General features: G+C 35.5%; 1 protein-coding gene across 1 annotated transcript; it reads left to right on the forward strand.

Moving 5' to 3' along the window:
- Positions 1 to 37,479: 37,479 nt before the first annotated feature.
- CPM (carboxypeptidase M) lies at positions 37,480 to 110,123 on the forward strand. The gene is made up of 9 exons (XM_052001037.1): positions 37,480 to 37,581; positions 37,925 to 38,104; positions 69,804 to 69,901; positions 81,374 to 81,546; positions 89,838 to 90,022; positions 91,331 to 91,501; positions 92,876 to 93,028; positions 101,342 to 101,490; positions 106,965 to 110,123. Exons 2-9 carry the CDS (start codon positions 37,942 to 37,944, stop codon positions 107,205 to 107,207), a joined length of 1,335 nt encoding a protein of 444 aa, XP_051856997.1. The 5' UTR covers positions 37,480 to 37,581; positions 37,925 to 37,941; the 3' UTR covers positions 107,208 to 110,123.
- The last annotated feature ends 10,324 nt before the right edge of the window (positions 110,124 to 120,447 follow it).

Below are 120,447 nucleotides of genomic sequence, written 5' to 3' on the forward strand. Positions count from 1 at the left end.
CAGGGGAAGCCAATGGTTTTGTTTACTGGATGCTTATGAGCAAGACAATCCCTGCAGGAGTTATAGGCTAAGCAAAAACCAAAAAAAAACTGTAAGGGCAGCTCAATGAGTTTATAAGAATGAAATCAGGTTAAAATGCATATCAAGGACAGCCTTGAACAGAGAAAGAAATTTGAAATGGGCAAGAGGAAACCTGAAGTTTGTGTGAGGAAGGGAAAATGGTCCATTTTGCCTACTTTGCTGTGGTTTTATGATGGGGAGAAGTTTACAAACTGTCATTCTCCTCCTAAGCTTCTTCCCTGAGTCACTGCCCAGGCTCCTGAATTCCTGACCTATTTCCCACTGAGCAATATACAATCACCAAAAGTATAAAACATGGAGCAATGATCCTTTAGCTTCAAGGTGCTTCTGATCGTAAATGACATGAGACTAGCTTCAAGAATATGGGAAAGCAGAACTACTTTTTTTATCTTTAAAAAGTATTATGAACTAGAAAATCATCAACAAACATGAACATTTTCATATATAAAGGTCAGAAAAAGAGAATTACGCGTGAAACCATTAACTTGCTTTTTGGTCATGTCCAACTCTTTGTGACCCTTGTGGTTTTCTTGGCAGATATACTGGAATGGTTTGCCATTTCCTTCTCTAGCTCATTTTACAGATGGAGAAACTGAGACAAACAGAATTAAGCAACTTGCTCAGGGTCACATAATACTTGTCTGATGCCAGGTTTGACCTCAGGAAGATAAGTTTTCCTGATTCTAACCCTGGCACTCTATCCTGCCACATAGTTGCCCTCATAAACCTATTATGTACTGCTCTCTATTTTTATTTATTATTATTATTTGCTGAGGTAATTGACTTGCCCAGGGTCACACAGCTAAGAAGTATTGTGTCTGAGACCAGATTAGAACTCAGGTCCTCCTGACTTCAGGACTGATGCTCTATCCACTGTACCACCTAGCTGCCCCTTGCTCTATATTTTTAAAATAATATAGACTGACTAAATCTATATGGTAGTACCAACACCATTCTGCTTAGCTATGTACTCTACTGAATTTCCTTCTTCTCTTTTCTGTATACTTTTTTGTTTTATTAACATTATTTTCTTTCCCCCTCCATCAATCTAAACAACAATTCTCCTCCCCCCCAATAATAGCCTTCTTTTTTAACATATAAGCAAACAAATTTATATTATAGTGATTGTCTCTGAAAATGATGTCTCATTCTGCACCTATAGCCCATCATCTTTCTACTAAGAAGTGGAAAGCATGCTTCATTTTCAATTTTCTGGAATCATGATTAATCATTACATTGTATAGTTGTTCTCAGATATTTCATGGTTATTTTACTTTTAAATTTTGTGCCTTTTATATAAATTGCTCTGTTTCAATTTACTTCGCTACATCAACTGAAACAAGTTTTCCCAGATTTCTCTAAATACATTGTCATTTCTTACAATACAATGATATTTCATTATATTCATATATATTATTGTTAATTTGCTCATTCATTCCCCTAGCTACCACTTCATTTACAATTCTTTCCTACAATTAAGTAGACCACATATACATACATACATATATATAGTGCCTAATAGTATTTAGGGTATATATTTAATATTTCTGCTTTTTTGCTTTTATTTATGAGATTTTTAGATCCATTTTTATAAATGATCAATTTTTATAAAAGTGCCATAACACGAGATATATTTATATTCCTTTCTATTCAGATTCAATAATACATAATAGCTTCTTCTGACAGAATTAAAGAGAGAAACTTCATTGAAAGGGCAAAGACCAAGCATACCTTTAAAAAGCTATAAATAACTAAGCCCTACATAAGTTCTGGAGTTCTGGTGAGTATAGGCCAGGGGGGGAAGATCCCTGTAGAGGAGAGATTTCTTTCTCTCTTCCTCCCCAATAACCATATTGATTAAAGGGGAACTAGTTAACAAGTAAGGGAAACTTCACCCAGAGAGGATTGTGATATATGGTCTAGACAGCCTGGGACACAGAGAAGCAATCACTCAAGGGAGAAAGCAGAACCTCTGGCAGCAGATGTGGAAGTTGGTTGTATATTCAAGAGAGACAGATGGGAATTGCACTGTGGAAAGGAACATGCCCTGGGAGTCCAGCACTTCACATATGGGATGGAGCTTTGAGAATACACTGTGTAGAAAGAAAGGGTATCAAAGTCCTGTGGTACCAGAGGGATGGGCTATCTTAGCCATATATATTCTCAATTTTGTCTCTCACTAGTAACATACTTTAAATATACAAACAAGAAGTGTACTTGTAGGATAGTATACCTCCAGGTTCTTAGGGAAGAATTTTTAATAGTTTTTTTTTTTAAATACTGTCATTTAAGTTAATGCCTTTACTAAAAGCTGATTCATTAAGGGAAAATACAATGATGAGGACTCATGAGTTTTAGTAATAGGAGCTAGGACCCACATGGTCCCCTAATAGACAAACTCTCAGGATACAACACATGAGTGCAAAAGTTGGGGTAGTAGTCTGGGGGCAGGATGGTAGTATGTGATTATATGTGTGTGTTTGTGTGTATGTCTGTATAAGAACTGGATGAAGGAATCATACACACAATATTTCTCAAACTTTTTTGTTTACAACACAGTTATATTCATTGCTATGGAGAACTTATATATTATCCATGAGATGGCAATGTTAGTTCTAAGGGATTCTTGATTTTCAGCATACTTGAGAATAACTGTCTTATAACTTAAGACAGCATTTCAAATAATAGAGCTTTAATGTTCTTCACATACTATCTGCTAAATAATTTGTCACTGAATGAATAAAAAATAACAAGGAAAATGACTTGGTACAAAATGATTACATCACTTACTAAGAAAAAAATCAATTTCAGTGTTTGTAGCTCATTTTACATTTTTCTTTTGTATACATATATGTGTTTATGCATGTCAAAATAATTCAAACTTGTTTCATTACAAAAATTTTATGTCATCACTATCTATTGTTTATACTCATAAAATTGCTTTATAAACAAAACTATTCACAAAACCATTGGTTTCTCATAATGTATGAATTTTGCCAGACAAGCCCTTAAAAAAAAAAAAAAAAAAAAAAAAAAAAGGCTGACAGGCATTCAGATCATTCTTCAGTCTGTTTTAATGCATCACCCGATCCATCTGTCAACATAACTTTTCTGAACATAAGATTTAATGACATAATAGAAATAGTCTCTGCTTTTCTTCTAAGAGTAAGGGATTTTTTTTAACAAGTGAAAACAGCTTAAATAATTAAGACTCCAGAATTGTTAAATATGAGAAGTGGCTAAAAATGTCTCTTTCCAAATCTTTTTGGAGTATCCATTTCATTAAAAAATCACTACAAAAACATTTACTTTGTGCAATACTCTTATTAAGAGAGTTCTCCAACTTTTGTATATTTCCTAACATAGGGTGGGCAATGTATAGTTGTAACATGAGCACTGAAGAGAGAAAATAAGAAGGTCTGGTAGGGATTCTTGCCTCTGCAAAGTATTAACAGTATAACCATTGGAATTCACTTAATTTCCCTGAGCTTCTGGTTTTTTAACTATAAAATGGAAATAATATTTATATTACCTTCTGCCATAGGGTGATTGTGAGATTCAAATAAGACAATACATGTAAAACATTTTATAATTGTAAAAACATTTTGTAAATGTGAACTAGTATAATTTAAAGAGTATGCGTTCCCTTTTCTCTATACATGGGTGTTGGAATCCTAGTGTTAACTTATATTAAGGCATATTTTTCCATCTCTTCTCTTCTTGTCCACCAAAAGAAGTCACCAGATTTGAAATCCTATCAGATCTTACTTGATCTGAGACCTACTTCATGTAATTACATAGATGTGGAGCCAGAAGACCTGAGTTTGAATGGCAACTTTGTAATTTGCCATGTCTTTTAGGAAAATCACTTAATCTCTTTCTTAGTTGAAAAATGGGTGAAATAATATTAATACTTAGCATTTATAGTCTGCTTTAAAGTTTGCAAAATGCTTTATAAATATCATCTCATTTGAGTCTCAAAAAAAAAATTAGTCCTGTAAGGTAAAAGCATTTATTATCCCCATTTTGCAAATGAGGAGAGACTGAAAGATTAAATGATTTGCCTGCAGCTTGCATCTATGGTGCTATTTGAACTGAAATCATCCTGATTCCAGGTCTAGAACTCTCTTCACTGAGCTACCTGGATGCCTACTCCACTTTACCCACTTTACATAATTCATAATTATGACAAGAGCTTGTCCATGATCCTGCAGCGTAATAAGCTAACTTGGGTAACCCCTCTCCATCTCAGTTTGCTCATTTAGAAAATGAAGATGATAATAGCTCCTACCTTGTGGGCTTGTTGTAAGGATCAAATAAGGTAACATTAGTCAAATAATCTTCAGATGATGGAAGAGAATCAAATCAATACAATATTAAGCCTCTTTTGGATGTGTAGCTAATTTCTGGAGGAAATAAAAAAGGTTAGATTAAACAATATATATCCCTCCAGATAAAAATCTGGAGTATATCTGGAGTATTACCCTCCAGATACTTTTCCACATGAAGGTAGTCCCTCTATAGGAAAGATAGCACTGGGAATCTGGAGGACTGTACAGGTTCCCTGTAGGGAATTCACTAGAGATTCTCTTGAGAGGAAAGAAAATGGTATCATCTTTTTATGGGTTACTTTGAGTCCTTTGCATTTTCTACATTCTGTATTTGGGGGAAAATAAAGTTGGTTCCATAACACAGACACAGATATACACACACACACAGATACACACAGATACACACACACACACACACACACACACACACACACACACACACACCAGTTCCTAACAGGCTGAAATACTGAAAGAAGGATTTTGTCTTGGGGATAAAAGGATAATCCATATATGTGACTATTCAATGTCAGCTATGAGGTCCGATCATAACTGCAAGGAACAGTTACTATATAAGAGTCTTCAGGTGAAGACAAAAATACATGGACATTATTAAGTACAATTAATACTTTGTGAGACTTCTATTTAATTGTTTAGCTAAAAAGTCTCAATGCAAAGGATAAATGTTATAGTTATATATTTATATATGTTATATACACAATACAATACTATATGTGATGTGCATTTATACACATATATGTATGCATATTTTAGCCTGGGGGTGGGGAATCTTTTTTTCCACTAAGGGTCTTTTGGATATTTATAACATCATTTGTGGGCCATACAAAATTATCAATTTATAGATTTCAAGTAGTGGGATGTGGTTGAACCTAGCTTTCAGCTCATCTGTATTTGAAGGCCTTAAATGGCCTATGGGCCAGATATTCCCCATCCCTGCTCTATACAGATATATATGTATGTATGTATATAAAAAACATGTACACGAATACATGTATATCCAAACATTTGTGCATCTTTGTGTAGATATATATACATAGACTTGTACATTTGAGTCCTTGTAGCATCTGCATGTATAGGAAGTTTAAGTGATTATGACAACAAAAATAGGTTGTTAAATGGCAAAGAATTAGAGCAGTAAATACAGCCTATGGTGATTTGCCAAAAGTCAGAATTTGTAAAAGATAGAAACAGCATTTGAACTCAGGTCTTCTTATTTCAAACCCGCTGTAATTTCTACTATACCAGGCTGCTTGGGTTCCTGGCTTGTCCATATAGACATAAAGAAAGGAATTAGAAGAGAATAAGAAAAAAAAGTCATAAATGTTTGTCATCTGCAACAAAATATGTGATGATTAAAAACTAAAATTAAATATTGTAAATTAGGGTTATTATATAAAAGGGAATATACTAGATAACAAGCCAATAAGTAGAAAGTAATATGTTTGTTTTAGCTTAATTTAATTCAACTGAACAAACATTTATTAGGCATTTACTGTTTGCAAAGCATTGAACTAGATGATGGGGATAAAAAGATGACATGAAATGATTTTTGTCCAGAAAGATTATTCCATGATTTGTGTTCTTTGTTGTAGAAGTAATATCTATTCCAAACAGGATAACTTTTGTTGTTTGTTGTTTGTTTTTTCTTAAAAAGTATTGAATTCACTTTTAGACTTAATTAATTTAGACTTAATTGGAATTAAATTTCAAACCACTGATTTGACATCTTAGTTACCCAAGTACAAAAAGTTTAAGAGCAAGGAAGTAAGAGTTTCTTCCTCAGGGTTGAGATATGTCTCTGAGCAAATGCAAGTGATCCATAATAAATGGACTGGGAAACTCTACCCAAGTGAATCATTGCCATATCCTTAGTGAATGATTTTTCCATGTAATCATTACATTAATCTCCTTTTGTTAACTTCCATTGTTTACAGATTTCTTAGATGACTCAGATCTTAAATGTGGGCCATCAAAGTAGCCTGAGTCAGAGTGTGGCCTAAAACACTCTTTGACCTAGCGATCTTCCTATTTGAACTGTATCCCAGGAAATTTTAGATATCAGAAAATGACCCAAATGTAAAAAAATATCAATGCTATTTGTGACACCCCCCCAAAAAAAAGCAAAAAAATCATATATATGTGTGTGTGTTTATGTATATATATACATATCTATTTATATATTTTTTTTAAATTATATGTATATATGTTTTATATACGTATAAACAATAGAGGCCTTCAGAATGCTATCTCAGTTAAAAACAAAAGGTAAAGGAACATATGTAAAAAAATATTTATAGCAACTCTTTTCTGGGGGCAAAGAATTAGAAATCAAGAGGATGCTCATCATTGGGGAATGGCTGAATTAATTGTGGTATATGATCGTGATGGAATAGTATTATACTATAAGAAATGATGAGCAGGATACTTTTAAAAGAACCTGGAAAGATTTCCATGAACTGATGCAAAATGAAATGTTCTTCTATGTATAAAGTAACAACAATATTGTAAGATGATCAGCTGTGAAAGACGTAATCATTCTCAGCAATACAATGATCTAAGACAACTCTGAAGGAGTTATGATAAAAAATGTTATCCATACCTGAGAAAGAGCTGATGGTGTCTAAAAGCAGACTGAAGGATACTTTTTTAAATTTCCTTTATTCTTCTTGAGGGTTTGTTGTTGTTGTTTTGTCTGTTTTCTTTTGCAACATGACTATTAAGGAAATATTTTACATCACTACACATGAATAATGTATATTGAATTGCTTGTGTTCTCAATGAGGGTATGGAGTGGGAGAAAGGGAGAGAATCTGGAACTCAAAGTTTTAAAAATGAATGTTAAAAATTGTTTTTACATATAACTGGGGAAAAATAAAATAATAAAGAAAAAAAATACAATGCTATCTCAGGTTCAAGACACTGTGTGGGTCAGCATTCATTTAAAACCATAGCCCATGAGTCCCCACCAAGTCTTTTCTTAGAACAACCAAAAGACATACATATATATATATGTATATGTGTGTGTTCAATTACATAAGATGGCATTGCAAATAAAAGAAAGATCCCTCTATATTTACAGGATTATACTGACTCATTTCATAAATATTGGAGGGAATACATTCAGGTGTATACACTTAGAAATGAAAAGACATATGCATAAGGAGCATCATAACCAGAGAACATATCGGAACAACTCATGCCTCTAAGGTTACAGATCCACCAGTGTCCTCTGGTGATAGCATTATAGTACTCCCTGATTTTCTGAGTACTTCTGGTGAACTGCTTTCTACTGTTCTTCATTGAGCATCTTTACTCATGACTGTATTTAAATGTTACAACTACTCTCTGATGTGATCTTGTGGTATTTAGTTGCAAGATAGCTTCTTTTTCATAATCTTAACTCTTTTTGTGATGTAAATACCAGCCTACTTCACCTGGCCAGTAAGTTTTAGACTTCTTTAAGAACTTTAAATTTGTTTTTTTCAATTTCTTGTTTCCTACTATTTCACCTAGTCAGTAAGCTTTAGACTTCTTTAAGAACTTTAAATTGTTTTTTTTTTTTAGTTCCTTGTTTCCTATTACTTCATTTAGCCAGTAAGCTTTAGACTTCTTTAAGAACTTTAAATATGGTTTTTTTTTTTCAGTTCCTTGTTTCCTACTACTTTACCTAGCCAGTAAACTTTAGACTTTTTAAAGAACTTTAAATATGTTTTTTTTTTTTCAATTCCTTGTTTCCTACTACTTCACCTAGCCAGTAAGCTTTAGACTTCTTTAATAACTTCAAATTTGTTTTTTTCAATTCCTTGTTTCCTATGACCACTGAAAGTTTCTCAGTCAAAATTCTCATTGGAGCTAGGACTACAAATTTCCTTTCATTTATTTCCCACTCCCGTGATGTTAGCTGTAAACTTCACAAATCACAGGGGCAAGGTAGAAAAGAATGAGAGGCTAGTTACTTTTGCACTATCTCCTAGAAACCAATTTGCTATTTGCCCAAATGTAACAATGGCTCAGAAATATAATGCCAGCATTGAGAAATGATACTCTGGTCGTATGTAATATTCAAAGCTAATTGAATTAAAAACATTAAAAGATGTACCTTTCATTTCTATTAGTTATTGGGAACTGTCCTATGGTCCAGCAATTGAATCGTGATATAGACTTACCCCTTTATATTTTTCCTCACTTTCTCTTCCGTGAATTTCCAGAGTGGGAGATGGAATTAAGATAGCAGAGCAGAAGGAGCATTCCAGCTGAGCTCTCCCAATATTCCCTTCCAAACAACTTTAAAATAATATATGTAATCAAATTCTGAACTGGAATGATCAGAAAACGATCAGGGTGAGACATTTTTCCAGTCCAAGACGACATAGAAGGTTGGAAGGAAAGATTTGTAAACTGGAGTAAGGGCTTAGGGGAGTGCAGCATGGAGGCAATACCGGCTGTGGGCCTTGGAGGTAGGGACAGCAGCAACAGCTTTGGGAGTTCTCAGTCCAGCGATAGTAGGGAAATTGGACAAGTGGTAAAAAAAGATATAAGACCTCTGACTTGTCACTTGGCACACCCCTTACTCTGTTCTAGGGTGGAGAGGAGGGTTCCCAGGGAGGAGGGACCCTGGTCCCAGTTCCAGTGTAGAAGAACACTAGAATTTGCAGATGCAAAGGAGTAAGGGACTTTCCTGGCTAAGAACCAGAACACAGATCAAGAAATCAGTGGCCATACCTCTCCCCAGATCACACCACCTTGGGAGCATCAAAAATTTATAGATCTCAAGAACTACATGTGAAAACAGCAGCATGAAAAATCCTGAAGCTTGGGATAGTGACACACCCCAAAATCTCCAAGGTGAACAGAACTCAACTCTAACAAGTTCAACATCAATAAATAGACTAGAAAATGAGCAAAGAATAATAAAACAATCTGACCATCAAAATCTATCATGATGAGAGGGAAGATCAAGACACAAACTCAAAAGAAGCAAGTAAAGTAAAGCAGACTGGACATAAGCCCAACAAAAATCTACTGTGATGAGAGGGAAAATCAAGACACAAACTCAAAAGAAGCAAGTAAAGCATTAAAGAAAAATGCAAATTAGATATAAGCCCAACAAAAATTCCTGGAAGAGCTAAAGAATGAAAGGGAGGGAAGGAAAGGGAAAGCAAAAAAGAATTTTTAAATCAAATATTAGTGACAGAGAAGAATTAGGAAAAGAAATGAAAAGTGATGCAAGAAAACTATGAAAAGACAACTTGGTAAAAGACACATACATACATATACAGAGAGAAAATACTAAAGAAAACAACACTTTATAAAACAGAATTGGCTAAATGGTAAAAGATTTCCAGATTGCAATAGGTGAATGGGTGCAAGGGAGTAAGGGATTTGCTTTTTCTCTCCTCTGGAACAAAAATGACAGCTTTCAGAGAGGTTCACAGAGAGTATGGCCTGTGCTTTCCCCAAGAAGGCTTAGAGAAAGGCACATATTTTCTGAGCACAATGAAGACTAGTGATCATGACAGTGGATATTTTCAGTAGCCATGAGTATGACTTGAATTTGAGGAGCCCTAGTTTTAAAGTTCTCAAGAGTTCCTGAGTTTGAAAGTCAGGGACAGTCAGACAGAAAAGATGTCCTTGAGAGGACAGTCCTTATTTGTAGGGAGAGGACTGTCCTGGCTTGGAAGGGATAAAGTAATATCATGGGGGCCAGGAGGCCTGCATCTGGCCAGTCCTTCCCATTACTGCCATAAATTGCCTACATCATGCAGACAGAAGGGAGGATTTGTTAAATACCTCCCAATTGTTTTTGCCATCTTGGGATTTGGGAATCTAAAGAAATATTTGAGTGTCTTAAGTTTCTCTATTTGTGCAGGATTCCAGCATTAGCCTTTAGTGTACACTGTGTACACTGAGATCAATGTAGTTGTAAGAGCCTTGTGGGAGTACAAGACTTGTTATTCATATCTGGGGAAACTTAGTCTCATCTAAGCTTTATTCATATTTTGGAGCAACAAGCAACAAGCCAAAGTCGAGCCATCAGGATCAAATCCAAATTCGGGTAACCCCAGAGTATTTGGAGGGGTCATGAGTCACAAAAACAATTAAAAAAAAAAAACCTAGGGCATGACTATGGAATTATGTTAATAGAAGATAAATTCATCCCCAACCTACCAGTTTCCATCTATCTTGAAATATGACCCATCTGATAAAGCTTCAACTTCCCTATCCACTCAGGCTCAATTGAAGTAGAAAGCAGGAACTTCGGGTTGGATGTGCTAAGACTGTACTCAGATAATCTGGTGATATTTATGAGCATTCCTTGTCTGAGCTTGACCTTCATGGCTGTCTAGTGCTATGCAACAGAGAAAATGAAGAAAATTCAGTTGGGCTTGACGTTTAAGAAAGCAGAAACAAAAGCAAAACAAAACAAAACAAAAACAAAAATTATTTCCTTCCTTTCCTCCTGAGTTTCTCTTGGATTGTGGTCACTAAATACTTTAATTTTTTTTTTAATTTTGCACTTCACACACACACACACACACACACACACACACACACAAATTTCCATATATAAAAACCAGAAATGTGATTATAGATAAAACTACAAATTTCTATTGAATATAAACTTTATATATATATATGTATATACATACATATGTAGTGAATTCATGTTGCTATTTTCAAAGGTATCCTCCTTGTCTGTATTTTCTTCTGAAATTCCTTCTGTTCCCTTCTGTACATTGTCTTTTAAATACTCAGCTAGATAGATCAGAATCAAAAAAAATCTGAGTATAAAGCCTTTCTTGTACACTGTGTGACTCTAAGCAAGTCATTGCTCTGTTTCTCACTTTCCCTGGAATTATAATAGCCCCTAACCTCATGAAGTCGTTGTGAGGAACAAATGAGATGTCTTTAGTAAATGTCTTTACTAACATGTCAGAGATGTGTTACATATCTTTAAGATAATATAGGGCAGCTAGATATTGTGATAGATAGATTCAGAAAGACTTCTCTTCATGAGTTTAAATCAGGTTTCAATCATATTAGCTGTATGATCCTTTGTAAGTCATTTAACTCCATTTGCCTCAGTTGCCTCATCTGTAAAATGAGTTGAAGAAAGAAATGACAAACTATTTCATCTATCAAGAAAATATCAAATGAGATCACAAAATGTCATACACAATTGAACAAGAAGAAAATAATATAAAGTGTTTTGCAGACTTTTTAAGCGTTTTATAAATGCCAGCTATAATTATTTTCTTTGAAGGGGATGAAAGTCGGGGAGGGAGGACAACACTGGATCCATTCTCCTCTTCCCCTCCCTCTCTCCCATTGAAAAAAAAATATACAAAATATTATACAGCATAAACATAGTAAAGTAAAATAATTATACTCATTCCCTATGTCTGAAAATCCATATTTCAGATCTTGAGTGCATCACTTTCAAGAATCCATTCATTTTCTAACTGACACACTCAGAATGGACATCTAGACTAACTTTAGAGAGCTCTCCTCTTCTTAATGATAGTTTGGGAATATGTGAATCATCTTTTCTAGTAACTCACTACCACCCCCCCTTCACTCCACCCATCTCTGGGTTCACCACACCTTATACTAAGGAAACAGAGAAGAATGTTGCTTTCATCTGTTTTTCTACCTAAGCACTGAATGGTGAGAGAATAGGTTGTTAAAATATTTGTATGAGCTAGCAAACATTTGGGAGTTGTTCTTCAGGACATACTCAAGTTCTGAACACTAGCAATGGAAATAAAAACGATGAAATTGTTCACACCAAGAACATTCCGATCACATTACTAACTTACAGAAATTGTCTTAAGTTGTTTGTTGTTTTTACTAATGTCCTTAAACCCAGAATATTACAGTTTTTGTGCTTTTATAAATTGGATGTCTTAAACTGAGCATAGTTTAGGGGATTCTTTCTAATTCCAGAAAGGTACTGCTTTCTCAACACTGTGAACTGATCTGTGACAAATCTGTACTATATACACTCTGCAAATGGCTAACAAATCAGTCTCCAACAAAGTGAATATCTTAGTTTTGGCGCCAAAAATTTCTTCAGAAGAGTCATCGTGATTTAAAAATTTGTTGCTTTAAAAAATTATTTTCTACATCATGTCAAGCAAAACTAAGCTAAAACACTAATGAATGTTCAATTTTCATGCTTTAGGTGTTCCTCCATTTTAGATTTTATTTTTTACTTTGTTCTCTGCTATTTTTATCATACTATGTCATTTAAATTTTCTACATGTTAACTTTTCATTTGTGCAATTAAAATGAAATTACAATATTTTAAATAAATAAATTGATTTTTTTCTTGATGAGATGTAAGCAGCTTATAAAAAGCTCATTTCCCATCTCAGATTCTCTAAAATCCAAACTCTGCTCTTTACTCACAGGGACAGCACTAGCTCATCATTTCTCCGCAGAACCAGTGGAATAGCCTCTCAATTGGCCAATTGGCCTAACCATCTCCCCTCTCCAATCCAATCTCCACACAGAGGTCAAGGTAATTTCCCTAAATCCATGTCATTCACCTGTTTCAGTATTTCCTTATTACTTCTAGATTAAAATACAAACTACTTAGTCTGACATTTACTAATAACAGTTAACATTTATAGAGCTCCTACTAAGTGTCAGATATTATTACAGATATTATTTCTTTTGATCCTCACAACAACCCTTGGAGGCCGTGATTATTCCCATTTATTGTTAAGCAAACTAAAAATATCTTAACTAGAGGTTAAGTAATTAGACTGGAGTCCCACAGTCAGTTAGTATCTAAGGTCTGATGAACTCAGAGCTTCCTAATGTCAGACCCAGGACTCCATCCACCATGCCATCATTAACCAAATTGCTTTTACATAGTCTTATTTTGAAACTTTCCTTCTTGCTCTTATAACCCTAGCTATGAAATCCATTTGTATGGTTCTCTCTCCTCACTGATGATGAACATCCTGTCCTTTATGAGCGACAAAACAGTATTGGCCAAAGTAGGATAGAGTAGAGCTCTTCCTTCTTCTTATATAGTTACCATCCAAGACTCTTCAAGGCATTCATCTATACCAATGAGAAGAATCTCACTAATAATCTTTAAAATTGGATTTACACACACTATTGGATGGTTACTTTCTTCCTATGCCTGACATTCCATTCTTTGTGCATTTATACAATTCTCCCATACTGTAAATATATCATTTCAGCTCTATCTTTTGCAATCATGCTCTTCTTTAAAAGTTCAACTCAGATACAAGCTCTTCCTTATTTTTCCTCCTCTCCAATCCCAATTATCATTATATTCTCCCCCTTCAAAATACCCTGTATTTATTCATTTGAATAATGCTAATGTACCCCTAAAGAATGTGCAAAACAAGAATGTATTGTTTTGTCACCAACATCTAGCATACTGGGAAGAGGGAGGATAGAAGGGGAAAAGAGTCATCCATCCATCTCCATTGGTGTGGGGAATGATTTTATTTTTATGAAGAACTCCCAGAGTGGATACTCCTTCCATATGTGCAGATCGTAAGTCTGTAGTTTATGATTATCTGGGAGCATGGAGAGATAAAATGGCTTTCCCATAGTCAAAAAGCTAGTGAGATGCTGGTGAAAAATTCCTCTCCAACTCTATAATGGAAATAAGTACATTAACTTAGCAGGAGAAATTCCATTTTGTTTTAAGTTTCCATTTTGTGATTAAGTGGTTGTCATATAAGTTATTTTTTCTTTAATAAGTATTTGCATAGAGTTGGGTAATGATGTATGCATGTCACCGAAATCCAGTAAGCAACTAAAAAGCACTTGCTAATAATATGTGTGCATCCCCCAAATCTGATAAACACTCATAATTTCACCAACACTTGTTAAATGAATTGGGGAACTAAAATTTTCCTTTCATTAAAAGCTTAAATAATTAATCAACAATCAGATGCTGCTTGTAAATATCCTTAGCCAGAACCATAAAAACTTACCAAAAGTCTCTGCTTCTGGGTTGTCATAGGCATTGACTCTTATGTTCTTGCACTCAGAGATGTGTTAGATAGAGAGCAGAATAATCTATGGTCACTTGTCACCTTAGAGCCACAGCCTCTAACAAAGCAGAAAGGGAACCATATGATTTCTGCTACCTTAAGGAATCTGGTTAGTAATTTGTTACTAGAGGGGCTGGTGTTTATATTCTTGAATAGAAAATTACATACTTTCGATTAAAAAAAAATGAATTCACACATTGAGAATGTAAGTCTGATTTAATATTTCCATTGCAGTAGGCAGCATATCTAACAGAAAATTCGTTTAGCCAGTGCACATAAACTCTATCTTGTTTATCTTTGTGTTTCCCCTGAAGTCTAACATAGTGTACCACATAGTAGGCACTTAATAAGTATTTGTGGAATGAATGAATGTTATTATGATAATGAAACATGATAATTGTATAACTCCAAAATCATTTACATTTAACTTTGAAATACATTAGATTCACTCACCTTCCTTTGGGACCCTTGCTTTCTTCATTGTATTTTATTTAAGCTCATATTAAAAGTTACATATTCTCTTTATCTTTGGTTAAGCTATGAAATTTAGGTTTAATATAAGGAGTAGGACTAACTGTTGGTTGAATGTCTAACTATAAATAAATTAAAATCATGAATTCCTCCAGAATATCTCGGTCTAGTCTCCTGGCATTTTTAGGAACACATAATCAGAGAATCTGAGAACTTCAAAGGCCTTTAAAGGCCATTTGAGCCAATTTATATCTGAATAAAAATTTCCTCCATAACATATGTGACAAGGGATCATCTAGATCTCCAGTCACTCTGAACCCATTAACTCTCAAATCAGCTTATTTCACTTTTGGATAGCTCTAATTATGAGAAAAATCTTCCTTTTATGCAGACTAAATTTACTTCTTTTCAATTTCTACTCACTGCTCCAAGTTCTCCTGTCCTCTGAGTCTAAGAGAAATTCTTCCGGCACAGGACAGCTTTTCAAATACATGAAGATGGTTATTATTCCTTCTTGTCTTCTCTTCTCCAAGACCCTCAGTCCCTTCAATCAATCCTAGAAAAACAATATTTGTACCTGGAAGAAGAGATACATGTATACTTGAAGCAAGTGGCATTAAATACATTTTCAAATCAATTTTTAAAACAAATTTCCACTGGGAAGTAGGGCAGAGACCCTGGGTATTCCATAGGAATTCACCTAAAGAGTAAAGTTACAGAAGAAAAGAAACTAAACATTTATTAGTTTACTATTTGTAGGTAATTGTTCTTTCTGTGTAGGTAGCTAAGCTTAACTCAATTGTTTTTGCTTTCTTGAAAAACTCAAAGCAGCCACTGCCCAAAATTTTGGTGGTCCTGAGAAAAAAACCCCTCTCATACCACACTAGTTACAGTTCTAAACACTAAGCCCTTCACCATTCTGGTTAACTGGACATTCACCAGTCAACATTGGCTTCCTTCCTGTTTTCCAAACAAGACACTGTTTCTCAATTTGAAACATATTCACTGGTTGTCCCTCATACCTAGAATGCTCTCCCACCTTATTCTATTGGCTTCCTTCAAATCTCAGCTAAAATCCTACCATCCACAGGAAGACTTTCCCAATCTACCTTAATTTTAGTGCCTCTCTGCATTATCTTCTATTTATCCTGCATGGTTTATTTGTACATAGTTGTTTGTATATTGTCTCTCAGTAGCCTGGGAGTTTCTTGGGAGTAGATTGTCTTCCAACTTTCTGTGTATCCCCCATACTTAGCACAATGCCTGACACATAATAAGTACTTAATAAACATTTATTAACAAACTGACTCTGAATGTTCTTTCTAAAATGTGACTCCCAGACTGAACTAAAGACTCTAGAGATTGCTTAAAGAGCATAATAGATGTCATCTCCCTAATTCTAGACTTTTTGCCCTTCTAAAGCAATAGAAGGAAGTGTTAGAGCATAAAACAGTGAATAAATGAAAATTATAATCTATCATTCAAAGTTTGACATCACTATTCTATAAAATACTTCCTACTATCAGGGACCATATAATTCTAGCCATAATTATAGTCTAAGTTCCAGAGGAGTTCCCCAAAGAGATGGATACAGCTTTCTCATAAATATTTACAAGTTTCAAATTGTTGAACATGAGGTCTATTAATCATGGTTTTCCCTTATGAATGAAACCCATCCACTTTCTACATCCCATTGAGAAAAATCTGTGATGCTAATGAAAAATGAAGAGCCAAGACAGCCAGAAATAAAAGTTTCCATCCCAGTCAGAAGAATGAATCACTTGTGCATTTATACATTAAAGAAAATATGGCTCTTTTCTTCCAGTTTTTCAAGACCTGCAGCTATTATTGGAACTACTCATTTCTGATTTTTCTAACTCAGACAGAGTCTTCTGTACTTTAAAATTATTTTTTGAAAAAGAGTAATGGTGAACAAGATGTTCATTTCAGTGAACAAGAAATGTATCTATATTTTTCTCTAGAATTATCACTAGTTGCCATTCCAAATCTACAGAAAAGTATTGGCTTCTAATTCTGTGATGTGAAAAATATGTTTTTAAAATGGATTTTATGAATGAGAGAAATCACATTTTGCCTGGGAAAATAGTAATGACGAATGGTCAGGGAAAGAAATAGTAAAGCTCAATTTATCATTTTTTGTTGCTGAAATTGGCTATAGATTCATCCTCAGAAAGTGGTGAAGATAAGACTCTATCTTAGAATTCTTATGTAATACTGAAAAAAAAAATTAACAGTACTAGTATGTGGTAGATGTTCCATAAGTAATTTATTTTAATTGAACTCAGGCTAATTCTCAAACAGGCTCTACTGGTATCTAATAAACAGGTTCCTATATATATATATATACATATGTAAACTTATCCTAGGAAAAACTGTGAAGCAGCAAAAATTGTGAATTGGCAAACCCATGCACCTGATACCTCACATCCATTCCAGATCAGGGCCCTACCCAGGGATGCTCTTTTGGAATTATTCCCCAAGCTTCAAACGTTTTCTGTTTCTCTTTCTAGCACCTCCACCAAAATTTGCCATCTTTGACGTGTCTCCTCAATGCTCTGATTTCTATTTTCCAAGGCAACAGATAAAAAATACTACAAGCTGGGATCATGGACAGAGCATGATTTAACATCAAAAGCTCTAGATAGAGATTTTCAAAATCAGGTTCACTGACTTTGTCCAAAGGGGCTATGGTCTGATCTCAGTAGAAGGTCTACCTTCAATACATTTCACATTTTTCCTTATTATTCCTTCACTGTGGCACTTCCCTTCCTTCATAATCTCCTAACTTCCTCATTTCAAGGCTCAGTGTCAGCCCCTAGGACAATTGTAATTTGACTGTTCCCATGCCCCAATAGTAGCAGTCCTACAAATACCATTGGCAAATTGTTACCTACCCTTCCCCAATATTCTCCTCCCCTTGCTCTTCAGATCACTTTGGTTGAAGGAGAAGGTCCCTAAAGTAGGGACAAAGGTCAGCAGCCTTCAATTTTCCTAGGTAGGAAAGAATATATGTCCCTTTCTCTCCTCTGATATTGTTACCTCCTTGCTGTATCATTATCTCAATTCCTCATGCCTGAATTATTGTAATAGCCTGCTAAGGGAGTCTCTATCTGGCTTAAATCTCTTCCCCACTCCACTCCATCCTCAACTCAGCTGTCAAAATAATCTTCCTAAAGTGCAGATCTAACTTGTCACCTTTGTATTCAAGAAACTTCAGTGACTATCTGTCACCTTCAGGATCAAATGCTCTGTTTATCATTAAAATTCTTTTGGGATCTGCTTCCTCTAATCACCATATCTTTCCAGTCTTCTTACACTTAATCTCATAAGATACAATATTGACCTCTTAGATGTTCCTCAAATAAAAAATTCCATTTGCCAAATTTGGACTTTTCACTGCTTGTCCCCCAAGTCTAGAATTCTCTCTGTACACTTCTCCATCTTGTAACTCTCCTGGCTTCCTTCAAGTTCCAGCACAAATTGTATTTTCTGCAGGAAGACTTTCTCAATCCCCCTTAATTCTACTATATTCCCTCAGTTGATTATTTCACTTATTCTGTATATACCTTGTTTGCATATAGCTGATTGGTATGTTATCGCCCCATGAGCTCCTTGAGAAAAGGGTTGCTTTTTGTTTTTTTCTTTATCCATAGCACTTAGTGTAGAGTCTGGGATATAGCACTTAATGAATATTTATTGACCAATTGAATGAATGACTCTCACTAAAACTATTTCATTAGTGTCAGGTCTCTCCTTTTTACAACTTATTTTCCAAAGAACTGCCAAAGTAATTTCCCCAACGTACCCAATATATAGCAATGGCCTCCTTTGACTCTAGGATCAAATATAATTTCATCTTTTCAAAAAATGTCTATTTTAATATATGTTTTATAATGTACATGAGTATTAGTATGGTATATGGTACTAAATGATATGATTATTAGAACATAATATTACCATACTTAATGTTATTTACAATTAAATAAATATGCTCATACAGAGAAGATATTCTCTAAATTTTTTATTAATAAAATATATGATCAAAATATTATGGAGACCACTGGATTAGGGATACCAATCTAATGGTGGTCTGGCTATACATTTGCTACTGAGAAATGCCCTTAGTTCAGAGGGCCTTATCACCAAGTTGGCTATAGGAACACAAGTTATTTAGCTACAGAAATTCATAAAGACCATTCCCTCAGGTATATAGTGAATATATAATCAGTGTCAACAGAGAAAACAACCACAGAAACAGTCACAAATCCTTGAAGTGTTACTGTGTATTAAAGTGTTCAATCTTCCTTCTAAAGTAAATACAACTTAAAAACACTGTCCTTATAGATATAATACCCAGAGGAGAGACTCTAAGGCTTGGTAGAGGAGCATACCATGAAGGTTCATGGAGGAAATATAGTCATAATGAATATCTCAAAAAAAAATGAATGAATTACTATCAATCAACATTTATTAAACTCTTTCTTACTAAGTACCAGAAACTGTTCTAAGTACTGAGGACACAGAAACTGTGTTAAGCACTAGGGATACAAAGAAAGATACAAAATAGTCCCTGCCCTCAAGGAGTTTACAATCTAATGGAGGAGACAACATGCAGAGATATACAAATAAGCTAGTCAACAGAGGAAGACACTAGAATCAAAAGGGATTGGGAAAGGCTTCCTGTAGAAGGTGGGATTTTAGCTAGGACTTGGAGGAAGCTGGGACTTGGAGATGGTAGAGCATCTAGGTATGGAGAACAGCCAGTAAAAATGTCTAGAGCTGAGAGATGGGTACTGTCTTATACCAAGAACTACAAAAAAACTGGTGTGACTTGATCAAAAGGTACATGGGTTGGGATATGCTGGGAATGTGAGAAGCCTAGGAATGTAAAGGAAGGATCCAGATTATGAAAGACTTTGAATGTCAAACAGCTCTCAAATCCAATCATACATACAACTACCAATGTATAACTCAGAGCTATAATTAAGGATTCTGGTGCCTATGGAATATTTGTCCCATAGAAAAAGAAGAGAATATTTGAAACAGGAGAATAAATAGCCCATTTCTCAGAGTATCTGTCCCCTATAATTATGGTAAAAAAAAAAAAAATTAATGCCAGTGGTGGGGGATGATGAGCTCAAGAAAAGGGAAAACAGGACATTCAGGATAGCAAGCAAACTAGACCTATGGAGGGTCACAAAGTGTAAGGAAAGCAGAATGAAAGATTGTTTGAAGAAGATAAACTCCTCAAATGTGAAGGTGGTTCTGTAAGCCACCCCACTCTAATTATAAGTAGAGGGAAAAGAGCCTATCAAATAATTCATATTATTTCAGGTTGCTATATCTCACACACACACACACACACACACACACACACACACACGAGATAGATATATAGATATATATAGATATAGATATAGATATATATACAGAGAGAGAGAGAGAGAAAGAGAGAGAGAACCAGATGCATGTAACTATTACAACACAATTTTTCCTAAGCTATATAGTATACAGAAAAGTCATGGAGAAAAATGCAGTTTACAATGCTCATAAATGTAAAAATGATAGTGAAAATTCCTTAAACCAGCAATCTTAATATTTTACAGGGCAACACACCAAAGCAGTACAAAAGGAAAACTAATAAAAAGATCTGGAAATAGTTTTACAGCTGAAGAAAACTGGGTTTGGGAGGAACTGTCAACTCCTATGAAATCACAATGAAGCTTCCATAAATGCATGAAATAGTGTCTAAGAATAATGAGTCTATAAGATGTCATATTGCACTTTTAGCAAGGCACTGTTTAGAAATGAGAAGGACCTTTGATTTCACTTGTCACAAGATGGGCAGAAATTCTGCCTAGATATTTGTCTTACTACAAGACTCGTAAGTATGGAAGAAGGTCTTTGGTTCAAATATTATTTGCTGCTCTTATCACAGACCAATGATTTCTTAGGCAAATCTAATGTACCTTTCTTTGCCTTTGTCCTTCTTTACTTTTCTTAATATACAATTATTTTGATGATTCTTTCCTCCTGGATAATTTTTCCTCTATGGATTTTCACAGCTCTGCTGTCTTGGTTCCCCTACCTGTATGCTAGTTCTTTCTTAGTTTTCTTTGCTAGATTTCCATCCGTATATGTACTAAATTAAGGTGTACCTTAGTGCTTTGTCCTCAACTCTCTTCTCTTTATTCTTTACACTCTCTCACTTAGTGATCTACTCAGTTCCAATGAGTTCAATCATCATCTCTTTGCAGATATTTCCAGATCAATGCATCCCTATTCTTTCTCTTGAGGTGAAACCTATATGATCAATTGCTTGTTGATTATTTCATACTGGATATCTTGCAGGCATCTCTATCTCAACATGTTTCCAAAAATATTCATTATCTTTCCCCGTAAACTCATCACTCTGCAACCCACCCATACTAGCCTACCAGTTGGTCTTCATATAGCAGATGTTCCATCTTCTTGGTAGTGTCCTTATCCCCCAAATGTGGATGCTCTTTCTCTCTACTGCTACCTTGTATAATTCCTGGCTTCCATCAAGAGTCGACTCAAATGTCATCTTCAGACGGCTTTTCCCAGTGTCTTTCCCTCTGAGATTATCATTTAGCTACTCTATATGTACCTTATTTGCATCTTTTTATATAGAGACTGTTGCAGGCATAGGAGATAGTGTTCCAAAAGGAAGGTGATGGGAGATGTAATGATGAGTTCAAGAAACATCAAGTTCAGGCTGATTGGAACAAAGAGTGTATGGGGTAGTAAGAAATGTTTCAAAACAGACTAGAGCCAGTAAAGGGCTTCAAAAGGAAAGATGGTGAGTCTGCAGTAAATTCCAGAAATAACAAAGAGCCACTGAAGGCTTTTTGACTTATTTTTTTTAATTATTTTTTTGCCTGTAACTCTTGGTTGGTTAGTTTATTCATTCAAGAAACATTTAATGATTGACCAATTCTGTAGGGCATTGAGAGCGAGTCAACACTAAATATAAAAATTATGTTGTAACTTGTCACTAGCTAAATGTTTTATGATTTCTTTGTGGGTAAAATGATGAAATGCAAAATGAGTAAATGCATACTTGAGTAGAATCAAAATGACCCAAACTATGTCAATTAATTATCAGCTTCATGGTGTCTTGAACATAAGTGTTTATTTAATTTAACATTTCAATATTAAAATTAAAATGGGGACTTAAAATCAAAATTAAAATGGGGAAGAAAGGAGAGAAAGGAAGAACTATAACGAAGCTAGAAGTTAAGTTTCATCAGATCCTTCCCCCAAACCACAGATTTTTAAAAGTTGGAAAAAACCTAGAAGATGATTTAGTCAACAATCAATAAACATTTATTACGGATCTACTATGTGTAAAGCACTGTCCTAAGCATCAGAGATACAAGTAAGAAAAAGAGTCCTTGCCCTCAGAGAGCTTACAATCTAAGGGAGGAAAAAATTATACAAAAGGAAGCTAAAAAAGAGAGGAGAGGGTGGCTTCCAGAGGGTACCCTGATCAAAGTGTTCATGGAGTTAAAAACAAGCAGAGCTGCTAATGGAAAATGGAGAATCTGTCCATACATCAAAAAAAAAAAAAAAAAAAAAAATCCCTAATAGGAGTTTCTGACAAGTGGCCATCCAACCTCTATTTGCAAACTTTGAATGAAGGGAAGTCCATTACCTCTTGAGGTAATCCATTCCACATTTTTTTTTGGCTGAGGCAACTGGGCTTAAATGACTTGCCCAGGGTCACACAGCTAGGAAGCGTTAAGTGTCTGAGACAAAATTTGAACGCAGGTCATCCTAACTTAAGGACTGATGCTCTATTCACTGTGCCACCTAGCTACCCCTATCCATTCCACTTTTAATCAGCTTTGGTTGTCAGGAAGTCTTTCCTAACATCAAATCTAAATTGGCCATGTAACATGGTCTTTTATCATTCTCCAGTTGTTGATATACAGTTGCTCTCCAGATTACCAGTGTCCTTAAATCAAATTGCCCAGAACTGAACATATTCTTCTCCCAATGCAGCCCACAACTGTATTAGCTTTTCTTCCATTCTCAGTATCTTAATATAAATCTTCCTATATTTCAGGTTTAGCAGCCCAGGGCATGATATTACACTCTATATTCTTCATATGTGAAATATTTTGTAGTATAATAATATTTCATTCCATCTATATACCATAGTATAAAAGCATTGCCTTGCAGCAGGGAGGGCCCAGCTGAAGTTATAAATTTGTAATGGATCCAGTCAATATAATATCATGATTTTCTCTAGCTTCATTCAGCAGCACATGTGTTGGAAGAGCAAAGGTTATTAGCAGATGATAAGAACAGTTCAAGACTGAAGCTTGGTAGGACAAGATCTTTCATAGATAAAGGAGGCAAGGCAGAGGGAGGTAGAATGACAACAAATTGTACTCAGATAAGGGAATTTCAGAGTTAGTGGAACTCTGAAGTGGTTTCTTTGCAGGTGATGGCAAGATGTAGGATGACCGTCTTCATGTATGGCTGAGGTGGGGTAGGGAAGTAGTTCATGGGAAAGATTAAGTATTTGAGGGCTTGGTGCAATCAGTACAATATTGTATATAAACAGTAGATCCTAGAGGATCTTGTCACTTATACTGAATCCCTATTATCCTAGGATAATAGTGAACATCTTTGATAACAATAAATCTATCTTCCTGTTTTATTCTTCTCTTTATATAAATAACCTGGGAGCCATAGATCATGGAATGAAGGTTCTACCAAATCAAAGAGATTTTTTTGGGTTTTGTTTGTTTTTCTTTTTTGTAATTAGAGGAAGACTGAGGATTCCCCCTGGCTAAAATTTGGCAACAAACCAAAGTTTGCTGCCAAAAGATATGCATTATAGAGACAGAAATAAGTGTAAGTCTGTAGAGAACACTGACCTAAAATCCTTAGTTTGCCTTTTGTTCTGGCTCAAATTCTTTTGAGAGCTAAACCAGAGATAATCTTGGCAGTTCTTTTACCCTAGATAGCTATCTCTAATGGGGGACTTTGATCTCCACCCTGACACCGGACTTGAAAAGGAAAGACCTAATCCTAGCCTGGGGTCACTCAGTCTGGCTTTGGTTCATTGGGTGTGGTAACTATGACTAAAAAATAAATTAATGAAAAAATATTTATTAAGCACTTACTATATGTAAGCACTGTGGTAAGTACTTGGGATACAAATAGTCCACTGTCTCTGCTCTCAAGGAACTCACATTCTAAAGGGGGAAGTAACTCATAAAGGATATTCAAATGGAAATTCTTAAGGTACAGAGGCAAAACACATGATAATACATCTTTAATGTCATTTTCACTCATTAAACTATAAACATTTCTGAAGTTGAACTATTTGACAAAGTCAAGGATGGTAATGTCATGAACTTTCTTTTCTGGATCTTCAGAAGCTTTGTTACTGGGGAGGCAAGAGTTATAGCACTAGCAAATTGTCAGGTCACATCCCACAGGGGTTGTTTAACTTGACATGGCTGTGGGAGCTGGGATTGGAAGCAGGGTTGGTATCTTGGAGGCAGCAGATAGAAAAGTAATTATAAGGTTCCTGGACCTGCCATGCTGCCCTCATCACATTCTACTCTATTATCTTACTTTCCCTATCTATCACTATCCCTGCAGACTAAAACTGAGATGGCTTCTGTGACTTTAAAGAGATGAGCCCAGAAGATAGTAGCAGGGAAGTAGTAGGACAGAGTTGATTAAAAAATAACAATAAATGTTAGAAGAACTCTGGGAAGTCTGGCAAAATAATGGAAAGTTGGTTGAACTATGAATTGTTCCAGTTGTTTTGGAAAATAATTTGTTATTATTTGAAAAAAATCACTAAATTGTTTGTACTCTTTGATTCAGAGATCCCCACACTGATCATATACTCTAGGAAGTCAAAAACAGAGATGTTCTACTTAAGGCAAAATATTATATCAGTACTACTTATAAACACAGAAAAAAAAATGGAAACAAAAGGATTATCCTTTATGCAGTTCTTTTTTTGTGGTGGCAAAAAGCTGGAAATCAGGGAAATTAATTGATGAGTGGCTGAATAAATTATTGTTTATGAGTGAGTTAAAATACTATTATGTTATAGGAAATGAAGAAACAGAGGATTTCAAAAACATATGGAAAAACATATTAAATGATGCTGAGTGAGGGAAGCAATACAAAAACAATTTATAAGATCAATATCACAAAAATGAATAATATTGAGTTTTTTTAATAAACTAATGAAGAATGAAATAAATAGAACCAGGATGACAATTTATTCATTCCAACCCTGATTGATCAAATGAGATATTTGCAAAAAACACTTAGCACAGTGAAATGCCCTTTCCCCTGTTTAAAAAAAAACAACTTAATACTTTGAAAGCTATAAGAATGATGATCAATATAATGAGCATCATGATTTCAGATGACCAAAGATAAAACATGCTAACCATTACAGAGAGGTGGTGGATTAAAGGTACATTACAAGACACATATCTTTGTATAGAAACATTTCCTTAATTATAATTATTTGTTAGAAGAAATTCTTTTTTCTTCTCTTTTTTTTAATGGAGATGAGGTGGGAGGAAAATAAGATAGGTTTCTGCTTTTTTTTTTTTTTTTTTTTTTTTTTTTTAGAGAGGTGAGGAAGGTGATACAGATATGACAAACTATTGCATGTATTTTCAGAAAAGGTTGCTGTACTATTAGTTTTAATTAACAATTTCCTTATTTAAAAAAAAAAAAAAAACCTTCCATGAAGTGGGAGTAATCTGGAAATCTTCGTAATGTCAAAACTTTTTTTTTTTAAATGGATACCAAACATGTCTAAATAAACAGTGGAACATTATTGTACAATAAGATGCTATTTCAGAGAGGCCTGGAGAGACTGACATGAACTGATGCTAAGTGAAATGAGCAGAACCAGATCACTGCACACAGCAATAACAAGATTATACCATGATCAATTCTGATGGACGGGACTCTCTTCAATGAGTCAGACCAATTCAAATGATCTTGTGATGAAGAGAGCTATCTGCACCCAGAGAGAGGATGGTGGGAACTGAGTGTGGATCACAACATAGCATTTTCACTCTTTTTGTTGTTGACTGCTTGCATTTTGTTTTATTTCTCATTTTTTTCTTTTTGATCTGATTTTTCTTGTGGAGCATGATAATTGTGGGAATATGTATAGAAGAAATGAACATTTTTAACATATTTTGGATTACTTGCTGTCTAAGGGAGGAGGTAGGGGAAAGGAGGGAAAAAATTTAGAACACAGGGTTTTATAAGACTGAATGCTTGAAAACCATCTATGCATATGTTTTAAAAAATAAAAAGCTTCAATTATAAAAAGGGAGAGGGAAGAAATTATGCTTGGGGAAAAAAAGTTTGGAGGATTGCTATACGGAGCAGTAGGTAGAGCACTGGCCCTGGAATCAGGAGGACCTGAGTTCAAATTCAGCCTCAGATACTTAACACTTGACTAGTTGTGTGACCTGAGCAACTCACTTAACCCTAATTGCCTTGGGGAGGAGGGGGGAATTATGAATACAAGAAATTCAGAAAATCATGGGAAAACATATGAATTGATTCAGTGAAGTAAATATAACCAAAAGATATACACAATGACCTTAATAATGTAAATGAAAAGAACACTAAAAGGAAAACTAACTTAGAATAACTCTCACTGTCAAGTTTGGTTTCAGACAACAGATACCTCCCACTATTCTATCAAAGAATGCTGCATCTTCTGGGCGATGAATCCCTCTTCCATTGTTGTCTTTTTCGTTTTGTTTTTTTTGTTTTTTAAAGAAGGATTCAATAGATTAGAAGAATGTTATCTAGAAATGACTAAAATATAAAAATAAGAGAAGTGTGGTACAGTGGGAAGAGGGTTGTATTTGAGGTCAGAAGATTCTGGTTTGAATTGTGGTACTTATTATTTGTCTGAACTTGGCCAAGTCACTTTAAGTTGTCTAACCTTCAATTTCTTCATTACTGATAAAAGGTTTGGACCAGTCATCTTCTAATGCTCCTTCAAATCAAGTCAGAAGTCAATAATTACTTGAACTTATTTACTCATTTTATATACACATAAAATGAATAAGTTCACATATATAATACATAATATATATATATATATACATATATACCCAGCAGTATTTACATAGCACTTAAGGTTTACATACACACACGCATATATATGTATATGTATCTATAGTCTAGCATTTATATATTAAATATAATTACATATCATTTAATACTTATATAGCACTTAGGGTTTATAAATGATTTGCAACTTAGTTGATCTCCACAACAATCCCAAGAGATAGATTCTATTATTATCCCTATTTTCTAGATGAGGAAAATGAAACATAGAAAGCTTAAGAATTTAAGTGCCTTGTCCCATGACTTACCACACAGTTATTGTCATACATGCAAATCCTTACCAGATAAAACTTCTAAAACTAGTGTAATGTGAAGATTTTTAATAATTATTGCTTCATTGGCTCCTCTCCCTTCAGATAAATATAGATAGATAATATATGCGCACACACATACACACATACACATATATATACACATCATCTCTGTCTCTCTCTGTCTCTGTCTCTCTGTCTTTGTCTCTCTGTCTTTGTCTCTCTATATATATATATGTATATAAATATATATGTATATAAATCTATGTATATATGTATATATGTATAAGTATATATGTATATAAAAATATGTGTGTGTATATACACACACACATATTTTTATATACATATATATATACACACACAGAGAGATGATATAAATTTTAAATAATCTAATCCCCTCCAAAATCCAAGAAGGAAGCCAGTCAATTAATCAGCAAGCATTTACTAAGCACCTCCTATGTGCCAGGCATTATGCTAAATCCTGAGGATACAAAAAAAAGACAACAACAACAAAAAAAGCAAAAAATGGCTCCCAAAAAGCTTATAGTCTAATGAGGGAGATAACATGAAAAACAACTATGTAAAAATAAAATATAAACAGGCTAAATTAGAGATAATACAGGGAAGGCATTAGCATTGAGGAGAATCAAGAAAGGTTACTTATAAAAGACAGGATTTTAGCTGATACTTGAAGGAAGCCAGGAAGTAAAGACGGGCAGGAGAAGCCTTCCAGGTATGGGAACAGCCAATGAAAAGATGGCGGGTCCAGTGATGGCAGTATTGTGTGACCAGCACAGCAAGAAGACTAGTGTTACTGGATCACAGAGTAAAAGTAGGTGAGTGATGATGAAAGAGGGTTAGTAAAGTATAAGACAGGAAAGGTAGGAGAGGTCCTGGCTATGAATTCAGAGGATTTTATATTTGATTTTAGAGATGATAGAAAGTTACTGGAGTTTACTGAATAAAGAGATGACATGGTCAGACTTGCAATTTTAGCAAGATTACTTTGAAATCTGAACAGAGAGTGGACAGGAATGGGGAGAAACTTGAAGCAGAGAAGACTACTAGCAGACTACTTGAGGTAATTAGGACCTGCTTCCAGGTAGTGGAAGTGTTTCTGGAGAAAAGTAAAGCATATACAAAAAGATATTATAAAAGTAAAATCAACAGGTCTTGGCAATCGATCAGTTCTTCGGGGAGGGCATGGGAGAAAAAGAAAGAAATCAAAGATGATACCTAAGTTGCAAGGATCACTGGATCATGGTGTCCTTAACAGAAGTAGGAAAATTTGGAAGGGAAGAGGGTTTGGGGGAAAAAAAATACATTCAATTTTGAACATGGTAAATTAAAGATACCTATGAGATATTCAGCTGGGGATACTTAAGAAAGTGATTCAGACTGGACAAGTAGACCTGAATGAGAATCATCAATATGGAGATAATAATTCAAAAGATGCAAGCTAAAGAGATCACCAAATAGTATAGAGGGAAAAGAGAAGAAAGAGCCCTTGAAAACAGTCACTTTTAGTGAGCTTTAGGAGTGTGACCTGGAAGAAAATCCAGCAAAGGACACTGAGAAGGGGCCAGCCAGGAGAGAATGGTGTCCCTAAAAGGCAGGAAGTGATGGACAATATCAAAGGCCAAAGAAAGGTCAAGTAAGGTGAAGATTTTTAAAAGATCATAAGATTTGGCAATTAAAAGATCCATTGGTAACTATCAAAAGAGAAAGAGAAGACTCATTGATGCTAAAGTTGGAAGCCAGATTGTAAAGTTAAAAAGAATAAGAAGAAAAGAAATGGAAGCGTTGAATACCTGCAACACTCTCAAGGTGTTTAGCCACAAAAGTGCAGAGATATGTGGTGTTGGAAGGAAAATTCTTCATTTGGACTTTTTCACCCTGACTGAAGAGGCAAAACTCAGCACAAAGAAAAAAAAATTATTGTAGCTTTTTATTTACAAGTTATATGCATGGGTAATTTTAAAGCATTGACAACTGCCAAACCTTTCGTTCCAATGTTTCCCCTCCTTCCCTCCACCCTCTCCCCCAGATGGCAGGTTGACCAATACATGTTAAATATGTTAAAGTATAAATTAAATACAATATTAATATACATGTCCAAACAGTTATTTTGCTGCAGCACAAAGAAAATTAAAAGAAATGTATTATAAATACATCAAGGCATGTTAACTGGTCACATGTTTTTACTTTAATGTAGCAAACTTTTAATTCTCTTTTTTTCTGAGTTATTCCTGATTAATCAGGGTGAAAAGCCCAAATGAAGAAAGGAAAATTGATTAACATTGATAACAATATCATGTTAGCTAGTGGGAATGGACAGATCAACTGAAGTTTTTTTGAAGATAGAGGAGACAAAGGCATGTTTATAGACATCAGGGAAGCAGCCAGAAAACAAGGGAACTCAGCACAATTTCGTGATTTTTCTCTAGCTTCAAGTAGCATGTAAGAGCCATAGTCAGCTAATCAAAATGATCCTCCATGTCATCCTGCCACTCAATAAACTCCAACCTCTCCTTATCATCTCCTAGGATCAAATAAAAATCCTTCATTGGATAGGATCCAATACCATTTAACTGCTTAACATCAATTAGGTTTTCTAACAGTATATTTACTTTAAAGAGATAGCAATAAAGTACATTTCCCCCAATACCACAATGACATAATCTCCCCAAGGCTCCTAGGAGGAGGGGGCAAAAGTGGGGAGCAAATAGGCTTAAATTTAGCACATTTGTGCATTAGCATGTGTCTCAACCAAGTTGGTCTTAAAGGTAGAAAGGCTGGGGAATATTTCTCAGCTTCTACTGAGCTGGGTTCCCAAAGTTATGACTTTTTCTTTGGGGCATTGCTGTAGCTGACTATAAATCTGCAATCTAGAACATTAAAATTCTACTTTCTGACTTTTGGAATTTGACAGGATAAAAGACTCCCTTTCCTTTACTCAGAACAGAAATGAACAAGCATAGAAGCAACGTATTCTAGTCCGTTTCTTGGGACTATAAAACTGGATGCCCCCAAATTTCTCCCCATAGCATTTTCATTCACCAGGAAAGAAGGAATCTCCCTGAAGGCAGGGTGCATGGTCAAAGCCAGCAGGCTAAAGCTAATTCAGGCCTTTTTGAAGACATTCTCCATTCCAGTTTTACAGACAGTTGAAAAAAGTTTTTCCTAACTATGGGCTTAGTTGATTAGAACCTTACAAAATATCCATGGATGCTCCAAGGTGTCTGAGACATTTCCATTTCACATTATCATGACTCTTTAGAAAGTAAACTTTATCACAGTGTCTGGCATATAGTAAGTGCATACAAGATACTGATTAGTTGATTGACCACTGATTAAAAAAAAAAGGGATGGGGGAAATGGAGGGGAAGGGAGGAAGAAAGGGACACAGAAGATTATTCTGGGGAAAGCAGCAAAGATTCCATCAAGAAAAGGCTTGGGATGATTTACATTAATTGATGCTGAGCGAAACAAGCAGAACAAGGAATAAATTGTACACCATAACAGCAAGAATGTGTGATGATCAACTATGAAAGATTTGGTTCTTCTCAGCGATTCAGTGATCTAAAGCAATCCCAAAAGATTTTGAGCAGAAAATGCCATTTGCATCGAGAAAAAGAACTATAGAGATTGAATGTAAATCAACATATATACTAGGTTCACTTCTTTTGTCTCTCACATGGTTTCTCCCTTTTGTTCTAATTTTTCTCTCCCAACATGATTCATAAAGCAATGTGCGTTAAAAATTAATTAAATAAATAAAGAACAATAACAAAAAGACTCTATGTTTGAATTTGGGATTGTGAAACTATGGTCACCTGGCCTATAAATCTAATGACTCTGCCACATACAAGCAAAACTCGCCAGCATCACATCTCTTACATGCAAGCAGTGGCTGATGTGAATTTAATTCAGTTTACTCTTGAACCAGTATGACAAAACTACTTGAAATTCAGCTTGTACTGTATTAACTCTTCACAATGATTTTCTTCCTTCCTAACTATTTCCCTGAAGGAAGAAGAATAAAGAGGAGAATAATCTGAAGGACTAAACCTATGGGATACTCTTTAATCTCAGGTCCATCTACCTTCTCAGTCCATTCACCTCCTCTCAGCTCTCCCATCCTTTACTCCTGCTAGTCAGATCTATGTTATCAGGCCAATTACACTTATAAATCTTAATATGATCAGTAGGAAAAGCTATGGTGAAACAGGAAAAAAATGTCTGTATATGACCAAAGAGATGGAAATAACTTGCTTGAAATTTTAGGAGCCAGGAGTTTCCATTGCTATCTTGATGGCATACCCCCATCAAATAATGGGATATGTACATGGTCACCAAAATGATGGGGAGAAGGGATTTGGACTCAAAAGTATATTAGGGTTTGGGGTCAATGTTATGAGGTTTCTCAAAAGAATTTGTAGGCTGAAACCATCACTAAATCAAGAGGAAACAACTTTGTTATTATGCTGCCAATAGTGCACTAATTTCCAAAAGAAGAGTAAAATTCCCTAGTGGAACTCAAAATGAACCAGGAGGAAGATGTCATTAAGGGAGAAGATGCCATAAGGCTGGCAGAAGTTATACTTGTATTTGGATAATCTCAGATAAGATATACCTGGGAAAAGGGAAAAGTCCTTTTGTTCTAATGAGGGAGAAAGAGAGAGACAGAGAGGAGAGAGAGAAGCGAGAGACTGAGAGAGAGATAGAGAGACAGAGAGAAAGAAGAGAGAGACAGGCAGACAGAGACAGAGAGAGAGAGAGGAGTAGGAGAGGAGGGGGGAGAGACATACACACAGAGAGATAGAGAGAAGAGAGACAGAGAGACACACAGAGAGAGAAAGGAGAGACAGGCAGAGACAGAGACAGAGACAGAGAGAGGAGAGGGGGAAGAGAGACAGACAGAGAGAGAGAAAGAGAGACAGAGACAGACAGAGACAGAGAGAGAGGGAGGAGGGGGAGAGAGACAGAGAGACAGAGACAGAGAGAGAAAGGAGAGAGAGACAGGTAGACAGAAACAGAGAGAGAGGAGAAGGAGAGGAGGGGGGAGAGAGACACAGAGAGAGAGAGATAGAGAGAAGAGTGACACACAGAGAGAGAAGGGAGAGACAGGCAGACAGAGACACAGAGACACAGAGAGAAAGAAGAGGAGAGAAAAGTTTATTACAGCCAAAAGTGGAGCAGTTCTTAATGAACCTGCAAAGAATTGGGTGATTACACCAGTGGGCTAACTCTAAAAAGAGTTCATGGGGATTGAGGTACAGGTAGGTTCTTTTATAGGGAAAAATAATTTAGGGAGTTAATATCATAACTTAGCCTTCTGATTAGATATGATCAAGGAATTGAACAAGGAATTTAGCCAAGGCCTACTTAGATTAACAAAAGCCTTAATCAAAATCAAAAGATCCACTTAAAGAGATAGTCACATCAATGCTTCCTCCTCCCCTCTATCCCCCCCCCCCAACCCCCTCAATCTTTGGCTCAGGGGATAGCTATCACATGGTTTATTCAAATTTTCTCTGTCAATACCCATATACCTACCAAGGACTCCATCACTCTTATGTCTTGCCTGTGTGAGAAATGAATGGGAACTTATGTGGTTTCTAAAGAGTTATGAAAATTAAACTGGAGAAATGAAACCATTTAGAAAATTGAAACCCAGAGGAACACCAAAGAATAATCATGGGTTGAAAGTTTTAGATTTGAACAGGAACCCTCAGAATGTTGAAGTACCTTGGGGGGTTAGGAACTGGCTATGTAATGAAAGGTGAAGATTCACATTCTATAATTTCTATAATGCCCAATTAATGGAGAATTGGGGGAGGGAATTGCTCTTCAGCATAGGAAAAAAATACTACTTTTGCGATTAGTGTGTCTACTAACCTAGGCAACCTTTTTAGCAAGAATGTAAAATAAATTTGTGTGGGACAGTAGTGACCACAAAAACAATCAGAGATATGGCAGAAATTAGGCATTGACCCACACTTAACACTGTATACCAAGATAAGATCAAAATGGGTCTATGATTTAGGCATAAAGAAGGAGATTATAAATAAATTAGAGGAACATAGGATAGTTTACCTTTCAGACTTGTGGAGGAGGAAGAAATTTGTGACCAAAGATGAACTAGAGAGCATTATTGATCACAAAATAGAAAATTTTGATTATATCAAATTAAAAAGCCTTTGTACAAACAAAACTAATGCAAACAAGATTAGAAGGGAAGCAATAAACTGGAAAACATCTTCACAGTTAAAGGTTCTGATAAAGGCCTCATTTCCAAAATATATAGAGAACTGACTCTGATTTATAAGAAATCAAGCCATTCTCCAATTGATTAATGGTCAAAGGATATGAACAGACAATTTTCAGATGATGAAATTGAAACTATTTCCACTCATATGAAAGTGTTCCAAATCACTATTGATCAGAGAAATGCAAATTAAGACAACTCTGAGATACCACTACACACCAGTCAGATTGGCTAAGATGACAGAGGAAAAATAATGATGAATGTTGGAGGGAATGCGGGAAAACTGGGACACTGATGTATTGTTGGTGGAGTTGTGAACGGATCCAACCATTCTGGAGAGCAATCTGGAATTATGCCCAAAAAGTTATCAAAATGTGCACATCCTTTGATCCAGCAGTGTTTCAACTGGAGTTATGTCTTAAAGAGATCTTAAAGGAGGGAAAGGGACCTGTATGTGCCAAAATTTTTGTGGCAGCCCTGTTTGTAGTGGCTAGAAACTGGAAAATTAATGGATGCCCATCAATTGGAGAATGGCTGGGTAAATTGTGGCATATGAATGTTATGGAATATTATTGTTCTGTAAGAAATGACCAGCAGGATGAATACAGAGAGGCTTGGAGAGACTTACATGAACTGATGCTGAGTGAAATGAGCAGAACCAGGAGATCATTATACACCTCAACAATGATACAATATGAGGATGTATTCTGGTAGAAGTGGATTTCTTTGACTAAGAGAAGATCTACCTCAGTTTCAATTGATCAAGGATGGACAGAAGCAACTACACCCAAAGAAAGAACACTGGGAAATGAATGTAAACTGTTTGCATTGTTGTTTTTCTTCCCGGGTTATTTTTACCTTCTGAATCCATTTTTTTCTTGTGCAACAAGAGAACTGTTCGGTTCTGCACACATATATTGTATCTAGGTTATACTGGGACATATCTAACATGTATAGGACTGCTTGCCATCTGGGGAGGAAGTGGAGGGAGGAAGGGGAATAAGTCGGAACAGAAGTGAGTACAAGAGATAATGTAAAAAATTACCCTGGCATGGCTTCTGTCAATAAAAAGTTATTTTTTTAAAAAAAATCAGAGACTCTCAAAGTAAGAAAAAGCAAAAAAAGGAGGTTTATTACAAGCTTGTGAGAAAAGACATATCCCCTATGACAAGATGTTTGTCAGTAAAAGGAGTGCAAAACACAAACTGCAAAACACAAGTTTAAATAGAACAGAAGCCCCTCCTTAACCTTTTCTTCCATTGTTTGGGAGAATCCAGGCTAAACCCGGAAATCTATTCCAGAAATTAAAGAATACAAGTCAATAATAATAAACTCAATTTAAATTTCCCTAGAGAACTGCTATACTAGCAGATATCTTCAGATGAGAGAATTCAAAGCTATCATCATCTTTAAAAGAAGCACTTAGGGGCAGCTAGGTGGTGTAGAGGATAGAACACCAGTCTTGAAGCCAGGAGGACCTGAGTTCAAATTTGACCTCTGACACTTAATACTTCCCAGCTATGTGACCCTGGGCAAGTCACTTAACCCCAATTGCCTTAGGAAAAAATAGTGTATAAATGCTAATTAAGAGGTGGTGGGAAACAAGAGGGGAATGTTCATTGAACACTTGCAGCTTTTTTATAGCTCCACTTCTTCTTACAAAGTCTGAAGTCATAATTAGGACATATTTCCATGAGAGGGTCTTCACTCAGTTAATCCCACACAATTTCTCCTCTTTATTATCATTGAATACCTCTCATACTATTCTTGATACAGTTCCTCAATTATTTTGTTCTCGATCTCCAATCTTTCTGAACCTAACTTGTCCTTTTTCTCTACTAGGGTCTATCCTTGTGTAACTGGACTTCTGTCTCCAAGTTGCACAATCTTTTTTCTGTAGAAATCCCAGTAATGTCCCTAAAATTTCCCTATAAAACCTATTTGTGGGCCATCCTATGGTGTGGTCTCATTGCCTGATTATCTATGACTCTAAGTTTCAAGGGAAAAGGGCTCTCAAGATACCTATAAGAATGGAGAGTAACTTGCCTCTGGGCAAGGAAGCCAGAATGAAGTCTCTTCTCTTCTTCGTCCTTTTTTCCTCCCTTCCAGTCCCTTCCCTTTGCCTCCACCTTACACTGATCCTCCCCTTAAATAAATGATTGGGATCTTATTAAAGCAATTGACACTAAATTGTGAGGGATCAAGTGGACTGTCTACCTAAACCTATTTGCTAATCCAGGAGAATCTCTAATTAGTGCACTCTGGTCCAGATATACAATTTTTGGCTTTCTGATCGGTCACGTTAGGTACTATCTTTCCTCACTTCCAAACTACTCAAGGCCCAGGTGCAAAATGGTATTGGAGTGTGGAACCAACATATTTTCGCAACCTCACACCCCAACCCGCCCTCCTCTTCGGTGTGTCATTGCACCCCACAGGGCTCAATAAAAGTCTGTGTGTGGTGGGGGCGGGGGAGAGGGAGGTATGGATTGGCGCTATTCAAATTCAAATGGAGAATCCCAGAATGCTGAGAATGCATACCAGATCCGCGTTTCAAGACCATACACTCTCCAGGTAATTCCCAAAGCTGCAAAGAAACTGAATCACCTTCTCCGATTCACCGTGTAAAGCTTCCCCAAAGATTACTATTTCTTTGGCATTCGCTACCAACAACAACAAAAAAAAAAAAAAACTTTCCAAATGCGCAAAGCATTTTGTGTATAGATTATAGCAAAAATTAAGGGGGAAAAAACCCTCACGTTTTGCAATTTTGGAAGATAAGAGTTCTTAGTTTGTTATACCCTACATGCAAAATTTTATAATGCTGGGCTGTGCAACAATATCCAATTGAGTAGGGGGGCGAAGAGATGATGAGACGAGGACTTTTGTTTTGGTTAGATTTAAAAAAAAAAAAAACTTCCAAGAAACTTGAGAAACCTGAACTCTTGGATTGAACTAATTTGCTAGCATGGGTTTTGTCCTACAGAGGAGGTCGGCATGCTTTCTCTAGGAGACCAAAGAGACAGATACAAAGAAATTCTAGGACCCATACAGCTATTGCGTCTGTCTACTTTTAAAGTAAGTCAGGAATGGTGCAGCGGATAGAGCACCAGCCCTCAAGTCAGGAGGACCTGAGTTCAAATACGACCTCAGATACTTACCACTTCCTAGTTGTGTGACTCCAATTGCCTCAGCCAAAAAAAAAAATAAATTAATTAAAAAAATAAAAATAAAAATAAAGTAAGTCAGGAACACGCACTAAAGTTTCTTGGAAATTGGAGCAGAGTTTTAGTCACTAGGAAGCTGGTTGAGTTCATGGAGCTCCCAGCCCAAGTTCGGTGTCCCCCCTTCCCCCGGCTCCTGTCCCCCACCAGTCCCACAGTAACAAGAAGCAGAGAGGATGATGATAGTGGAGTTTGCGAGGACCACACATCCGTGCTGACTTTTTTTTCCTGCAGCAAAAACACGCACTTTTAGGAAACCCACAGAAGGCACCTATCTCCGCGGTGCGTCCGGGACAGCGCAAGCCAGGCGGAGGGGCTGGGGCCAAGCAGCTTGTGCATGACAGCACGGAGCCTTCGGCTGCCTTTTCCTCCTCCTCCCCTGGCTCCTGCAGAAACTTGCACAGGTGAGAAAGCCGGCGCCCACGAGACCTAGGAACGGAGAAAGGAGGGATTCTGGAGAGGTGTGTATGGAGGAAGGACTGAGGAAAGGGGGGAGGAGCAGGGTCTGGCGGCGGAGCTCCTGACTGGACAATGGAGACGTCGCTCGGAGCCAGCGGGGCGGGGCCAGCCGGCCGACTAGCCCAGTCTTAGGGCTACAAGAGGTGTCCGGGAGCAGCTGCTGCTTGCGGGACGGCAAGCGCCTGAGCCGGGGCGCAGCTGCTGCAGCTGTTGGGGGCACTGCGGGAGGTAAGAGAGGTTTGGGAGGAGTAGACTGCTGGGACAGTGCCTGCAAGCTCCCCACGCTCACTCGCCAAGTGAAGCGGGTGGAGGATGTTCTTAGAACCAAACTTGTAAGGAAGGTCGTAGCTACAAATGCTTATTGAACTGAAGTGAATTTGGATGAATGAGATTGAACTGACCTCAACTGAACTGAATTGACCCTTTCTGAATTGAACGGTACTGAAGGGAACCGAATTGAATTGCTGAATGATGCTCCTAGCGTAACCCAGGATCTTTGCAAAGGGCTAGTAACTTCTTCCCTCTTCCCCAGTTTCTTCTAGACTGACTTTTTTTTTTTAATTCATTGTAGCATTTTCATCCTAAAACATGGATCTTCTTTTGTACCTGTGCCTGGGATTCTGGGTACCTTTGGTGGCCGCGTTGGACTTCAAATATCATCACCAAGATGCAATGGAAGCTTTTTTGAAGGAGGTTGCCCAAAGCTACACTTCTATAACTTACTTACACAGTATTGGGAAATCGGTGTCAGGTAGGGATCCATCATTCTCTTCCTTCTCTCTAGTTCTTTTAAACTCTCCATTCCAAACCCTGCTCATCTCTTGTCTCAAAAAAAAAGAAAGAAAAAAGAAATTGGTCTTGTTCAAGACAAGAATGAATATGTAAATGAAAATATTGGTTTGTATTAAATTGTAAAATGTTTCTTGTTACTTGTCGTGGGGAAAGATGTTAGTAGCTCAGTTATTGTCAGTACCTTTTACCGCTCCCATTCTAATCAGAATGTCTTGAGTTCTTTTGCTGAAGTTCTCCGAGTAGAATATAAAATGTCTTTTCTGTTTCCGTTGGCTTATTTTAATAGAACCCTTGATGTCAACTTACGATGAAAAGGAACTCAGAGGTTTCAGTTCTTGTTTAAATTTAGAGTATTAGATTAATTAATGTCAGCAATCTTCCTGTTTCAAGTATTGCTTAATTAGCCTGATGTCCTAAAAATTATTCAAGAAAGCTGGATGGGAAGTTATAGCGGTAATGTGCTCCACAAATTCTGTTTTTAAAATAGCCTATTTATAAAGGCAAGGGCCATATCATGATCTGTACCTTGCATTTATAGAGTTTAGGTAATTTTGCTTTTTACTTTCTATTAGTTTTAGTGACTTAAAGCTGGAAGGGAATTCAAGCTATCTATTCTAACGCCCTCATTTTATAAATAAGAAAACCCAAATTTAATGAAGGTTAACTCACCTGCTTAAAATCCCATAGTGGAAAAGTCAAGTTCTCTAACTCCAAAATGGTGCTCTTTCCACAGAACTATTCTGAAACAGACTTTTAGTAAGTTAACATACTTAATTCTATGGGATAAATGTAAGGGAAATTTGATCATCCCAAAGATTATTACCAAAGACTGGCCAAGAACTGGAAAGAATCCAGAGGTCATCTTTTTTTTTTTTTTTTTTTTAAAGATAATCAAGGTCAAGTGATTGGCCCAGGGTCACACAGATAGATCTGAATTCTGATCTCCCTTACCCCAAGGCAGTATTCTATCATGTCATTTAGTTACTGAGGCCCCAGGAGGTTAAGGGATTTATTTGCCTTAATCATATGGACAATACATATCTGATTCAGGATTTGAATCCAGGTCTTTCAACTCTAGAGGGAGCATATATGTCACTATAATCTAGAACCCAAGATTGTTCTACTCCCAGTTTAAGAAATTTCCCTTTACTACAAATCAGATAATTGTATTAAGTAATAATAGGCTTTAACCCAATTGATGGTCTTAATTACCCTAAAAATAAAAAATAGCCACAGTTTAATGTTAAAACCAAATTTCTTATTAGAATTTTTTTTTCATGGGCTCTTCACCCTGTAGAGGAAGATATGGTATAGCCGAATAAACCTTATTTAGAATCAGAAAACCTGGGTTCAAATTCTGCTTTTTCTTATTGTGGAATCTGACTCCTTATACCTCTAGGAGGGGTTTTCTTGGCAGTTATACTGAAGTGGTTTTCCATTTCCTATTCCAGTTCACTTTACAAAGGCAAATTGGATTTAATGAACATTCTCAGGGTCATAGCTACTAAGTCAGAGACTGAATTTGAACTCAGTTTCTCTTGACACCAGAGCCTGCACTATATCTACTGCGCCACCTAGCTGCTGGGTTTGCTTCTGTTACTTGCTATCTGAGTGTTGGACTTCAGTTCTTCATCTGTAAAATGAGAGGCTTGGAGTTAAAGTCCCTCCTAGCTTTAAATTCCAGATGCATAAAATTTGTATTTGGATTTTTTGCATTTGAGATTCTTATAATTTCCACAAACATTTTAAAAGATAAACTTGTTTATCTTGTTAAATATATTGTTTATTGTTAGCTGTTTCAGTAGCATCGTTATCAAATAATCTGTGTTGGGATTATTCTCTAGCATAGTATGAAATTGTGATAGTTGGATTCCTAAGAAACCATTTCTTGATTGTGATTAAACCTTTTCCCTCTCCTCCAATTCCAGAGCTTAAATAGCCATAAAAATACTCAAACTTAACAACTAAAGGGGAAGTTAGCAAGGATTAACCAGTGCTATTTGCCTCATCTACAAGTTGTTTTGTTTTTGAAGTAATGAAAAAACTTGGGATTTTTGTTTTGTTTTCAATAGAAAAGTGCTGGTGTGAGTGTGAGATAAAAGCTGGGGATTCCTTTCCTTTAGTAAACTGGCACTTCTGATAACTGGCTTGACATCAAACCACATTCACAGTGAAAAGAGGCTCCGACACTTTTTTTAGCTTGTATATATCCTTGTGGTTGGTCATAGGACAAGGTTATCATGTAAAAGGGAAAAACAACTGACACTTTCAAATGTGGTTAAAGAAAGAAAATCCAGATTCTCAATCTTTTTCTCAAGTCATTTTGTTGTGGAAAAATAAATATTAGTAACGATAGCAATGATTATAGAATTGCCAAGTTGTCCCTGAGTATTCACATGAATGTGTCCCTTCATGTTAATACTTTACACTAGGTTAAGTGTTTTTTACTGGCATTCTATGTAGGTAAGAGCGCATAGCAATGTACATTCAAGTGGATAGCATGGCATGGTTAAGAATGAACCAAATTGGGATACTATTATTATTTAATACTATTATCTAATTTTTAGTCAAAAGAAGTCTCCTAAACTGGGAGTTAAATAACCATGGGTTCTCATCCAGTAGATTATGATGACATATGTGCTTACTCTGAAGTTGAGGGATCTGAATACCTCAGATGTGTATTTTCCACGGGACCTTGGGAAGTAACTCCCTTGTTCTCCTTGAATCTCAATTTCTTCATCCTTGGGGCAGCTAACTGGCAGAAGGGATAGAGGACATCCTTGGAGTCAGGAGGACATGCGTCACAAATATGTCCTCAGACTTACTAACCTTGGATAAGTCACTTAACCCTGATTTCCTTCCTCCTCGTCCCCCAAAACAAAGTAAAATTAGTGAACAGAATGGGTTTAAATCCTTCCTTTAACATGCTTGGCAAATCAATGAATTTATCAGTGGTCCCAGGCAATTTACTATAATAAGTAAATACTTTACTATACTAAAAATGATGCCATTTGACAGGAAGGTATGTATGGAGCTTCACTGGACTTGGAATCAGGAGACACAGAGTTCAAATCCCTCCACAGATAACTTGCTCGCTATGTAGATCATAAAGAAGTCAATTGACTTCTCAGAGGTTCAGTTCCCTTAATTTGGAAAATAGTTATATAATATCATGTTGCCTATCAAATAAAGTGATTGTACTTTGTAATTTGAAGTTCTGTTTGATTTGTCTCTGACTTTCTTTTTTAGGTAAAAAAACTATGAATAGAATCTCGTTAAAGTGATGAGCCAGGAGTTGGGGAAAGGCATTTTCACAACATTTCATAGATGTGTGTGTGTGTGTGTGTGTGTGTGTGTGTGTGTGTGTGTGTGTGTGTGTAGTTAGATTTTGCGGCTTGCCTCTTGCCTCCCTGCTCCCCTTGATCTGAAAATCCACATAAAATTTGTTGGCTTTCCCTTAATACTAGAGACAAATTAAACTAATACTAGAAAAGTCTGAACTTTTCCCTTTTTCTTTTATGGGATTTTTACAGTATCTTTTTGCAAAATTTGGGTTATATATTTGGTCATAGGCTCTGTGTCATTAGCTGGCCTTCACATGTTATCTGTAGCTTCTGCAAAACTCCCCACAAAATTCCCATATTTAGTCATATCATTTTGCACTATCAAAGCTACGATGAGAAAAAGATAACTGTTTATACATAGGTAGATGTTACATATATATGTGACATGTGTATGCATGCTATACATATGTATGTGTCATGTATAATTTATAGCTAAATATAGAACCACATATGTAATCTAGGGAAAATGTCCTTGGAAAGATATCCCTGTGCAACATTGACCTAAATCTCTTTTTTTTCAAACATATCACACCCCTTACTACTTTTCATTTATCTTACATATCCCAGCTTGGGGGCAACCTCTACAATTATCCCTTTCATAACACAGGAGTTGTGGTGAAGTGCCCTGAGCTTCTATAAAATTCATGTAAAAATTTTTGGGCCTCCAAGAAAAGAGAACCTGAATTTTATCTTTATATACCATATACAATGTACCTTACTGTAAAGTTTGCGTTAAATATTTGGTCATATATACCATCATGTATAGTCCAATGTGCAATATATGTGTGAAGAATAATGCCGATAACGTGACTGCTAATAACATTTACAATGTTTTAAAGACATTTATAAAGCACTAAGTTCAGTGCCTGGCACATAGTAGAAACTTGATAAACTTACTAAACTCATTTGATCTGTGAGGCAGGTACTATATCCGTTTTATTTTATTTAATAAATGGAGAAATTGAGGCTCCAGGGGTTAAGTGAACCTACTTCTTTTTGACTCTCTAGTTAATTATATCATATTAGTTAGAATCTGGCTTTAGATGAATCTTTTAGCACTGGAATTTATGAGAAAACCACTGATAATGTGGTGATGTGAAATTTTACATATTTAAACATTCCTCTCTAATCGTGTATTTCACATTCATGATAATCCCTTAAGTTATTAGGTGTTTTAAAACAATTCAAACTGTCTAAAAATCTTTGAGACAACTTAAATACTCTTAAATAAACCAACACCTCAAGATTTAAAGTTTCTGAATTATTTCCTTTTCTCAGGAGCCCAAGGACTGTTTATTACTTCTATCAGACTATTAAGTAGGCCTTTGTGATAGTACTGAAGGGGCTCAGATATTTAAGTGAATTCACTATCACAAAATCCCCTACTACAAGAAGAAACTTTTAAAGAGATTCTGCAATTCCAAGAGGGTCAGTATTTCCCCTCACCCCAAACCTCATGCTCAGTCAAACTAGGATCCTATAGGATCCTATACTTTACTCTGAAAAGAGAAGGGAATAAATATTTATTAAATACTGTCCATGTGCCAAATATTGTGCTAAATGCTTTTTCATTTGATCCTCACAATAAACCTGGGAACTAGGTACTATTATTATTCCCATTTTATAATGGAGGCAAACAGGTTAAGTGATAGCTAACTTTTATTTCTTTTAATAGTCTTTTATTTTTCCAAATACATTCAAAGATGGTTTTTAACATTCACCTTTGCAAAACCTTGGGTTCTGTAGTGGCTAGAAACTGGAAAATGAATGGATGCCCATCAATTGGAGAATGGCTGGGTAAATTGTGGTATATGAATGTTATGGAATATTATTGTTCTGTAAGAAATGACCAGCAGGATGAATACAGAGAGGCTTGGCGAGACCTACATGGACTGATGCTAAGTGAAATGAGCAGAACCAGGAGATCATTATACACTTCGACAACGATATTGTATGAGGATGTGTACTTCTGATGGAAGTGGATTTCTATGACAAAGAGACCTAACTGAGTTTCAGTGGATAAATGATGGACAGAAACAGCTACACCCAAAGAAAGAACACTGAGAAACAAATGTGAACTATTTGCATTTTTGATTTTCTTCCCGAGTTATTTTTACCTTCTGAATCCAATTCTGCCTGTGCAACAGGAGAATTGTTTGCTTCTGCAAATATGTATTATATCTAGGATATACTGCAACATATTTAACATATATAGGACTGCTTGCCATCTTGGGGGAGGGGGGGTGGAGGGAAGGAGGGGAAAAAACAAAACATAAGCGAGCGCAAGAGATAATGTTGTAAAAAATTACCCTGGCATGGATTCTGTCAATACAAAGTTATTATTAAATAAAATAAAATTTAGAATAAAAACAAAACAAACAAACAACAACAAAGAAAAAAAAACACCTTGGGTTCCAAATTTTTTCCCCTCTCTCCTTCTCTCTCCTTTCCCCAAAATGGCAAGCAGTCTAACATAGATTAAATATGTGCAATTCTTCTTAATATATTTTCATATTCATTATGCTGTGCATGAAAAATCAAATTAAAAAAAAAAAAACTTGAGAAAGGAAAAAAAAGCAAGCAACAAAAATGGTGAAAAACTATGTTTTGATCCACATTCAATCTCCATAGTTCTCTCTCTGAAATGCAGATGGCATATACCATCACAAGTATATTGGAATTGCCACTTTATTGAAAAGAGCCAAGACCATAATAATTGATTGGAACAGTCTTGCTGTTACTGTGCATGATGTTCCCTTGATTCTGTTCATGTAAGTTTTTTCAGGCTTTTCTGAAATCATCTGGATAGCTAACTTTTATATAGCAGTTACTTTGTGCCAGGCATTGTGTTGAGGTATTATAAAATTATTATTCATTTGATGCTCACAACAATCCTGGGAAAGTGCTATTTTTCTTGAGTAAGTTCTTCAGTCATGTCCAATTCTTTGTGACCTCGTTAGGGTTTGGTTTGGTTTTCTTGGCAAAGCTACTGGAATGATTTTCTGTTTCTTTTCTAATTCATTTTACAGATGAGGAAACTGAGGCAAACAGTAACGTTACTTTCCTAGTCATACAGCTAATGAGTAGGCTTTATTTGAACTCGGATCTTCTCACTTCAGGCCCAGTGCCCTAACTAGTAAACCACCAGCTATCTCCAACGATCAAAATCTTACCTAGGAAAGTACTTTTTCTTCATTCTTCATAGTAATTAGTGTATGGAGCTAGTTCCAAATTCTCAATGTCAAGACTACCAAGGCAGGAGGGCAATGCTAGGGGCTCAGAGTTTTTATAGCTTTTATAGAATACTTATCTGTATCTGCTCTTTCCTCAAACTTCTGGAATCATAAACTGTTAGAACTAAAAAGGAAACTTTGATTATCCTCACTTTATGGAAAACGGAAGACATTTAACAAATCCAGCCTACATTTACTAAGTACCTACTATGTACTTCAGAGCTAAGTAAGATATGATCTTTGCTTGAAACAAATAGGGTAATTAAAATGCATGCAAAGAGAACATATTTCTAACCTATTTTTTCCTAACCATTTTTATTTTTAATAATAATTCATATTAACATAAAAATATTATTATATATAAAGTAATATAATAATTATTAAATATATCAATATACTAATGTTGATTGACTATTAATTAATATAATTAATATTTATAATTATTATGAATGTAAATAACATAAATAGGGAGATTAGAAAGGATGTAAAGAGAATATATTTCTAACCTATTATTTACTATATGTATTTATATAATTCATTCACAATTAAAAGCAAGAAAAATAAAGTAAAAAAAAGTTTCAATTTGCCTCATAGTTCATCAATTCTCTCTCTGAAGTTGGGTAGCATTTTTTCACATGAGTTCTTTGGAATTTGTTTTGAATCACTGCATTTGATTAGCTAAGTCTTTTGTAGTTGTTCAGCATTACAGTATTGCTGTTTCTGTGACCAATGACCTACTTCTCACTTTACTCTTTGTCAAATTATATTATTTGTCCCAGGTTTTTTTCCGGTTCATACCCACTAACTATTAGTATTTCCCAAGGGTCTATCTTTGGACCTCTGTAGAGAATCAGTACGTCCATGAACAGCAGAAGTCTAGTCCAGGTATTATTTGAGACCTACTCTCCCTTAGGACAAACTATTCAAACCATATTGACTCACCATCTCCCTAAAAATTGTAAAGACATACTTGGTAAATTCAGCATAAATTTTTTTTTATCTTGGTTACATTTTATTTGTTTTTTTGTTTGTTTGTTTGTTTTTTTAATTGTAACTTTTTATTGGCAGAACATATGCCTGGGTAATTTTTTATAACATCATCCATTGCACTCACTTCTGTTCCAACTTTTCCCTTCCCTCCCTCCACCTCCTCCCCTAAATGGCAAGCAATCTTATACATGTTAAATATATTACAGTATATCCTAGATACAGTATATGTGTGCAGAACCAGTTCTCTTGTTGCACAGGAAGAATTGGATTCAGAAGGTAAAAATAACCTGGGAAGAAAAACAAAAATGCAAACCGTTTACACTCATTTCCCAGTGTTCTTTCTTTGGGTGTAGCTGCTTCTGTCCATCATTGATCAACTGGCACAATTCAGGATAATCTTGATGGAGAATGCATGTGACAGGAACAAGGCATTTTAACTGTACAATGAATCCAAGACATACTTGGTAAATTCAGGATAATCTTGATGGAAAATGCATGTAACAGGAACAAGGCATTTTAACTGTACAATGAATCCAAGACATACTTGGTAAATTCAGGATAATCTTGATGGAGAATGCATGTGACAGGAACAAGACATTTTAACTATACAATGAATCGAAGACATACTTGAGGTAAATACATTAGTATGATAATTTCTGCTTTGTATTGATAAGTATTAAAATTATTTACAATTCTGTTCATGAGCATCACAACTATGCTATTTACAATTCTGTATTGATAATCTTCTTGGTTAAGGAAATGTCCTGGAAAGAATTGTAAGGAAGGTAGCTAGTAATTTTGTAACACTAATCTAAAAGGAATATAAATGCTAGCTCTCAGATTAATAAATGGAGACTGCAAAGCCTGTCTTCCACCTGGCCTTGGATACTCATTCACACTCTCAGATATTTGCTGGAACTGGTCTCCAGCAGACCTTTTTTCTTCTCTCTCTATCTGACTGGTTGATCAGATTCCCTGAGTTCAATTATAATTTCTATTTTTTCAGCTCTAACTTCTTTCCTAATCTGTCTCAATTCTCCAACATCTTAGATTTCTTAAACATGTCTCAAAAATAACATGTCCAAAAGAGAATATTACCTTTCTCCCAAAACCCTGCCTTCTGCCAAAATTTCTCAATGGCTGTTGAGCACACCGCCATCCTCCCAATTATTTAGGCTTACAAACTCTTGATCATTCTCTACTCTTCCCTTATCTCCTACATTCAGTCTATTGCCAAATTCTGTCATTACTACCTTTCTATTATCTCATATATGTTCCTTTCTCTTGTCTCGCTACATTGCATCCTATTAATGCAGGACTTCATCACCTTATATTTGCCATTTTAATAATCTTTTGGTTGGTTCCTCTGCCTTGTCTTATAGTGCTGGAGAAACTGAGGCAAGATAGAGGTTAGAGAGTTATAATAATTTAATTTATTGGAGAGTAAATCAATTTACTGAATCGGACTCTCATCTCCAAGTATCCAGTCTCCAATGTGGGATATAGAGGTTCTTTATAGGAAGACATAAACAATGACTTAATGGGGAGTGGATGGAGGTGACATTATGGAAAGGCACCAGACATGGGAAGGTTATCTGATATTCTGATGGGGAAACGATATTCTAATAGATTTAGGATGGGGAGCAGCATCTGATATTCTAAAATATAAGATCTTTTATCCTTATTAATTCTGATGATCAGGAGGGAAGGGTGGTATGATAGATAGCCTGAGGTTTGGGGCAGAATGACTGAGGTAGGGCAGTTCAAGGAGACTGTGGCATTACAGTCTTTCCTTACATTAAAAAAAAATAATAATAGCTTTTTATTTTCAAAACATATGCAAAGATATTCCCAACATCCACCCCTGCAAAATCCTGTTACAAATTTCTCTCCTTCCTTTCCCCTTACCTCCCTCCCCTAGACAGCAAGCAATCCAATATAGGTTAAACTTGTGCAATTCTTTTACACACTCCCACATTTATCACAAGAAAAATCAGATCAAAAATTTAAAAAATGAGAAAGGCAACAAAAAGCAAACAAAAACAAAAAAGGTGAAAGTACTATGTTGTGATCCATATTCAGTCTTCTTAGTCCTCTCTCTGGGAGCAGATGGCTCTCTCCATCACAAGTCTATTGGAATTGGCCCAAATCTCCTCACTGTTGAAAAGAGCCAGATCCATCTGTATTGATTATCATGCAATCTTCTTATTTCTGTGTATAATGTTTTCTTGGCTCTACTTCTCTTAGCATCAGTTCAGTTAAGTCCCTCCGGATCTTTCTATAATCACCCTGCTGGTCATTTCTTATAGAACAATAATATTCCATAACATTCACATACCATAATTTATTCAGCCATTCCCCAACTGATGGACATCCACTCAGTTTCCAGCTCCTTACAAAAAAGGGCTGATATAAACATTTTTTGCACATGTGGGTCCTTTTCCCTTTTTTATATTCTTTGGGATACAGGACTAACTGAGACACTGCTGGATCAAAGAATATGCACAGCTCCTTACAGTTCATCCTCCATTCAACTGATAGTGATCTGAATAGTTTTGTTCTTGTGTGTGAGTGTGTGTGTAGCTCTCTCTGTCCCATCTAAAATTATTAACCTTCCCCCATCCTCCCACTGCCAGGGTTTTCCTTTGAAATTGTCTGTACATAATTTTGACTCCAAAGCATGTTGTCTCCCCTCGTCAGAATGAGAATGGGACCTGATATCAAATTCCGCTTCAGACACTTATTGGCTATGTGACTCTAATATTTGCCTCAGTTTCACCAGATCTGTAAAATGGGAATCATTTTACACCTACCTTGCAGGTTGGTTATTGTGGGGAGAGAGGGGAATATAATATTACAGACACACACATACATACACGTATTTTACCACAGTTACATGTAAAACAAATTTTTTTACATTTCTTTTTAAAATTTTGAGTTCCAGATTCTCCCTCTTCCTCCCCACACACCCCCACTGAAAAATTCCATGTGAGGTTATACAAAATTCTTAAATACTATTGAATAAAGCCCTTTGTAAATCTTCAATAGAAAAGAATTAGCTGTTATTATTAATATTTAAACTTCAATTTCTTCATCTTTAAAACAGGCATAATTATACTTGCCCTGAAGAATCGATATGGAATTCAGTGTGTTAATTAATGTGAACTACCAAAGCAATAACAAGATCATTTTATTAATAAGGGAAATTGTGACCAGCTTAATATAGAAATAAAAAAAACCAAAAAACTTAATTGTGTTTTGGAGTTCTGAGTACCTTAGTTTTTATCAAAAGAGCTTGGGTTCAAATCTCAGCTTTGCCACTTAGTCTTTATGATTTCAGTTGAATCATTTAATTCTTTCAGCTTCTGTTTCCTCCACAGTAGAAGGATGTTGGATGAAATAATTCTAAGGTCCCTTCCAGCTTCTAAATCTTTGATCCTATATTTTGGTCACTGGGTACTTATTTTCACATATCTATCTTCATCTATGATTATATTACTGATAATCATAATACTTTAACATCACACATTGTAGTTGCAAAATAATTTATATGCACCCCTACCCCCAACCTCCATTTAGAGAAACTAAAAGAACTGCTTGAGGAAGTATGGTCAAGAATTGCATAGTAAAAGGTGGTGTGGTGTGGTTTCAGTTTGTATTAATGAAATAAAATAATTTGATTTTGGAGGGAGGAGAGATGGATTTTTAAAATCCATTTAAAAAAAATCAGGGTGTGAATTATGATAATTTGTTTGTGGGATGTGGTGAGAACAATAGATTAACACTGGATGGAATGTGCTAATGAAGCATTTTTGTTTCTATAAATCTTTTCTGTGAATAATACATTATTTCTACTTCATTTGTCCGTTTCAATGAATAAGTGGACCCAAAACATTTCATTCGACTCTTTTGCAAAATTCTGAAAGTACATATATAGGAAACAGAGGCAGAGGAATAACCCATGTTATGAAGTCCAAGTGTTCTTTACTTTTCACTTGACCTTTGAAAGGTCATTTTAGAAGCACTATTATTGGACTTTCTGTTTGACCTCTTAAAGTTTTTCAAGTTGAAGAGTAGTCACTTGGAAAAAATGTGATAGACACAAATTTATTTTATATCTTTTGTTTGACCTTGTTTCTATTAATTGAACAATATCATCTCAGTTTTTAAATAAGTATCTTATTTGTATAGCATTTTCCCCTAACAAGAGAACTCAAACCTCTAAAGCAGGATCTCTTAAACTGGTTTCTTTGATCCCAAAAATTGCTTCTGTGATTGATTACCAAGCAATCATGAATTTTAATAAGAAAAAAATACATTTTTGTTTCAAAATTAGCTTTCTTCATAATACTATCTATTTTGTGCATTTAAAAATTTTACTCTGAACACAGTCTGTAGGTTTCACATATAACTAACAGGGTCCATGATACAAAAAGATAAAAGAACCCCTCCTGTCTAAATTTAATGCATCTTCCAGAGTGGTGGTGTTACAATTGGCTTTACTTCATTGTATCTAATCTAAAATAGAGTATGTTAATGTATATATTCATTTATTTTCTCTATAACCTAACAGCAGCAGTAGCAATAGAATAGCAGTAGTAGTAGAAATAATATCACTAGTAGCACAGTACCAGAAACTAGTGCTACTACTAGTATTAATACTAGTAGTAGGACCAGTACTAATGCTAACACTATAAACTAGTACTATTAGTAGTAGTTTTTTTTTTAAACTACTAATAGTAATAATACCACTAGTAGTGATAACCATTATTGCAACTAGTAGTAATAATACTAATACTAGTGCTACTACAATAATCCCATGCACATGGTGGGGATTAGAAGTGCAGTGCCCACTGAATTTGGAAAATTTGTGTAAAAGGTTTTAGCCCTCTCTTCATACCAGAGAAAAAGTGTAAATGCAGTGTTTTCAGTATCTTATTGTAAAATTTGAGTTAAGTATTTGATCACAGGCTATATGTAGGTCAAAGTTAAGTAAAAATACTTTTTTTCTTGTCATCTTCAGCTTCCAAAAAACTCCCCCAAAATTCCCACTTAATTTCTTATGCTGATGTATGGAAATCACAAATATGAAAAGAGTAACTATATTACTACTATTAGTAGTATAGTTTGAAATAAAACTACTATTAATAGTAGTACTAATGCTAGTAGTATGGCATCAATAGTTAGTAGCAATAGTTTATAGTACTAGAAGCTATAGTATTATTACTAGTAATAGTGGCAGTAGTTGCTATTTAAGATTTTCAAAGCACTTCAAATATGTTATCTTATTTGATACTCAAAATAGTTCCATTAGATGGATGTTATTGTGTATTCTCCATATTTTACAGAAGAGAAAACTGAGGCTGACAAAGGTTAAGTACCTTGCCTAGGATTATTCCATTATGAAGTAGCCAAGGCAAGATCTGAAATCAGGTCTTCCTTGATTCCAAGTCTAAAATTCTATCTATTATGTTATCTATAACCTAAGTTTGATCTTAGAAATCTAAGTGATTTTTAAAACTATAAATCCCTAAACTATGGCACACAAAATTCATAGAGCATAAAGTCTGTCTCTTCATTCTATCACTGTCTCTTTCCCTGTCTCTCTTTCCTTTGATCTTCATCCCTTTTCTTCTTGTACCATCTTGCCAAAAGTACATAAGGGATTAAAATGCCTGTTAATAAAAATCTACATAGTACTCTGAAGTTAATTTTAAATGTAAAGTACCTGCTTCTAGACAGCTCTTACATACTTGTTGGCTTTAGGATTCTGGGTACTTAGTGACTCATGTGTGAGCTTGACATTCACAATAACCTTCTGAAAGTGTCTGAAAAAAATCTACTTCACTGTATCACTGTTGTGAGGACAGTATGAATCTTGTGGTGATTACAAAGTAAGGAAAAACATTTCTTAGAATGTGCTCATACAACTTTTCTTTTGGTGGGAGAGATTACTTTATGTTTCTGTCATTAATTTAAGTAATTGGCCTCCCAAAACTATGAATAAGAATTGAATAACTATCTTATAGCATTACTCATTTCATATACCACTTTTAAAATTCTGATGATTTGTTCTTATCTTGATGAGTTTGTATTTTCTTACTGTTTCTGCCAAATTTTCTTTGGGGGGGAGGAGGAGAATGGCTGTATTATAATGAAAAATAAATGATAAGAGATTAACTTAACTTTTTTTTTTTTTTTGCCAAAAAATATAATTCTTCTAATACTTAAGAGATACAGAGATACAATTCCCATTCTTTTTCTTAGTGGGTATATGACCTTGGTCAAAGAACAACTGGTTTTGCTTTCCTTATCTACAAAATGAAGGATGAGAGACAAATGATTTGTCCTTTTCAGTTCTACCATGAACAATATTTCATTTTGAACTGTGAATTGTACTATTTGTGCTGGTCTTAGAGGCAAAATTTTGTAACTTCTTTCAACAACTTGTTTATTGCTATTTTATTTTTTTAAAGATAATAGTATTTTATTTTCAAAATATATGCAAAGATAGTTTTCAACATTTACCCTTGCTAGTGCCAAACACACATGTTGAACACTTGGCATATGTGACAATCTACCAGGAAAAATCAAGTGGAAGAAAAATGCAATTTATCCAGATGTTGGATATCCGGAAGAACTAGTTCAGCAGTACATACATTTTGAATAAACCCTGCACATGGACAGTGAGCCCAGAATTAATTAGGCAAAAATAGAATAGGTTCATTTGCATTTGGAAAATGTAATTTTTTTCAGTGATTCCAAGCTTCTCCCTGAAACAAAGTTTTTTAACTCTAGCATTCTTTAATAAAGCTATATTGCTATGAATCATGAAATACCATAACCTCTAAAATATCAAAATTGAGGTCCACACAAAGAACAGAAAAGATGAAATGTGTATCCAAAAAAACACCAAAAAGGATATTCTCAACAGAGTCTGCCCATATTAGGAAATAAGTCAATCATATAAAGATGATGGGTAGCACTAATGCTGCATTGGACTTCTGCCTGATGTCCAAAAACAATCTGGGAGGGTAGATGCCTCTTTACCCAATCAGATGAAGTATGGATAGATAATGATTTGAACCACTGAAAGGAATGCCTATTTAAATGAGATTCAGATTCCTTTAAAGATTTTCAATGACTTTTAAGAAAAATTTCCAGAGCAACTAGATGGCACAGTAGATAGAGCACTGTCTCTAAAGTCAGGGGGACCTCTGGAGTCAAATCTGATGTCAGATACTTACTAATTGTGTGAGGCTGGACAAGTAACTTAACCCCAATTGTCCCTAAAACCCGAATGAGAGAGAAAGAGAAAGAGAAAGAGAGAGAGAGAAAACTTTCACCATTTTTTTTTCAAAAACAATACAATTTAATAAGTATATTGTACTCTGGGATTATGAGAATTTTAAAAACATGCTGTCTACTTCCTCCATTTTTGTATTTTCATCCTGGGTAAATTTAGAAGCATCTAATTTTGACATTCAAATCATCTCAGAGTGTCACTAACATAAAAGCTAATTTCTATAGTCCCTTGATAATTGTGTCTTTCTTACAGCCATCTGTGAATCACTCTTTCCTATCTTAATTTCTATGTGACATAATCTTTGGGGTGATGCTTCTCAGGAAAAAACATAGGTGTAAATCAAGTTTTTTAAATTAATAACTTGAAAAAATGCAAAGCTATGAAACTAGACAAAAGGTTGTTTAACAAACGCATATTTGATAAGGATTAAGAAACTTCTTAATGGACTGCCATCAATTTGGGAAGGGAACACTGGAAGACTCACATAGTAACCAGATAAGTCCCCATGGTTTAAATTATTATCTCTAGGCAAATGACTTTAAGATTTATATATCTACATACCTAGTTTCTTTCCCAAGCTTCAGCCACCACCAATGTGTTTGGACATTTTAAACTGAATTTCCCTTTGGCAATTCAGATGGGATGCCCTTAAATTAAACTAAATGATTTTCATAATCTTTTTCAGCTTGTGATTTTCTTTGATCCTGGGATGGCATGAGAAAGGGAAAAGAATGAAAAATATGTTCTTTAAAATTTGAAATGCCCACCTTACCAAGAAAAAAAAAGAATTATATACAAATTTTGAAGGAAGAACATAGGGCTTATCATTCATTACTCATTTTAACCTATGATTAGGACACATCTTTGGAGATATAAGTACTTGGTTTGAAATTAACTTTTTCTAGATAATTAATAGAAACTTGTAGAGTAACTGAATACTGACTCCTTTGGGGTAGAATAGTCTGTTTAGGTTGAGTAAATTATGTTGATATTGTATCTGTTCTCAAAGAAGACCAAGACATTAGGGAGTGGATGCCACAACAGACATGCAAGTGAATTGGATCTAAGTGAGGGAGGATTCAGCAAGGTCACCTGCCTTACTTTCTCCTTCTGAACCATCTGGGTCCAGTGGCCAGATATAGATCAGGACAACTGGAGATAGCCCTGGAGGCAGTGATTTTTTTAAGTTTACTTCCATGAGGCAATGTCTAATCAGTAATTAAGGATGCACAAGAAAGGAGATACAGAATGGCCTCTTGTCAGGAATATTCATATCCTATTTACAAATTTTCTTGAAAGGTTATATGTATAAAGTATGCCCTCTGCAGTCCTCTTCCCCCTGGCACTGAACAGGTTCCATCTTCAGTGTATAGTTGCTGCCTTATATTGGAATATGGTCTTTGGGTCCAAAGCATAATAGCTACATTTCTATAGTTAATAATATATTTCTCATTAAATAGTCTTCTGGTAGACATAGTTAGCTCAAAGGAATGACATACTTGCAAAGTATAGTAAGAATAGCTGCTATAAACATAAATCTGGAGTGCATTGTCCCATTAATACAGCCTCCATGAGGAGAATAGGCATAAATTTTGAGTTCAGTAGTAGTGATACATAGAAGTGTAGGGAATAACTGGTTAATCAAAGGTTCTCTTCTGGTAATGTGGAGCCCCAAAACTCTTTATCTCTTTGTGGAATCCTCTACAATTCTACTCTCCATTGCCAGGAGAGCTCTCAAATCCTCAAATGACTTTCTGCCTTGCTATTATTACAAGTCACATTCCTTAAAACTGCTCTGGTTTCAGATGATTGGCTCCCTTTATCGGTCTGCCTGGAGTGTCTCCTCTTCCTCAACTGTACCTCCAACTGGCTTTCCATTTGTTGGATCAAGTGTCTTCATTCCATCGAGACAAGAAGGAATAGAAATCTCTCCCCAACTGCACCCCCTTTCAGGGACCATTGATTCTTGCCAGAACTGATTCAAAATTAGCAAACTTTGTTTTAAGAGGCATTTCAAGTGGTTTTTCATCGTTTGTCCAATTAGTCGTTACAACTAATGTCATAACTAAGTTATGACGTTAGTTCAACTAAATTTAACTTTTGAAATTTCAAAAATGATTTGACATTTTGCCATTAGTTAAATGTAGGTGAAACACTTTTACCTAGAAACAGCTCCTTCCTGGACTTTGTCACTGAAACTTCTTTCTATTGTTCTCAAAAACTGATTTTAGGAATTCTTTGTAGGAATTCTTTTTTTTTTCTGCTTTACTTTTTACATGTTGATGGTAATTCTAAGTATAATCAGCAAATGTTATGTTTATTTATTTGTAAATAATTGTTGTTGTGATTGTTCAGTCATTCAGTTGTTTTATTTTGGCACTTCCATCCTCCATCACTTTCTGAAGACAGTCCAAGCTCATGTTCATTGATTCCATGATACTCTGTGCATTTCATCTGTTGCCCTCCCTTTTTTCCTTTTGCTTTCTGTCTCCCACAGCATCAGGATCTTCTCCAATGAATCCTTCCTTCTCATGATGTAGTCAAAGTATTTAAGCTTTAGCTTTGATATTTGTCCTTCCAAAGAATAGTCTGAATTATTTTCTTTAACTATTGATTTGATCTCATTGAGGTGCAAGGGATTCTCAAAAATCTTCCTTTGCACCACAATTAGAAAGTGTATATTCCATGGTGCTAAATTTTCCCTATAGTCCAACTCTTGCAGCCATACAAAAAAACTGAAAAAACTATATAATTTTGACTGTATAAACCTTTGTTGGCAAAGTGATGTCCCTGCTTTTTAGTCTGCTGTTCAGATTTGCCATAGCTTTCTTTTCAAGAAGCATGCATCTTTTAATTTTACGGCTGCAGTCATTGTGTGCAATGGTCTTTGAACCCAAGAATATCAAATCTGACACTGCTTCCTTTTCCTTGTATTTGTCAGGAAGTAATGGGGGATCCATTGCCATGATCTTAGTTTTTTAAAATATTGAACTTCAAGTCAGCTTTTACTCTCTCCTCTTCAAGAGACCTCATAATTCTTCCCTTTCTGACATATTAGTAGTATTGTCTGCATGTGTAAGATTTTTTAAAATTTCTGTTGACAGCCTTAATTACAGATTTTGATTCATCCAGACTGTCATTTCACATAATAAGCTCTGCATATAAGTTAAATAAATAAGGTAACAATATAGTTCTTCTGTATATTCTTGCTACCTCTTCTACTTCTAGTAAGTCCCTACCATTTTTGTCTTTTATCATGACCATTTTATCATGACACATTTCTTTCATATAACTGACTTTTTTAAAAGAGAGCTCTTGTCTTTCCCATTCTGTTGTTTTCTTCTGTTTCTTTTTGTGTTTCTCATTTAAGAACAGCTTCTTCTCTCTCCTTTCTAATCTTTGGAATTCTGCAATCAGTTGGGTATATCTTTTTCTTTCTCTTTCACCACTTATCTACCAGATCTGATCTCTTAAATTATTGCCACTTTCACTTCATATTCATAAGGGATGTCATTTAGGTCGTATTTATGCTGTCTGATGGTTTTCCCTACTTCTGTATTTTGCAATAAGAACTCATGATCTGAGGCATTGTCACCTTCAGGCTTATTTTAACTGACTACATGGAGTTTCTCCATCTTTGGCTGCAAAGCATATAATTATTCTAATTTTGATGTTGGCCATCTGATGTAGAATGTAGAGTCACCTTTTAGGTTGTTGAAAAAGAATGTTAAGACTAGCAAGTTATCTTAACAAAACTCTTTTAGTCTCTAACATATTTCATTTTTTTGGTATTATTTCTAGAACAATCTGTAGTGCAGCATCTGTAGTTAGAGCATAGACTCATATTACTGTGGTTTGCCTTTGATTCAAACATATTATTTGGTCATTTTTGAGATTATACCCCAGTACTTCTTTTCTCACTCTTTTATTGAATATGAGATGAGGGCTGCTCCATTTCTTCTAAGGGATTCTTGCCCTCATATTAGTGTATGTAATGGTCACCTGAATTAAATCCACTCATTACCAACTATTTAAGTTCACTGACACCTAAGGTGTCAATGTTTAATCTTTCCATCTCCTGTTTGACCACATCCAGCTTACATAGGTACAATTTTTTTTAAATGTTGATTTTCTAAAATTATATCATCCTCTTGCTTCTCCAGCTCTCTTAATTCTGAACTTCAGCAAATGCATTTTACATTTATTAAGTCATTGAAATATAAGGGAACTGAAAACAGATCAGCCACATTCCCCAGATTAAAATGTTCATGTATTTCACCCTCTTTCCCCAAAAGAAGCTTGCTCCAAAAGAATGATTATGACTATTGCCAGCTCCCTCTCATCACTCTTGGTTCTTCCACTGTTGACTCCTTCCAGAATTGTGTCAAAATTATGTCAACTGTCTATTTTAAGAGACACTAGGAGGAGGTGATCTTTGATGCTTTGTCTAATTGTTTGTTCCCTTTTGGCATTTCCTTTTAAGGACCAACATATCCCTTCCTATTCTCCTCTCCTCCAGAAGTGACTCTTTAAGGGTAACAAAGTGCTCTGCCAGGTTCACCACATACAAGGAGTGCTAATTCTAATGCTGAGTTGCTACTAGGTCATGCTCCCCCCCATCTCCAGGCAGGTAGTTGGTTGCTCATATGATTTAGATAAGGTCTAATGCTTTTGATGAGATGGGGGCCCGTCTTATGTACCTGTCACTCCTAATGTTCTCTTGGCCTTAATCATCTGCCCTGTACTCTGTGCACTTTCCATATTCTAACTGTTATCTGGTTTGCAAATAACCCAGGAGATCCTCATCTTTCTATTTGCCCTGCAGTTGAAATTGTCTTGTTATGTGTTTTCTCCTCCTCTTTGGGAGTATTAATTCTCCTCTCACACATTTGTTTTTTGGGGTGGGGAGGGAGATCTTAGTACATTGCACTTAGCACATTGCTTGTCATATAAAAGGTATTTAAGAATTTTTTTTATCCATTCATTTATTAAATATCCATTATGTGCAAGGGACTGTGCTGCATGCTGGAGATTCAAAGATGACAATCTAAGAACTTACTTCGGAGTTCATAATCTAGTAAGGGAAATAAAATAATCACCCTATGACTATGCTAATGTGGAATCCTAGCATAATGTGACCTAAACTTGGCTGAAATTTCTACTAGCTATAAAAAAGAAAAGTTATTCGAAACAAAATTATAGGACTCTGGCTTATTTCAAATGCAAATGTGAACTTCAATGTACTTTTGCTATCTAATGATAAAAGGTACTGATTGCAAATATCCCTTGATCTGGCAGAAATAGAAGAAAATTAGCTTGGGTTGTTTTAGGACTTCAACTGATCAAGTTCTTTTTTACTTTCCTACTCCCTCTCTCCCATTAGTCTGAAATTGTCCAGTTTTACTATAAACCAATTATTTCCCTTCATAATTATATAAACTTGTTACATATTAAAAGTAATGATTTTCAGGACATCTAGATGGCACAGTAGATGGAGCACCAGCTCTGGAGTCAGAAAAACCTAAGTTCAAAAGCAGCCTCAGATATTTAACACTAGCTGTGTAACTCATTCATTTAACCCCAATTGCCTTATCTCCCCCCAAAAAGACCCCAACAAACTAATGATTTTAATTTTGTAGTGCTGACAGGATTGCAATGTGACTTTTTATCTTAATATCAATGTGGTGTTTTTTGTTCAGTTAGTTGTTTTTCAGTCATGTATGATTCTTCAGAATCCTATTTGGGATTTTCTCAGCAGAGATATTAGAGTGGTTTGCTATTTCTGTCTTCATCTCATTTTATAGTTGAAGAAACTGAGGCAGAGTCACACAGCAAATAAGTGTCAAAAGCCACATTTGAACTCTGAACTGAGTCTTCCTGACTCCAGGTCCAGTATTCTGTTCACTATGCTACTTAGTTAACTCACTTAAGGGAGCTCAAAACAGATCAGCCACATTCCCCAGATTAAAATGTTTATATGTTTCACTGGTATAGTGAGTGGATAGAATATCAGATTTAGAATCAAAAAGTTCGGCCTCAGACATTTGCTATCTCATTAACTCTGAACAATTTACTTAACCTTCAGTTATTAGTAAAATGAGGGGATTTCTGAATTCCCTAATAGCTCTAAATTTATGAAAATTTTTTTAAACATTTTTATTTAAGATTTTGAATTCTAAATTCTATTCCTCCTTTTCTTCATACTCCTCTTTCTCTGAGACAGTAAATAATCAGATACAAGTTACACATATGTAATTATGTAATTTTGTATTAAGTCATTTTGTATAAGAAGGCTTTGATAAAAGAGAAAATGAAAATGAAAAATTCTTTCAGTTCTTTCTCTGGAGGTGGATTATATGTTTCATCATTAGCTCTTTGGGATTGTCTTAAATTGTTGCATTTCTGAGAACAACTAAATCATTTACAATTCTTTACTAACAATTTTGCTGTAACTATATATAATATTCTCTTAGTTATGCTCATTTTACTTTGTATCAGTTCATGTAAGTCTTTACTGGTTTTTCTGAAATCTTCCTGCTTGTCATTTTTTATGGCACAATAATATTCCATTGTAATCATAAACCACAACTTGTTTAGCCATTACCCAATTGATGGACATCCATTCAACTTCCATTTCTTAGCCACTACAATATTATTGTACAGATAAGTATTTTTTTCCAGGAGGGCTCTTCTGCCTCTTATTCCCATTGGGGGCAAGGAGGAGGGAAGGATAGAGGGATCCTTAGGAGTTGGTATTTGAGCTGGGCCTAAAAGGAGAACAAAAATTTCAAAAAGTACAAATAGGAGCAGAAGAAACTCTTCCAGACTTGGTAGAATGTGTAATAAAGAGGGACAGGGACTAGGCTTTTTAGACAGAGAGATGGATAGTTGGATTTTACAGTAAGAGCCTCTTCTCTAAGGAACTTAGTTTAGGGATACTGAAGTCCACAGGCAAAACTCGGCCATCAGAGTTATCCTCTGTTTTTGTAGGAAAACTGCTGCTACTGCTACTGTACAACCCTGGGACACCAAAGCTGTGTCTCCGGTACTAAAAATATGATTATGGGCCAAACTCAGAGGTTGTATATGTGCCAGATTGGGGGAGGGAGAAGGCAAAGAGTGCTGAGTCCGTATTTGGATTGTAGAGGTAGTTGTTTTGAATTTCTGGGCTATTTTTGAATAAACAAACATTGAATTAATTACTGTGCATACTCCCATAAGTCCTAACTGCCAGGGGCTATTAAAAGCAGGCTGCTAACACTTTAGATTCAAGAAAGAGTACCAAAAAGAGGAATAACGGTGTGACTCTGGATTTATTACACCATAAATTGAGAACTAGAAAGGAACTCAGACCATCTAGAAGCCCTTTCTCTTTATTTTAGAGGTGTAGAAACAGCAGCCCTGGGGAAAAGTGACTTACTGGTCAGTAAGCTTCCCGATTCAGATTTGACTTCAGGTTTTCTGACTACAGAGTCTATGTTCTTTCCACCATAGTAATAGCTAACATTTAAATAGCCCTCTAAAGTTTCCAAAGTGCTTGACATGTGCCATCTCATTTAGTCCTCAGGAAGGACTCCATGAGGGATAGGTGTTATTACCATTTTCATTATTCAGTGATGTCCAACACTCCATGTCAAATGAGAGAAAATATGAGTGATACATAAATGTCAGCAGTCATGATTATTCATGTTGTAAAAGGTTAGAGGGTAGAGCGATCCCTTTGGGCTGAGATGGTCAGACAAAAAAGTTTCATACTTTTTTAGAATTGGAGTCACAAAGACCTGAGTTTGTTGTCCTCATCTATTAGCTAACCATGTGCCCAAATGAACAAGTCATTTTATCTGAGCCTAAGGTTTTTTATTCTTAAAAGGGAGGCCATTATTAAAACTACTTACCTTTGCAGGGTAGCATGAAGGTCAAATGAACTAATGTTAAACATAAATTTTGTGCTGATCCATCATTTTACAGATGAGGAAATGGAGGCAAACAAAGTGAAGGGACTTGTCCAGGTCATATAGCTAGGAAGTGATTGAGGTTAGATTTGAAGTCAGGTCTGTTTACAGTGCTACCTGGCTCCCCTGGTGGCTCCCCTGGTGTGTGTGTGTGAGGGGGAGGTGGAGGATGAATTGTACTAAAAAATATCATACCAATCAATACTCTTTTTTACCATGGATTTGTTTTCACCATTGCCATGAATTTGTTGGCAGGGATGAAGTTTTCTGCTGGGGATCTGAGCTCAAACAAACTGGCTTTACAGGAATTAAACTTTAGATGTTATCCTTTGATAATATGCTTTAACCAACTATAGTAATAATACCACTTGAATTTATTAGTAGTAGGGCAGCACTTTATTCATGTCAGAGATGATTAGCCCAGGGACAGATAGATAAAGTAGATTATTTCTCCTTTGTTTCCTCTTCCTTTCTGAATCATTTCCCCCTGCTTCAATTCCCCCCAGCCAAGTTATTGCTATCCTAGTCCACATTAAGATGTAAGACTACTATTACCCCTCCTAACTATATATAATTAATCTGAATATATGTGTCTATATTTATACATATTCATATATGTGTGTGTATGTATGTATATTTGGTATTTCTTGATTATTTCTGACTCATGATGACCTCATTTGGAGTTTTCCTGGAAAATATCCTGGAAGTAGTTTTCGATTGCTTTCTCTAGTTCATTTAACTGATGAGGAAAATGAGACAGAGTGAAGAACTTGCCTAGGATCACACTCAGTGCCAGACCTGGTGCTCACCTGGCTGCTACTCTATATGTGTAGCATCTCCCCTGCTTCTCTATTGGTTGGTACCCTTGAGGAAGGGAGGCTACCTATTATCAGCATGAGGGTTCTAGGGCTAATCTTGAGGGTCACCAAGATTTTCTAATATTGTCCCTTAAAAATATCCTTCATTTTTCCTTTGTTCTTTTCATGAATTCCCAGCTACTTAATATCAAAGGCATAATTTGAACTCAAGTCCATTGTCTTATGCATACCATTCTGTGGCTGAGTCCCTTTGAATAGACTTTGAGAGTAATGCCATCATTATAGTGAAAGAGCAAACAGGAACATCTAGACCATCTTTTGGGAATCCCACTTCAATTCTGACATGGACATTGTTATTGTTAAGTTGTTTTCAATCATATCCAACTTTTCCTGACTCCTTGGCAAAAGTACTGGAGTGATTTGCTTTTTATTCCCTAACTCATTTTACAGATGAGAAAACTGAGGCAAATATGGTGAAGGGCCCAGGGACACACAGCTAGTAAGTGTCTGAAAGCAGATTTGAGCTCAGGTGCTCCTGGCTCCTGGCTGGTGCTCTTGGCCACTTAGTCGCCCTAAGTGCATTTCCTCATCAATGATGATGTCCTTGAGATGAATAAGCAAATATCCCAAGAAGCTTCTTTGTAGTAGAAGTAAGTCTACCAAAACAAAAAGACAAAGGGAAAAAAGAATCATTATCATGACCCATCAGTCACTGAATGTGCTTCTATACTCTTACTGACTCACCATCCCCTAATAAGCCCCAGCTGACTACTTAGAGATTGGTATAATCCAGCTACATTTCATTTCAACTCATAAAATATTGGAAGGGCTGCCTTAATTTTATTTGGAATGTTGATAATATTATATTATAATGAAAATATTTAGACTTTATTGTTATCTGAAAAGTTATTATGTAAATTATTATTACATTCAAGAGGGAAAAAAAGTTACTGCCAAGGCTTGCCAAAACATATTCACATGTTGATCTATAATAATTAACTAAACACATGACTTAAATCACACATTGAGACTCAAATTTTGGCCTCTTTTTACAGCTGTGTCATCTGTTATCTGATTGTTCATATTTTCACAGATAGACATTCATCACTGACCCCTCATGCTAGCAGGCCTTAGGAACTGCAAATGATTTGTAGGAGTGATGTCTGCTTGTCTCTGAGTTCTTTGAGAAAGGACAACTTGATGAGAATTTATTTTCTTCCTTTTACCTTGAGTTGTATCAACGCAAGGACAGAAATGAATTTTGAATGGTTTTTGTTCAGTCGGTCAGTCACATCGTACTCTGCTTGTCTCCTTAGAGGTTTTCCTGGCAAAGATATTGGAGTAGTTTGTCATTTCCTTCTGCGGATTTTAGGCAAAGATAAAGTGATTTATTCAGAGTCACATAATTAGTAAGTGAGGCTAAATTTGAACTCCATTCCTTCTTTTCAGCTTGTTTTCTCCTATCTCCATGCTTTTACTCATTCTTCACTTTCCCTCTTCTCCCTCCTTCCATCCTTATAATAATAGACTTGCTCTTCTACTTCTGTCTCCTGAGGCCCTTCTCTTCTCTTCAAGACTCATTCCTTAAAGCCTTGACCTCTATTTTCTACTTATCACATAGACCCTTAATTATTTGTGAGTAATTTCCCACTCCTTCCACTACTTTCGATTACCTACACACCCTTTCTCCCACTTCCTTGAGAACACAGTCTGTATCTTATAGTATGTCTTCCCAGTGCTTTGCATGTTGTGCATACCTATTAACTCTTATTTGAACATTGAGGAGTTCCAAACCTGATCCATATTTGGGCAGCGTTATATTCAGTATGTCATCATGTTTGTGCCTTGGATGGCAGAGAATATGAGACCATCTGACTAATCCAGTTACTTATTCCCCAACTTTTGATGGTTTAAAGACAATTGTGTTATTAATGAAGATACACAGGAATTTCCTTCCCTAGCCTTACTTAAAATGGATACACCTAGAGCCTGTTTCTAGTCCTAAGCTTTTACTCTTTTAAAGGCTGTAGCCGACACAGCCAATCTTATTTCTCAAACATCAGTGTTTGATCTAAAGAATGATTTTGTAAGTGGTTTTAGTAAGGACTTGGCTCTTCTCTTTCTTTCCCTTGCCAGAATAAAGGCTAGACAACTAGGGTTTTGCCTCAGAGCATTGAATATAGCCTAGTTTATATTCATGCAACAAGCTTTCAGATACCTTAACTCCTTCAAGAATCTAAAAAAAAAAAATCATCAAATTAGCAACAATAATTAGTTATTATAAGCTACTGGTAGCTTCCTCTCCCTGATTGCTGCAAACTTAGATCTCTCAGGTGTGTGGGACAGTGACCCTTTCCTAATTTAAAATCAGAGACTATCAAAATAAAATAAATAAATAAATAAAAAATATTAAAAAATCAAAAAAGGGATCTCATGAGAAAGGGCAACTCTCAACAAACAAGTTGTCAGTAGAGGAGTGCAAAGCACAAACTGCAAAACACAAGATTAAATAGATTTTAAAATGCAGAAGCCCTCATCCCACCCCACCCTTGACCTTTTCTCCCATTGTCTGGGAGAATCCAAGTTAACATGCTAAAGATGGAAATCTATTCCAGAAACAAAAGAATATAAGTAAATAACAAACTCTTAATTTAAATTTCCCTAGAGAACTGCCATACAAGCAGATATTTTTAGATGAGAAAATTCTGTTACCTGATTTCCCAAAGCTATTACTGTTTTAAAAAGAGATACTTAAATCCTAATTAAGAGATGGTGGGAATAACTGGGGGGGGGGGGGGGGGATAGGAACTGAAGGGGAAATGTTCATCCAACACAAACACCTGCATCATTTTAGCTACAGTTCAACTTGTTATTTCAAAGTCTCAAGTCACAATTCAAGGCCACATTCCCATAAGAGGTTTTCACTCAGTTTATCCCATTCACAGACATCTCTGTCCCCAACTGAATTTGTCCTTAAAAGTTGATTTGAGCATACATTTTCTTTTAATTGACCCTATTGTAGTTTGTGAAATTTAGTAGTAAAAAAATATTGACTCCTGTAATCTCTCTATGTCAACCACCTCCCCGGTGATTAATGTTGGTCACCAAATTCCATCAAGTATTTGTCATGCCTACTGTCTTTCAGTCCCCATTGTTTTTATTCCCATTGCTACTATTCTCATTCAGGCCTTCATTACCTTACCCCTTTCTTCTTCCTCCATTCAGATCTCTTCTGAATAAAATTCTACTACCATAATCATCATTGTCATGCTTCTATCCTGAAAATCCTTCAGTGGCTTCCCTCTGCCTTCAGGTTACAAGCCAAATCCCTTACCTTGGCATTCAAGGCTCTATACCCTCTGGCTTCAACCAATATTAAATCTCAGATACTGGTATCTGATTTCACATGTGCCTTTCCCCTCATCTAGAATGCTATTTTCTGTTGTTGAGTTGTTTTTCACTCTTGACCAATTCTTGGCGATTCCATTTAGGGTTTCTGGAAAAGGTACTGGAGTGCCATTTCCTTCTCCAACTCATTTTTACAGATGAGGAAACTGAGGCAAATAAGGCTAACTGATTTTTTTCAGGTTCACACAACTCGAAAGTGCTGAAGCCAAGGCTCTTGAAAGTTGAGCCTTCCTGACTTGGCACTCTATCCAACATGGCACCTAGCTGCCCAACACTATCTAATCTCTTTTTGGCCTTTTACCAGGATCCTGTAAGGCTTCAATCATATCTCACCTCCATAATGAAACCTTTCCTGATTATCCTATTTGTTCTCAATTTGTTCTTCCTTTGAACTCCTAACACCTACTCTGGTAGTATAAACCCAGTCCTGTCTTGAATAGTAACTCTTAGAAGCAGTTAAATGGCCCAATGAAGAACCAAAAATCAGGACGAGCCGAGTTCAAATATGGCCTCAGATATACTTACTGTGTAACCATAGGCAAGTCACTTAATGTTTGCCTTAATTTCCTGAAGAAGGAAATGGCAAAGCACTCCAGTATCTTTGCCAAGAAAATCCCATATGGAGTCTTGAAGAGTCTAACACAATTGAACTGCAGTAATTCTTAGTAATGTGTTGCATCAACACATTATTGCATAAGGCCAGAAGGCCATTTGTTCAATCATTAAACATTTCTTTTAAGAACCTACCTTGGAATGCACTGGGCTAGGTACCAAACATGATATAAAGACAAAATTCTAAGTTTCTAAGCCAGAGGTAATAGCAGACATTTAAATGGCATTTTTACACAGATCTCATTTGAAACTTACAGCAACCATGGAAGTGAGGTACTGTAATTACTGTAATAATAATAGCATTTATATATAATTTCCATATATCATATTATTTGGTCTTCACAATACCTATCATATAGCTACTATTATACCCATTTTACAGATGGGGATACAGGCTAAGAGAAATTATATAATTTGTCTACAGACACCTAGCTAGTCAATGTCTACATCAGGATTTTAACTCAAGTATTCCAACTTTAAGTGTAGCTCTGTATCCACTATGGCACCCCAATCATCCCTGTTTTTGTAGATGAGGAAGTTGAAGTTTAGTGATCACTGAGTTCATAAGCATCAGACTCCCAAGTCTCATACTCTTTCCACTAAAATAATAGTAGGACTAATAGAATATATTCAGTCCATTATATTCTGCTTTTACACTGTTAGATTGCCTCACATATATAAATATTTGTTGACTACGTGAATGAATATTCTCAGGGTTTCCAGGGTGCTTTTGTCATTCTCAACTGTCCTAATCAATATGCATTGTTTTGAATTTAGTCACTCGCTGCTCATGGAAAAAACCCTGAGAAAGTAATTGCATCTGAGCTGAACCGAGTTAATGAGAGTATTCAAAGTTTAGCTTATTTTGTAGAGAGAAGAGAGCAAAAGTCCTTGAGAACTTTTCAGCACACCTGTTATCAGCAAGACCTTTTTAGAGAAAGAAGTGCCTTCCAACATTGCTTTCTTTCATATTTGAAGTCCCCACCCTGCTAACCTGCTCTTGACCTTTGAAAATATGTTGAATGGGCCAAGAATGGCCTGGCTCTCCGAAGGACAGAGGAACAGTGAGGGGGAGGGGCATCCTTAAAGTAGTTTCTCTTATCCAGAAGGGTTGCTTGTCAGGTTTATACACTTCTCTTTTATTGGATTTTTTGCCCCAGCCTCCGGCTTGATGCCATTGGGGTTATGCAAAATAAAATTCTCATCTTGCAATTCATTTAGGGCCAGTGATGATAAAATTGGCGCCTGCTGTCTTGTTCCTGAAGTTCTATCGATTTCAATTTAGTTCAACAAATTAATCCCTCGGCACTTTGCGGGTGGAGAATTTGGTGCAAAATATGAGAGAAATTCAACTGTCCTCTTAGATTATAGGGTTATGGGAGGTCATAGACAGAAAATATCTTAACCATCATTTACCAACTCCCCTGACATTTCACATGAGGAAAAGGAGTTCTAAAAAAGTGAAAAGTTTTCAGTTGGTAACTACTCCATTTTTAATGACCTCCGAGAAAGGAGATTATAGGAAAGCAAATGTTAATGTTTAACATCTGCCACGGAAATAGTGAATATGCTCTCCTTTAACTACAGTATCCTCTATTATGTTGTATGAATAAGGGAAGACAGTGTTTCTGGTTAACTAAAGAGTTACATAACCCAACTCCAACCCCATGTCACTAATTAGAGTTACAAATTATACAGTTTGTTTATATACATTATAATTTGAGCCTTATAACAAATATTTGAGCCAGCATTACAAGCATCAGTATATACTTTTTTTTTTTTTTTTGCTAAGGCAATTGGAATTAAGTGACTTGTTCAGAGTCACATGGCTAGGAAGTGTTAAGTGTCTGAGGACAGATTTGAACTCCTGAATTCAGGTCCTCCTGAATTCAGGGCTGGTGCTCTATCTACTGCGCCACCTAGCTGCCCCCATGTTGTTATATTTTAAAAATATTCTTTTAAATATTCAGGTTCAGAAACATTGTCATTTGCTCAAAGGTAGGGGTTCAAGTCCAGCTCTCTCTTCATGTCAAGTTCAACAATCTTTTCATTATACACAGGGTTCCTTTGGGGGAGAATTTTGGTCATTGGGTAGCTACTCTTTCCCTCCAGTGACCAATAGTTAATAAATAGATAAATTAATAAATAAGTAGATTACCTCCTGTGGGTAAAAGTTTTTCAGACCCTTTAAGTAATCTCCCATGGCAAACAAAAAACAAACTAGGGATCAAATGCTAAACAAGATTAATAACTATTCTCTAATTCTTAAATAACAACTTAAAGGTACATCCCACCCTGGAGTTCAGCAATTAGAAGCATGAGATCCCCAACTCTATACAAAGTAATTCAATAAGCTATCACACTCTCCTCCCTGAGACTATAACATTCTATACAATTTGATAAGCATTTATTAAATTAAATTCCTACTTTCTTAAGCATAGGGCTAGGTGCTACTAACCATTAACAGAACATGTAATTTCTCCTTGGGCTACATTGCAGTCAGGAGTGCTCCCCAGTGAGACAGAATCAAATGGAAATGGCATTAGAAATTATTGAACAATACAAATAAAAATGCAACAGAACAGATAAATATTAACATGTGGTTGTGAACGGGGATGCTTATGTATGAGACTCTTAGACTGCACAGAATGTGCTAGCCTACATTAGCATGGAAGAAGTTTCTTTACCCTGGAGTTCTCTGTCACTGAAATTCCAAATCTAGTCCTTAACCTCCAATTTTTAAAAAATGACACTTTGGACTACCTGCCATCTAGGGGAGGGAGTGGAAGGAAGGAGGGGAAAAGTTGGAACAGAAGTTTTTGCAAGGGTCAGTGTTGAAAAATTACCCATGCATATGTTTTGTCAATTAAAAAGCTATAATAATAAGAAAAAAGATATTTTTCCCCAAAAAATGACACTTTGGAATTAGGGCATTAGAATATATTGGTAACTATTTCCTAATACTGATCCCAGATTGCTCAGTGATGTTTGTTTTAGGAGAGGAGTAGTGTTTTATAATGGAAAGAACACTAACAAGGAGTCATTTTAGTCGTTCAGTCATGTCCATTTTTTCATGATCCTATTTGGAGTTTCCTTGGTAAAAATACTGGAGTGATTTTGCTGTTTCCTTCTCCAACCCATTTTAGAAACGAGAAAACTGAGGCAAACAAGGTTAAGTGACTTGTCCAAGGTCACACAGCTACTTAGTGTCTCAGGCCCAGTGGTCTATTCACTGACACTATTTAGTTGCTGAATTCAAGTGCCACTATGTATCTGCATGATTTTGGACAAATCCTAATCTCTCTCAGCCTGTTTCCTCATCTGCAAATTCGGCTTTCTACTCCTTGCCCACTTTCTAGGGCCCATGATGAGGATCAAATGAGATGCATGTCAGCTTCTGACACTTTATAATTATATAAAAACTATGTGGTCAAGATCAGGCAAAGATGGAGTCTTATAAACATTTGAATAGGATTTTGGATGTGTTTACTTGGAGGAAAAAATCCTCTCCTGGAATCGATGTTATTGATGTTGTCTTTTCACATTCTTTCTGTTGAGAATTTCTGACTAAAGTTGTTTACAGCCTTTCTAACAGCCATCTGTCTTCTACAACCAACCGATGGTTTTGAAAAAAGCATTTGACCTTTCTACAAACTATATAAAGGAATATTATTTGTATAATTTATGAGATCTGGCTTAAGACTATAAAATGTCTAAATATTTCTGAAAATTAACCATGAATCCCCATGATTCTTATGCTTTTTAAAACATTCATCCTGAAAAACTAAAAAATTGTTTAAAAATGGAAACTTTTGCCTTGTATATGTAGTGTAAACATTAAGGTGTTAGAACCTAATAGTAGAAAAGGATAGAATATATTCTAGTGAAAGAGTTGTTTTCCCCTCTATTTCCTGTTCCTAGTGCTACATTTTCATTATATAGCAACTGTTTCTTTAAAGATCACTTATTCTTAATTTCTTTTTTCCCCTATAAAGGCAGAAATCTATGGGTTCTTGTTGTGGGAAGATCTCCAAGGGAACACAAAATTGGGATTCCAGAGTTTAAGTACATCGCTAACATGCATGGTGATGAGGTATGTATGAGATCTCAATTTCCACTGCATCTCTAAGAGAATCATATTTTGTGTGCATTGCTATAACTAGCTTATATTTGGGATTGCTAAGGTCCTAAATTGCAAAGAAGTCGAATCCCAAAGAAGAAGCAGGGAGAGTGAACAGTTCTGATATGTCATCACTGGCCAACCACTCTTTCCATCACTGCTTGCATTTTTAATTCATTTCCCTAATCCACTGACCACTATGGAGATGCTGATATAGTCTTGGCTCAACATGGCCCCTTCTATGGTTTTCCTCTACAGCCATGATCTTCCTCTACATTGATCACTCAATTATATTCTTTGAGATTCATTCAATACATATTTGTATTGAATCCAAGATTCTGGTAGCTCTTATCTACCAGGGTATTTTTTCTCCTTCCTTAATGGGTTTAGTTTCTGGTTCTGAGGCTCTCTTTTCCAACTTCTACTCTCATATTAGGGAACTTCAACATACATTATTAATATATTCTCAAGCTCCCTAACTTTTCAGTTATTCAACTTAACTCACTTCCCATGATCTATCCTTCTACCCCATTCATATGCATATGTTATACCTCTGATCTTGCTATTACCCACAAGAAGTCTACTTCCACATTCATCAACTCTGATGTGATCATAATCTTTTATTCATCTTTTAGCTATTCTTCATACATAGCATAATTTCAATGCTCTTAGCTTTTTCCAGGACATCATCCCAGCACTTAGCAATGTCCAGCACCCAGTAGGTGCTTTATAAGTGTTTATTGGTTGATCTCTATACCAATTATACTTTAATCCCTTCCTCTTCTATAGGACTTGATAAACCAATTCAACTTTATAGTATCCTCTTCTTTCAAATCCCTTGCACCTTTATCTTGTCATTGATCTTGCCCAAATAGCCTTTCCCAGTTCTTTTTAATGTTAGTGCCTTGCCTCAAAGATTACTTTTTATACATCCAATATGTATCTTGTATATAGGTGGTTCTGTTTTGCAAATTATAAGTTCTCATGAGCAGGGATTAATTTTGCTTTTCTTTGTTTTCTTAGCACATGTTATAGTGCTCATAGGTATTTAATAAATGCTTATTGACTTGCCTAGTAGAAAGAGACACAACAGTTACTTGTACATCATTTCCATTATTCTGAAGGATTAGGTCAAATTCATTCCTCAAGCAATCTAAAATCTACTGAGGCAACATTCCACTTTTAATACTTTTGGGAGGAAAGGATTCATAGTTTCCATACACCAAGCCCTAGGAATCGCCCAGGGGCTCATGGGAATTTTTCAAATCCACCAAATAGAGTTATATTATAATTATCTTATGTTTGAAGTCAAGAGTCTTAGGAGCAAAATAGTCAAATGGATGCCTTCAGAAAGCAAAATTCTCAACCCAACATGGAATATTTTCTATGTCCTTTAAATAAAGGATGCTTAATGCTTCCGTGGACTTATAGTCCAAAGTATCTGGCATCTTTTCTGGTTTGCCAATAGGATCTATTACAAAACAGTCATCATTTCATCATTCTTTATCTTTCCCAACTGAATCTTTTGCAATGGATTGAAGGTGCCTCCCTGTAGTTATTCCCTATTTCCTTTGCAATATTTTAAGTATGTGGCAACTTGCATGTTTTCTGTTTATCAGACTAAAGTGGGTGGATTTATATTGCTAATATCAGTCATCCACAGGCAGGGAAAAGGTAGTTCCCAATAACAAATGTAAACAGGAAAAAATTATTCTCCAACATATGATACCCTACAAAATATACTGATTGTCAAGAAATGTTAAGTTGCAGACATATTCCAACACCTGACTTTGCAGTAGAGTTGAGTTGCTTTGATATTATTTCCGCTTTTGGCTTAACTTTTCCCTTCCCCTTCCTCGCTAAAAAAGGCAAGGCTCTATATAAACAGACCCATCCCTCATGACACTACCTACCTCTCTTTCTTAAGCATGCAGCTCAACATGGTTCTCTTTTTTGATGGAGTTCAGATACCAATTTCTCCAATTATAGAAGGGTACATTCCCTATTAAGGAAAGCTGGAAGTTGCAATCCACAGTGGAAATTTTGCCAAATTTGCCACACTGTTCCTTATGAGCAGACATCATTGGTCTGGGCAAGAGAAAAGCATTTTAGTCAAAATGACTGTCTTTTTGCTGTCCATTAAAACAATTTATTATATAAGTTTTTTTTTTAAATAAATAATATGAAAAGGTATCATGGTATCATATGCAATCCCCTTTTATGTTTGATGTATATGTGTGTGTTCTTTAATTGGCATTTAAGTTCAAAATAAAAATATATACTTAAAGAAAAAATTACCATCTCTAACCCTTTGCCCCCCCCAAAAAAAGATTGTTTCATCAAAGCTGCTGGAATCATTATAAACATCACAGATTGCAAACAAACTTTCCTTTTTACTATCTAACCTTGAGTGAACATGGACCTCCTGAATCTCTGTTAAAGAGAAGACATATGTTTTTCCACTTAGCCCAGAATTCCCACTGGTTCAGAGGTATCAGCCTGCTACTAAGAAGTTAACCCTCTGAACTCAAAATTTGAAAGCAAAACAAGTTAGGTTATCTTTTCCTTTCCCTCCCCTTGCCCTCACACAAACATCTTCCACCTTTCAGCAGCTTGTGACTATTCTCTGATGTTTTTTATGCCACTTTAGATCAGCACTTCTAAGGAAATCCTGTCTGAGTCTGAGAAACTCCCCAGTCTATCTTTAGGTGGGATTTTGAAACCAGACAACAAACATTTGCTTGTCTTTCCTAGTTAGTAGCAGTGTATTAGACCTTGTTCAGGAGGTTTCCAGGAGCTGTGTACCAGTAATAGGAGCCAAGGAAGAATATAACATTCTCTCAAACAGGGCCAGCAGTATTGGAAGGCAAAGCAGCATACATATTATTGGAGATGCCTTCTTTTGGACATTGAAGTATCCTCCATAATCCCCAGCAAAATCCTGCCATCTTTCCTTAATTCACTGCCGAAGCTGTCACTAGTTGCTCCGGATAGAATTCTACATCTTGTCTAATCACTTAGAACAGGAGTTCCATAAAGCCCATGACTTGTTTGGAGAGAAAAAAGATACATCTTTATTTTTACTAATCTTCAACTGAAATTTAGCATTTCCTTCCATTACCAAGGTAAACAATGAACCACAGTTGTGTTAGGTTTCATCACACTGCCAAAGGAATCCATGATCCCAAATAAAGATGAAGTATGCTAACTTAGAGCCTGAAGGTCCATATAAACACAAGAGTCAGCATTGGGATTCCTATGCTCTGGCTGCAATTCATTGTTCTTTGACTAGAACATAGTTTTGGGCTGGGATTTCAGCTTCGGAGCATATAAAAATGAAATTCTTTTAAAAGTCCTAACAGACAATTTTCATTGTTGTCCCACATATTCTGAACATGCCATAGGTATTTACTTTATATCTGTTGGTGGTGCCCCTGGAGTCTCATGAAACAGTCTTTGGTTATGTCTATAATTTTTATAGCAATTATGATCATTTTATAGCTAATTATGATTAGCAACAGCTAATGTGGTGGATACTGTTCTAAACTCAAGTCCTTTGACTACGTATCACACAATATTGCAAAAAAAAATAGAAATAAACTCATGTGTATATATATTTTTCTACTTTTTCTCAACACAGTGAGAGAACAAATTTGAAGCTAGAAGCCTTGGCCACTTCCTCTTTGTTGTGTCATAGGTCTCTCACTCCTCTTTTTTTTTCTCAAAAGTATTTTATTATTCTAAATACAGGTAAAGATAGTTTTCAACATTCATTTTTGTAAGATCTTGTGTTCTAAATTTTTTCTGTCTTCCTTATTTCTCTCCTCCTCGAGACAGCAAGCAAATATGTTATACATGTATAATTCTTTTAAAGATATTTCCATATTTGTCATATGCAAGGAAAATCAGATCAAAAGGGAAAAAACCATGAGGAAGAAAAAGCAAATAAACCAAAAAAAAAAAAAATGTAAAAAACCATGTTTTGATCTACATTCAATCTCTATAGTTCTCTCTCTATATGGATGGCATTTTCTATTCCTAGCCTATTGGAATTGTCTTGGGTCACTGCATTGCCAAGAAGAACTAAGTCTATTTTGCTGTTGTTAGCTATGATATTCTTCTGGTTCTACTCACTTTACTCAGTATCATCAGTTTATGTAAGTTTTTCCAAGATTTTCTGAAATCATAATTTTTTATAGAAAATTAATATTTCATTACCTTCATACATCATAACTTATTCAACCATTCCCCAACTGAGGGACATCCACTGAGTTTCCAATTCCTTCCCACTATAAAAAAAAAAAAAAGCTGCTCCAAACATTTTTGCACATGTGGTTCTTTCTCTTCTCTTATGATCTTTTTGGAGTACAGGCCCAATAGACTCACTCCTTTTAAAAATTAGTGTTTCTCTATCAAGCCACTGGTCAATGGGGTTACAAAATGTGTGCATCTCAGGTGACAGTATTATATAAATGGGTTCACTCACTATTTTGCTACCTATGTGGGGCAGATACCACAATCCACAAACAGGAGGCAATAAAAAGTTGGAGGGAAGAAAAGATTGGGCTAATAATTTATAAGATACTTCTTAACAGCATTTCACTAATTAGCTACTATTTCTATCTATTATTGCTGCTGTCCTATCTATTATTGGGGAGAGGAGTCTTTTTTTTTTTTTTTTTTTTTTGTCGTGTCAGAGGAACTGGCCATCATTCTAAATGGTTGTTGCCTTTAAAAGGAAATTGGTGCTGTGGTTTCCCCCTCCCTTCTCATTCAAATGACTTACTGTTTAAGTCTGATAAGGGTTAGCTAAAGTTGAATACTCTCTGATCTCCAGGTAATAGCTTATTGGTGCTATTCTTAAAGTAGTTTGCTAATGGACATTTTTGGTGAACTGAGGTTATTCACAGTATAGAAAATTAACAAACCTAAGAGACAACCCCTTGCCTAATCTGAGTACCCATTATCAATAGAATCTCTCTTCTTTTCTTTCTACAATCTCTTCTTATGTTTGTCATGGAATCTATTGATATTGGTAGTTAAGGGTGAAAGAGTTTATTTATAAAAGCACTATCACCTGAGAAGGTAGCCTCTTCTGAAATCAAGGAGGACAAATAATTTCTAAGATGAAACTTATACTTCCTTTTTCAAACATTAAGTCAACAAAGTGTGGACAGGGTTTTTCCCCCAGTTAATTTGGGCCTTGGTTTGCATATGAACATCTTCTACCAAAGAAAGAAAATGCTTTTGGGGGTCAAACAAGGAATCATTATTATGTTTTGCCATCAGGGATGCCTTTCTCTTCAATGATTTCTCCAGACCATCTTTCCTAATATGAAGGACCTACCCTCTGTCCTGAAATCAGATATTCTTGTGAGCTCACAAGAAGTCTGAAAATCACCCCACCCCAACCCCATCTCTTCTTAAAATAGGCCTTTCTCTTGGTTCTAGGCTATAAATGGGAATTATAAAATGGCAGGTCTCCCACTACCACCACAACCACCTAACGACATTCTTAATAAGAAGGCAGGTTTCTCCATTTTACAAATAATGTTTCCCTTTTATTGACTCCAAACCTGCTTCTATAATTTCCGCCCATTGAACCAATCTAGTTCTGTCATTGGATAGCAAATAAAAGTCTCTCTTCTGTGTGATATTCATATATTTGAACACATTTGAAATGTAAATGTATCATGACTTTTCCTACCCCTATCCCCATTTCTGAGAGATTCTTATTTCTAAGTCAAACACTCTTTATGTTATGAATTCTAGCTCTGTCATTATATTGATCAATCCAGTAAATGTTCATCAACAAGAATTTTTAAAGCATCCCTTAGACATCAAAGGGCAATTAGGTGGCCAAGAGGAATGGGCCTGGAGTCAGCAAGATTTAAGTTCAAATCTGGCCTCAAACACTTACTGTATGACCCTGGGCAAGTTACTTATCATTGTTTGCCTTGGTTCCCTCATCTGTAAAATGAGCTGAAGAAGGAAATGGCAAATCACTCCAGTATCTTTATCAAGAAAACTTCAATAAAAACTGCTGGGATAATTGGAAATTAGTATGGCAGAAATTAGGCATGGACCCACACTTAACACCATATACCAAGATAAGCTCAAAATGGGTCCATGACCTAGGCATAAAGAACGAGATTATAAATTAATTAGAGGAACATAGAATAGTTTATCTCTCAGACTTGTGGAGGAGAAAGAAATTTGTGACCAAAGATGAACTAGAGACCATTACTGATCACAAAATAGAAAATTTTGATTACATCAAATTAAAAAGCCTTTGTACAAACAAAACTAATGCAAACAAGATTAGAAGGGAAGCAACAAACTGGGAAAACATCTTCACAATTAAAGGTTCTGATAAAGGCCTCATTTCTAAAATATATAGAGAACTGACTCAAATTTATAAGAAATCAAGCCATTCTCCAATTGATAAATGGTCAAAGGATATGAACAGACAATTTTCAGAGGATGAAATTGAAACTATTACCACTCACATGAAAGAGTGTTCCAAATCATTATTGATCAGAGAAATGCAAATTAAGACAACTCTGAGATACCACTACACACCTGTCAGATTGGCTAAGATGACAGGAAAAAATAATGATGAATGTTGGAGGGGATGTGGGAAAACTGGGACACTGATGCATTGTTGGTGGAATTGTGAACGAATCCAACCATTCTGGAGAGCAATCTGGAATTATGCCCAAAAAATTATCAAATTGTGTATACCCTTTGATCCAGCAGTGTTTCTATTGGGCTTATATCCCAAAGAAATACTAAAGAAGGGAAAGGGACCTGTATGTGCCAAAATGTTTGTAGCAGCCCTATTTGTAGTGGCTAGAAACTGGAAAATGAATGGATGCCCATCAATTGGAGAATGGCTGGGTAAATTGTGGTATATGAATGTTATGGAATATTATTGTTCTGTAAGAAATGACCAGCAGGATGAATACAGAGAGGACTGGCGAGACTTACATGAACTGATGCTAAGTGAAATGAGCAGAACCAGGAGATCATTATACACTTCGACAACGATATTGTATGAGAACATATTTTGATGGAAGTGGACTTCTTTGACAAAGAGACCTAACTAAGTTTCAATTGATAAATGACAGACATAAGCAGCTACACCCAAAGAACGAACACTGGGAAACGAATGTGAACTATCTGCATTTTAGTTTTTCTTCCCGGGTTATTTATACCTTCTGAATCCAATTCTCCCTATGCAACAAGAGAACTGTTCGGTTCTGCAAACATATATTGTATCTAGGATATACTGCAACATATCCAACATATAAAGGACTGCTTGCCATCTAGGGGAGGGGGTGGAGGGAGGGAGGGGGAAAAAAAAATCGGAAAAGAAACGAGTGCAAGGAATAATGTTGTCAATATAAAGTAATCATTAAATAAAAAATAAAAATAAAAATAATAAAAAAAAAAAAAGAAAACTTCAAATGAGTTTACCAAGAGTCAGACATGATTGAATAGCAGCAAGAAAGATGTTAGATGCTGTGCCATATGCTGTATACATTAATAACTTTTTTTTTTGCCATTGATTCTATAGAAGAAAATAACATATACCCATGTATGTAAATTTAAAGAAACTTATACGCAATACATACAAATAAAATGGTTGGGAAATCAGAAAGACCTCATATAGGCAAGAACACTAAAGCTGACTTTTGAAAGGAGCTGGGTATTCTAAGAAGCAAAGATGATGAAAGCCATGGAGATAGAAAATGGGATGTTATCCTAAAGTATGATGATAGCTTCTCATCTTTTCCCCAGGAATTATTTCAAAACAATCTTCCTTTCTCATTATTTAATGAACATTCAGGTTAGCCAGAATGACTATCAGGAACAGATATGGACTGAGTGACTAGGAGCCCTTCTTCCTGTCTTTTTTCCCATTCTCAAATCTTTCAAAGTTCAGCAGCAAAACAGCAAACTCCTCATGATTTTTATATAGTGTTGGCTGGTTTCTAGACAGCCCATTGGGATTGATCCTCTGAAAGAGACATTTAGAAAAACCACACAAGATGAGAAAGGTGTGGCTGGGTCACAATACTCACTGGCAGAGAAAATACTTACAGGGTGAAGATCATAGAGCAATTGAGGGCTTGGAATATTTCTAGGTGAAGTATATGGAAAAGGGATCCATAAACTAACTTCTCTACATACTCTCTCCAAATACCAAAAATATTAAGTTAAATATAGAAAAAAATAGTCAAAATATACTGACTTTTAGATAAATAATTTCTTGGGGAAATGTCCCTGTTTATGTTCATTCTTCTAGATTTAAAAGATCCTTCAGGGCAATTAGACAGTCTGTCTTTATTCTGGGCAAAGTGCCCAATTTACGTAAACTGTCGATTCATTTCTTAAAATTACTTTTTGTGCTTGTGTTCTTTTTGTGTTAATCACCTCCAGGCTACAGTTACCAAATATCCTGAACCTTTGGGATTAGCAGGACCTTTTTAAATTTTATTTTAAGTATTTTTCATAGAATTTGAGCCAGCTTATACTTGCTGATAATAATTCTTTTTAGAATATGCACATCCAGTGCTTATACAGTTGTTACTTTGAAAACTCCAATGAGGAAAATCCCACTGCCTCTTGAAGCTATTTATCCAAGTCAAGTCAACAAGTATTTATTAAGTTCCAGGTAGTGTACAACACACTGAAAATACAAAAAGAGACAAAAGACAGATTCTACCCTCAAGACGTTTACAGTTTAATGGAGTAGATATTCCAACAACTCTGGACAAGCAAGATATAGAGAATGTAAATTTGAATCAACAGAATAAAGATACTATACTTAAAGAGGGAAATAAAAAAATGCATCCTTTAGAACAGGTGTGAGGAACTTTTTTCTGTCAAGGGTCATTGGGATATTTATATTATCATTTGCTAGCCATACAAAATCATCAATTTATACAATTCAAGTGGTGGGAGGTAGATGTACCTGGCTTTCAGTTCATCATCTCCCAAAGTTGATTATGCAACTGACTTCAGAAGCCTTATATATTCCCTACCCCTGTTTTAGAACATAGGTTTTTAAATAGAACTTTACAGAAACCAAATGGAAGAAACGAGAAACAAGAGTATTCCAGGCAGGACAGACAGCCCATATAAAAGTCAAGAGATGAAGTATATAAGGAAAAGAGACCAGAGTCTTGATTTCATCATACCTGGAGGAGGAGTTCCATTTTTTGATAGCTTTAATTGTTAACAGTATTTTTCCTGACTTCTTCCCATTCTTCCTAATTCTGCTTCCTGAGTCAAGCAGGACCTGACTAGTAAATATATAACAACCTAAATTTAAACTGACCCTTTCTTGAAGACAGTTACCTATCATGCTCCCTTTTCTACCTTTTCTTCCCTTTGGCGGGGCTAAAGACCAACTGAGCTTTATATAGCATGACCTTAAGGCCCTTCAACATCCTGATGTTTCCCTCTGGACCCCCTTCAGCTTATCCACATCTTTCCTGATATGTGGTGCCCAATTCTGTTCAATATCTTCAAAAATCTTATGAGGTAATAGGTTTAGCTTTTCCCCCTTGACAACCTAATTGCCCTAAGTTAAAAGAACAATATCAATGCATTTTCAGGAAGACTTTTCCTTGGAATAAATAGTACACATCATCTTTTCACTTACACTCCATGGCATTGCTGTAAATCAAAGCTAATGAGCTTTTTGTGTAGTACCTGAGAATTGACAGATTGGTTCTTCCATTTCATTTCATTCCAAGCATTTAAAAAATCTGAGTACTTTTTTCATACATAGGGTTAAATGACTTGCTCAGGGTCACACAGCTAGGAAGTATTAAGTGTCTGAGGTCAGATTTGAACTCAGGCCCTCCTAACTTCAGGGCTGGTGTTCTGTCCACTGCACCAACTAGCTGTATAGAACTGGAAAATGTTTTGTTTTTGTTTTTTTCTTTTCTCTCCCTTGTGTCTGAATTGAGCTAAAACTAATTGCATATAGATTACTTAATAGCACAGTATTTTTATTTTATATTTTGCAGTTATATATACATTTACATTCATGAAAGGCAAACTCCCTGTGGGCAGGGGTTTTTTTTCTCTCTGTTTATATCCCCAGTACCTCACAGGATACCTGACACAGAATAGGTACTTAATATATGCTTGTTGATTGATTGATTCTAAGAATTTCAAAAATGAATTGCTAACAACTGTATCTAGAGGCTCTTGTCAGCCATTCAATAACCTGCAGCTGTATTATTACTATATTTATTTTTCAGTGGAAGTTAATTGTGGATATTTTGAGAAGTCAAAATATAATAAATGAGTTAGACATTTAATGACGTTTTTATGAATTTTTAGCCTTCTTGATTTTGGACCCTAAAACTTATGATTTGAGCTTTATTTAAAAAAGAAGTTTGTTCTCTTTTTTTGTACTATAGTCATTTTTCAATATTCCTTTACCATATAAAATAATTGTTTATATGTACATTTGTATAGCATAGTATCAAAGAAAACCAATCAAAACCTCCCATGGGTGGAAGCCTATGGTTTTCTACTAAGGCTGGGAAGAGAGAAAAAGGAGAAAAAATATTTTGTCTAGATTGCCTAAGACTAGAAGCAAAATTGATAAAGGCCCAGCCCCTCATTAGAATAGGTTTACCTCTTAGAATATTTATTTTTCTCATTAATTGTTAAGCAGTCAGAGTTGATTGTCTCCCTCAGGAACAACCGCTCTTCCAATGGTATGAAAGCATTGAGTAGATTCCATAAAAAGTCTTTGGCATTTGAAAGGGCCATTGACCCTTTTTATTAATTATCTATCAGCACAATTAATAAAATGACTAATTATCCAGAAACTATGTCTCTAGAACTTTTATATGTCATAGAACTTTGACAGGATCCTCAATATGTTCTTGACACTGACTTCCTTGCTCATATAAAACATTCCATCTTCCATCTCCAGGCATTTTCTCCATATCTGAAATGCTTCCTCATCTTTGACTCTTGGCTTCCTGGGCTTCCTTCCCAGTTTAAATCTCACCTACTATAAGAAGCCTTTCCTAGTCTTTCTTCATTCTAGTGCCTTTCTTCTCTTGTTTATACCCTATTTATCTTGTATATTGCTTGTTTATCCATAGTAGTGTGCATGTTTTCTCCTCTCTTAAAAAAGTATGTGTGTGTGTGTGTGTGTGTGTGTATGAGCTCCTCAAAGGCAGGGAATATCTTTTGCCTTCTTTTTGTATTTCCAGCACTTAGCATAGTGCCTAGAACATAGTAAGCACTTAATAAATACTTATGAGTAGCACAGTTGCAAATTCTTGGCAGTAATTGGTCCATTTGGTCTTGTGTTTTATGAAGGAGAAAATCCATGCCCCTGGGTGATACTTAATCTCTTGGAAATTGGGGGATGGTTTCATTCAACTCAACTTTTCTTCTTTGTAGACTGTAGGACGGGAGTTACTCCTCCATCTGATAGACCACTTGACTAAGAATGATGGAAAGGACCCTGAAATCACCCGCCTGATTAATAACACTCGGATACACATCATGCCTACTATGAATCCAGATGGATTTGAATCTGTTGAAGAACCTGATTGTTTTTACTCAGATGGCAGGTAAAAGTGAGCTGGGTTCTCTGTGTATATCAGAAACTCTTTCCCTGGGTCTATACACCTGTTGGAGGAGGGAGAGGAAATTTGGAAGAGGGGGCGAAATCTTCTTTTCATTCAACCTCCACTAAAATTTCACATTTCTTTCTTTTTTGAATTTTTCCTAAAATCATTATTCTAAGAAGTCCACAGGTTTCCTAAGATTGCCAAAAGAATAAATGATGAAGTTAAAAAAAAAACCCACAACAACTTGCTTTCTCCCACCTAGGGGTGTGTGTGTGTGTGTGTGTGTGTGTGTGTGTGTGTGTGTGTGTGTGAGAAAGAGACAGAAAGAGAGAAATAGCGCTTGTATAAATGTGCCTGTATGTAGAGTAGAGGGAGAGACACAGAGAGATTAATTGGGGTTCTTTCACTGACTTCTTGAGTACATGTTCTAGGGATTTATTGGAAACAATAATTTGGTTTTTGGCTAAAAAACCAAAAACGTACCCTTTAAGGAGAGAAATCATTTAAGGAGTTGGTCAAATTGTTTTTATTTACTTCAATCAAGATATATACTCCTATTTGCTTAAGCCATTCAGTTGACTTCAATGTGAAGGGAAAATATCATACTAAGAATTTCATATCATCAAATAGAAATCTCCTAAATTTCCTGAACTCTCTAATAGGGAATATCCTCAGATCACCATTACATTCAGGATGCCCAAAACATTATTAGTACCATCATGATGACAGAAATCACAGCAGTGGACCATAGATCCTTATGTAGATTTCCTGGCTCTGATTAGCTTTTGCCTGGACTCAAACCATACTACACCCCTGGGCCATTCTGTCATGATCAAGAATGACAATTATCTCACTTTCACTTTTAAGAGAAATTTGACCAGTTAGCATTTTTATTTATTTTTTATCCTAAATTTGAATGTGTCAACTGGTCTCAACCGACTTCTTAAGGAGATGTCCACAGCCAAACAGAGCAGGCTAGATCTAGACAGGAGAGTCAGGAATCAAACAGAAGTTTAATTTTAAAGTAAGGGAAATCACTTGCAAGCAAGAAGGGACCTATGTGCTGGGGTTCCACCCCTAGTGGAAATACACGCTTTAGTGTAGCTGAACCTTGATTTATATATTTGTGACTAGACAGAATCAAATAATGTAATGTAGCAACAGTAGTTGAGGTTATCTAGTAACAAAAAAAATTTGTTTGTAGCAAGACTTCATGTCTGGACCTGTTGGTGCTTCCTCAAGCTCAGGAACCATCAGTTAGCTCAGGGCACAGTTTGCTTGCTGGGTCTTACTCTAGAAAACAGGGTATTTCCTCATATCTTGACATTTCCCCCTTTTGGCCAAAGGGAGGGAGTCTGAAAGTACTCTTCCAGCCAATAAAGAATAGAAAGGTGTGAACCAAGATTCTATAAGAAACCAGAACAAGATATTGAGTGGAATAGGTCTTGTCTAGTCGTTGTTCACTTGCAAGCAAAAAAGTGGGGGGACAGCAAGAATGTAGAGGAAGAAAACTTGAATTAGGCTTTGGTGGTTGGGCATATAACACAATGAAAGAGTAAAAATCTAGAACAGTGTACACGACCCTCGTCCTGAATCTTGGGACAACTGTCTCATCTGGATGTCAAACTCTGAGGTCCCTGGAAAGTTCTTCTATCCTCTCAGGAGCAGGAGCTTTCTTCAGATAATCTAGGAGCACACACCCACAAGTTTGACAGCTGTGGGAGTAGTCAGAAGGATCTGGTAAAGATCCTCAGACAATTATGAGAAAACTCTTTATATCAGTCTTTGGATCTGAGTTTCTCATCAGCATAACTTGGGTCCTTGGTTAAAGATCTCTAAAAAGCCTATGGAAATGGTCCATTTTCCTAGCCATGCAATACTAGATTCAAATAGTGCAATAAAGTTTTACCACAATTCTCATAACTGAATAATTATATTGTATCTTGTACAAATCAAACTCCTTAAAGGGATCACAATGGACTGTTTTTGAGAAAGGAGATTTATATATCCAATCAAAAAAAAATTAAACATAAACCAAACAAAACAATACAATAATTATCACCAATGTTAATTAACATCAAGTTTCCTTGTATCCTAGTAACCCATTCTCAATATCTATTTAATCAGCACATTTTGAGTCCCAGGTGTCTCATATAGTATCTGGTCCTTGGATATCTTTTCTTGGACAATAGATTTTATTCTCTAAAGGGGTCTCTGTCTCTCTGGTTTCAAAACTAGAAATTTCTAGATAATTCTGACTTAATATAATTTAGTAAATTTGGTTCTTCAATCTTGAAAGTTCAGAGAATTTCAGTTTATATGTTCTGTTTGCTATTTCTGTCCTTACCTAAATTCTGTACCTGATCTTTTAAAAATTCATGAGGGCCCAACTGTAAAATGAACTCTTCTGCCTTTTAAAATTACCAGAATTTATACTTTAAAAATGGAAAAGTAATTTTACTTTTTTTTACCATTATTCACACAATTTATGTGTAAAACCTTAATTCAGTTTTGAGAACTTGTTACTAAAACATAAATTTGGAAGCCAACTATATAATCCTGTTGCTTTCTCAAAATTTGTTGGTCCATTTATTTAGAAAACATTTTTATATCTTTGTTTTATTATAGCGCCTAATAATTCCCACCTTTGAAGAATGTCATCTTTATACTACAATTTGACCACAAATACAGGTTAAAATTTTAAGATGCACATATTGAATTCCTATTATAGTAACTTATAGATCTTCCAATAGCAATTTATTATTTAATAGATTTGATATTGCTCTTACAAAACTTCATTTTTATAGATAATTGCTATAAAAGGAAAAAGAGGAACATAGTTAAAACAATGTCTTATACATTAATAAGGAGGAAAACTCCCTTAGCTCTGTTTGATTCCAGGTATGAGTCATATCTAACAGCCAATCATGTAGTCACATATGTTAAAAGAAGGTTCAGAATTAATCAGGTGAGAATTTTCCTTTTCAGAAAGGAAGTAACAAAATGGGGAAATATAATCAGGATGGTTTTTTCTTGGACCATGCCAAAGTTGTCCTCAAAACTTTTCCTAGTTGCAGACATTCACTTTTTATAGTTTTCCAGCACTGTGACCCACTTTTAAGAGGAACTTGACCAATTAGCATTTTTAAAATTTCTGAACTTGAAGGCCAAAAAAAGAACATAGAAATAGAGTAGAATAGAAAGAGTATAAACTATGACTATCTAAAATATATATATAGCTTATCTCCAAAAGTGAAATGATTGTGTAACTTTCAAAGTTATGCTGCTTATCTGTTTCTTTTTAAACTCTCTTCTTTTTTGTGACTCTCTTCTTTTTTATTGTTGTTATAACAATATTTCATTAGCTACCTATTCCCCCTAAATTTCCCACCTCCCATAATGAAAATATAGTCCTTAGAACAAATAAACATAGCCAAATAAATCATCCACACATTTGCCAGGTACAAAAAAAAAATTCTCATTCTGCAGGTGGTATGGTCTATTACCTTTTTTATCTGGAAAAAGGGTACCATGCTTTGTTATTGATCTTCTGGAGCAGTGGTTGGTTGACTTATTTAGTTTTTTGCTAATATAATTAGTGGTCAGGATATTTGTGTCCATAAGACAATTGGATGGCACACTTCAGGGTTATGGATTAATGTTCCAAGATTTAGATTATATTAGCTGCACATGAGTGTGCACACTTAAATGCTTGGGATATACATATTCCATTCATTACAAATCAGAATAGAGTCACTTATATCAAGAGTTCTCCCATGTCACCCCAATACAACCAAATCCCTGGCATGTGTAGGGCATTATCAATAAGCCTGACGCTTGTGGGCAGAGCACTTGTTTGTTGAACATCAGCATAACTCTGAAAAAGAGAGTGGTGAGTGGGGGAAGCATTAGATTTGGCATTAGGAATTTGATTTTAAAGATTTAAAGACAATGCTAGTTCCTGAACAGCCACAAGCAAATCAGTTTTTCTGGTCCTACTCTGTTAGAGAGGACATGGATAGGGCAGCTAGATGATACAAGAGATAGAGTGCCAGATCTGGAATCAGGAGGACCTGAGAGCAAATCCAGTCTCAGATATTTAACATTTATTAGCTGTGTGACTCTGGGCAGGTCACCTAACCCCAACTGCTTTGCAAAATAAATAAATAACACACACATACACATTTATATCTGAGGTTTCTTTCAGATCTAATGTAAATGATCCATGAATGTAAATTGTTGAGTGTTAGTACATCCTGCATTGGCTTTGCTGTAGGGGAGATGTGTTTTCTGCCTAGCATTGCTTTATTTAACCAATGACTCAAAAAAAATGGAAATGAGAATTCATAGGATGCTGGATGTTCTAAAGGTGGAAGGCATGGCAGAAGCTACTTAGTCCAATATCTTCATTTTATAGGTGAGGAAACAAAATCCTAAAGAATGTGCCCAAATGGTATATCCAGGATTTGATGGGTCCCATAACTCCTAAGTTCAGTATTTTTTCCCCACACACAAGTACTTATCACAAAGGCAGGGTAAGAGGCAAGCAAGAAAAAAGGGACAAAGATAAGGACAGACTGTGAAAAATTGGGAACTGAGAGTTTGCTGTGGAGGGAAAAATAAAGATCATTAAAGAGAGAAGTAGAGATTGAGGTATTAATGTGAAAATCAAACTTTTTTTGCTGATGAATTAATATTTTTCTAATTCATACTGGGAGCAAAAAACAGGGACACAAATTCAGAATTATCTTTTTGCTGACTATGTCATTACAGGTTTTTCATACATGGATGCTTTCAACCCAATATTCAAGACTCAAAACTACAAAACTTTTTCATTGGCTATCTTCCATATGTATAATATTCTCCCTCCTCATTCTCCGTTTCCTGACTTTCTTAGTTTAAGTCCCAGTTAAAAACCCATCTTCAACTAAAATCTCCCCCTTATTGCTGCTACTGCCTTCCTTCTAATGAAAATATCTTTATCCTATGTATATTTGGTTTGTTCAACATGAAAACAAGTAGGGAAAAGAAAAAGTGGGAGTGCAAAAGGGAAATTATGGTTGGGAAAGGAATAATCATAAATTAAAAAAAAAAAACAAACAAACTTTACTTTGAAGGCAATGGCTGCAAGAGAAACCTAAGATCTGGGCTTAGTTTAAAAAAAAAAAAAAAGGACAAATTCAGCTAGGGTTAGAAATAGACCACTTAGGTTATAGATTTCTAGTTTAGATCAGTACATTTCTCTTTCTGGCTACAACAAAATAAAAAATATAATCAATAAAGGACATTTTAGGAAAGAATTGACTTAATGGAAACTAAATAGTTTAATCCTTAAGGAGTTGTGGATCAAAGGCTAAATCATAGAAACAGTAGATAATTTCAATAAAGAGAAGGAAAACAATGAGACAGCATATCAGCACTTTTGGAATGCAGCCAAAGCAGTTGTTAAAGGAAAAATCTATCTCTTTAAACCCTTTCATCAACAAAAAAGAGAATAGATCAGTGTATTCAACGTGCAAGTAAAGAACCAGAAAATCAACACATTTACAAAAAACAAACATAATAGACATTCTGAAATCAGAAATGTTAAAATCAAAAAGACTTACTTGATAAGTATAACCAGGTGCCCTTTTAATAACAATAAAACTAAAACAGATATCTATTAGTTAATCTGATTAAATAAGGACACAAGGAAAATAAAATTAATAATATCAGAAATGAAAAAGGAAAACACAATAAATGAAGAAATAAAGAAAATTATTAGGAATACTGTGCTGAATTACATGTGAATGTAAAAACAACAAAATAGATGAATATTTTAAAATATAAATTATCCACATTGCCAGAACAAGAAATCAAAATTTTAAATCATTTTAGAAAAAGGAAATTGAGTAAATCATAAATCAACTCCCAAAGGAAAAAAAATCCAGATCAGGTCATTTTACAAGTGAATTCTTTCAAGCATTCAAAGAATAATTCTTTCCTGTAATCGGGAAAATTTGAATTTTGTAAATTTTGGTTCCAAGAATTGGGAAAGATGGCATCATTACTTGATACTGATGTTGTCTGATACCAAAAATGGGCAAAAAAAAAAAAGCAGAAAAAAACCCTGAAAATTAATATCTCTAATAAAAATTGATGGAAATATTGAATTAAATATTTGCAGACTATAATAACATTAAAAATCATACACTGTAACTGCATTGGATTAGTACTAGGAATTGAGATTTGGTTCAATATTAGGATAATTATGAACATAAGATCATATTATATACCTTTTCTTAATGTGGTAAACAGTGTCTGGGGCAACTAGATATCACCCAAAAGAGTGCCAGGCCTTGAATCCAGATTCATCTTTCTAAATTCAAATCTGACTTCATAGACACTTACTATGTGACCCATAAGCAACTGTTTGCCTCAGTTTCCTCATCTGTAAAATGAGTTCTGGAAGGAAATGGCAAACCACTTTAGTATCTTTGCTAAGGAAATGTTAAATGGGATCATGGAGAATTGGTTGTGACTGAAATGACTCAATAATAACAAAAAACTCCAACAATGCCCAAACTAAGAACTATGATGATCTGACATCTTTGTTCTAGGAGCACTGAGAAATTCAGTAGTTTGTGCAGTGTCACAAATCCGTTGGTTGCTCTCTGCCTTACTATTTAGATTATTTTAAAAATAATGTTAGCATCCATTTTAAAAATTTTAAGTACTCAATTCTTTTTCCAGCCCTTCTCTCACTCATTAAGAAGGCAAGGAATGTGATTTCAATTTAGTAAGACAAAACATAATAAATTAAGATTATATAAGATTGTTTGAATGCTATTGACAGCTGAGATAACCTTTCTTGATGGGACAAACTCTTATCTTTGATCTCAAATACGGCAGAAAATGATGAGTTGATTCATGCTTACCTAAACATGTTTATCTTGAGTCATAAAGAAGACACAGAGCCAAGGTCAAGTTGAAGAGGGATTCCATATTGATGGCATAGACCTTTCAATGAATCTATTTGTGGGTAACTTTCTGCAGTTTCTGTCAAGCCCTGGAATACTGCAGAGCCCACTGGATAATGTTGGTAACCACTCAGAAGAGTTTGGCCATACAGGAAATGTCAGATGGATGAAGAATACCTCTTAGCCAATTTATGACATGTAGTTACATGAACAGCTTATAGAACTTGATCATTAGTATATCTCTCAGTGCAAGTGAACAAGAGGAGGAAAATAAGTTTGGTTGCCTTTGGGAAATGGCAAAGCTCCTTTAATGACTTCCTAGCTTCTCCCAGAAACAGACTTTTCTTTTTATTACCATAATGACTTCAGTGTCATTGTATGACTGTTTGTCATTGATAGTCTCTAAAAAAATTAAAATGGTTTTCACATAAAAGGCAATAGACAGGTCTATGATAGATATGAACATAATGTGACAGCAAATATTGAACTATGAAGAATTAGATTCAAAGATGCCCTCAAAGAAATGTTAGAATGGAAGAAATGGGCTGATCACATGATAAGGGTGAGGGATCATCAATAGACAATTGTGGTCCCTTTCTATTGTTCATGATTTTTTCAAAAGAAATCTAGAAAGGAAATAAAGCATTAGGAATAGGAGGGATGAGGAGAGAAACGGGGGGGACCAAGAAGGACCTCTTATAAAAAGGGAGATTTGAATTGAGACTTGAAGGAAGTCAGGAAAACCAAGAGAGAGATGAGGAGAGAGAGGATCCCAAATGTGGGACACAGCCAGTGATTTAGGAGATGGAAGTCTCCTATGGGAATGTATGGAAAATGGCAAAGTGAATGTCACTGGATCCTAGAAAATGTGAGAGAGGGTAAAATGTAAGACCTGAAAGGTAGAAAAGGACTTAGTGAAGGGTCGTAAAAGCCAATATGAAGGTTTATATAAAACCTGGCAAGAATGGGGAGCTTTTGCAGTTTACTGAGTAAAGGAAGAGCAGGGTGGAGTGATGATAAAATTGTGCTTTAGGAAAGTCACTGACACCTAAATGAAGAGTGGTTTAGAATGAGGGGGAGACTTGAAGTTGGGACATCAACCAGATGATTATTGTGTATCAGTGTCAAGTCATTGGTCTCACACTCATCATTTCATCTAATCCTCTCTATGGGAAGTGAGACTCAATGCCCTTGACCCAGTTTATAGTCACTGTCACAGCTAGGACCTGCAATTCATAGGCTAGACCCCTTTACAATGTTACTCCATATATTATAACAATTTTTTTAAATATATAGAAATGTGTTCCAAAACTGTTGTATTTTCTTTTCAAGGTTCAATAAAAATAAATATGATCTGAACAGGAATTTCCCAGATGCATTTGAAAATAATACTGACCCAATACAGCCTGAAACTCAAGCAATAAAGAAATGGCTAAAATCTGAGACATTCGTCCTTTCGGCTAATTTACATGGTGGAGCCTTGGTGTCCAGTTACCCATTTGATAATGGTGTACCAGGTAAGAAAGTCCATTCTTCCCCTGTTCTTTTCTACAGAGTGTAACTAGGTATTCACGGAAGCTAGGGAAGGGGAAATTATCTCCACTCATTCTTCCAAAGTTGGAGGGGAAGAAAACCTCCTATTTCAGAATAAACTCCTAAAGAATGGATGTCAATTTATAGCCCATGAAAAGACAAAGTTGAAAGAAAAAAAGAAAAAGCAATATATTGCCTAAGATACAGATTAATGAAAACACTTGGGGATAGATTCAGCCAATTGACAGATGGATTGCTAAGCAGTACTCAGTAGTTTCATCTTGGCCCCTTGAATTTTCAGTAAACTCTTTTGAAGATATTTCTCCATAAAACTTCTTACATAACTTAGTTATATAGATCTTTTTTCAATTGACAGAAGATAGACTCACTGGGTGAGGGGCAGCAAAGTAGGGGAAGGGAAGGAACAGGACACTTCAGCCACCATAATACCTTCTCCCTTCTTCCAAATGGCAGGAGTTAAAAGAGGAAAGGGAAGATGGCTTCTCATCATTAGAATTTCCACCTGGCCCCATATATAGATGCTCTGCTTCTCTTTTGAGTGTTTCCAGAAAAACATTGGAAACCCTTTTGTAAGCTCCCATAACTCCCATGACCTAAACAAAGGATTTCTAAAACCCATCAGGGCTGGTTGCAGCTCCTTGAAGAAATGTTATTCAATGTTCCAATTGACTAGTTTGTGCAAGAAGAAATAAAGATCCAAGTTATAATGCCATAAAACTTAAAACAAACAGAAAATTTGAGTTTGAAGATATTTGTCCCTTGCTGTTTTAAAACAAACACACACACACACACACACACACACACACACACACACACACACACACACTCCTTTGAATGCAGAAAAACTCTCCTGACTTTGGATTGGACCCGGAATCCAAAGTTTTTGTCAAGCTCTGGCTTTGATTGGGTGGCAAAGTAGTTAAACCCCAACACAACTGTCCACTTGCTCAAAATTTTCTGACAACAAAGAGCCATTCCATTCCCTGGAGTGAGATATAGGCAGACGGTGTTCTCCATACATTAGGAATTTCATTTAGCTCTTGCCTTTTCTCTGCCTAGGAAATGCTCAGTGAATTTAGTCCTGCTCCTACTCTGATCATAGGTTTATCTTGTCTTGTGTTGCTCTGTCTGAAGATAGCACACCCATTAATGTCACTCTGCACATGGGATGATTGCATTGCCACCACAGGGATTTGTCAAGGCTATGTTGTAGCCTTCCTCAGCTTAAATTGGAATTTATTGCTATGTATGTGTCTATCTTGCATTTACAGAAACCGGGACAGAACAGGGCCATAGCTTAACTCCAGATAATGATGTATTTGAATATCTTGCATATACCTACTCTTCAAGGAATCCTGATATGAAAGCAGGAAACTACTGCAAACATAGTTGGAATTTCCGCAATGGTATCACAAATGGGTATGCATGGTACCCACTCGAAGGTTAGTTTATCTCTGTTCTTTTCTTATCTCTTTAATCCAAAGATGATGTATGTATTCTTTTCTCCAAGCCGCTGTGCAGAGACACATTCTTCTCCTCTCCCCCCACACCTTTCAGACTAATGAAAATCCCCTGCTAACAGAGTATAGATAGTTTTGTGCTTGACCTAGAAAATGTTTCCTCTCATCAGGGACCCAGGCAGGAATGTGAAAATGGAACATCTTTTGGGCACAGTATCTCAGGACTTTATGGAAAAAAGTCCCTTCCTCTAGAAATCTGATTGTGCAAATAACAGCCTGGATATTAATTCTTTCAAATTCGAGGTGCTGATGGTCCAAAATATAGCCTTGCTAGCCATTTTTTCATAGCTTCCTCCCCATTCATTTGGTCAGCTATGGAAAGATGGAGAACAGACACAGCAGTTGATACTTTTTATAGCAGTATGGCTCTGGGCCAGCTACATGAAAGAATATAAAACAAGCAGACATATGATTGATAACCCAGCCAGATCAATACATGTCTTGAGCATATCTTTCTATGAGTTTCACCTCCTTTGCTCCCTCTATTTCCAGGATTCTGTCACCTCCCTCCCCACTATTGATATAAACTTTTCTCCTTACACCTAGAAGAAAAATCTTCTCTGGCCCAAAGGCAAGCTTACGGTCTGTCTCTTGTATATAAGAACAAACCCATATTGCGTGGGATTGGTTGGAAACAGACACACAACAGTTATTCTGGGATTCATTCCCATGTGTGTCTCTTGATGGGCTGTATCTTTCACACTGATGAATGGGGAGTTTGGCAGGAAGTGTGTTGTGTTCAAATGTTTGAAAGGCTAACATGTGGTAAGGAGGAATTACATTTGTCCTGTCTAGCCACAAAAGGAGTACTAAGGAAGCAGATTTTAGTTCAATAAAGGTTTCCTATCCAGCAGGACTGTGTGTAAATCAGAGCAGGAACCCTTCTCATACAAACCTTGTCAGGAAGATTGCTAGATGGCATTCATTCTTCAGGTAGAGTTTAGATTAGTCCAAGGGAGGCTCTTAATCCTTTTGTTATAAAGTTGACAGTCTGTTTTTAAATACATAAAATACATTAGATTACAAAGGAAAACAATTATATTGAAATGAGGTTTTCATTTTGTTCCCCATCCAGAATTCACTTTGGAGACAATCTAGTGAACCTCCCTCCCATTTTAGAGAGAGGAATCCGAAGCCCAGAGAGTTCAAGGGACTTGCTAGGAATTCAACACAAAACCCAGAATTCAACCCATGTCCTCTGCCATCAATATAGCAGGAAAAGACTGCCTTTTCTTTTCCTTTAACACAGGCCTCTGCATCTGCCTAATTCACCCATTTCTGTCTATTTTTGTTTAGGTGGGATGCAAGATTACAACTACATCTGGGCCCAGTGTTTTGAAATTACATTGGAAGTATCATGCTGTAAATATCCACCTGAAGAAACTCTCCAAGACTTCTGGAATAATAACCAATACTCACTAATAGACTACATAAAGCAGGTTCATCTAGGTCTGTAAGATTTTCTTTTATTATTATTATTATTATTATTATTATAGCTTTTTATTGACAAAACATATGCATGGGTAATTTTTCAATATTGACCCTTGCAAACACTTCTTTTCCAGCTTTTCCCCTCCTTCTCCCTACCCCCTCCCCTAAATGACAGGCAGTCTCATACATGTTAAACATGTTAAAGTATATGTTAAATACATATGTATATGTGTGTATATATGTATATATGTGCATATTTATACAGTTATCTTGTTGCACAAGAAAAAGCAGGATTTAGAAAGAAGGTAAAAATAACCTGAGAAGAAAAACAAAAATGCAAGGAAAGAACAACAGAGAGAATGCAATGCTATGTTGTGATCCACACTCGTTTCCTAGTGTTCTTTCACTGGGTGTAGCTGGTTCTGTTCATCACTGATCACTTGGAATTGATTTGGATCCTCTCATTGCCAAAGATATCCACTTCCATCAGAATTGATCCTCATATAGTATTGTTGTTGAAGTGTATAATGATCTCCTGGTTCTGTTCATTTCACTTAGCATCAGTTCAACTTCTCTAAGCCTCTCTGTATTCATCCTGCTGGTCATTTCTTACGGTCTGTAAGATTTTCAAATGAATTGCTTACTAACACCAAGTATAATTTCTAGCAAAACCTATAAGGTTTTGTGAATTTGTGTTTGTGATTGTGATTGTGAACTTATCAAATGGTGATATCATAATTTTTTCCTAATAGACATTAACTAGAAGTGAAGATTTTTATGTTCGGAAGGGGTCCTATCATATTTGGGAAGTACTATGTCAGCCAGTTGGGGTAAAAGAAAAGACAAAAAATTATTGATTTCCAGCGGGCTCCAAGTTCAAATATCAAGCCATTTGGAAACTGGTCCCAAGACTAGAACACCTAAGTTAGGTGTTAAGTGTTAATAAAAGAGATGACTTTCATTCAACAAATATTTATTAAAAGTCTCTGGTGTGTAAGACTCTAGTAGACATTGGAATAACAAAGATAAAAAGGTGATACTGTCCCTGTCTTCCTGAACTTCCATCCAACTATAAGTTAATGGCAACCCATTATTATCCATTACAGAAAAAAAAATAGTAAGAGTTCACTTACATACATAATATTTTATAATTATAATTATATACTAGTATATATAGTCTCTTATTTGACCTTTATAACTATCCATATGTCACTTTAATTTCCCTAATACAAATCTTCTTTGCCCCATTTCATAGTTGGGAAAGCTGATGCTAAGAGATCAAATCCCTTGCTTAAGGTTATATAGCTGGTGAGTGATAAAACCATGTCTTTGAGAACCAAAACAATCCAAGGGGGTAACCAGACACCTCCCTGGTGACATTTTGTCCATATTTTTTTCCAAGGTAGGAAGGGACCAGCAGTGGTTCCAGCACCCCTATTCCCCTGAAAATCCTGCCAAATGCATCCAAGCTGGTATCATGGGGCTTTACCCAGCCTGCTTCCGGAAAGTCCTTTGCCAGTATTTCCCACAGCTGCTGGTCAAATACAATGAACAAAAGAGCAATATATTAACTGGGATCATCTACAGTTCAGAGTTCCAGCTGTCACTCAGTCATTACTTGTATGGGATTTGTAAAGCTCTTTAGTTTTGTCAAATGTTGATGTCATCTGCTTCTATTTAAAATGTCCTCCCAGAAGAAAGATCAGAAATTGGCAAATGTTTTTCTGTTGTAGTGTCAAGGGGAGGGTTGTTTTTGATTTTGTTTTTGCCAAGCTCTTGCCTTAGCCTCAATAACACCCATTCTTTTTGTGTCATCCATTTTTTGGAGAAGGGATCACTTCTATCTTATTTATTGTATTGTTTTTTCAATAAATGTCATATATATAAATACATATACATATATGAAAATATTTATGAAATATAATATGTATTATATAAGTTCTATGGTTTTTCTCCATCATCTGAAACCTTTTTCCTTTACTAATTTCTGAGCTCTGGTCCCTAGTGCGGAGCCTCCAGACTTTAATTCCCGGGGTCTGTTTGACTCCCTGGATTTGGACATGTATATATGCTCAAATTCCTAATTACCTGGCCTCTTCTTCTGTCATTGCAATCTTAATTGTATGCCTACTTTGGGTATCCATTCCCCTTCCTCTTTTACTATTGTCTTCCACATGAATTATGTCACACAAGTGTACTGTCTAGTATATGTTCAGAAGCGGGGGAAGGACATACAGTAAATAATATAATAATAAGAAATAAAATAAGAAATGTATATAAAAGAAAAAAATTACCTAATTCCTAGGCTAATTGACCTCTAGACTTGCTTTCTAAACTGAGTCATAAAATACAAGTACATTTAGTAGGATATAAGTATCACTTATAAAGGGTTTCACTATGAAACATATATAATCTTTTTTCCCTCAATCAACCAATCTATCTTGACTCTAAAATTCACTCATCTTTCATATCCAAAGTCACTTCATCCTGAAATTTCTTTTCTCTTCATCCTATGGATTTCCTCATTAAAACTTTTCTCCCTATTTTTTTTTCCCTTCATGCCCTGTAAACCCTTGTTACAAACAAAAATAGGTCAGCAAAACAAATTTACCATGTTAGCCATGTCCAAAAAATGTATGTTTTCATTTTGCATCCTCTTTGTAAGGAAGTGGGTTATGGAAAAGGGAAATGATCTCTCTAGGCCTATACCTCAAATAAATCCTTTGTCTTTTCTCTAATTCATAGGTTTACTCTTAGCCAAGCAGTAGTAGATAGAGGAGCCAAAAGATGAGTTTCAATCCCAGCTCTTTTACTTATTTCCATTTGAGTTTTTAGACAGATCACTTTATTTCACTGGGCCTCAGTTTGCTTACCTGTAAAACTGGAATATTCATCTCTCACATATAACAGATTGTTATAATTATAAAATGATATAATATTTGCAAAGTGCTTTCTCCAACTTTAAATTCTAGCTATTATTAGTCAATGACATGGCTCCAGCCTCCTGTGCTTTTTCCGTGATGTTTGAGTTTTCTCCTATAGCTAAATTTCTTTTACTTTGTTCTCATTCACGTGGCACATCCATATTGGAGCCCTTCAGGGATTACGAGTAAAGAAAGCTAGGCATTAGTATCATATTACACCAAATCTAGTCTCTGTCTTTATCTCTGTCTCTCTTTTCTTCCCTCCCTTCCTCTCCCCCTACCTCTCTCTCTCTCTCTCTCTCAATAACAAACATAAGCATTCAAATAAAAGGAGTTTTTTTGGGAGGACAAGGGAAGGAGGTTGCAAATTGAACATCAACCAACTGGTCATACTCATGGGTTATAGAAGGAAGATGTAGTTTATACACACAGAATGTGATTGGTACAAAATCCAACCTATGGAGTCATTTTTTGCTTGCAAGAGGGACTAGCCAACTATATACACTATGCTGATCATTCTAGGGTTTTAATGAATGAGAAAACACTGACATAGAAAAGAGATCCCTTGTAAAGATCCTTTGAATCAAGTAAATCAATAAATGAGAATCATGTCAAGTAGAAAGATATGATCACTACAGCATTGTCCCCTTTTATCTTTCAATAAGAACAAGGGAAGCATTTTTTTTTGCTCAGGTTTCATAATTTCCTTTTATATAGAAAGAAGCCTGCTTTTGGAAAAAAAAATGATAGTTTGTGTTTTATCCTTCAAGAATGCTGAAATGGAGTCTTTGCAGAATAACTATAATATTTTTATGATATCCTACAGTCGGGTTGGAGGAGAAGGGACATATTTCTCCCAAATTCTTGTTGGAGAAGGTTTCCAGTTGCTAGCTTATTGCTGAAAAAAAATTGACAAATGAATAAAATGACCGCATGGATTGGTGCAGCAATTCTGCCCTCTTGTGGTTTTAGACTAGCACTTCCCACTTGGCTCTTTTCAACAATGAGGTGATTGAGGCCAGTTCTAATAGACTTGTGATGGGGAGCCATCTGCATCTAGGACCATGGAGATCGAATGTGAATCACAACATAGTATTTTCACCTTTTTGGATGTTGTTTGCTTGCTTGTTTTTTTCTTTCTCACTTTTTTCTTTTTGATCTGATTTTTCTTATGCAGAACAATAAATGTGGAAATATGTTTAGAAGAAACCTATATTAGGTTGCTTGCTGCCTAGGGGAGGGGGATTGTGGGGAGAGAAGAAGAAAAATTTGGAACACAAAGTTTTTCAAGGGTGAATGTTGAAAACACTATTTGCATGTATTTTGAAAAATGGAAAGTTATTATTACAAAAAATTTAAGACTTCTTAGAAATGACTGAAGACTGCTAAATAGCTCCATAAATTATCTGAAATCCCTTTAGGCTTTAAATCCATGACCTTATCACATATAATCTTCTTCTAGGCCCAGAAATGATATTTCCTAATAGATGAAGGGATTTCCCACCCTAATTGAAGTTTAAGAGCCTGTAGGGAGCAAAGAATTTAAAAATGAGGGATTAGACTAGATATATTCTAAGACTCCTTTTAACTCTAAATCCTATGAGAACTTTCAAAGAAGGCAGAACCTGGCTCTAGTACCTGTTCTAACTCAACCCAAGCTCTGTGGGACATTAGCAAAACCACGCTCTCCTTTCTCAGTAATACAATGATCTAAAACAATTCCAAAAGACTCCTGATGAAAAATGCTATCCACATGCAGAGAAAGAACTGTGGAATCTGAATATAGAATGAAACATACTATTTTTTCTTTTTTTTTTCTTCTCTTGGTTTTCCCCTTTTGCTCTGATTCTTTCATATCATGACTAATGTGGAAATATGTTTAATATGATATTTATAATCTAAATCAGATTACTTTCTATCTTTGGGAGAAAGGAGGGAAAAATGGAAATCAAAATTTTATAAAAGTAAATGTTAAAAAAGGAAAAAGAAAGACCCTGAAATCAAAGCACCAGAAAAAAGTCCTGACATAGGGCCTAGAAGAAGATTATATGTGATAAGGTCATGGATTTAAAGCCTAAAGGGATTTCAGATAATTTATGGAGCTATTTAGCAGTCTTCAGTCATTTCTAAGAAGTCTTAAATTTTTTGTAATAATAACTTTCCATTTTTCAAAATACATGCAAAGATAGTTTTCAACATTCACCCTTGCAAAACTTTGTGTTCCAAATTTTTCTTCTTCTCTCCCCACAATCCCCCTCCCCTAGACAGCAAGCAACCTAATATAGGTTTCTTCTAAACATATTTCCACATTTATTGTTCTGCATAAGAAAAGTCAGATCAAAAAGAAAAAAAGTGAGAAAGAAAAAAACAAGCAAGCAAACAACATCCAAAAAGGTGAAAATACTATGTTGTGATTCACATTTGATCCCCATGGCCCTAGATGAAGATGGCTCTCCATCACAAGTCTATTAGAACTGGCCTCAATCACTTCATTGTCGAAAAGAGCCATGTCTATAACAGTTGATATCATATAATCTTGTTGCCATGTGTAATGATCTCCTGGTTCTGCTCATTTCACTTAACATCAGTTCATGTAAGAATCTCCAGGCCTTTCTGAAATCATCCTGTTGGTTATTTTTTACAGAACAATATTCCATAACATTCATATATCAATTTATTTAGTCATTCTCCAACTGATGGTATCCACTCAGTTTCCAGTTCCTTGCCACTACAAAGAGGGCTGCCACAAACATTTTTGCACATGTGGGTTTCTTTCCCCTCTTTTGTGATCTCTTTGGGATGCAGGCCTAGTAGAGACACTGCTGGACAAAGGGTATGTGCAGTTTAATAGCCCTTTGAGCATAGCTCCAAATTGCTCTCCAGAATGGTTGGATAAGGTCACAACCCCACCAACAATGTATTGGTGTCCCGATACCCTCCAACATTTATCATTATCTTTTCTTGTCATCTTAGCCAAATTGAGAAGTATGAAGTGAGGTATCTCATAATTATAAGAAATCTTAAATTGAAACCATACTGAGCCCTTAGATTTCCCATTAAAAACAAAAACAAACAAAATAAAACAAAAAAACTGACATTCAAGTTGTGGTCCAAAGCTATCCAGTAATCTAAAAAATTGGACTATAAAAACCTGGGAGAAAGCTTAGTTCACCAGTAAATACAGTCTTTAAAAAAAAGGACTTTTTTCATCCCTAACTGATTTGTTAGTAGAGAATTGGGCAAAATAAATAAATAAATAAATGGTTGCCTATTGCCAACATTGTATTAAAAACTGGGCCACATTGAGCCAAGTGCTTCTGATATGTGCCCATCTTGTCATTAGTTACTTGTCTGGAACAGGATAAGCAGGTGGTATATGCACACATAAATCTGAAGTTCTTGGATGTGAAAGAATGATGTCAGAGAGGAGGAACAAGTGTGGAGTCTCAAGTCAATAGCTAAAGCTCAATCTTTGGAGTCAGAGATGTGTGGGACAGGTGCTGGATCCCCTTTTCCAAATTAACGAATCAGAGACATCTTCAGGTACAAAGAGATGCTTATAATAATAAATAATAAATAAATAAATACTTATTTATTTAGTTCCTGCAGGGAGAGACCCAGATATACCAGAGAGATCCTCGCTTGTGGGGAGGGAGGGTTAAATAGCAAAAGACCCAAGTCTTTTCATTGGATAGACTAAAAGGAAGTAACCATCTTTGACCAATGGTCACCAATTTTGTCACTTCCTGTAGCTGATCTAGGGTCTTAACTTTTTAGAGACCTCTAGGCCCAGGGACCCTGTGACTTCCTGCAACCTGAGGCCCAAAGCCTGATCTTCTAGCTCTAGGAATAAGGATCATGGGACTTAGGCCTAAGGTCTGACTTACTCTATCTCATAGACTTTTGAGAAATCTCCACCGGGTCCCATTCAGAGACCCTTTCTTGCTCTATGACCTGGAAAAGTTATTTAGCCTCTCTTTCTCAGTTTCTTCATCTGTAAGACTGGATGATAAAAAAAAAATACTTTCAGTTATTGTGAGGATAAAATGAGATTTTATAACATAGTTTTGCAGACCTTAAAGTGCTATAAAAAATGCTAGTTATGATGCTGATGGTGATAGCACCTCCTTCCCCAACTTTCTTTACCTTTCATATTTTCATGTGCTTTTAATAAGAGGAAAAGGACCCATATGTGCAAATTCATTTATAGCAACTTTTTGTGATAGCAAAGAATTAGGAATTAAGGGGATGCCCATTAATTGGGGAATGGCTGAGCAATTTATGATCTGAATGTGATGAAATAGTATTCTGTTGTAAGAAAAGAAGGGAGATGGTTTCAGAAAAACCTGGAAAGACTTAGACGAACTGATGCTAAGTGATGTGAACAGAACCAGAACAGTTTACATAGTATCAACTCTTAAAGACTTAAGATTTCTGATCAGCAAAATAACAAACCACAATTCCAAAGAACTTATTAAGAAACATTCAATCTGATTATACATGTATACCTTGTATCGAATTCTTTGCCTTGTCGGTGGGGGGAGAATGGGGAGGAGAGGGAGGAAGAAAAAGGAAAGCTATGGGATGTAAAATGGTATTTTCCCAGTGTTTTTAGTCTGACAATAAGATTCAAGAGAGCAAGGTGGAAGTATGGCTATTGTGCCATCACTTTGGATAGGAAAGTGTTGTCATCTCATCAGCAACTACTACTCCAACTTTGTAACATATATAATGGTGCTCAGTCCACAGCTTTTGAACTGCCTAAGGTGATCTCCATTCCTATCTCCTGCCTCCTACTTTGAGTTTTAGATTAGTATCCTAGTGACATCCATCTTTTTTTTTTTTTAAGTTGGCAAAAAAGGATTTATTTTGATATTGAGAATTCTCAGTGGGCTGAATTCCTGATTGGAATTTGCAGCAAAGCATTGAGAGACAGAACAGTCTTTATCCTAGCTTCTATGCTTAAGGCTAAGGAGTATAAGTGGATTCTATGATTTGAGGCTAGGGGAGGAGGGGGGGGTCATCTCCCAATGAATTAAGGGTGGAGGGTGGTGAGCTAAGGAGTAATCTCCAGTGTCAACTCTCATGGTGTTTGGTTTTCTCTCCCTGGGCAAAACTTGAACCATTGGATTGCTTCACTCTCCCTGTAAAATTCTCCCCTCTTACCTTTAACCACCTATAGATGCCAGGACCAATTGGATCTTAGCAAGTTCTAAGTCAAAGACATTTCCCCAGTTTCCTATTCAAAGTTAAAATTGCTGGGATTTTTCTTGTACAAAATGCTATCTCATCTAAACTGCTTCTAATAAGAGTTGGCTCAATATTTTAAATGAAAAAAAATTCTTCTCATAGATTATAAAAATTTAGATTTACATTCCTTATCTTTTTTTTTCTTTTTTCTTTGCAGGTGTTAAAGGTCAAGTTTTTGATGTGAACAATAATCCAATACCAAATGCAATAGTGGAGTCTAGTGACAGGAAACATATATGCCCCTACAGAACCAACAAATTTGGAGAATATTATCTTCTTCTTCTGCCTGGATCCTATACAATAAATGTAAGTATTTAATGCAATGTTATTCAAACTCACTTTGGAAAGACAAAGTTTTTCCCCAAACAGATTTCACTGATCATCAGAGACACTGCTGTTAAGAAGGTGTCCTTGGCTCTAAAACAATGTTCCTGGAACCTTAAAAAAAAAAAAAAAAAAAAAAAACTATAGAAAACAGTAACTAACTTGCTGGGATGAGACTTGTCCTTACAGAGATGCAATTTGGACAGAAGCAGTGATGAAAACTAAAAGTAAATCAGGAAAGTCCAAAAACTAGAGATGCCTAAAAATAGAAGGGATTATGATAAATTTGACATAATGGAACAAAGAACAATTTTTCTAAAAAGCCTGAGATAGAAAGTCACATCAAATATTGAACAGTTGGCATTTTTATTGGTCAGTTAGCATTTTGGGGAAAAGACGTACTGTATCCCAAATTAGAGTTTAAAAAGCTCAGCACTAAAGGGGTTTGTTAGGTAATCTAATCAAAACCCTCCTTAATAAAATTTTCATCTAGTCTCTGATGAATGATCTCCAGTGACAGGGAACCCTGAGGATTTTAGTGTTGGAAAGAAATGTTCACATCTTTCTGATCCAACCCAAACATGAAATGCATCTCCGATAACATACCTAACAAGTGATCATCCAGCTTTTGTCTGAAAACTTCTAGATCTTCCCTCTCCCCTCCCCTCCAAGCCTCATCAGGTAGCCTCTTCTACTTTTAGTCAGTTAATTGCTAGAAGATATTTTTCATCCTAAATCCAGCCCAAATCTGTTTCTACTCATGGATCCTCATAGATTACTCTAGCAGCAGGATTGTTTAAAAATGGATTAGAAAAGGGAGAGAGGAAAGGCCAAAAGACCTACTAAAGAAGATTTTTGCAATAGTCTAAACTGGTGACTGAACTAGGGGGTTATCAATGGAATTAGAGAAGTGGAAAGAGATTCAAAAGATATTGCAAAGATGGACTTGTTAACTGATAAAATGGAAGCAGTAAGGAAGATGAGGATAACACCAATATTTCAAACTAGGGAGATTATGAGAATTGTGTTCCCATAGACAGTATGAAGGAGCAAATATATTGGGGGAAATGACAGTAAATGTTAAGTGGGACATTCGGGAGAAAGTAGAGGCCATCGAAAATGCACATCTGCAGCTGAGAATTGGAGATCAGAGCTGGAGAATAAAGCCTGAGAAATCATATAAATAGATATAGTAGTTTGTGGTTTTTTCCTAAAAACATTTGGCAGTGACAGGGAAGAAACATTGGGCAATAGAGTAGAATAGTAAATCAAGGTTTAATTGGAATTAGGAAGACTTGAGCATGTTTATCTGCAAATGAGAAAAACCAGCTAGAAAGACAATTCTTGAAGAAGCATGAGAGGAATAATTGAGTACTTGAGTAAGTAAGTTTAAGAGCACAGAGGAAGGTGGTTAGCTTTATTTAAAACTGTGGAACCTTTCCTTCTGTGGCCAGAGGAGACATGATGTTGAAAGGTTTTTAGGAAGAGAAATAATAGAGCTCCCTTCAGATAATCTCTGTTTTCTCAGTGTGGGGTTTAGTTGGATAGAAGAAGGGGAAAAATAAGGTTTAGAACAATCTCTTTAGGGAGTCAGGTAAGGAGTAATTAAGGCCAAAATAGAAACATTATCTAACAGTTGAGAGGGAGGTTTATATAGTAGGTGAAAGTTCATTGTTATTTTATGGCATTTAGCAGCAATACACCTTAAAGCAGAAACCAGAAGTCTGAGTCACTTAGGGATCATAATTTTTTATTTGGGATGATTGAAGCCTTACAGAAGGGTCAAGTGATTCTAAGTTAGATGCTAATAAAATGATTGGGAGTTAAATAAAGCCAAAATATGAAATATAAATTAGGAGACTAATAATAAGCCATAAGTAAAGATCCAGATTAGGTTTAGGGAGTGTAAAAGACGTAGAAGAATAGAAGGTCACATTCAGAAAGAGAAATTTCAAAGTTCAAGATCTGGGCTACTGCATTTTCAAGAGATGATAAAATATATTTTTACTATGTTTTACATATATTGGATTACTTACTGCCAGATAAGAGGTCAAGGGAAGGGGCGGTGGAATTTGGAACACAAGGAGAGGGTCTTTAGGTTGCGAAATGGTGTGGTCAGATTATAAGAAGGGTTGTCATCGTGGACACTGATGTCTTCTAGGATGATAGAAGAGAATGAAATGGAGAGAAAAAATGAAATATCATGGACTCAAACCATTGAGAGGGTTGAGCAGTGGCTTAAAGGGCAAGAGATGAGCGCAACAACAATAAAGAGTTGTTTTTGTTGTTCGGTAGTCATTTCAGGCATGTCTAACTCTTTGTGACCTCATTCAGAGTTTTTTTGGCAAAGATACTGGTGTGGTTTTCCATTTCTTTCTTCAGATCATTTTACAGATAAGGAATTAGGGCAAACAGGATCATCCTGCTTATAATTATCTGAGAACAGATTTGAACTCAGGAAGATAAAATCTTGATTCTAATCCCAGCACTTTATCCACTGCTACTTAGCTGCCTACTATCTCCACTATATGCTGTCAAAATAGGATTTTTGTATTCATTTGAAGAGGGTAGGAGGTAGGGAAAAGGGGTCTTTACTCCTTGAAAGAAGATCTTGCTCCTCTTTTTTTTGGATCAGAATATAGTGGACCTTCATGCTGTTTGTGATTAGGGAAGCAAGCAGTAGGATATAGTGGAAAAGAGGACCTGAGTTCAAATCCCAGCTCTGACATTTATCAGCTAAGAGAGGGAACTTGGACAAATCATTTATACTTGTTAAACCTCAATTTCCTTTTATCCAAAAGATCTCTTCTACCTCTGATTCATTGATCCTTAAGAATTTGGCCTCCATTGCTTAGAGGGGCCTTTGACTCTACCACCACCAATTCCTTTTCCCCAAAGTAATGAGATAGTCCATTCTGTATACATTAGATTTCACTGTGATGTTTCCTCTTGGCTAGAACCCATACATCCCAGTGGAGTAAATCTAATAAATATAATGAATTGTTCTCTGTACCAGAAGCAACTTTAAATGTATAAACTTCCTTTGAGTATAAAGATATGCCAGTACCTCAAGGCATTTTGCATAACTTGTACCAAATTATTTGCCCATTTAATAAACATTGAGGTTGCTGCTTTGGATTTTTCATTCTAGGTTCTTTGAATATTAAAATCTATACAAACATTTTAACTATTAGATTGTGAGTCCTCATTGTAAATCAAAAAATTATCATGTAGCCTAATATATAAGGAGGCACTCATACATATCAGATATTGAATTATTTATGCCCCACTAACCAGTGTTCCTTAAAAACAAATTGCACATAGTTACCACAGCTCTTATAAAATGTTTGGCCAGTAAAACCTTGAAGATCAGAAATAAGAATTTTATTAGATGTGAATTTCTAGCAAGATATATGGAATATTGCATTCCATTGTGAGTACTATATTTTAAGAAAGGTCATTGATAAAGTAAATTACCCTTTAAATCAAAGTAAGATGGTGAAAGGCAGGCTTCAAATCCATATCATTTTAAGAATCAGTTGAAAGGACTCAAGATGTTTACCTCCCGGAAGAAAAAACAGGGGAGGGAGGAAAGAACCACAAGTAACTGTCTTCAGGTATTTGAAGGATTGTCACCTGGAAAAGAATTACTTAGCCCTGAGAGCAGAATTAGGAGCCAGGGATACAAGATACAGATATAGGGTTGATATGAAGGAAAATGATGTGAGCTCTACAAGAATTGAAAGGTGCTGCTTCCAAAGGTAGCCTGGACCACTTGGGGCTGTTGTAAGGCATTCTTGGTCAGATACAAGTTATACTAAAGGATGTCCAAGATCTCTTCCTGCTGACATTCTGGGATTCCCCTCCTCCACCTCAGGCTACAATTACCACAGATTATAAACATACAGTATTTTGGGTTATGAGAATGTAATTGCAGGCTTTTTTCTGATCCATTTTTTCCTCTTAAGAAATACTAGTATTAGTATTTTTACCATTTTTTTGTTGTTGTTTGCTTGCTTTTTATTTTCTCTCTTTTGGATCTGATTTTTCTTGCACAGCATAATAATTGTGGAAATGTGTATAGAAGAATTGCACATGTTTAACATTATATTGCCTTACTTGCAATCTACAGGAGGAATGGGAGGGAAGGGAGAGAGAAATTTGAAACATAAGGTTTTGCAAGGGTGAATTTTGAAAACTATCTACATATATTTTGAAAATAAAAGGCTATTTTTTCTTAAAAGAGAAAAAAATGTTAGTGTTACCTCCCTCCTTTCTTTGCAAAGGTGGGGGACTGACTATAAGTATGAAATTATGTACATTGTCAGAACCAAATGTTCTGTGGATTAGCTGTTGGTTTTGCAAAACTGCCTTTTTTTTCCCCTTTGTGACAAAGGATGGTTTGTTCGGTAAGGGAGGGATAAATTTTAAAATGATCAATGCAAAGATCCTAACAAAGACACCGACAGGGATCATATCTATCTATTACAGATCAATATACATGTATAAGTGTAATGGGTAAAGATCTGATTCCGGTTCCCCCCACCTCTCTCTCTCTTCACCATTGTCCTGACTGAATGAGCTGTCAATTAGCCAAGAGTTCTGATTACCTCCCCGCCTTTTTGACCAATCATTGGCTGAATTAGCTATCAATCTGCAGTAGAACAGCCAAGGACCATTTCAATTGGTTATCACTTAACTCCGGCTCATATAAGATGATCACTGGTTCAGCCAGCTAGTTGACAGGGTTTCTTTCCCCTCTGCTAATTCCAACAACCCAAAGATCATGGACCACCCACTGTATGAGGGGTATGTATGCTGAATCTAAAGGTTGCTGATGAATAGCTCCCTTGTGAAGCTGGGGGAAGGAATAATTCTGGAGTGCCCCCCACACCAGGATAGGTTACAGTCCTGCTTGTCACAGTCCACAGTGTCAGAAATCAAACCTTGATCCCATTTTCCCAAGGTGGACATAGAGACCTGTTTAAAGTTCTTTTGGAAGGCATTCAAGCCCCAAGCTTAGATTAATTCTGCAGAGAGGATAAATTGCTAGGAAGCTGACTCTATGCTTATTTTGTTTACAAATATTTTGACATTTCCTGGGAGGAAGCCAGGAACACATTCTTTTTGGTGCAAATTTGGAACCCACTTTTTTGCCTTTACTGAGGGCTCAGGTCACCACCCCCAGAAGAAGACCAGGGTAGAACTATAATTAGTCTCTTGTTTTCTACTTCTCCACCACATGTCTGGACATTGTTCCATTTTATAGTTCTTTGTCAGCCTTAAATCCTATTCAGGGTCCCTGGAAAGTTCAGGAAGGATTCTGGGGAGGGGTCCAGCAAATTTTTTCAGCAATTATACCAAGATGTTTTCATTTTTCACACAGGACATGCTAGCAAAGTAGGACATCTGAATGGCGTCAAATGATGTTTTTTTTTTTGTTTTTTGCTTTTCAGGCTACAGTTCCTGGATATACATCAGTCCTAAAGCAAGTGACCATACCAGATAACAGCAAGAACCTCAGTGCGCTTAGGGTGGACTTTCATTTTCCTTTCCAAGTGAATAATACTGGGAGCACCCGGATTTCATGTTCTGAGATTCCTCTTTACTTGTATTTTAAGAGCCATTCTAGTAGACTGAAGTCACATTATATCTCCTTAATTTTATTGACTTTTATATCTCTCTTTCACATAAAATAAACCATGAGAACTGCACTCCCTCCCCATCCCCACCCCACCCCGTCCCACTCCCGTATCAAGAATTACGTCCCTTCAAGCCAGACCACCTCAGTCTTGCTCACTCTCTTCTCTTATCAGCTGCCTGGTTTCCTTGGATTTTCCCCTCAGGTGGGGACATTTATTTCCCACCGAGCTGGATATTCCTGAATCATTCAAACTAGGTGGATTAGCCCAGTTCAGCCTCTTAAATAGTTGTAGGATATCCATAAAACCATGCCAAAATCATGCCCAAAATGCTGCTGCTCAGAAATTGCAAAATGGAAGTCAGTTAAGGTAGATCACACAACTGGTAAGTCTTTGCTGGACTTTCACCAACAGAACCAGCTCATTCCATCATTGCTGGGGGAGTTTGAGGGAGAGTAGAATCACCTTCTGATCTATCAAACCTGCCTTTGGTCTTGATCATCTGTCATCTGGACCTTCAAAGTATATTTTCACTTTGTCACTTGGGAGCTCTGGCCTCTGAATGACCTTTTATTTTTCAGCCTTTAGAATAGGACTTCTTAACCTAGAGTCTACAAACACCTGAGAAGTCCATAGATTGATTTCAAGGCCATAAACTCGAGATAGGGAATGGGGAGAGGGATCAATTTTTTTATTTGAACTCTAAATGAAATATAGCATTTATTTCAATTGTTATTTTTTAAACTTATATTATTCTGAGGAGGGGCATATATGTCTCACCTAACTGCAAAAATGGTCCAAAGCACATTGGACCATCTTTAAAACAATCAGCTTTAGCAGCTGAAACCATCAAAAGCTTAACTCTGCTACTCTTCACCTCTATTAGCATAAATTCTTTGAGTAGTATACTTGGGAAGGAAAATCTTTAATTTGGGAAGATTAATGGGTACTCGTAAGAGTTCTGAGATTATTAGTAGAGCTGAATTAAGCCCCAAAAATACTTTGGAGAGAGTATACCTGTCTATCAGAAATAAAAGAAGAGATGAAGTAGAAAGCATGTAATGCTAGCTACTTCCACGACTTTTTCTCAATTAGCACTGCTGCTAGACTTGATGTCATCTTGGGAAACCTAAGAATTAATAAGTACAAAGTACTTCCTATAAGGAAAAAAATAGAACCTACTTTGTATAATAAATGGAAATTTTCAAATGATCCATAAGAATGAGATCAAAATAAATCAATTAATATTTAAGGTTGCTTGTAAGGCCTTTGCTAAGGAATGGAGGCTGGTGGTAAAGCATACAAAGGTGTTTTTTTTTTTGTTGTTTTTTTTGGTAGGGTCTAGAGAAATGAATGCTAGCATTATTGGTCAAAATTCACTTGGGCTGGCTAGACCACAGTAAAATATGGAAACATGCTTTGACAAGATGACCAATCACTACATCAGGATAAGGCTAGACATCTCACTAAAGTCAAAACAATGGATCTTTTTTTTTCTTTTTAGTCTTTTCTCCTTTCTTCTCTAGCCTTAATGCTTCCAGCAGATTTTTCTTCTGTCCTCCCAATTTGGACCTACTTCTCCTATTTGGCATGCTGAAATTATAAATGTAGAAATTCTGACAGAAGATGGAGGATGTAAGAGATTAAAAACTGTCTAAAAATTAATGCCATTGCTGCTTCTATGAGAAATGTGGTGGATTCACCAATGAGTTGGCAAAGGGCTACAGGAGCAAATGGAGCCATGGGAGTAGGATTTCAGGAGTACAGTACTAGGGGCCCCTACTCAGAAGCTGTGTAGGATCCTGGATCTTCTTATGGAGACATGTCCTGGAGCAATTCTGTCTCCATTCACTAACAACCCGGTTGTAGAGTATTCATATTTAAGTCAGTAAATTAAATCTAGAAACAATGGTTTTACTGAGCCAAATGTTGCTATTGTTATTGTTATTATTGGTGCTTTTTAAATAGTATGTTACTATAAGTACCATTACAATTAATATGATTGTAAAGGATAGTCATATAAGTGAAATCTCTCTTCTCATATTTTAAGCAATATTCAAAATACAATAAAATATGAATACCAAAAAAGTATTCTGAATATAGGTTTGTATAAATAAAATGTGGGTGTGGGCCATGATTGATATTGTTTTTCATTGCACACCAGTATCTCTTCAAGGAAATCTAATTTCAGAGGTCTGGTTCATGTATGGACCAATATGGGAAAATTTGGTCATTTTCCTTAGTTATGTAATTTTCTACTTTAATGGAATTTGACCTATATAAGAAAGGAGAAAAATAACCATCCATTTCTGGTGAGCCAAACAACCTCTGAAAAATTCACCACAAGAGGTGAATTGATTTCTTTAATTTTTCTTGTCATATTGAAAAGTGTTTGCAAGGTATATAGACTATGTTGAGTCTGTCTGATTGTGCCTTGAAACTAGAGGGTGCATAAAGTATAGAAAAACAAAAAGGGGACCACGTGGAAAGGAACCAAATGATCTAATCTCCTAAGAGAAGGAATGTATAATTGTACATCACTATATTCTGAAAACAAATTAGTCATTATGGTTCACTGGGAAATGAATCATGAAGATTCAAGTTTTTTTCCCCAGCTTTCCCTACTGCTATTAGCACTTTATTTAAGGACACTATGCCATAGTTAATCAGCATGGGGAGGAGAGGGGCACCTCTTAATATCTCCATTTTCCTCCCATTTGTTTAAACCAATAGAATGGAAATACATATAGCAAAAATGTCTTAAAGCCTTATATCTGTATTTATAATATAATGTGTCAATGTACACAGTTTATGAAGTATTCTTATATGCTCTGGCTGAATTAACTAAATGTTTGATATGTTGTCTTTGTATGTATCTTGAAAGCACATTGCATAAAAAAAGACTGTTTGGTGATTAAATTTGGTCATGTAATTATATAAAATATTAAATTTTTTCATTTGAATATTTTTAAATTTCTGGTCTTCACAATATAGCTATGAACAGGATTGGGGATCAGGGGAGGACCACAGGTATAAGAAACAACTTTCATGAAGCCAATCTTTTATGTAAAATGAGTTAAGGTCTCTCTTTCAAGCTTATCGATTTAGACTTGTGTATAAAAAAACACAGGAAGATAGATGTAGCGTGCTGAACTGGGTTCAGGAAGACTCATCTTCCTGAGTTCAAATCTGGCCTCAGACACCAGTTTGCTTATCTGCAAAATGAGGAGAAAATGGCAAACCACTCCAGTAGCTTTGCCAATGAAATCTCAGATAGGATCACAAAGAGTCCTGATAATACTGAACTATAAAAAGAAGACAATATTTGAGAAAATCATCCTAGTCTCTAGAAGTAAAACTGACATAAAAGGGAAAAGAACTAGAAAAAGACAACAGAAATATGCACTGGAAAAGTTGATGCATTTGGAGTGAGAGGCCTTTGGACTAAATTCCAACCCTACTTTAACTTTAGGCAAGCGACTTAAGTATTCAAAGCTTTAGTTTCCTTAAGAATAAATGAAAGCATTGGACAAGTGGCCTCAAAGGCATTTTCCAGTTCTAAATCTATATTCCTATGAAGTAAAAAAGCCAATGACTTGGAAATACTTACCTTAGCTCTTGAGGGTACCATTGTTTTATATACAGCTCAAGATAATAAGCTACTCTGCCCAAAATTAGAACAAGCTAGACCAAACTTAGGAAATTAATACAGTGCTTTTAATGGTTCTAAGAGGATAACCTGACAAAACATGCAGTCTTTATAATAGTGGTATTTTCTTGGGGATGCTTTGTGGAGATAAATCTGGAAATATTACAATATAAAATGAAAAAAAAAATGCAGGCAGCCCAAAAGGCATGGAGATAAACAGTGAAAATAGGTAATAGTAGACACATCGATGGACCAAGACTTCATGAAGTGGGAATGATTAGAGGTGGGCAAAGAAAGGGAAGAAGAAGCCTGTAATGCAATGAGAGCAAGAGAACAGCCCGGGTACTATATTGGTACTTATACAATCTGGAAAAAACCATAGAGGAATTGAGCCTTTAGCATGTTGAGTTGGATCCTTTATAGGGGAAAAAAGAACAAGAATCACCTAAAATGAGCAGGCATAAGTAGGTTGTTTTTAAGTAAAAATAGAAACATGGTTACTGGTCTAATAAATCAGGACACAGCAGAACCAACGTATACTTGGACCCAGAAAATATTCCTATATATAATAGAGGTCCTGGATTCAAAAATTGGTAACACAAAGACAAGGAGGTCCACAGTATAGTAAGAAAAAGAATTTTTAGGTAGCTAAGTAGTATAGTGTATATAGAGCACTGGGCTTGGAGTAATACACTAATCCTGAATTAAAATCTGGCCTCAGATCTTAGAAAAGGTCTTTGTGACCCTGAGATAGTTACTTAACTCTTTGCCTCAGTTTCCTCATCTGTAAAATGAGTTGGAGAAAAAAATGAAAGAAAACCCCAAATGAGGTCATGAAGAGTCAGACACAGCCAAACGATTAAACAACTAAAGCTTATATTTGCAACAGTCACCAGAAGCCCCATTAAAGATCCTACTAATCCATTCCATGGCAAGAAACCTTTCCAACATTTCTGGCTCAAATAAATTCAAGGCTTTAATAAGTGTAATTAAAATAATCTCTTTTATGCAGAATGCCTTAGGTTCATAACCTAGAGAGTTCACATAGTTCTCTAGACAGCTACAGATAAGAAAGTCCATATTTATACCTGGCTAAGCAAGTAACTCTCCATGCTTTCCTTGTGCATTTTAGCATATGCAAATTGTTTTGTAAACCTTATAAAAGATACCTATTCTAAAATGAAAAGATAGGTGGGCTAAATGACAAAAGGTACATTTTCAGAATTGATTGAATGGCTAAACCCAAAGTAGTAATTAATGAATTGTATCAAACTGAGAGGTTGCTTAGCATAGTTCTCCTAGAAGCTATCTTTTTTTATATATATATATATTTTATTTTATAATTACTTTATATTGACAGAATCCATGCCAGGGTAATTTTTTTTTTACAACTTGATTTTACACTGTTCAACAAACAGCCACCTGAATGAAGGTATTGCTTGGATGAAACTGTGCTTATCAAAGTGTGAAGATATTAAAGACGATAGTATAAGCTTCAAGGAATAGCTAATATTTTGGATGATCATTCAAGATCCCAAAAGATCGCAATAAGCTTAGAATCTAAGAGGGTGAAAATTTAGTTGGAATAAATTTAAGTTCCTATACTTTAGTTCATGGAATTAGAACATACTAGAGGTATCACATGGTTATATCAGGTAGATCATGGTTTGTAGAAAATAATCCAGGAGTTTTGGGGACTATAAATCCAGTCACCCAGGTTAACAAATTCAGAACCATTCTCTACTCACTTCTATTCCTGCTAGCTAGTACCTAAGTCCTGTCAATTCTACCTCTGCCTCTCTCAAATGCTTCTACTTTCTCTCATAAAACAACCACCTTAGTTTAGGCCACCAACATTTCTTGATTATTGCAATAGTCTCTTAGTTTTCCTGTTTCAATCTCTCCTATCTCCGATCCATCATCCCCAGAACTGTCAAAGGCATTTTCCAATAGCATAGGCTTGAATAAGTTGTCATCCTGTTCTATTCATAAGATCAATTATTACTTCTTTATCTCATCCATTTTAAAATATCTGTTTTATATAAATCTTATATACTCACCACTAATGTAAGTAGAAGCTGGATATGTTAGGGATGTTTTGGATGAAGCTCCTGATTTGGTTAGGATTTAGACTAAAGAGATTCCTTCTGATTCTAAGATCTTAATGTTCGGTAATGACTTTTCAACATTCTACTTTTATTTGCTTTATTTGCTGAGAAGAGCAGAAAAAAGCTTTTGCAAAAAGAAAAACAAATGTCAGGTAAACAATTTGGTGTTTGAAAAGGACAAAGAATTTATCTACTAACAAAAACTGCTGAAAAAATGTATAAGGAGACAAAGTTGATTATCAAAGGGGATAGAAAATGGATTTTTGGCATAAATAGGTCTTAGATCTATTTGTAGATCTTACTACTTAGAATCTACTAGATCCCCCTATTACTTAGATCTCCTTATAGATCTTGTGCTCCTTTTGTATGTGAATAGTTTGGTAGCTAAAGGAGCAGGAAAACAAATTTATTTACTAAGAACTTAATAAAAGAATTTAAAAAATAAAAAGAACTTTGAAGTATCAAAGAAAGGTTTGAGAGACAGAATATAAAGCAGACCAGTTTGAGGACTCAGGTCACAAGGCATTTGTGGTCTCTCACCTCATTTAGATGTACCTGATTTTAAGGCTTGAAAGGTTTAAAAAATAAAATGATAAATGTTTAAAGACTGAAAGATGATGGAATAAGAACTATTCGTTTTACAACAGAACAAGTATTTGTGAATGGTTTTTGTTATTTGTTGTTGTTGAACTGGAGGGAAGGGTGAGTTAGCAGGAGGTTCCGAATTGGCCCACTAAAAGGAATGAAGAACTGAGCAAAGAAAAGAAACCAATAGCAATCTTCTGACTGGAAAGCTTCAGCTGCAGCTTCCTAATTCAGGTATGAATGAAGGCTGAAGCTCCTTAGAAGAGAAATTTAAAATCAAGTCCCCTTTTCCATTGCACACTACTTTGAACCAAAATTTTATAAAACTGAATATTAAAAGTTGCTTTTACATGAAATTGGAAAAACAGTATTCTAATACAAACCTCTTGATTAAAGTTCAGGAAACAAACTATCTAGCTATCTCCATTTAAATGAATTCTATGGGATCAACTACCAAGCAAAACTGAGCATAATCTTTCAGGGGAAAAATGGATAGTCAATGAAATAAGGGACTTTCAAACATTGCTGATAAAAAGAAAAGGCAAGTTTCAAATACAAGGCTCAAGAGAAGCATAAAAAAAAAAAAAATGAGTGCCAGGCAGACTTCAGAAAAATTTGGAAAGGTTTACATGAATTGTTGCAAAATTAAATGAGCAGAACCAATACACAATATCCGCAACATTGTGCAATGATCAACTATGATTTGACTTAACTCTTCTCAGGAATGAAATGACCCAAGACAACATCCAGAGGAAGAATTTTGGAGTCTGAATGCAGATGAAAGCCTACTATTTTCATTTTTTTGGTGTGTTTTACTTTTTTTGCAAAATATTTCTTCTTTCACAACATGACTAATATGGAAAGTTTTTATTTATATGTACACATATACAATCTATATCAAACTGCATACCATCTGGAAATGGAAGAATAGGGAAGAAATGGAAAAATTTGGAACTCAAAATTTTATTTAAAAGAAATATTAAGAATTGTTTTTACATGAAATTGGAAAAATAAAATAATATATAAATTCTATATAAAATACTATATAAAAGAATATAAATTGTTGTTTTGAGTGTATTGTTTCTGTCTTGAAGCTAAGAATTTAATCAAATATACTCCTAAATGATAAGCCCATGAGGCAGGAGCCATAAGAACTGCAATTTGGTGGATGTACAGTAATTCTGATTCTCAATAAATTTCAACATTTGTATAAGTACGAAAAAGCAATTTTAGTTTCCAATTAGATTAGCTTTGAAGGGACTTTTGTACACATAAAAATGTTATTCTAGGTACAATGCAAGTTGATTTTGAACCACATCCAGATATTCAACATCCAGAATATACTGGAAATACATTCAGTTACTGGGTAGTTGAGAAAGAAGTGTCTTTTCTACTAAGAATCCTTTTGACAGGAGACAATCTTTTGACAATCCTATGACAAGAGATCTAGGAAAGAAAGACCATTAGTAGAGTGTTTTCAAATCATCAAATTAGCTTTCACACTAATAAAATAACAGATCCAGACACTTAACAGAAAAAATGGTTATATTTATTTATCAAAGTAGGTTTTTCACAGGACAGGACCTACACCAATTTTCTACTCACATAAGAAAATGTGTATTGTCTATCAATATCTAAATGAGCAGACCTTATAAATATCAGTTTCTTTATTTGCAAAACTGGAAATTATATGTATCCATTCTATGCCTGGTACTGAACCTAGCTCATAACTGGCTTAAAGATTTTAAAAATCTAAGGGATTTTTTTAAAAGTGCCATCTGTATAAACTAGAGAAAATGAACATGTTAAAATCTGATCTTGATAATCTTTTTTTCCCCCATCTTTGTTTTTCCACTCCAGGAGTATTTCTCTTCTCTTCTACAGTTTCTCAATATCAAAGTGGTTGGTGTACAACTACCACATGGGTTATCTGAGCCAATGTGCTTCATTAAATATGAAGTAAAATTTTCCCAAGTTAGTGCTTCCACCTTGTGATTTAAAAAGAGTACTGTTTTCCCTTATGGGCAAGGCCCCAATTTAACTAAAGGATAAAAACTTAAATCCTGTGCAGAAAAAACAAATAATAATGTCTTTTGTCAAAACAGCACGGGAAATAAAGATTTCTTTGTTTTTAAATGTTATTTAGAGGGTGAAGAAGCTGGTATTACAACCAAGTCAAAACTGAATATAATCCTTCAGGGGGTAAAAATGGATATTTCATGAAATAGAGGATTTTCAAGCATTCTTGATGAAAAGAACAGAGCTGACTAGAAAATTTAACTTTCAAACACAAGACTCAAGTGGAAGGAGAAAGAGTAAGATAAATGAGATGGAAGGAAATACTGAGGGAAAAACAGTAAGTATAACTATAAAAACATCTATATAACAAGTTTCTCTGATAAAGGCTTCATTTCTCTAATATATAGAGCACTGAATCAATTTATAAAAATAAGAACCATTCCCTAATTGATAAAAGGTCAAAGGATCGAGCAAGGCAGTTTTCAAATGAAATAATCAAAGCTATCTATAATCATATGAAAAAAATGTTCTAAATCACTACTGATTAGAGACATGCAAATTAAAACAACTCTGAGGTATCACCTCACACCTATAAGATTGGCTTAATATGACAGAAAAGAAAAATCATAAAAGGATAAATGTTGACAAGAATGTGATTCAACCATTCTGCAAATTTAGATCTATGCCTAAAAGACTATAAAATTATGCAATTATGATTTAATTATATTACAAACTATAATTATAAACTATAAAATTGACTCAAAAGTACCACTACTAGATCTATATCCCAGAGATAAAAAAACAAAAAAGAAAAAGACCTATATGTATAAATATATTTATAGCAGCAAAGAATCGGAAACTGAGAGTGTAACCACCAATTGCAAAATGGCTGTTCAAGTTGTGGTATATGATTGTGATGGAATATTATTGTACTGTGAGATATAAGCAGGATGCTCTCAGAAAAACCTGAAAAGACATGAACTACTACAAAGTGAAATGAGTAGAATCATGAGATAGCAATAGTATACAATAATCAACTGTGAATGACTTAGCTATCTTCAGCAGTACAATAATCCAAGACAATTCCAAAGAAATTAAGGTTAAAAAAAGGCTATCTATCCATCTCCAGAAAAAAAAAAAAAAATTGGGAGTCTGAACATGGTACAAAGCATGTTTTTTTTTTTTTCTTTTAATTTTCTTTTTTGGAGAGTCTGCTTTTTTTCACATGACTAATATGGAAATATGCTTTGTATAACTGCACAAGTATATAATCTATATCAAATTGCTTGCTTTCTCAATGAAGGGAAAGAGGGGAGAGAATTTGGAACTCAAAAAAATTTTTTAAATACATTAAAACTTCTTTTACATGTTTAATTGGGAAAAAATCTTAAATTATTTTAAAAGTAAATTGTTGTCCACTCAGCTCAGCCAAAAAGACTCTGATCACTCAAGTCTACTAATACTAATTCAGTAGCTCTACAATCTCCTCTAGAGAGATCCTAGAGTTGTTATATGTGTTTCCTATACGAGTATCCCTTCCTCCCTGGTAGGTAACCTGTGAGTTTACCCTTGTGTAAATGAAAGAAACTTTTTTGGTAATTTTCCGTTTTAATTACATGCTTTTGCTTAAAAAAAAAAAAATGAAGTGTTTTGTCTACATGTGTACATATAGAAATTTAAGTATTTTGAAGGCTGTGGGGTTTTATGTCTTTTTAAGAGAAGTAAACTTTTCTGGTTATACATCCGGCAAGTCTAATATTAGAAATAATTTGTCAAAGTATACAAAAAAGTGTACTTTTTTTAAGTACAAAAAGTACAAAAGATTGGCTTCTAAAGATCACTTTATTAGGTTTTGTGTGACTACTTTCCCCCCTTACCCCCCTATTTAAGCTCTTTCTTTTGATATCATTGTGCAGGGGAAAGGATTTTTTGTTTATTTTTGAGCCTGGGTGGAAGAGCAAGGAGTCCTATTTAAGTTTTGACCTCACTGCCTCCAACCTGGGTCAATTTGCCCCTCTTTAGGCAATCTGATGCTCCTCCTAACCCCTAATGATATTAGATTGTTGAGAATATCTGAATTCATTGAATCTATCAGATTTATTTCTCCTGGTAGCAATTAAATGTACTACCACATTTGACTGTAAAGAAATTTTTAAATAATTTACTATATAGTAAACATTAATACAACCAATTCAATCCATCAACAAATATTTATTAAGCACCAAGCACATATGAGGACATAGATAACAGGACAGCTTCTGCTCTCAAGAAATTTACATTCCATCAATTAAACTTGTTTTGCACCAATTTACAAATGAATTTCAGTAAACAATATAATTTTTCAGCCATTTTCTATCTCTAAAAAGTTTCTTTTTATATAGTCAAAGTCAAAACTCTATTTGATATTCAGATTTTTAAATTTTGCATTTCATAAGTCTTTCCAGATTCCTTTAGCTTGCATAGTTGTGTAGTCTTAATTGCAATATGGTGCTCCATTAACTCTCTGTGGGACATTTAGACTGTTTAAACCAGTTTTATGGGTTAAAAAAGAATTTGGCAACTGCAGATTTTTTGATAGCTTTAAAAAACTTTCAAATTTTATATTCTCAAAAGAATGGGTCAAGAAGTATAATTGTTTGCCAGATTGCTCTTCAAAATTCTAGACATGTTTCCAAAATTAACATGCTGCACAAGAAAAATCAGATCAAAAAGGAAAAACAAAATACAAGTACATTCATTTTTTAAATTTTTCCATGAGAATCATGTTGGGAGAGAAAAATCAGAACAAAAAGTGAACATAATAGTGACTGATCTGTTATGTGAGGTTTATAGAAGAATGGATTACTTGACATCTAAGGGAGAGGCTAGGGAGAAGAGAGGGAAAAAATTCTGGAACATGGTAAATTTGCAAAGGTGAATTTTGAAAATTTTCTATGCATAAGTTTTGAAAATAAAAAACTTTAATAACAGTAATTTTTAAAAATTAAAAAAAAAACTTTGACCTTTTATTGATACATTGGAGGCTGAAAATTGCTGTTGCAAATTTTTACCTCGTTTCTCATATGTTATTAAGATGTAAATTTTACATTGGATTTTCCTTCTCCTCAGTGTTACATTCATGTTTTTCTTATTAAAAAATGCTCAATATTTGAGCATGACCTGAGTTCAAATCTGACCTCAGACACTTAACCCTTCCTAGCTGTGTGACCCTGGGCATAGCCTCAGCAAAAAAATAAAAAATAAAAAATAAAAAATAAAAAAATGCTCAATATAACAAAAAAAGTCATTATGTAGCTAATATTTCCTGTTTACTCTCTTTCCTTTTTGGCAATCTCCTAGCTGGAGATCAAAATAGGTTATCTATGAGATAAATTCATTTCCTACTCTGTCATTAAGTCATTTTTCCCAAATACATGTTAAATAATGTATCTTTTCCCTTATAGTGTTTCAGACCCTAATGTATATTGGGTTAGGCATCTGAAATCCACTCAGTCCTACTGAATTACTTTTGAACCAGATTTGTTAATCACTTTATATTTTCAAATCTGGAAATCCAAAGCCACTTTTACCAGAATTTTTTTTTTATCTCTGTAAGATAATTTTAATTATCATTCTAAGAAAATTGAATAGTGCTATTGAGTTAGCATGCTTTAATTATCTGAGGTGAGAAATTATACTGTTCCTCTGTGCTTTATTTAATTTTTATTGTATATGGAAGAGTACTAGGATGAAGATAAAAGAAAAAACACAATTTTCTTTGTGTTCTTCTTACTTCTAAATTTGGCTGAAGTAAAACAGCATAGTCAGAAGATTCCTGGTTTAATTTTCAACCTGGTTTGGAAGCATCTCTATGGACAAATTTAATGAGGGAGCTAGGTAGCTTAGTGCATATTCGGGTATTTACTAGCTGTATGATCCTGGGAAAGTCACTTAACCCATTAGCCACTCAGTATCTTTGCCAAGAAAGCACCATGGACAATACTGTTGTGCTATGGTCCACAGGTCATATAGAGTCAGACAGGACTGGATGAGTTGATAAAGAGAAGGGAAATTCCACAAAGACAGGTGCAAAGAATAATTCAAGCATATAGATAGTATGCAAACATAGGGTCATTAACATTATTTACTTCAACCCTTACTCAAATTTTGACAGGCATACCAGGGAATGTCAGGGAATGGTAGAACATTTCAATGGATACATACAAAAGATCACTAGAAATATAAGGACAGAATGAAAAGTCAAGCCTGTTTTTTCAACAAGCACAGATCTTAAATTTCTTTTGCAATCAATCACAGAAAATCAGTTGGAAGGCATACCAGAAATCCTATAGTCTAACCCAAAGTTAAAGATTAAACATTAGAGGAGCTTTTAAAGAAAGCAATGTTAATTGTTCCAAATTAAAAATATATGAGAAAAATAAGGAACAGAGATACATTAATGTGCCATTGTGTAGAACTTCTCCCAGATCAATCATAATGGAAACTACTGTGAAACTAAGTCCCAATGACCAGCAGGATGAATACAGAGAGGACTGACGAGACTTACATGAACTGATGCTAAGTGAAACGAGCAGAACCAGGAGATCATTATATACCTCAAACACGATACTGTTTGAGGATGTATTCTGATGGAAGTGGATCTCTTCGATAAAGAGAGGTTTAATTGATCAAAGATGGACAGAAGCAGCTACACCCAAAGAAAGAACACTGGGAAATGAATATAAACTGCTTGCATTTTTGTTTTTCTTCCCGGGTTATTTCTACCTTCTGAATCCAATTCTCCCTGTGCAACAAGAGAACGGTTCGGTTCTGCACACATATATTGTATCTAGGATATACTGTAACCTATTCAACATGTAAAGGACTGCTTGCCATCTGGGGGAGGGGGTCGAAGAAGGGGGAGAGGGGGTCGAGGGAGGGGAAAAATCGGAACAAA

This window comes from Antechinus flavipes, chromosome 5, assembly GCF_016432865.1.
Source record: "Antechinus flavipes isolate AdamAnt ecotype Samford, QLD, Australia chromosome 5, AdamAnt_v2, whole genome shotgun sequence".
Lineage (NCBI taxonomy): Eukaryota > Metazoa > Chordata > Mammalia > Dasyuromorphia > Dasyuridae > Antechinus > Antechinus flavipes.

Coding starts and splice junctions, on each gene's coding strand:
- CPM (XM_052001037.1), top strand. CDS start 37,942: ATGGATCTTCTTTTGTACCTGTGCCTGGGATTCTGGGTACCTTTGGTG. Junction 90,023..91,330: donor ATTTGATAATGGTGTACCAG/GTAAGAAAGTCC, acceptor TTGCATTTACAG/AAACCGGGACAGAACAGGGC. Junction 101,491..106,964: donor CTGGATCCTATACAATAAAT/GTAAGTATTTAA, acceptor TTTGCTTTTCAG/GCTACAGTTCCTGGATATAC.